The sequence below is a fragment of the Peromyscus maniculatus genome, chromosome 3 (genome assembly GCF_049852395.1).
Source record: "Peromyscus maniculatus bairdii isolate BWxNUB_F1_BW_parent chromosome 3, HU_Pman_BW_mat_3.1, whole genome shotgun sequence".
In the NCBI taxonomy this organism is placed as follows: domain Eukaryota; kingdom Metazoa; phylum Chordata; class Mammalia; order Rodentia; family Cricetidae; genus Peromyscus; species Peromyscus maniculatus.
In genome coordinates, this window is record NC_134854.1 from 108261986 (window position 1) to 108405475 (window position 143490).

The 143490-nt window shown below is 46.6% G+C and overlaps 2 protein-coding genes and 3 long non-coding RNA genes across 9 annotated transcripts in view; 2 read left to right on the top strand and 3 right to left on the bottom strand.

Annotated features, from left to right (window-relative positions):
• Nucleotides 1-32650: 32650 nt before the first annotated feature.
• On the bottom strand, nucleotides 32651-36841 carry LOC143272421 (uncharacterized). The gene is made up of 3 exons (XR_013049957.1): nucleotides 35891-36841; nucleotides 33349-33507; nucleotides 32651-32975 (listed from the first exon to the last, which is right to left on the bottom strand). It is a non-coding gene; the product is annotated as an uncharacterized LOC143272421 (long non-coding RNA).
• Arhgap25 (Rho GTPase activating protein 25) lies at nucleotides 35541-110436 on the top strand. 3 transcript variants are annotated; one of them, XM_006984569.4, is made up of 11 exons: nucleotides 35541-35967; nucleotides 69866-70065; nucleotides 74370-74457; nucleotides 78350-78466; nucleotides 94424-94631; nucleotides 99825-99957; nucleotides 102009-102082; nucleotides 103440-103561; nucleotides 104343-104536; nucleotides 107444-107976; nucleotides 109711-110436. In XM_006984569.4, exons 1-11 carry the CDS (start codon nucleotides 35709-35711, stop codon nucleotides 109922-109924), a joined length of 2142 nt encoding a protein of 713 aa, XP_006984631.1. In that variant the 5' UTR covers nucleotides 35541-35708; the 3' UTR covers nucleotides 109925-110436. The 3 variants fall into 3 exon arrangements, with proteins under 3 accessions (XP_006984631.1, XP_015858546.1, XP_076423262.1); XM_016003060.3 differs by lacking the exon at nucleotides 35541-35967 and adding an exon at nucleotides 68017-68543; XM_076567147.1 differs by lacking the exon at nucleotides 35541-35967 and having other exon boundaries at nucleotides 69450-70065.
• On the bottom strand, nucleotides 42293-48566 carry LOC143272422 (uncharacterized). The gene is made up of 3 exons (XR_013049958.1): nucleotides 48355-48566; nucleotides 44682-45258; nucleotides 42293-43137 (listed from the first exon to the last, which is right to left on the bottom strand). It is a non-coding gene; the product is annotated as an uncharacterized LOC143272422 (long non-coding RNA).
• Nucleotides 110437-121572: 11136 nt separating the features above from the next.
• Nucleotides 121573-131681, top strand: LOC121828330 (uncharacterized). 3 transcript variants are annotated; one of them, XR_013049961.1, is made up of 4 exons: nucleotides 121573-121630; nucleotides 128182-128240; nucleotides 128430-130001; nucleotides 131423-131681. It is a non-coding gene; the product is annotated as an uncharacterized LOC121828330 (long non-coding RNA). The 3 variants fall into 3 exon arrangements; XR_013049960.1 differs by lacking the exon at nucleotides 128182-128240; XR_013049959.1 differs by lacking the exons at nucleotides 121573-121630; nucleotides 128182-128240 and having other exon boundaries at nucleotides 128367-130001.
• A 2568-nt stretch (nucleotides 131682-134249) lies between these two features.
• The window catches only part of Bmp10 (bone morphogenetic protein 10), a 9791-nt gene continuing 550 nt past the window's right edge, over nucleotides 134250-143490 (bottom strand). The window contains exon 2 of the mRNA XM_006984570.4: nucleotides 134250-139214. Within this exon, the coding sequence (XP_006984632.1) occupies nucleotides 138283-139214 (932 nt within the window). The 3' untranslated portion in view covers nucleotides 134250-138282. The remainder of the gene's footprint in view (nucleotides 139215-143490) is intronic.

Consider the following 143490-nt stretch of genomic DNA (forward strand, 5'->3'; position numbering starts at 1 on the left):
CCTGTTGAACCCACGACCAGCCCAGGCATAACACCACCCACAATGGGCTGGACTCTCTCCCATCAATCATTAATTAAGAAAATGCCCTGCAGAGGATCTTATGGGGGCATTTTCTCAAGGGATGTTCCCTCCTTTCAGATGACTCTAGCTTGTGTCAAGTTGACACAAAACTAGCCAAGACAGCCACTAGCTGCCTCAATACCTTCCTTGCTGTATAATTAGAAAGAGTAGAACTTATAGAAATGCGCAATAACTGTTTGAGAAATAGAAGGAGATAGGCAAACCAGGGATGGGAAAGAAGAAAGAATACTTTTTAAAATTTTAGAATGACTGGGAAATTAAGCTTCCTTCCACTATCCAGTATTCTATTTTTCCTTGATAAAAATAAATCAACTTTGTATCTCATAGTAGATACTATGTATCCCAGGTTCCCTTGCTACAAGGGTGATTACAAGTTATCTACAAGCAAAATCTAGAGGGAAACAAAGTAAAGTATTCCTTTCTTCTAAGAAGAAAGGAAACTGTTTAATCTTTTCTTTCCAACATCCTGCTGTTTAAGGAGTACAGTTGTGATGGCTGGAGCTCTAGCAGCCATCTCTGATCATTAAAATAAGGCTTGTACTAGACTGTGGGGGAGAAAATGAGCCTACTGTAACTCTGTGGCATCCACACCAACACTGTCCTGACGGCCTCTGAAAGAAATAAACTTACCTTTGGCTTAAAAACTGGAAGGAGTGCTTTTCCCAGCGGCTTCCCTGGGGGAGTTCTTTGACTGCCACCCAAAAGAGTTGTTTCAGCTAGTTAGAATGGCATATTGTTGTCCACAGGACCTTCCATCTGTATTCAACAAAAGTAATATGGTCAAACCAGATGACTGGGATATCAGTACTCTCCAGGATGTTTGTGCCGCAATGAAAATCTAATCAGAATTTCAGTTTAATTTTAGCAAGCCTATGAAGAAGACTTTTTTAAAACCTGACTTCAAAGTGCATCTTCTTATCTTAGACAAGCCCCGCCCGCCTCATGTGTGCGTGGTTTGTGGTTTCATTTTACTTTTGTTTGTTTGTTTTGGCTCTCATACAGAATCTTGTTGCAGCACCCAGGTTGGCCTCCAATGCATGTAGCCTAGGCTGGCTATGAACTCAAGATCTTCCTGACAGCTGCATACTGTAATGCTAAGCAAGGCTTTCTTTCTTTAAAATGGCCTAAATGCCCATTTTGCATGCAACTTGGAACATAATACTACACCAAGCACAGCACATAACTAAACCATTATTGACTCTGGTTACCCAAATGTCTCTGCATCCTGTATGCTTACTTCACAAGCTCGGCGCCATTGAGAGCAGTGGTAATGGAGCTCCCAAGGGTTGCTGATCTAGAGAGGGGGTCACCTAACAGATAAAAACCAAGGTTGTGTGGTGCTGGGGTACAATGTCAGTAAGCAACAGTATCTGGAAATACCTAAGATATCTTCCTTTTTGCACATAAAAAGGCCAGTGTTTCGAAAGAATGGGTGTTGTAGAGATGGAGTGCCCTGCCTAGTCCTCTGTTGCTTCTTCCTTAATCCAATGTCTACTGACACTCAGAAGAGGGTTGAGGGTGTGGATGCCATCATCATATATTTTCAGTCTAGGGACCATATTTTACTGGGGTTTCCCTCCATCTCTAAGGTAGCAAGAAGGAAAAGATGGATGCAACCATGTTGTAAGCCTCCCCCCACCAATAATCAGAAGGACGCAGGCTAGCCACTGAGATGGGAGCTCTGGGGCTCTGGATTCTAGATACTGTTTCCACAACTGCTGTCTGAGATGCTTACACCACTAAACTACACAGATGGTGTATTGAGCGCAGGCTTGCAGAAACCCGGGATTAGAACTGTTTCCTGCATGACAGCTATGTATATGGTTCTCTGACTTTTTAGTTTAGGAAGTGGCCAAGAAAAGTCTCCCATGGATTTCTAACAGGAACAGTTTGAACATTAATAAATCTAAAATGACCTAAAAAGTACATTTTGTTTATGAATAGCAAAGGAGAAATAAGGAACAATGAAGGCCATCTCATGTGGACATACACAGAAACTTCCAGAACTCTTGAATGAGAACAACCATTTGGGTTTCAGTGACATTCAGTACTTTTGGAAACACCAAGAGAAAAAAAGGTGTCTAAGGACCTTCAAAATGGAAGTTTGCAAAGCAAACCTCACTCCAGGTTAAAAGAAGCTACAAGAACGGTGTATATGCAGACAAATGGCTTCAAGGATCAACCATTGTAGACGAGCTAACACATCCCAAAACTGTGGAGGCAAGCATACCACACTTGACCTCCAGGCACAGCTACCACAGGTGCTTAACTCTCCCAGTTCCATAACAGAACAGCAAGGTGGGACACCCCGTCTGCCTCCCACCAGTCACTGAGGCTTCTGAGAAAGGTCTAGGCTTCATAAATGAGTCCCTGGTCTTGACTCGTTGCTTCTGACAAGCAGCCCCGTTCCTCAGGCTACGTCAGCTGTGACTGGATTCTGTGGGTTGTGACCCTCCACAGGAGGCTCTTCCTCTAGAGGCCCCTGTCCACCCCCTTCCTCTAGAACCAGGTCACATACACTGTGCTTGGCAGAATACCTCATCTCTTCCTCATCAACAGCAGTTCACTGAAGTTTCTCAAATCTGAGTATTGTCTGTCCTTTACCAGTAGAGCCCACAAAACCTCTCGGGGGATTTTGTCCCCAGGAAGCCCAAAGCCTCATGGAGCATGAAGTATGGAGGAACTGATCCAGGTGCATGACCTTGACAATGGCAGCTAACGCTTGGGCAAGTGTATATATAAATATCTACTGAAAATGAACATCTACTGTCTAGTATTTTTCACATAGTCTGACTAAGAAGCAAAGATTGCCCTGAGAAAACCACACTCATTGGGTCTGAAGAATCAGCAGTCAGGTATTACTATCTTCTCCATGAGGGTATTCTACACACACACACACACACACACACACACACACACACACACACACACGCATGCACGCACGCACACACACGCACGCACACTCATACACACACACAAGTGTAAGTTACTCTTTATCTTGTGATGGGTAAAACACTAGCCTGTGGTAGTGATAGTTGTGAATTCCAGGAACCTGTGAATGCTGCCTCGGGTGGTTAGTGTGATTGCATTAGTGATCATGGAGTCTAGACATGGAAGTTTACCTAGTGAGCCCCAAACAGCACCAGAAAGCATCCTTGCAAATGGAAGATGAGCTGTGTGTGATTTTAAGTGGCTGTCACGTGACTCTGCAATCGGAGGTTGGAGGGATGTGTTGTGACATCAGGAAAGCATCGCAAACCATCAGGCAAACCTGCTTCCCCTGCACAGCCTTCAGAAGTCAGCTCTCACTCCAGTGTGCTCTAGTCGGATGGCCCTGGGCTTCTGACTGCCTGTTCTAAGGACATTAACTCCCTCAGGCCTGTTGCTTTGGGGTCACTCTGGAAGGCGATTTCCGAAGAAGCCTCAGCTCAGCTTCCAGATTTGGCTGATAGGTCTTGCTGCTCAGTTTCACCCCGCTCTGCTTTAGGCTAACAGTTGGACTCCAGCGGCTGGTCTTGCTCTGTTGTACGGGGGAACACAGGCCCTTCCCTGGGGCAAGGCATTTTTGGGCAGTGACATGATTATTTGTGATGAGATGAGTTATTGGATTACATTTGGATTTCTCCCTGTTGTTCTCTCTACATCCCTCATTGTAGTAGGCATATTCCATAAGAGCCACAGTCTAATTGCTTTTCTCAGAAAACCCTCTTTCAGGGCTTAAAAGCACCCCTGCCCCCAACCATGGTCCTCAGGACTTGGAGAGGCAGATCAGCTCTGGGACTTTTCTTCCTCCAAAGTGTTTTCCCTACGCCCCTGGTTAGGAATCACTCTGCTGGAGTGGATGGCTCATTTGTTGATGAGCGGGCCTCTCCCTCCCTGTTGTCCTGGTGGGAGCATTGTGCTCAAGCAGACTTCAAGCCTTCAACTGAGTGTGCTGTGTTACACCCTCCTGTGCTTAAGGATCTGCCAGGAGGGAGGAATCTGGGGGGCTCAGTGAGCTGTGAGCACACGCTGCTCAGCCCAGATCCTATGCATGTCACTCACTCCAGGGTTCGGACTGAACAAACAACATGAAAGCAATTCCCTTCACTTTGCACGAACTGCTACTTTATTGTTTTGCATATTAAAACATTTAGAAATTCTATTAAAATGGTCATCATTATTGTTACCACCCAGCGTTACTCAATCATTAGTTAACAAATGTCTGGATGGTGTTTGCTGTATGTTAGGGCATGCTGGGAATTCAGCAACCAATAAGGCAGGGCTATTGTCTTCATGTAGCTCCACGAATTCTATATCAGTCACACAACCCAAGGAAGAGCACGCACAGACAGAAATCCCGATAGTGGTAAGCGTTATGAAGCGGGTGGGGTGAAGGGCTAGCATGTGGCAATCAGAGAGAGGCGGCCAAAAGGAACTGGAGGTGGTTTGGATTCAGGGACAACTTGGCTTCTTGGAGATGAAGATGAAGAAGCCAGCCCTGCAAAGACCCCGGCAGTCTTTCCCAGTGTTGGAGTCTGCAGGAACAAAGACACAAGGACCAAGGAGCTGAGGAGAGGAAGAACAAGGAGCTGTGTGGTTGGACCAAGGAAGAGATGGATGGAGAGGCCACTTACTGACCAGCTGGGGCCTCACAGGCCTCAGCAAAGAGAACGGCTTCTCCTTCAAATATGAGGGTTGCTGTGGCTGTGAGTCAGTGTTTGACATTATGTGTGTAGTCCACTGCACTGAGAACTGAGTTAGTGTGCCAGAGAGGGCCAAGTGGATCAACCCAGGTGTCAACCTTGGGGTGAGCTATGGAGTTCAGACTCCATTTCTGGAAAACTTCCATGCCTTTGAGCTTTTTATTGATGGCTGCTGAGACCCTGGTGTTTCATTAAGTATTCCATTTAATAACATTTTTCTTTTTCTTTTTTTTTTTTTTTAGATACAGCATCATCTTTTAGCTTATATAGGGAGAGTATTATATTTTTTGAAATTTTCTTTTTTCCTAATTGTCTTTATTGCTAACTAGCATGTTTTATTTTATTGGCCACTATATTTTAGGGTGTGTACTGAATAATTTTATGTCAACTTGACACAAGCTAGAGTGATCTGAGGGGAGGGAGCCCTAATCTGGAGAATTGACAAGATTGGACTGCAGTCAAGCCCATAGAACATTTTCTTAATTAGTAATGGATGGGGGAGGGCCCAGTCCATTGTGGGTGGTGCCACCCCTTGGCTGATGGTCCTGGGTTCTATAAGAAAGCAGCCTGAACAAGCCATGAAGAACAAACCAGTAAACAGCACCTCTCTATGGCCTCTGCATCAGTTCTTGCCTCCAGCTTCCCACTCTGTTTGAGTTCCTGTCCTAACTTCCTTCAGTGATGGGCTAAGGATGAGGAAGCATACACCAAATAAAGCCCTTCCTTCCCAGCTTGGCTTTGGTCATGGTGTTCAACACAGCAATAGTAACCCAAACAAAGACAAGCCAGACTGCCCAGTTAGAATAATGGCTTCTTTGCTTACAGTGTGACTTTAGGCAAGTTCCTTATGACAATTGCTTCCTCCTTCTTAATGGAGATGATAACAACATTAATTTCTGCATACTTGGTGGCCTAGTCCTGTTAGCCTAAGGCAGGAGGATTGTGAGTTAGAAGCCGACCTATACTACACAGTGAGTCTCAAACAAGCCAATAGGCAGACGAATACCTGGCTACTCAGTAGTTTTAACTTGAGTGGTATTTGTGAGGACTGATTGTGTAAATACATGTACAGTCCTTAGCACAGTGCCTGGCCCCAGGTATGCACAGTGAATGCAATTTTGCTCATCTTTTCTATTTTGTTTGTTTGTTTGTTTGTTCTTTTATCTGTCTGTGGCTGTACATGCATTTCTCAAATGCTGGGACCTCTTGATCTTTGTTCAAGTTTAAGAAAGGGCATCGTGAGGTTATCTTGGAGGCAGCTGCACTGGGGGTGTGGCTCTAGGTTCCTCAGCTGGGCTTCATTCTTCCAGGGTGACATCCTCCTTCTGTGCTCTCACCTGCGCTGGCCAAATGCACAGAGGAGGCACTCTACTTCCCCTGCTTGCTCAGCCTTTAGCTCAAGAGCATTCAGTAACTTCCCTGTTTTACAGTGGTACTCCCTCCATCAAATATGTTTTGTGTCCCAGATGGAGAATCCTTTGACTTAATCCTTCTCCCAAACCAGCCTTCTTGTTTTCTCACCAGGCCAGAACAGGCGTCCGGCTCATTAGAGATGGGGGATCTGGAATCAATAACTTTTTAACAGGCTCTTCCCATCTTCCAGTTCTCAGCTTCATCTCTGGTATTACTTCCAAGGATCAGGACTTAACAGATGTGTGGAACTTTGAGGATTGCGTGGTGCAAACACAGCTTCTCATCTGTCTACACTGAGCGTCGAGTTGTAGCTTTCTTGGACAGTCAAGCACGTTTGGTTTCCAACTTGCAAACTTTTATTGCCAATTTTCCTCTCTTGGTTCCTTTGTTAAAAAGTCCCAGAACCATTATTCTCATGGGTTTAGAAAGGATGAGAGACACATATACCAATGTGTCAGGTCTAGCTGGGGGGATAGTCCTTTATTACATATACATGTTGGAGGCCTGAAGTCCAGAGTAGCCACATTGATAGTTGGAGACAATATAGAGAAGAGATGCTTCTTTGATTTGTGGCCAAATATCTTCTCAAAACTTTTCCCTTAACATGGGAGCTCTGATGTAATACCATTGGTCATATTTTCTTCATGACCTCACTCTTGCCTCCAGAAGGGCCCCCAGAGTCCCAGAAACTCATGAGACTGTGGCCCTGCCCCGCGGCCCCCCACCCCACCCCGCCCCCGCCCTGTCCTCAGCTGTGAAGCCGCTGGCTGAACTTGCAGAACAACAAAATGTCTTATAGTAGCTAATCCCTGCCGGGGGCTCTTCATTTTAATAAGTTAGTTTTCATGAATAGAGACAATTTCTCATGATTCTGGAGTAATGTGATGGATATTCAACTCAGGAAAAGCGTGAACCACTGCTGGTTAACTGCAGGAATCAGTTCTCCAATGGCTCTGAACTTCACTTCAGCAGCTGATGCTGAGACACCAGAGTCCACCTTGTTTGCTGGGCTATGTGGGTACTCTTACTTATTAACACTTCAGTTAAAAAACATTTCTACTGCTCTCCATGTGGCTGCAACTTGAGCAGGCCAGGGGTGACAAGGGAATGAAGAAATGACAGACACCCATCCAGCAAAGCTGGGGCCAGGTGTTATGCGCTCTGCTGGAGCTGCACCAATGACCCAGAGCCTCAGCCAGCGCTTTAGTTAATGCACAGTACAGCGGGAAGAGTTGGCTAGCCTCAGTGGGAGGAGCTTTAGGTGAGCAGCATCAGGCTGTAAGCATCAGGAGAAGGAGACTGCGGTCGCTAGACTTTGCACACATTATCAGCATTTGTACTTGGACCACACAAAGTCTTTGCCATCCAATCTCTGAGCCTGACCTGAGGGAAGGGCTTTGGCAATCTCTCAGGACTTTGAGGCCTTGGTCCTTGACTTGGCAGTGCCCATGCCAAACAATGCATATTCACTCAGGACTTCATCCACTCCTTACACATTAGGGCTTCCAGGATTCCCACACATTTCCATGGAAACTTTCAGACCTCCCTCCCACACACACACATATTATACAACCAGAAAGAGACCTTAACAATTACTTAATCTAAAAGCCCTATTTTCTAGGAAAAGATGGTTTGAACCTGGAAATTTGCTTAAGGTTGCACAAACAATTATGGTTTTGTTAGTTTGTTTTGTTTTGTTTTAAATTATGGCCTTTCACATGGGATTTCTAGAGTTCAAAGACATCAAGTCACACATTCTTTCCAAACATGTTTATTCCACGTCTACTCTGCCGCAGACTGTGCTCTAAGCACTGGGGACCCTGGAATGAACAATCACACAAAGCTTTGATGTCACAGAGCTTATATTCTGGTTCAGATAGGAAACTGTTCTTTCTAAGTACACATTTAAATAAAAGAACAAGTGTTTATATATGACTTCTACTATAGCTAAAGCAAAGGAGGAAACAGATGAAATGCACATATGCATGCTCATGTGTGTAAATATACACCCATGCATGCTGTAGAACATGAGGAAAGATAGCAAGGACTGAACAGCATGGAATGATGGCTTTTTAAATTATTAGTTGAGAACGTTCTCTCTGAAGAGGTAACACGTGAACAGACGTCTTAATTTGAAAGTGAAACTGCTCATATCTGGACTAAAAAAATTCCACGGTGCAGAGACAGCAAGGAAGCCCTGAAACGAGAGAGCGCAGGCCAGAGAAGGGGCGGGGACTGAACAGGAAGGAGCAGCGGAGATGGCGGACAGAGAGCAGATGTCACCGAGCCCTGGCAGCCACTGAAGGGTTTCAAATGCTATTCTCAGTGTTTCACAAGTCAGTGGGACATTTTTGAGTAAAAGAGTGACCAAGACAAGCTGCCTTTATAAATGTTCCCTCCTCCATAGTGTACTGAATGGACTATAATAGGCAAGGATGAAAGATAGACCTATTATGAGAGTAGGTGATATGTGAAGGTAATACATATTTTAACAATAAGAAGACACGATTATGAACAAGTTTGTACCAATATATCCTAAAAGGCTAAATGTCCACCAACTACAAAACACACATTCAAGTGACTTACCCAAGCATACTATATGCTGGCCCACAAAACAAAGTTTAATATGTTTTAAAGAGCTGAAATGACCCAGAATATATTCTCTGAAAAATGTGATTAAATTACAAATGAATATCACTATTAAAATAATTCTCCAAAGTTTGGAGATTGAACAAGACATTTAAAAATGACCCAGAGATAACACCATGGAAAAAAGGACAGAAAGACTGGAAGGGCTGGAGGATGGGGAGGAGTCACAGGAAACACTGTCTTCTGGACGTTACATTGTCAATGTAATCACAGCACCCAGCAACTGTGCCTGCCCCACAGCACAGGAAGGCAAAAGAGGTGATATCTGGAAGAAGGGAGGGTCTTCAGGAGTGGGATACAGAGTGCACACGGTATACTGCATGCATGTACGAAATCATCAAAAATTATTATAAAAACAAATGAAGAATAATGAACCAGTAAAAAATTACAATGGAAATTAAAAAAATACTTTGAACCAGATGATAATGAAAGAATACATCAGTATATTGTGGTGAGCGACAGAAGCAATTCTTATAGTTTTAAATGATTAATTTAAAAGGATTTAAAACTGATAACATCAGTTTCTACAAAGATGCTAGAAACAAAGAGAAAATTAAATCCAAATAACACATCAAAGAATGGAAGTAAAAGAAGTGAAAATAGATAAAAAAAAAAAAGGACAAAATCAAATTAAAAGACTGCTTTTTTTTTAAAGATTAAAAAATTAAGATGCTAAAATTTTCTTATCAAGGCAAATCACTAAAAAGTAGGGAAGAAACAAACAAAACAACAACCAAACCCCACAACCACGCAGTTCCAGGGTGAGATAGGAGACTTCGGAAAAGATTCTACATAGATTCTACATATTAAGCCGGGCGGTGGTGGCGCATGCTTTTAATCCCAGCATTCAGGAGGCAGAGCCAGGTGGATCTTTGTGAGTTTGAGGCCAGCCTGGTCTACAGAGCGAGATCCACGAAAGGTGCAAAGCTACACAGAGAAACACATCTCGAAAAACCAAAAAAGGAAAAAAAAAAAAGATTCTACATATTAAAAAAATGTAAAAGTGCTAATATGAACATTTTATGCTAACTAAATTTGGAATTCAGATAAATGAACAAATTTCTAGGTAGATACAACATATAAAAAGTCACTCAATTGAAAATGGGAAAAAAAATCTTAATAATTTCACATCATTTAAAAGTTAAATTTGCAATAAAAATTCCTGTCCTCTCAATACTTTCCCACCAAAAACAACAGCAGCAGCAGCCATGACAGTCCCCAAGCTCAAGTCCGATACTTTATAAGACACCAGTCTGGAGGAGATTGTACAGATGAAGGAAATTACAGGCTAACGCCCCTTGTTAATCCAGATGGAAACTGTAATAAAATTGCAACCTGAAATTTATCTCAGGATTGCAAGGTTGGCACAGAGCTTGCAGATCAACCAACTCAGTGCAATGCATTAACAGAATAAATGATAAAATCTTATGATCATCTAAATAAAACATAAGTTATCGATTCCAAGTTTGAGAAACTGCTGACAGAAGGAAGTGTCCCCCACCTGTGGAAGGGCATCTACATGAACATCCTTTCTCCTTAGACCAGGGTCAGGACCTGCTCACCTGCTTCGGCTTGTTCTACTCAATACTGCTGCATATATGACAAAGTGAGTTTTTTGTGTAGAAGTCTCAAGTAACCTACAAGCAGCCTGTTAAGAGTTCGAGATTCGGTTTAGTGAGTTTGCAGATCATTTGTCAATCTGAAAATAAAGCCAGTTACTTAAGTATATAACAGCTAAAGCACCTAGAAAGTGAATATTTAAGTACTACTGTCTACACTAGCATTGAGTTTTATCAAACATTGAGGAAGAAAAGTTGTGTGCCTAGCTACACTTATAACTACAAAATCAATGGAATAATAACAATTCTCCTAACAAAGAAAACTGCAGGAATGGAGGGATTTGCTGCTGACATTTACTAGATCAAGATACCAATGCTCCTGAAACCCGCCCATAAAATGAAAAGAAAGAAATGCTCTGGAACCCATTCTCCAAAGCCAGTATTGCCCAAACCAAACGATGACTTGATATGATCAGAAAATATAGACTGGTTTTCTCGATGAACATAAGTGCAAAAATTGTCTACAAAAACTTTGCAAACTAAATTTAACAATACATTTTAAAAAAATCGAACCCCATGAACAAGTTGGTTTCATTCCAGGATGAATGACTGTTCCAATAAGTGCAAATCAATAGATATAATACAGCAATAAGTCAAACCAACGATGAAAGTTACAGGATCTGCTTGACAGAAGCAGAAAAGTTGTCTGAAGAAACTGAACAAAGTTGTGCCAACCCCTGAAGAAGCTGGCCTTGTGGGGTTGTAATAATGATATTATCTCAACATAATAAAAGCTCTGTGCAACAACCTTGGAACAGCAGCGGGCTGGGGGTTCGGTCCAGTGCACAGCGCTTGTCAACAGCCATCGTGGTGCTGACTGATGGGGGTGGAACTGAAGGACTCCCTCCAAAGTCAGGAATGAGACCTGGAAAGGCAGACGCCAGATCATTCCCATTAGAAGGTGCAACGGTTCTAGAGGAGACCAAATGAGGCCAGCAGATGTGACAAATGCAGCAGAGCAGGACATGAAATCAACATAGATCATAACAGAAAGAATAAAATGGCTACCAAGAAGGAAAAGGAAATGAAGACATTCATAATAAAAACTGTAAAGCATACACTAGATGAAAGACAGCTTCTTTAACAAAGGGTGCTGAGGAAACATGTAAAAGAATGAAACTAGGTCCGTAGTTTTCAACTTGCACAAAAATGAATTAAAAGTGTCTCAAAGTCCTAGTCACAACGCCCGAAGTTAAAGCTGCAAGGGCGAACACTCCCAAGCAGAAGCAGAGACAATGGCTTTCTGAAAAAGATTCCTACAGCGAAGGAAGTAATAGTTGGGGCTGAGTAATTTGACTGTATCAGATTAAAAGGTACATCCAAAGAAACAGTTACTGGAGTGGGGAGACAGTCTACGGAATGGGAGAAAATCTTGGTCAGCTATTCAACCAGTGTGGGATTGATACACCAACACATAAAGAACTTTTCAAAAAAAGTACACACTAAAAAAGAAATAACCCAATCAATAAACCAAGAACTGAACTGAACAGACAATTCTTACAGGAATAGAAACTACCAGCAAGAATGTGAATGATAAATATCTGATAGTCCCAATGGCTGTCATCAGGGAAACAAAACAGCAGATGCGGATAAGGATGTGGGAAAAGATGAATACTTAATACTGCTTGTGTGGATGTAACTTTGTGCAGTCATGATTAAAATCAGTGTGGAGGCCTCAAAATGACTCAAAATAGTACTGCCATATGAACTGGCTTTACCTTTCCTGCTGTATTGCCAACAGAATCAAAGTCGGCAGATAACAGAGGTACTTGCCCATCCACGTCCTTCTGTACACTGTTCACTAAACAGAACTAGCCTACAGACCCACCAGTGTATGGACAGACACAGAGCATTTGGACCAGATACTCAATGAGTGTCATCCAGACACAAAGAAGAACAAAATGTTTGCAGGAAAATGGATGGAACTGACTCAGAAAGATAGTCACCATGTGTTTTCTCTCAGATGTGGAATCCAGGCTTCCTTGAGTGGGGTCTGGGAGGAGGGGAAGCTATGGCATGGGAAGAGTGGCCTGACTATGAGCAAAGTAAGTTGTACATAATATGAAAACGTCACAGTGAATCAGTAAATCTGTGCAAACACAGTGCTGACAAAGGAAAACCATGATGGCTAGTAAGTATAACAAGAAGTTCTCAGCATCTGAGTTAGCAAAGAAATGCACAATAAAAGATTAAGGAGATTCCAGTTCTCACAAATAGAAATGGTTAAAATGTAGTGAAAACATTCCCAAGACTGTGAAGGGCAGTTTTCACATACTGCTAGTAAAAACACAAATTGAATTTGTCAAATGCAAATGGACTAGATATTGTTGATATATTTATTGCCTATATATTGTATATAGTTATACTTATTGTAAATAGTTTTTCTTATATTAGTTATGATCTTCTTTTTTATTTTAAACAAAAAGGGGAAATGTGGTGATATTTTGTGTACTCTCTAACAAATAAAGCTTGCCTGAAGATCAGAAGGCAAGGCCAGCCACCAGTTAGCCATAGAGGCCAGGCAGTGGTGGCACACACCTTTAATCTCAGCACTGGGGATCTCATGCCTTTGATCCCAGTACTTGGGAGGCACACACCTTTAATCCCAGCACTAGGGAGGCTGAGACAGGAAGTGATATGGCTGGGCAGAGAAAAGGAATATAAGGCGGGAGGAGACAGGAGCTCAGTCCTTTTGGCTGAGGAGGTGGTGAGGTGAGAGGTGGCTGTGGCTTGTTCTTTTGTCTCTCTGATCTTCTAGCATTTACCCTGATATCTGTCTCTGGGTTTTTATTAAGACTAATTAGGATTCGTGCTACATACAATGGAGAAATGCTTCCCACAAGAGGATGTCTTCTGTGATCCTTCTCTGTAGCTTTCTGTAGTTGTGATCTCCCATAATATACACAGTGTCTCACTTGAGCCACCAAACAGTTGACACATACCTGCTCTACTTGGTAGCTGTGTTTGTGTGTGTGTGTGTGTGTGTGTGTGTGTGTGTGTTTTCTTTTTGTTTTTGTGTTTGTTTTAATCAACTTGATACAACCTAGAGTCACCAGGGAAGGGGAAACCGCAATTGAAAAAAAATTACCTTGATCAGACTGGCCTGTGGCCGTATCTGTGAGGAATTCTCTTGACTAACGATTTATGGGGGCGTGGGGAGCTGCACACTGTGGGCAGCATCATCCCTAGGCAGATGGGCCCGGGCTGTATAAGAAAGCTAGCTGGGCTGGGCTTGGTGGCACATGCCTTTAATCCTAGCACTCCGGAGGCAGAGGCAGGTGGGTCTCTGTGATTTGAGGGCAGTCTGATCTACAAAGAGAGTCTCAGGGCAGCCAGGGCTGTTATACAGAGAAACCCTGTCTTGAAAAGCCAGAAACCAATCAACCAATCCATCCATCAATTAATAAAATAAAAAGAAAGAGAGAAAGCTATTTGAGCAAGAGACAGTGAGCGAGCCAGTAAGTAGCATTTCTCCATGGTCTCTGCTTCAGTTCCTGCCTCCACGTTCCTGCCTTGAGTTCCTGCCCTGACTTAACTTGGTGATGAACACCCTGGAAGTGTAAGCCAAATATATCCTCTCTTTCCCACATGGTGCTTTGGATCAGAATGTGTATCCACAGGAACAGAAAAGCAAACGAGGACAACCGTTGTGAGTGTTCTGGCCCTATCCCGCCACGTGAGCTCAGCTACTGTGTGTTTGCTAGAAAAAGTGTTCTCACACAATCAAATTTGTGGCAGCCATTTAAAAGCAAGACAGAGCCGGGTGGTAGTGGTGGTGGCGGCGCACGTCTTTAATCCCAGCACTCAGGAGGCAGAGGCAGGTGGATCTCTGTGAGTTCAAGGCCAGCCTGGTCTACAAAGCGAGTTCCAGGAAAGGCACAAAGCTACACAGAGAAACCCTGTCTCGAAAACCAAAACCAAAACAAAACAAAAAAACAAGACAGAGAACAACTCCACTACCTCCCACCATTTGCTCTGTGTCCTTTCCTTTTGTCTTAGGTCGTCAGCCCTGTCTGTGTTTCTGGAGTCCAGTCAGTGCTATGCTGCCCTACAACGAGGCAGAGGAAGTTTGGTCACTTTCGTGTGACATTCACATAAGTGGCAAAAATGAATTGGTTAGAAAATATAACATTGTTCATGTATCCCAAAGCTATTAAATTTTAAATATTTGTGTGTGTGTGTGTGCGCACATGCGTACATGTGTATACACACATGCGTACATGTGTATACATATGTGAACTTTTGCCATGGCATGTGTGTGGAGGTCAGGTTATAGCTTGTTGGCGTCCTCTTTTTCTACCATGTGGGTCTTGGGGATTGAACTTAGATTGTCAGGCCTGGTGGCAAGCCCCTCTTTCCCTTTGGTGAACCATTGTGCTGGCCTGCTAAGACAATTTTGAGCTGTTATTTATTTATTTATTTTTTTACTTATTAATTGAGTGAGTTTGAAGAAATATCACAAGTCCATTTACTGCTTGGAAATTGCAGAATGGAAATCAGAAACTCAGATTGTGTTTTATGTGAAAGTTTATCATCAAACTGATGTTGTAGCTGCATTTGAAATAGCATCACCTTCTAAATAAGGGGAGAGAGAATTCTTGTAAGGAAACGTGTCTGTCAAGAAAACAAAGAGCTTGTCAATGACATTTACAGGAAACCATTTCCAGACAACAAGCTATTTGTTTTGCATGCTGGCCTTCCCCCCACCTGTACCAACCATGGCCCCTTCTGCTGGTTTGGGCCAGGGCTGTGGGAAGGGGACAGGAGACTAAGAACCCAGAGGAAATTTAGTTCAGCCAGAATTCCACAGAAGCTGAAAGGAGCTGCCAGAGGAGGTGCTCACAGTTGAAACCTTCTTAGTCAAGGGGCTACACTCTTTGTAAACCCACGTGAGAGCTTGGGTCTGTGGCAGCTGATTCTGAATATTGTATTTAGTGGTCTCTGGGCTGTTCCTCTGATTGCCATGGGGCTTTCAGTTTAACTGATTGGTGAGTCAGGCAAACAGAAAGTGGTTTGGGCAAAGAACAAAGGCAACAGGAAACAAGTCACCACCCATGGCCCACCTGTTTCTCTCCGTGTGGCTCCTTTGGAAGTCCTTCATTGAATGATCTTTCCGCTTGGAGTGATGTAGCAGGGTTACTGTATGACTGGGATGAGCTTTCACCATGGGGAATACATTCCAGCCGGATGAGAACAAAAGCCTGGGCAAATCTGTGCTTTCTTCTGAGTCTTTATTTCCAGGCTGGAGCTAGTCCTTAGTTCTAAGAGTCAGGGGAGTGATGACCTCAGTTCATTGAAATAATGTAATTTTTGCCTAACAAACAAGCAGGGCCTGTTGATTGGCTCCCAGGACTGTGGCACTATCCTTAGGAAGCAAAATACAGTATACTCACTGTGAACACATCATACACACACACACACACACTCCATAAAATTTAATAAATAACAATAAATCCACATGATACGTTGGTTTCATTGGCTGCAATTTTCTAAGCAGTCATGATTTCTCTTGATGGGTGGCTGTTGGCAAATATGGGTTCTGTCATTCCAATCTTAAATACTAATATTAACTCTGAGATCAAGTAGTACATGCAACACAGTAGTCGTATCTACGTGTGTGTGAATGTGTAGGTCACAGAATGGCTACAAAAGGGTCAGAGAGGTGGCAGCATTACTTTGGGAGTCAAGGATGGGAGAGGGATTGCCTCCAGAAAATAACTTCCAACTACATGGAAGATACTGAGAGGATGTTTTGGATATCTCATGATGGGTTAAGAAGGTAGATCCTTCAGCACTCATGAGGCAGAAGCAGGTGGATCTCAGTGAGTCTGAGGCTAGTCTGGCCTACAAAGTGAGATCCAGGACAGCCAGAGCTAATACACAAAGAAAACCTGTCTCAAAAAAACAAAAGAAAAAGAAGGTGGATCCTTAAAAGATGAAACTTATTACCTTGAGCTGCTTCTAGTGAATCAGGAGGTGTTATCCAGGGTGAGGGCCAGGGAGTAGAGGTGTTCCCTAAGGGGTAGAAGTCTGGCCTTCAGAGAGAAGTGGTACTTCTTCCAGCCAGCAGCCTCGGAAGACCTGGAGTGGTGACTGCCTCTCTCCATGGGGATATCTAAGCATCTGCTTCTGTTTAAAGATTTATTCATGTGTATGGCTGTTTTGGCTGCACATATGTCTGTGCCCATGGAGGTCAGAAGAGGGTGCTGGAGCCCCTTCAAACTGGAGTTATAGGTGGTTGTGAGCCGTCCTGTGGGTACTGGGACTCAAACCCTCTTGGCTGTGTTCCAACAGCCTGTCAAACTCCTACTCAGCCAGAAGGAGAAGGTGTGAGGGAGCATGTGAGATGACAGAGGTGCTGTGGAATGAACCTCCACACCTCCCGAGAATCCCACTAAACTCGGAAAGCAGTGGTGAGTCTGAATCCACCCCGATACAGGACACGGTGTGCACCCCAAGAGAACAACAGACTCACGGAAACCCCAAAGAGGAGGCTTGCATTGTGGAACTGAGGGGTTTAAATGAATTTTGCCTGTGTCCCCTGGGCAGCTGATATTGGGTTTCTATTAAAAAGAAGATTTTTAATACATAGTTGGAGACAGAGCTTTAGAATCCAAGTAAAGGACATGACTCAAGGGGATGACTCCAGGACACAGCTATACACCAAGGGATAAGGAACTGATGACGTCCAAAAGGCTTGTCAGTGGGACACGAGGAATGTGGGAGGAGAGAAGGTCCTGGTGAGGGAAGTCGTCAAGGAGAAGGATGTGTATCCACAGCCAGGGTCCTCACAGTGTGGGTGTGTGGGAAACCCTGAGCCAACCAAATGGCAAGTAAGTGTCAACCTCTCTGCATTGCTATGACGTCACACATTTAACAACAACAACAACAATAATAAACTGAGACGATCAAATCCCGACCCCAAACCCCAATGACATGAAGTAATATGCACACTCCTACATCTTTTAAAGAAGACTTAAAAGGGCTGGAGAATTTGCTTGGCTGTTATGAGCACTGACTGTTTTCCCAAAGGATCCAGATAAAATTCCCAGCACCCACAAGGTGGCTCCCAACTGTCTATAATTTCAGTTTCTGGAGATCCAATGCTGTCTTCTGGCTTCCATACACATAAAATAAAAAAATTACAAATATATTTAAAAATTAGTTATGAGAACTTAAGATTTTGTGATCAATTACAACATGTACACCCTAAAGTTAATTCTCATTTTCACTTTCTTATTTTTAATTATTATCATCCCTTAAAAATGAAATATTTTTTCTTGTAAAAATTTCAAATTTTCTTTTTAGTTTCCCTAAATTAACTTCCAAAAATAATTTCCTGGCTAAATCATTTGGCCTTACCAGTTCCTGATATTGGACATGTATGCCTCCAACACTTCAACTCTTTGGTGAGGACGCCGTATAAAATGAATTTAAATGTAGTAATTTCAATTGCACTTGAAGCATCTGTGCTGCTTGGCATTTTCTAAGACACTATTGGGAAAACATCGAGCTGATGTAAACTGTTATCAGAATGGGAAGAGCCACGGGAGGTGTAGTCTTCTGAGAAGAGTTCAGATACTGTCTGGTCGGCTGGTGACCAGACCTGATGGCTGTGAGTGCGGAGAGGGATGTGTATGGGGGTGGGATGTGTATGGGGTGGGATGTGTATGGGGTGGGATGTGTATGGGGGTGGGATGTGTATGGGGGTGGGATGTGTGTGGGGGTGGGATGTGTATGGGGGTGGGATGTGTACGGGGGTGGGATGTGTACGGGGGTGGGATGTGTATGGGGTGGGATGTGTATGGGGGTGGGATGTGTACGGGGGTGGGATGTGTACGGGGGTGGGATGTGTATTGGGGGTGGGATGTGTATGGGGGTGGGATGTGTATGGGGGTGGGATGTGTATGGGGGTGGGATGTGTATGGGGGTGGGATGTGTATGGGGGTGGGATGTGTATGGGGTGGGATGTGTGTGGGGGTGGGATGTGTATGGGGGTGGGATGTGTGTGGGGGTGGGATGTGTATGGGGGTGGGATGTGTATGGGGGTGGGATGTGTATGGGGGTGGGATGTGTATGGGGGTGGGATGTGTATGGGGGTGGGATGTGTATGGGGGTGGGATGTGTATGGGGGTGGGATGTGTATGGGGGTGGGATGTGTATGGGGGTGGGTGGGGATTCAGACACACTTGACTGAGTATCTCCAGTGAACTGGAGGGACGGTGAGACAAGCCTGCTGTGGCAAGTGTCGCCTGAAGGAAGGCGTCACGGGAGGACTCAGCCTGTAAAAGGGTGTTTCCTCAGGGAGGTAGGAACTGAAGAAACACAATCGTTGTTAAAGAACTCTCCCTTAGCTGAGATGCCCACACGATGCTGAAGAGCAGAACTGAAGGATGGCAGGAAGTTCTGGGGGCTCCAGGAACCCAGCTTGAGATCCTTCATCCAGGAAGGGACCACTCTTCCCTCTTCTGTGGCAGGCTCCCTTGAGTGCTGGATGAGGCCCTGTGCTTGGTTTGCGCTCATCCCTGGAAAAACACCTCCTCTATTTCATCAGCTAGAGCTCCGGGGTTCCTGAGAAGCGAAGGCTGACTTTCCTGTTTGCTGTGGACCTGATTCCTGTGAGGCGCCAAACCTGGAATCCCACAGCAAGAGATCAGGTGGCTGGAAGTCCAGCAGAGGGAGCTAAGAAGCAAGAGCTTTTCCTTCAGCCAAAGAGTCCCAGCCGTTATGGACACAAAAACAAAACAAGACAAAACAAACACAGAGAACTTTTCTCTCCAGGGCTATAATTAGGAACAGATTTAAGTCAGGCGCAGAAGCCCTGTAATATGCTCACTGCTCCTACGGCACTTCTGTCTCTCTTTGCCAGGTCCTCTTCCCTGAGGGTCAGGAAGACAAATGCAACATGGGCCAGCTGACCGGGATGTCCGCCCTGCCTCACGAGCCTCCTTGGAGACAAAAAGAATACAATTCAATTGAACTTTGGATTATGAGGCTAAGTGGCCAATGCATTTTTCATCATGCTTTCCCCCTAGTAAGTTAAATAATGGCTTTCTTTAAGGTAATAGCATTATGCTTTCTGAGAGATGCTTCAGTGCAAATCCCGTGACAAGCCCGGCCATCAGATCTGTAAAGGAGGCAGCTAATCACCCAGAATGCATTGTATGAGCTTGGTTTTATGTTTGGGCACAAATGGTCCAGTAATTGAGAAATGAAAAAGGAGAACTGGCCACAGAAAAGATGGAAAAATATTAATGTAACTAAGTATTGTGGCGGTAAAGAGAAAAGAAATACTCTTAAAAAAAAAAAAAGACATGGGCTTGAATTATTTAAAAAATGCTAGAAAAGAAAAGAAATTGAACAGAATACATTCAACTCCCGAGTGAATGGAGTAGTAATGGTAGTTTTACTAATGGAGGGTCTACAGATTCATTCCTGGATATCAAGTGGATGATAACCAGAGCCTAATGGACCTAAGCAGTGTATGAATTGGTCTCTGTTCCTCAGATGGTAGGGAAATAATGACTATGGAGCAGATCTGCCTGGAAACAACGATAGAGTTTTTATTTTCTTCTTGAGAACGCTTCCAATAGGTCACATTTAGCTTTTCTGGCTGGTTCTATGGGTGAACTACGGCCCAGGAGCTCTCAGAGTTGTTCCCTCTCAGAACACGGTGAACTATTGACCATCAGTGACTTCCAGGCCAGGTGGCTTTGGACAAAGAGGATGCCCCACCCTGCAGGCCTCCAGACAGGTGCCTCTGCAACAGGTAGATGACAGGGCCTTTCAGGTCAGACTACCCAGTCGATGAGTGACCTTACCAGGTACACTTATATAAGATGTCTATTTATATAATATGTCTATAGCATGTCCTCCCTGCTACAGCCATGTTAGATAAGCAGGAGTCAGCTAGAATGGAAATGTCTTCCACTCTCTAGTAACTGGCGCTTGGTGCATAAAAACCCAGACTTCTGCTCTGTGTCCCATAGCATAGGGCCAACCCAGTGTAGGCAGGGTCTCCTCTGCCTCCTTGATCTCCTGCTTCCTCTTGGGCTGTTTGGATCATGACACTTGAAACTTAGCTTTTTCATTTTAACCACAGCAAAATGACTTGCATAGGCCTTCCTTACCCCCTTTGAAGACACCCATTGTTATTTATGAAGTGGTGCTGTTTGCCATGGGAGAGAAGCCACGAGGCACAACAAAACCCACTATAAGAGTTTATTAAGGGGGGCCGGGCAGTGGTGGCGCACGCCTTTAATCCCAGCACTTGGGAGGCAGAGGCAGGCAGATCTCTGTGAGTTCGAGGCCAGCCTGGGCTACCAAGTGAGTTCCAGGAAAGGCGCAAAGCTACATAGAGAAACCCTGTCACGAAAAAACCAAAAAAAAAAAAAAAAAAAAAAGAGTTTATTAAGGGAAGGGAATAGAAGGGGTGTGCATAGGCCTATGGGATGACTGTGCAGGAAGAAAGGGAAGGAATAGGGGGAACCCGCTTTTATAGGTACCCACCCCCTACCCCCCACACCCTCACATGCACGTATGAGTTTAGATTATGTGACCATGCTGCACACAGATTACATGATCACGCAGCACACAGATTAAGTAGCACGTAAGGCCCTAGGATGACTAGGCATCTTGCCTGGCTACTGGACAGCACATGTACGGTCACGTAGTTGGGGGAATGGCCAGGAATTCTATCAGCCATGCCTCTCCCCTTTGCTTCCCGGCTCTTGGTGTCACAAGGGAGTCCAACGCCACTCTCTGCAGGTTGTTCAGCTCCTTCTCAAGGCCTGGTACTGGTCGTCATGGTGGCTGTGGTGGCTTGGGGATGTGTAGAGGTGAACTTTTCCCTTACACTTTCCTAAAATATTTTCTAGTGGGGATACATGTCTTCCTAAGATAAATGTTGGTGCAAGTCTTAAGTCAATATTTTCTCAGTTTTACTGTGATGAGTTTAACTACATTATTGGTGTTTTTGTAAAAACACTTACTCTGACCTGTAAAAGCTCCAATCACATCCTTGGTCTTGATGTAAAGAAAAACCCAAAGAAAAGAAAAAGAGAAAATTCTTTAATAGGAAAACATATTCTACAAAAGCATTCCTAGCCAAACAGATCAACAAAATCTTATCTGCTCGGATGGGCATAAAACGGGAGCAGAGTGTTTCTCTGCTCTCCTCCCTTTCCCACAGAGGGCCATCTCTGAGTACTTCAGCATTCAGCTGTTCGGATGGTTCAACAGTTCCCCTGACCAAGAGCAATGACTAAGCTCTGAGCACACGGGCCGGAAGTGTACACCGCAGAACACAACCTACAGCCTGCAGCAGGAAGTCAGTGCTTTGAAATCCGGGGAAGAGGGCAGGCTCTCTCACTGCTGGTCCCTCCTCAGACACACTTCTCCAACCAGCACCATCAGCACCACCTAAACACTCTGGAGAGATGCCAACCCACTGCCCTGCCCCAAACTTAGCAGGACTTCCGGGATGAAGCCAATGGAGCCAAGCTTTGGTTGTGGGTGCTGGGGATTACACCAAGGGCCTTGGGCGTGCTAGGTGAGAGTAGAGTGACTGGCCCCCGGGGGAGTGTTTGAGGTGCTCTTCATTGAGAAGGACAGCATAAAGTCAGTCTCCTTCACCCTGCAAGCAGCTCATTTCTCTTGCTGACTCTTGGTATCTGGGTGAGCAGGTGACCTTTATTCTGGTCACTGAGGCTCTGTAGAAGAATTGTTGTGTGTGTGGGGGGGTCTCTGGGCAAAGAGTTCTTGCTTTTGGAAGGGGCGGTAGGGGTAATGATGCAAGACCTCAGTCTAGCTGATTTCCTGTCTGGGTGAGGACAGAACGGTTGTCTTCCTATGTCATGGGGGGGGGGGGTAACACATTGAACTGGTCCAGCTGAAATGACATCTGGGGGCCCCTAAAATTGGTGATGCTGTAGCCAAACCACTTGGAGATTTCTTGTGTTATATTTGTATGGTTAAGATAATTGAGTTGGATTCAGCATAAAGCCCTATGATAAAATTCCCTTCTGGAGCTCCATTGCCTCTGGGTATATGAATAATGTGGCTGCCAAGACCTGCTCTCTAGCTCTATGTTAGAGTATAAATGTACTCAACTTACTATTTCTACAGCTCAGGGCTCCTGCAGAACAGGACTGGGCTCCCTAAAGCCCAGGTGATGTATCCCTACATAGACTCTTAGCAGCCAACTAAGGCCGCAGGATTTTTTGTTGCAGAATTGGGGGTGTAGAGTGGCGGTTGAGGTGTGGCAGGCATACTCACCCCAATCTAGATCAGTTGAACAGTAAATATATTCATAAACTCACATGAATGAGTGGGGAGAGGCAGCCAGGAAAAAGAAGGTCTTCAGGTTCAGCCATTCATACCTCCCACTTCCGAGGTCAGGGCCATTTCTAACTCTTCTCCACATGAAGCCTTTTCTGAGCCATGTTCTGATCATTCTCCTCCTGCTGGCATTCATCCCTCAGTGCGATTCCATCCCACAAATCACATACTCATCCTTTAAAGCCCCCCCGTTCCTCCTTGCCCTTCTTTACCCCAGTTAGACGGGAACTGGGGAAATCAGCTAATGGAGTGTGGTTCGCTAGCCAAGTTGGCCTGGTTTGTTGTTTGCTTTCATTGAGAGATGGCATTTCTGTTCCCTGGTAACTCATTTCAGAGAAAGATGCCATCATGGACAAAGGACAGAGCCTTCATTGAGTATACGTGTGCTGTGTACTGATAGTTATTAACAATAATTGCTCTTAACTCTTGCATACCGTTAAGAAACTTCAAGATGGACAAGGACACTGCAGTGTGTCATGTGGAAAAGGGGTGACTCCCAGACTCCCCTGTCTGCAAGGAGTGCCTTTCACCCTCCTCTGGAACATGAGTGAACAACCTTCTCTCTGAGATCCCTCAGAAGATGTGGAATGTGGATCTCTTCACTTTTGCGATTTCATTTTAAATTTGAAGTTTCAGTGATCTGGCACAGATGGAGGAAGAACATGTACGTGAGACACAAGAGTGGAGTATTAGACAAGCTCTCCCCATGTGATGGTATCTTGAGGTGGCACTTACCCTGTGAAGCTGCTGTAGTCTCTAAGGCCATGTCAGACAGGTACGTGCATTCTACTGTACAGTCTTGGACCCAGACTTCCTTCAGCCCAGGAGGATTTTGCCCTGGCCTACTTTTCTCTTTGATCATAGCTAAGCACCACATGCACATCCCATCCACCCCCAACCCCTGACATTCTGTGTGTTCATCTGCATCTCTTTGTGTCTGTCCCTCAATGCTTCTGTTGTAGTTAGATGTATGTTAATTCAAGTTCCCATGCTATGTGTAACCAAGGCCACCTCTGTAAAGGACTGAGACTCAGGATCTGGCCCAGAGCCCAAACATGGAGGCTTTTATTAGTTCCACAACTGAGCTAATTCACTGCTTTCTTTTGGTGCTTCAGCCTCTTTCCCTGCAAAAGACCAGAGGTTAATCACAGCCTGAGAGATTCTGTGTGGACACAGTTCACATCACTGCCCCAGGCTGACAGCAGTCACTCCATCTTTCACAGTTTAACTTACAAATCAGATACGCATTCTTATCATTTCCCACACACAAACTGCATCCAGCAGGCACTGGCAGGAAAGCTTTGGTTTCTTTAAAGTGTGAGTGAAAACTGAGACAGGTCTTTAAGTCTTTCCATGTGTGGAGCTTTTTCTGACCTGTGTGTGGACTAACCTATTTTATACTGATCTGCATTTCTTCTCTTCCTAACGCCATTACCCCAGACTTCATTGAAAGAGTCCGATTTTCTTCTTTGCACTCATGTTCACTGGCTTAAGAGATCTACTTAATCATCTAATTAGAATGCTGAGTAACTTATTTTACCCAGGGAAGCATTTAGGCAACCCATGGGGTTCGTCTGATGGGAGTAGAAGTGAAGAGCAAACTATGAGTATGACGACATCTGTCTGAAAGTTTTACAGAAGAGAGCTGGGGACTTCAGGGGAAGATCTAATAGATGGAATGTCTTCAGTGCAGTTGAGGGGTTCCTCTAGAGCCTGGTTATTAATGTGTGGTCTGGGCACCAGTAACACCATGCCATTTGGGACATGATGGATCATGGGCAGTACTCGGCCTTCTTGAAACAGAATCTTCGTTTTTAAATAAGAAGCCTTATGGTTCAAATGCACGGAGAAGCATTAGTGGAGGGTCTGGGTACCAGTCACTTTTCTGTTGCTGTGATAGGATGCCATGACCAAAAGCAACTTAAAGAGGGTTTATTATGACTTATGGTTCTGAAGGGTTGAAATCCACATGGCAAGGAAGGCATGACAGCAGATAGGAGTGGGAAACTCGTTACATGCTGTCTGGACACAGGAAACAGAGAACAAACTAGAAATAGGTGGGTGGGATGAAGCTGCACATTCTTAAAGCATGCTGTGACATACTTCCTCCAACAAAACGTCAAGTTCTGGGGGAGGATTTGCCCTGGAGGAGGTGGGAATGGGGGGTGAGCTGGAGGTAAGGGGAAGGGGTGGGAGAAGGGAGAATAGGGGAACCCGTGGCTGATATATAGAACTGAATGGTATTGTTAAATAAAATAAAAAATAAAAAAAAGGAAAACCTTAAAAAAAAAAGTCAAGTTCTAAAAACTCCATAGCTGCAGCAAACAGTGCCAAGAACAGGGAACCAAGTGAGCCTATGGAGGATGTTTCTCATTCACACCACTGCAACTTGCCTTAGAACCTCATTTTCTCACTCTCTGTGTCTTCCTCCTTCATAGACTCACCAACTTTTGAATTTGGCACAAAGTAAATATGTCATAAATAGAGGATAATACTATTCTAAGAACACTTGAAAAGAGTTTTGTTGGAAATTGCCAAAGGACCCTTGAAGCAAATCAGTTTTTTGATGTTGTATGAACCTCTTCCTGCTGCTACAACAAAACCCACAAAAATTGAGTGTCTCGGGCCCCAGCTTTATTCTCTGATAGGTCTGGGAGTTGGGTGTTTAAGATTGATCTCACTGGGCTAACGTGAAGCGTCCCTGGGGCTGATTCCCTCCAGAGAACACGAGGGGAGAAGCACTTCCTTACCATCTTCAGCTGCTAGAGTCTGCCACGTGCCGGGCCTTGTTGCTCCTTTCTGGCATCCCTTGGACCTGTGTTCTGTCTCACACCTCCTAACTTCCACAGTCAGATATTCTGTTCCCTTCATCAAGACCCTTAGCATCACAATTAGGGCCCAGAGATAATCCAGAGGAGTGTTACCATCACAGGATCCTCAGATGACTCGTTTTGGCAAGGTCCCTACCATGCTGTGAAATCATCATCATCATCATTGTGTGTGTGTGTGTGTGTGTGTGTGTGTGTGTGTGTGTGTGTGTGTGTGTGGTTTCTTTTCCCACTTCCTGGCAAACTCCTAAAATCCTCTGTGGAAGATTATCTTGATTAGGTTAATCGAGATGAGAAGCCTCCCTTTTGTGGATGACACTATTTCCCGGGATGGGAACCTGGACTACAGAAAAACTAAGAAGAGGCCAGGCGGCAGTGGTGCACGCCTTTAATCCCAGCACTCGGGAGGCAGAGCCTAGCGGATCTCTGTGAGTTCTAGGCCAGCCTGGGCTATAGAGCGAGATCCAAGACAGGCACCAAAACTGCACGGAGAAACCCTGTCTCAAAACTAGCCCCCCCCCTCCCCCCCAAAAAAAACCCTAAGAATACAACCATGGAAGTTGTTCCTTAGGAGCTGTCCATCTTGGTGTTTGAGAGCGCGTCTTTCACTAGCCTGCAGCTCTCCAGGCAGGCTAGGCTGACTGGCCACTGAGCCCCGGAGATCTACCTGTCTCTTCCTCCCCAGTGCTGGGTCTCTAAGTGTACACCGCTTCTCCCAGCTTTTGCACATGGCTCTGGGGACCAGACTCAGGCTCTCATGCCTGTGTGGCAAGCACTTTATCAACGGACTTATCCTTGCAGCCCCTACCAATCCTTCTGTGGAGTAGCGGCCTCATTGCCATTCCCCCCCCTTCCTCAAGAACAACTATCTAGACCCACTCACGAAGCTTCTTGGGAGCAATTTTAGCTAATGCAACTCAGGATTCACAGGGCAAATAGTTGTTTCAAATGAAGATGAACATGAGTTTCAATTTTATGGCTACTTCAAACTTCATAAGCAAAGCCTTTTGCATAATGGATAAACTGTGGTAGGATTATTTTATCAAAATGACTAAAAAACATTTGCTCTTTTTACCATCAGAACTAACAGCCACAAATTAATTCCTTTCATATCATATTGCATATTGTATGTTTCAGGGATCATACTGATTATTTTTAGGGGTCCCTAAAATTTTCCAACAAAATACAGACTTCTGACCTGACCTATGAACAAATTGCTCCTCTGTCCCAGATGCTTCTGTAAAGTAGGAGGAACAGTGTCTGCAAGAGGGGAAAGGCGCTTGAGTGTCTGCAGCCAATGCATTGCCCCTCCCAGCCTGTGAAATTCCCTGCTCCTGCTCGCCCTCCACCACCCAGCAGGCCTGTCCTGTGTGTAGTTACCTAACTTGAACCTCAGAGTTTCATATCAGCTCTAGAATCAGCTGCTGTACTTCCTGTTCTGGCGGAGCTCTGAATCGCCTGACCTCAGGACTGTAAAGTTGGTGCTCAACGGTCCAGATTTGTCTTTACAACACAGTTTTTGGGGTTGGCTCATGAGCTGAGAGCATCTGCTGATCTCTCAGAGGACTGGGGTGCAGTTCCCAGCACCCACATGGTGACTTGCAATTGTCTGTAACTGTGGTTCCAGGGGATCTTGTACCCTCTTCTGGCCTGCAAGGGCCCTGGGCATGCATGATGTATATGTGCAGGCAAAACCCTCATACACATTAACAAAATCTTTAAACAAACAAACAACAACAAAAGCCAAAACAAAAAACAAAACCCACAAAACATAGATCTCCAGAGACTGGGTACACAGCTTAGTTGGTAGCAGCACAAGACTCTGGGTTCAAGACTCAGCCCCACCTAAACTGGATCTGGTGCTACAGGAGAATCAGAAGTTCAAGATCATCCTTAACTACATAGGAAGTTCAAAGTCAACCTAGGCCGCATGAGACCCTTTGTCAAAACAGGAATGCAGCTCTCCACATGTTGCACTGGATTTCCTCACTGTGGAGCCTGAGGGAGACGGGATTCTAAACTTGCATTTCTGAAGCTCAGGTCTCTTTCCCGTCTCTGACAGAGCTTGGCTGTCTCCCTCCTGACATCCCACACCCTCTCACCCAATCTGTCCAAGTAAATCAAGTCAGGTTTGTCATTATCTGCACATGTGCTAGGCCGCTGGGCTGGCAAGGAAGGGAGCCTTAAACCACACCGGTGGTTTGTGGTCTAGAAGCAGTCACCGCCCAAGCACCTCAGCGCCACAGTGCTTCGTGAACGGACAGCGCCCGCCCTTCCTCTTCCCCGTATATGGCCTTTGGCGTCTGGTTCAGGGTGGCTTTGGTGGGAAAACGGAAGGGCAGACTGTCTTCCTCCAGTTGGAGTGGAGATGGCACACTGTAGCTTGCTGGAGAGGAGGAAGTCACACACAGAGGAACTCACAGGGATCTTCGTGATTCATAATTTCACCAGCCAGTGTTGTTTTCTCGTCTAATGCACATTCAGAGCCTGCTAACATGCCGTGCACCGTGTTTAGTACTTTTCGTGGAATATCTCACTTGACCCAAGGAGCTCTAACACAGTGGGTCTCAACCTTCCTAATGATGTGACCCTTTAAAATAGTTCCTCATATTGTGGTGACCCCCAACCATAAAATTATTATTATTATTATTATTATTATTATTATTAATTATTTTGGTTTTTGGAGACAGGGTTTCTCTGTGTAATAGCCCTAACTGTCCCAGGACTCACTGTGTAGACCAGGCTGGCCTCAAATTCACAGAGATCCGCCTGCCTCTGCCTCCTGAGTGCTGGGATTAAAGGCGTGCACCCCCTCCCCATAAAATTATTCTTGTTGCTACTTCATAACTGTCATTTTGCTACTGTTATGAATTGTAATGTAAATATCTGTTTTCAGATGGTCTTAGGTGACCCCTGTGGAAAGGCCATTTGACCCCCACAGGGATCACAACCCACAGGTTGAGAACAGCAAGTCTAAGAGACAATCACTTCACTGTTGCACAAAGAAATAGTAGAGCTTAGAAAGTTTAGTCAGCATCCCTGTGCCATGCAGGACGCAAGCTGAGTGAGGGAAGAAGATGTGAGCCCTAGAAGTCTGTCCTCAGACTCCTGGTCTCTAATTTCTCATCTTCTCTCAGGTTTCTGAACTCCCAACCTTCCAGACCACCTGTGGGCTCAGTGGTGCTCAAATACAACTTTGCAGAGCATTGTGCAAGCACACACAAGGGCAAGTGTGACTCAGTGCAGACACCCACAAGCAGGCTCGCAGACACAGAGGTTCCTTACTCTCCAAGCTAGAGAGAAGCATTCTTGGTCCGGGCTTCACCAGAGGGACTCCGGCCATGGTAGTTGTGGTTTTCTTTTTGAGGAGGCAATGTCAATGATTGTTTACGTGCATTGTTACGTGATGTCCCAGAAGGAATGAAGAAGTAGAAGGTCCCCCGTGGAGCCGATCATAAACCACTTCACTAGCAAGCAGTACATCTCTGTCAATCAGATGCCTGTGGGATTTCCAGTCATTATATTCTGTTGGTCTCAGCAGGGATTCTGCAGGTCTTGGTTGTCTGTGGTTGGGTGCACTATGATGGCTTATGCATCCAAAACCCCCTTAGTCTTTTGTGATTCCAAATACTTTTCTAATCCCTTGCCCTTCTGTGGATCATAGGCTCGAATTCATAGATGAGAGACTACAGAATACAAGCTAGTTCTCTGCCCCGCTTGTCCCAGCCTGTTTAAGGACTGGTACTGTTTGTTGTACCATGGTGTGCCAATGTGGAATGGATATTGCCTGTCATGGTTTGAATGAAAATGGGCCCCATAAGCCCATAGGGAGTGGCATTATTAGGAGGTGTGGCCTTGTTGGAGAGGTGTTACCTTGTTGGAGGAAGTGTGTCGCTGGGGGTGGGCTTTGAGGTTTCAGATGCTCAAGCCAGGCCCATATCTTTCTTCCTGTTGCCTGTTGATCCAGATGTAGAACTCTTAGCTGCCTCTCCAGCATCATGTCTGCCTGCATGCCACCAAGCTTCCTTCCATGATGATATTGGACAGAACCTGAACAGGAAGCCAGTCCAATTGAATGTTTTCCTTTATAAGAGTTGTCGTGGTCATGGTGTCTCTTCATAGCAATAGAAACCCCAACTAAGACAGTGCCCAACCAAGCGCACAGGAGGAGATGGTAGACCCACCCACTAGGGTGGAAGATGGCTGACAACAGGTCTTCCCATTTCTCGGTCCCAGACACACAGCTGGCTTCCCCATTGCCCCCGGAACCCCCCCAGCTCATGCCCACCTCTTCAGAAGGCCCATTTCCTTGCTTGCCCTTTGCTCTGCCTGAAGGTTTGTCCACGTGTGTACTTGTCTCATTCTTTTGTCAGGTCTTTTCTCAAATGCTATCACGTCCACGAAGTCTCCAGCATTCAGCCAGTTAAAAACACGCCATCTTGCTCCTTCTCCCAGCAACCTAACCAGCCTCCCTCCTCATACAGCATGTCTTTCTCCCCAAGGATTCCCCACTGGCTAACACCCTGCACTCTGTTATTTGGTTTATTACCTGTCTCCTCTCACTACAATAAGTCTCCCGGAAGCAGGAGACTTTGCCCCTCTTGCTGCTGACTGCATTCTCAGCCCCTAGCTGGCGTCTGTGGCACCACGGGGGGAGAGATTCACTTCGTATTTGTTGTATGAGTGGATTGCAGACAGCCCAATCCCACTGAACCATTGCAAATTTTGAGGGGAGGGAAATACAGGTCAAAAGCTGCTGAATATTGGCAGTTTTGTATGGCTCGGCCTTATAGGTCGCAACCCAATAATTGGTTCAAGAGGGCTGTGTGGCAGGGGCATTTTCATCATCTTAAAACATCAAGATCTGTTTTCAATCTGGTGACAAGTTATTCACTTAACTAGGCATCTCTCTCCCTAACCCTGTGGCCCACAGAGCTACCTTCTTCTAGAAGACTATCTTATCAGAGGCAGAACTGCCACTGCTGCCCTTCACAACCCATGTATAATTTTTCTTGGCTATGGATTAGTTAGAGAAATTAGAGTTTAATTGGCCACAAAACTGACCAGACATTAGACCCAAAGCTGGGGAAATAGTGTAGGTCAGTGATGAGACAGACATGGCAGGGCAGGAGGAACAAGGCTCTGGGGTAGAGCTGAGGAGGCTGTTCCTGGTGGCCACACAGTGTTCAGAGGGCAGAAATCTTCCTCTGCAACACAGTGGGATTTTATTCTTGTTTCCTGATGTTTTTTTTTTTCCATATAGCCAAGGGAAAGAGAATAAAAACTAGCACCTCCTACCTTAGAATCCCAGCTTTCTTGAAGCTAGTCTGTTCAAATCCAAAGGGAAAAGGCTGTTGCTTTTGGTGTCTCCACCACAGTTCAGAAGACACATGCTCTAAGTCAGTAATGCAAGGTGGCCAGATGCAGCTGCTAGCCCCTAACACATGGCATTGGCTCTACAGTTGTGTCCCCGCTGTCAGGTGTCCCCACAATACAAGGGCCACCTTTAATCTCTGCAGGAGCTAGGAGTGAAATACAAACGAGCTGGGGCAACGGGCTGACATGTATTTGATCCTTCTGCATTCGACATCAGGCTACATTCGCTTACTCTGGAGTGAGATGTGGGTACAGAGCTTTCACTTTTCTCACATGTATGTCCACAGGGACCCTTGTTCCAGCCTCTGAGGACTGTGAGGGCTTGGTCAGGTAGTGACCCACAAGGTCAGCTTGGCTGTCTCCATCAGCTGTGGTACTCTGTGCTGTGTCCAGGGGGCTGTCGATCATTAGCAATGCTCCTGAACATTGGAGTGGCAGAGCTTTCGCTGTGGTTGTCCTATCTTAGAGCTAGGAGCAGTGCGACCTCTCACCATACGTCAGTCATAGACTAGACCTCATTGTAAGCATGCACACAGAGAACCAAAACACAGCAGAGGAAGGGATTCACGCTATCTGAAGTTTCAGGAACTCGGTAGGGGTACTGTATTTACATCAAGAGGTGTCACTATCCACGTGACATGGACACAGCCATTTTTGTTTATTCTTCTTTAAAATGTCTACAAAGAACACTCACGGGATTCTGTAATCACAGTAAAAGGCAAGGCATGTTTGAAATTTTGTCACCTTGTTGGGTGTGGCATGGTGACACATACCTTTAATCCTGTCACTTGGAAGGCAGAAGAGTTAGAGGCCAGCCTGCTGGTCTACACAGTGAGTTCCAGGCCAGCCAGAGTTGCACAGTGAGGCCTTTCCAAAAAAAAAAGTCCAGTTCCTCAGACGTGCCTGAGGTCTCCCTGTGACCTCTGGCCACCCTGTTCTTTGACCATTCTTGATGCTTCCCTGATTGCACACGGTGGGGGACACATTTTACTGGCCACTGCTGTTTCTTTTGTGGACAGTGGCTTCCTCCCTGCACCCTTGCTTCCTAACCACTTTTGTGGTCTCATTTCCAGGGAAGCTACCCTGGCCCCCAAACAGGCCCGGCCACTGCTGTCTCCGTCATGTGGAGCCCCACTTCTGTGCCGGGAACTGTACCGAGTCCACAGCTCCTCGTCCCCGGCCCCACGTCAGGCTTCTTTCCTTTTGGGCATACCCCTTCTCTGTGGTGGGAACTGCCACCACCCCAGTCAGTCACTGGAGTCAGGGTCGGAGCGTCTCCGCTTCTTGTGTAAGAACCTTCAGGGTTCTCATTTCCATCAGAGGCTCTGGTGTGTTTTCTCTTCTTTCCTTGTGCAACCTTTCTCCCTTCTGTCCTCCCACTTGGGGTGTTGGGTTCAGCCTCCTCACTCTGCCAAGCTGAAGAAGACTCCTTGGAGATCCCCATTTACCTGAAAGAAGACAAAACTTCACCAGTGCCTTCTGGGACCTGCCTACAGCACCCTCCGACCCCGCCTATCTCTCCTCTAGCTCATTCCTTTCACACTTTTCAGCAGCCTAGGAGCAAGCGGAGGAGTTCTTTCTATACTGTTCTAGAGAGCTTTTTATAACCCTGTCTCCCTCTCCCCACCCCATCTCCCCTCTCCCTGCTCCCCTCCCCCCTTTTCATTTTGTGAAGGGATCTGGCTCTTAAAAACTCAGGGCAGTCTGCCTCCCTCAGCCTCAGTGTTCAGATTACAGGCGTGTGAGCCGCCACAGCTGGTCCTTTTGGAAGCCTTCTCATCTCTCTAACACATTTGTCAAGTCAGAGTGTGAGAGAGCCTGCTTCAGGAAGCCGGCCCCCTTTCCTGTGAGTCCCGCTTACGCCCCTCCCATGAACTTTCACAGCTCCCTGCACTTCCCCATCATATCCCTTCCCATGCTCTACTTAGCTTCTTCTACATTGGCCTTCTTCCTATTAGCTGCATCTGGGAGGTGGGAGAAGAGAGCTGAAAGAGAGAGGCAGAAACCAAGTCGCTTGTTCACGAGCTTTCCTCCAGCAAAAAGTATAGGTCCTTAAAAAACGGTTAGCATTAACAGACAAATACCCGGATGCTCGCTTTCATTATTGCCGACGTTAACCCAAACTTTACTATTAACCACGACATCTGGTTCTTCATCTTCTAAAGGTCAGAGAGGGTGCAGCAGAAGCTCCGTCAGGTCTCTACCCCCACTCAGGAGCTGACACCCAGCGTCGGCCTCCAGGGCTGCCACGAGCAGCCTTTCCGTGGCGTGGCGGCTGCTTTTGCTGATTGACTTTCTGAGTGTGCACAGCAACTTCCCCATGGGTCATATGTTTTTCCAAGACTCGCAGGAACTCACCCCAAAGAGTCCAGGAAGTTCCCCATATGTCTCTAAATGCCTCCTTCAGAATGTCTTCAGAATTCCTAAGTTAAAGATCCCAGGACTGAAACTTTGGATGTCAAGTTCCCCATGGAGCTGCCGGGGATGGTGCTCAGGAGGTTGTCAGCTTTTTTAGGGCTGGATAAGGAATAATGTGTTAGGTTAGGCAGGATGCAGTGGAGATCTGAGGCTTCAAAGTCCTCAGGAGTCAGAGCCAAAGTTAAGGAACCCAGCACTCCTGTAGTACTGGGTGACAGCCAGGTAAATGGGGTAGTCCCTTTCCTCTTAGGGCTATGCGTACTTCCTGTCTCAGTGACTTTGTGCTTGGTCATGTGACTCATGTGGGCCAGTAGAATGTAAGCAGACAAGCTGAGCACAGAGGCCTGAAATGCATTTATTGGCTCATATACTCCTTTAGTTCCTAGTGAGAAGGCCACGCTCTGGGTCACTGTGTTCGGTCCTCGGATATTGACTTTGGATTAGTATGTGTTGACTCTTGGAGATCTAAGCAAAGATGTACATAATTTGGAATTGAAAAGTGGCCTGTTCTGGGAACTCACAGAGGGGTCGTTATATACGGTGTGGGATAATGAAAGTCTCAGGGCAGCCAAGGTTGTCAAGGCGACAAAGACGAGAAGGAAGTCCACTGGTGGAATCCTGGTGTAAATCATGATTTGCAGACCAGAGAAAGGAGAAGGAATCAGAGGAACCAGAAATAGAGCAGAAGGAAAGGAAACAGAAAACCAGGCCAGCCATAGACCCTGACGGGCAGAGAGAGAGAACGTTCGGAGCTGTGTGCCAAGTTGGGGGGGCTCTTATGTCCGACTCCGCTGTTAGGCCAGTGAGGAGAGGATAGAGACCTGGCCTGCCAGGTTAGGGACAGGAGAGCCGTTGGTGTTCTTGAGAAGCCATTCTAGGAAGCAAGAGTGTCAAAGGAGGAATCCAGGAAAGAAAAAGAGGAGAGAAAACAGCAAGTTCAACAGTCCTTATTTAAAAAACAACAACTCAAAATCAGGCTACAGCCAAAGGAGGAAGAGGTGTTAAGAGAGTTTCCTGAAGATGTGAAGAAAACTCTGTAATGCTAATATTGACAGGAAACATTCAAGAGAAAGAAGAAAGAGGTGATGACGTTGAGCTGGGGGATAGGGGAGGCGGCTCATGCAACAGGGAGCAGGAGACTGGGTCCTCAGTAGATAGCTGTGAGAGGTGAGGAAAATGCTCTCCGGGTTGTCCAGGACGATGAAGTGAAGGGACCTGGATGTGTGGCGTGTATGCAGTGATTATGCAGAGAGGCCTGGTGTCTGCAGAAACCTCCGCAGCAGCCTGTGAAGTCACTCTGTGAATGGCTGCATTTACAGATGAGGGCACTGAAACAGGAAGCAGTCAAGGAACAGGCCCAAAGTCTCACAGCAAACACATGGTAAAGCTGGGATTTGAACACAGGCAATCTGGTTCTAGGGCCGAGAAGCTTAACTGCTAGGTGAAGCCGACCGAGTTAAAGATATAAAAGCCCACCACAAGCTGAACTAGATAGAACGAAGGTTGCAGTTAGTGTTTGTGGGGTAACTACCGTGTGTCAGAAATCTGTACCAGAGGCCTCTGAACACCCACGGTCGTTAAGGATCCATTTTTCTGAAGAAGACGTGGAGGCCCAGGAAGATTCTTTCAAAGGGGAAGGAAAACCTGAGTTTTTAACTGTTGGTCTGGTTGTAAACAGCACCCTGTGTACACAAAGTGGAAGAAGCGTTAACCCTTTGCATGCTTCTGCCTAGCTGGAACCAACTTACCAGCTGAGTGCATGAAAACTCTCCTTGCATCAGATGGAGGTCACTAGGAACCTCTATCTCAAGCAGGTGAGAGCTGTGTGGTCCTTACACAGCAAGAATTTTAAAGACGGTAACTTGGGCAGAAAGCTGGCTGCCGGCCTGACCATTTTTGATGGTTTGTGGCAAGGAGGAGTCGAGGCCCACGGTGAGAGCCTTGGGATTCTCTTTCTTTTTTAACTAAAACCACAGTCTTATATCACAAACAGGCTCTAGCTTGACAAAATTTCTAAATGTCTTCTGAAGAAAGTGTACTCATAACGCCACAACACTGAACAGCCACCCACTTCCTCAAAATGCAAGGAAGCAGACAGTTTAAAAAAAAAAACACACACACAAAAAAAACGCAGAGACTGTTGTTTATCACGACTTCGCTTCGGCAAGGCCTGAGATTCTTCCGAGCAAAGCGTCAACTGGGCTGTTTCTGGTAAAACTGAACGCAAAGCAGGGTGCCAGCCCCGGGGGACTGTGGGTGGGATTAGGGGAGCTTGGGTGCCATCCCCAAGTGACAGATGGATGGACCTTTCATCTGAGAGAAAGGAAGAGACACGTGGGCAGATCAGCCTGGCACGTAAGAGTGCCTGTGGAGCAATCACCAGGCAGAGAAGACGGACGGATGGACTGAAGGGAAGAGCAGAAGAAAGCAAGAAGAGCACACACTGTGGCTCGCTGGCCACTCACTTGACCCGCTTACTCACCCAAATCGGAAGCAAAATGTCCCTGAAGCTGCCAAGGAACTGGGATTTCAACTTGAAAGCGGAGGCTGCGAAAATAGGTAAGGTCAGGTCCAGGTCCTTACCTCGGGGGGTTCTTATGCTTGAGCACCCACTATTTGCATGCTGGGCTGTGAGCCCTCCGTGGGTAAAAGCAGCAATGCCGAGCTGGGTGGAGATTTGCATCCAGGTTGATGTGTTGACTGAAGTTTCAGCATGCTGGAAGGGGTCTCTCCTGTCCAGAGGTGGGCTGCGTGGATCAAGGGAACTTGGGTGGTCTTAGGCTGTGCCTCGTATACAAAATTGAGGTTTTGTTCACGTGTCTGTAGAGTTGTTTCTGGCTTGGAAAGTCGTCTCTCTGTTGGATGGCTTTCAGTAAGGGCACAGAGATTGGAGTATTTTGAAGTGATTCACCCACGAGTGAATTTAAGGGAGTGCCGCGTTTGTGAGCCCAGCGGCCAATGAGGGGGCTACCTAGACTAAAAAGGAGACGTGGAAAATGAGGTGAGAGCATAGCGACTTTTAAAGTATGAGAACAGCGTTCTAGAGGAACAGAATGTGAGAGAGCTCAGGAGAGGTGAAAGAGACACACTTTAGAGCATCCTGAGACGTTCTGGCCCTCAGTTCATACCGTTTTCCTCTAACGACAACTATGATACATTAGCTCGAATCTGTTGTTTGCTATCATATAGATGTCTTTTTGTTTGTTTGTTTTTTGAGATGGGGGTCTTGCTATGTAGTTCTAGTTGGCCTGAAACTTGGTATAGAAACTCAGATTCACAGAGACCCTTCTGCTTTTCTTCAGTGCTGGGATTATTGACATGGTTTGCATACCTGATGTTTCTTTTATTATTAATTTTTACTTTTTAATTGATCACAGTCAGATGAAGTGATTGGGCTGAAAGTGATTGACTATGTTAGACACACACACACACACACACAATCTACATAGTAAGGCAACTTCTTGATTTTAGACATTAGTGTTGAGGTCTTGCAACAGCTTGGAAGGACTTTACTTGGAGGGAAGTTTAGGCTGCATGGTAGTTGGTGTGTTAAAATGACTGGTCCACTGAAAACTCACAAATGGGAAGCAGGTCAGAGAAGGGGCTTTGAAATTCAACTGGAAGTAACCAAAGGAACCATTTATCTTGGTGACCGAGAGACCACATTACCAAACAAAGCTGGGACTGTGTACTGAGGTCAGTTCAGAGATGAGGAGCAGGCAAGAGCTCTCTCTCCTGTCCATACAAACACCTGTGCTTGATGTTCACTCTAAGTTATCCAAATCCACTTTTAAGGTAAAATGCCCATGCCTCTGTTCCCATGGAAATGTCCCACCTCTCCTGTGTAAAGGCATCCTGCTCCCTGACCATCCACGTTTCAGCTGAAAATGGGAAACTTGAGAGAATACATGTTAGATTTTTTTTTCAGAGATACAGAAAATTACCACATTGAATTCTCAAGCCTGGCGTTAGGCCGAGAGAATTTTGTGATTTCTACCACTGGTTCTTACAGGTGGGCCCTGGATAGCTTACTATAGAGCAGCCTCTACTGCTGGCTAGAATCACGGACTCTCAGGGTCTACCGTGCCTGTGCAGTCAGAGAAGACCCCAAGAGGGGGCCCCAGGATCTTGCATTTTGATGAGCATCGTCCTGGCGAGCTTCCAAGGCTAAGGGCACAGGCTCCGAGTCACTGTACAGGCAACACAGAGCCTAGAGCCTGCAGAGTGGGGCCAGCAGCGTCTGTTACCTGAGGGAAATCTGAGTACCAGAAGGCAGTACTGTGTAGTACTACTTAATAACATACAATAAGTCCATAATGTTTAGAAGAGCTGTTGTCGGTATCCATGCCATCTATATGCGTGTCACCCTGTCGCAGACTGTCACATGAACTGGCATCCAGATCAGAAGTAGGACCCTCTGAGGAGAAAAGTGTTCAACTCGGTTGCAAAATCTCCAGTCCCTTCTCCCATGACCAGTACAGCGGTAGGAATCCGTTTATCAATATGTCAGAAAAGCTACCTCCAGAAGAAGGGCCATGTAATTGGGAGTCCCCACAGGGAAGTCAGGGACTGTGGTTTCCAATCCTGGGTAGTAAGGTGGAGAAGGATCGGGGCCTCTATGTCTGGCCACTGCTGACATTCGTGACCGGGTAATTCTTATCACAGGGGCTTTCCTGCACATTGTAAGACAGTTAGCAGCATCTCTGGCCTCTACCCTCTTTAGGATGATAACACCCTTCTACCACTACCCACAGTAGCAACCAAAAATGTCTCCAAAATTGCCAAGTGTCCTTTGGGGAGAGACGGCTGTAATATTTTCCCTAGACCAGTGTGCCAAAGGGTTACAGTTATAAGGTTATGGGGATTGGAGCCCACATCACATAGTTCAGTTTTTAGGAGGCTTTTTATTAAGGTGCAACTTGAAGGGGACGGGAGAAAGCCTAAGAGCTCCAAGAAAGGCTCTTGATGGGAAAATATAAGACGCAACCACTGTGGATCCCAGCGGAGGGGCTGCTTTTCCTTTCTGTTCCTCTAATCTGGAGTGCTGAACCAGAGCTGGAGGGAAAGCCAACACCTCTGAGCCCGGGGGAGGCCTCTGTAGCTATGCTCTTCCTCAGAGGGTGGAGGGTACCCTCAGAGTAAGGAACAGATCTGCCAGGAGGTCCCCATCATGGCCTGGTGCTCCTGGTGCTGTGATGGGAGAACATGAACGAGGCCACCTGGCACCTGGCCCATCCATCCTCATGGGGAACAGGAATTAGAGACAGCAGGTAAAGGCAGCAACTTGGACTTGAGGTGGGACCAAGAGCACATCTTTCTTCCTTAGATGTAGCATCACCTACCATTTCAGTCCAGCCACTTGAACCATGGCAGCCTGCCACTGTGTTCATGTTCACACCTGTTTTTCTAATATTCACACTTTTGGACTAGCTCCTTTCTCTCTCCGTGTGTGTGTGTGTGTGTGTGTGTGTGTGTGTGTGTGTGTGTGTGTGTGCATGTGCATGTGGAAGTAAGAGAACAGCCTCAGCCATCATTCCTCTCACCAGCCTGGAGTTCGAGCAGGCTCGGCTGACAGGTTAGTGAGCCCCAGAGATGTACCTGTCTCTGCCTCTCAGGGCTGGGGTTACAAGTACCAAGTACAGATGGACACATGGACACATAGAAGTGAATGGATAAAGACATCTGTGAACTATTGGAAAGCAGGCAGACAACACACATAGTCGTACTTGACCAACAACCATATGAAAATATATAATCTTATTAGTCAGAGCGTGCAAGTGAGAAGCACTGTGGCACATTCATTCCCATCCACTACCTCAAATAAACCGAGAGCATCTGACGATTCCAAATGTTGTCCATGACATGGTGCAGGGAGGAACCAAGCCATTATGGAGAAGCTCTTGACATAGCTCACCTGAGCTGATGATTCACAAATCTTACCATGTTGTCTTTCTCTCCTGAGACCACATCCTAGAGGAGCCCCGTGCATGCCAGCAGATGAAATGTGCCGGGGAAATCCCCATGTTCAGCAAGGGAATGGTTTAACGCTCCGTAGCATCTTTCTAAGATGGAACACCACACAAGTGCAAATAATTACAGTTATGCACAAATGAAACTGAACAGCAACAACTTATCTTGGAGAGAGTGAAATTCATTCACATTGAGTTTAAAAAGTACATAGGCTTATAGCAAAACTATAAAGGAAAACAGAACTGCATGATGTAAAATTCAGGGTTATTGCTCTTTTGGGAGAGAAAGGATGGAAAACACAAGTGTGAGGTGCCAAAGGTCCTATCCGAGCAATCTGCACATGCGTGGTTCTGTGTCAAATGAACAGCAACAACAACACATCCAAACACACAGTAAACCATCAAAAACATGCAAAGTTTAACAGTGAATAACTCTGGGAAAAGACTATTCTACACGAATGCATCATTATCCTAAGGCTAAACACTTAAATTAAGTGTCCTGTATTACGAACAAGTATTACTGTGCCATTAAAAATATGCAAATCTAGCACCCCTATCCAAGTGCTTGACCAATCAAACTGACCACGCTCTTCACACAACACATGATCCTTTAGCAGCTCGGCAGCTGGCTCCAAAGCTCCACATTAGCTGAAGAGGCTACGCTAAGCTAGGACCTGCACTTGCTCCTCCACAGACGTCTCTCCACACAGCTCACAGATGTCCTGGGGTCCAGGGTCACCTGGACACTGGAATGCTGCTGCTCCCCAGTGAGGCACACGGACACCACACAGCCCGAGGTGACCTGAGATAGGCATGTTTGTGAATTCGGTTTTAGAGATTTCTTTCCACTGAATCATCCAGTTTAATAGATGCTAATCCAGACCAGCCTGGATCTGGACCACCGTAGTCTATTCTCTGTGACTCATGTCACTGTGCTTCCTGTGCAGCTCTGTGTCCCCCAAAGCTGAAGATTACCACATGGGCAGCAGAGCCATGGCTAGGAACATACCTTCCTTCACTGTCACCAAGGGGGTGCTTATGCCAGGTACCACACTTGTCTTTCTGCAGAAGTTACATCATTGTCCCTGGTCCCTAGGCTATTGTCAACCTTTAAGTCGTTAATGTTAAATGGGGGACAGAGCCTTGTCACTTGTGGAATGAAGGCTGAATGTCCCCTCTGGGTCTCCTGCAGCGGCAGCTAGGAGAGGACCAGCTTCATTGGTAAAGGGAAGAGACACCTGTTTTCTACCCATTCGCACACTGAGTGCCATCTGTAGACACTGGACAGTCTGCGCTTCCTGCTAGATTAGGACCTAAATGGCAAGCTCAGTGGTTCTCAGAATCCAAGCCTCTTAAAATGGGTCTGGGTTGAGACACCCCTGGCCTGGGCGTAATAGCCTTCAGTAGCTCACAGGAGCGCTGCTGCATATCTGTCACACACATCGCCGTTTACAAAGCATCTTCAGAGTCCCGTAGGAGAACGCCATGGGGATTCCATGCAGCTGCAGTTGGGAGGATTTAAGGATAAGCTGGTAACAACAGCCCTTTCCCACACACAGCATGGCTTGAAAGAGAAAACTTTGAATGAGCTAACACCATTTGGGGCTACCTAGGTAACATGAGATATGACATGGGAGGGCACAAAAAGTTCCAGCTGTGAGGGGCTGGAGAGATGGCTCAGCGGTTAAGAGCACTGGCTGCTCTTCCAGAGATCCTGAGTTCAATTCCCAGCAACCACATGGTGGCTCACAACCATCCATAATGAGATCTGATGCCCTCTTCTGGCCTGCAGGCATACATGCAGGAAGAACACTGTATACATAATAAATAAATAAATTAAAAAGAAAAAAGAAAAGAAAATCTTTAAAAAAAAAAAAAGTTCCAGCTGTGGCCATAACAATGAGCCTAACTGGTCCCTGGGGGAAGCTGGGAAATCATGGACACCACAGTAAGGATCAGGCCATTTAGAAGGACCCCATCACAGAGGACAGCAGCGAAGCTTTGCAGAAGCCCAGGAAGAACTGAGATAAGAAAGTCACAGAGAGAAAAGAGAATTTGCCTTTTTCCCTTCCTGATCGCCACTTTGCTCTTTGAAAGAAAAGACTCTCATAGGATTAGCAACCAGATCTAGGCAGCTGGACTATTTCTCAGGAACCCACAGGTAAGTAGAGGCAGCCTGGGAAACAATTACAAGACTGTGCTGAGAGTAGCTACGTGGGTCACATGGGTCACACAGAACCTGAAATCTGCTGCCACCATCTTCCTGTCCGACATATCCTTCCATAAGACACTGACCATTATTTCTTAAACTTTCTCCAATTATGAACTTTTTTTTAGCCCAGGGAATTTCTATGCAACTCCAAGTACATATGTATTTTAAATTGGTGTACAAACCAATACTTATTGGTAATGATTCATAAACAAATTTTAAATAAGTGTGGCATGCATATAATTTTTACCACTTATTACAAATGAGAGCACATTTACACACTAGTCACAAAGATGTATTTGTTCATTTTTTTGCACAGGGAATTCAGTCTTGGCTGAATATTTGATACTGCAAAGCACAGAGGATCTTCAAGGGTTTTCAGAGCTGATTAATATTTTGATTTTGTAACTGTCGATATTGAGAACACTACTTTGCATAAATATATAATGTGAAATGGCATGGGACTGGGAAGATGCCTGAGTGGTTAGCCAAACTGTCTGCTCTTGTAGAAGACCCAGGTTCTGTTCACAGCACCCACAAAGCAATTCACAACCATCTGGAACTCTAGCTCCAGGAGCCCAGGTACCTTTTCTGCCTCTGCAGGCACCACCCACCCACGGTACACATGCATGCATGTAGGCGAACAGTCATACACACAAAATGAGAAAAAACTAAATCTTTATAAAAATAAAAGAGAGATGGCAAAAGTATGTGTAGGGCCATTTCAGAAATTGCTGGAAATTCTGCCCCAACTAAAATCCAAAATTCATGAAATGATTTCTTTTTAAAGAAACTCAAGTCAGTAACTTTAAAAAACAAACCATTTTTAAAACCAAACATTCTAACACAATTCAGTCCAAAAATATACTAATTTGATAGTTACATGCTGAGGAATGGCAGTAGGAAAATGTTTTTTAATTGAAGCATTTTGCTACTACGGAAGCAGACATTTTTGTTTGTGTTCTAAAATCCCTGCAATAATTCTGTGATAATCTCGAGTCTGAGCCAAATGCATCAGCAGTGTGTGTTGGTGCTGTGTGAGGGTAGGCATGGTGCAAAGTGTGCATGTTGCATGCTCAGAACCAAGACTACGGTAAAATCCTGTGATATAATGTAGGTGAATGCCGTCCCAAACACCTCACATTCATCATATGTTTGAGTCTGAATTAACTTTTTGGCCATTGCATTATGAGAAACCTTTTACTGTTGCGTATTTTCTACAGCTCCTACATCAGTTACATGAACCTCCACGGGGCTGCAGCCCCTAGTTTAGGAAGCTCTGATCATAGGGGTTTACATTCTCCAGTGAGTCTCAGACTTCCCTTCAGTCCTCTGCGAATTTTACTGGGTGATGTCTTGTGCATATTTCATGTCCTTCCTCTTCAAGAAAGGAACCAACCTAGAAGGGCTTGTGATCTAACCCCGGTACCCACTACTTCCTCTTGCACTTCCCAAGCATGTCACACTCACTGCAGACTTCAGCTGACTTCTTCACCTACTCTCTCTCCACTCTGGGCTTCATCACCCTGTCCACGGGAAGTTGGCAAATCTCTGGAAAGAAGATATAATGGTCCTTTACAAACAATTTCAACAGAGAAGTTGACTCCTTTGGGGTGATATCTGTGGATGCTTCTGGACTTGCGTGGTATAACTCAGCCCTGCCAACTAACTAGTCACTTTTTATCAAGAGTTTGTTCTTCAGTCTGTGGACCTACTAGTGAGGGTGACCCCAGTTGCCTGGAAGAATTGGCATGGGCATGGGATTGGCATAGGGTTGGGCTGTCTGTCTGTTGATGATTGTGAGACAGGGAGGAGGCCAGCAAGCGTGAGGGGTGGAAAGAGCATGGCCTTGGATGATGCTGACAGTTGATGGCCGGTCTAAGACACACGGCTTAAATTCTGCAAATAAGATTCCTAACACCCATGCATTCTGAGAGAGGAATCAAGTCTTTCCTACACATCACAAACATCGTGTCCTTTGTTTATAGACAACCTCGTCTTTAACCTTGGATTAGACCAGCAGCTGTGCTTGGGCTCTTGCAGAAGAAAGGCCACTGAGCGTGCTCTAACGTTATATTCTCGAGCTTTATTTTTACTACAAAACTTGCTGAAAGTTTTCTGGTTTGGAAGTAAGGATTGGCAAATGCCAGTAGCTCCGATATGTCACCCCACGTGAGAAAGCTTTCTGGGTTTCCAATGCTCAGAAATTACCCTATGTGCTCCCTTCTTCTGATAAGGCACCCCACGGGACCTACTATGTCCCCCTTTTATCTTGGCTTCCAGGAAGCTGAGTCACGCCAACCTCTACCCATGGATTAGCATACTCGCCTTGTTGGGCCTCAGTGAGAATTTATGTGTTCTTTGAAAATGATTGTCTATGTGAACATGAAGATCTTATGAACCCCTTTCTCTGAAGACAGCATGTAAGGACATGCAATGTATCAGTATCCCTGATCGTATATCCATCCTGTGGGCAGAGCTCTTATCTTTCAGTAGCAACTGAACATTGTGATCTGTCTAAGATGCGTTTGAAGAGCAGGTTAGTGATGAGGGCCATTTCTTCCTGTTTTGAGTGAAAACACAGCTGCGTGCACACTCCTTCTATCTTTAGAATTTCACAAGGCAGTGACATCTTCGGTACATTCAGGCCAGTGATTTCATTCATCCACCTGCTCATTCAGTCACTCACACCAGTCTGTTCACTCCTAGGACAGGTGTTCTTCAAAGAGAGTTCGTGCCTCTCTCTGCAGGTCTCCTGTGTAGAAAGCATACACCCCCCACCCCCCACCCCCCCACACCTTGCTAAAGAAAGTCTTCCTTAACCTCAAGCCCATCACAGTCTCCAGAAGCTGAGTAGATTGTGTCCACGGGACTGACTGGCTTTGATGAGTCCCTGTATTCCTCAGCCACCCCCAAGCGTGCCTAGCCAGATCTCGTTTCTCGATGAGCTCAGGTGGCTGGATTCTGGCCTCTGGCAGCCAGGCATCTCTGCACTTCATTACATCACTAATTCTAAGTTACCGTGATAACCTAAGTTCGCCTGTCACCTCCAGTCTCTCTCAGCCTGATTGCCCTGTGCACCTCCTGGAACTCACCCACATTTCATCTTTTGGGGGGAGGGGAACTGAACTCATTCCGAGCATTCCAAGTTCTCCCTTCCATCAGCGGTTCCAGTTTCCCTCAGACTTGGAGGGTCCGAGGTGATTTTTCCAGAAGACCATAGCATTTGGGGGTAAAAATGGAGCTGGGGAAAACATTTGAAAGCCAGGAATCATTCTTCTTTCTAGGATCCGGAAGTCCTTCCAAGAGTCTTTGCTCAGCCTGTTTGAAACTGCTGCTCTAACTTCTTCCTTTGGCTTTTAAGAAATCTTTCCTTCTGCTCACACGTTGGAAGCCACATCTGTCACTGTGTTGCAGGCTCTTCCCAGAATCACACAAAATCCCTCCCCTTATGTTTCCTACAGCTAGATCTCGTTGTCATCCTCGTTTTGGGTGTTCTTCCAACTCTGCCCTCCATCCCCGCTGCCATCCTCCTCCTCCTGGGAAGTCTAATCAGATCGCCCAGGGGGGATCATTCCCCAGGAACTTGCTTGAGTTCGATCATTTTTCTTTATTCTGGTTGATACATATTATTGGCTGTCTATTAAGTGCTGGACACTCTGCTCAGGACTCCTGGAGAGAAAAAGATGAAGACTGGTGGTTTCTAGAAGATGGCTGCGATGACAGTGTGGTTTCTGGTCACGACACGGGTGCTGCGTATAGGAACTTGCAACGGGCAAGACTGCATACACAAGATCGGCGGCCACAGTTCCAGCCGGGATCGGGATCGGGGAGGGACCCAGGAGGCCCCACCCCTATCTGAGGAGCTATTGACAGCTCATGGCTGCACAGGGAAGGAGAGCCGGTTTACTTCAAGTCCCCATGTGCCAGTAGACATCCTGACCCCTGTGCACTCTCTGGCAGCACTGGCTGGACTCCGTGGGTTTAAAAAAGAAACCACGAATCTGGGAAGTGTAAGTGGTGGTAGAGTACAGGAAAGGAGGGCACGGGGTCGGCCTGATCAGAACGTGAAACTTGTCAAAGAATTTATTTTGTTTAAAATATTCCAACAGTATCTTTTATCTGAGGGAAGGCCTACCCCATCAAAAGGAATCCGACATAACATAGAAGTGTGACTGTCGTTACAACATTTAAAGAGCCAACGCGGAGTTTGTTCTGTTAAGGCCTTTACGGTGATGCCCATCATTCAAGTCCACGTGCACCTAAGGAATCTTCCACTCCCAGACTGCGTTCTCATTTACAGCCAGCAGATGGCGACCACAGACAAGGCTCTGTGGTTCCATTGCTACAGAGACCCATCTGTTTTCCATTAACTTTCCCAGAAAGTCTTGGATTTAACCAGTTCTCTGAACAGCATAAAGCTCCCTCCAGCTACATCCTTCTATGACCTGAAATTCCCAGCAGTATTGACTGGAAAACCTAACTGCCTGTTTGTCTTCTCAGGTGAAAAGGAGGCTTCCAGGTTAAAATATTCTTGAATGAAAAGAAAAGGATCTTGATTTGGAAAGCCATTCCCAGCATAGAGATGGGGTTGGGATTGGATTTGGGAATAGAGTCCTTGAAGACACACACACACACATGCAGCAGATTACAGGCTCAGCCCTCTGCCACTCCTGACTTTGGACACTATATGTCAGGGTCTGAAGGGGAGTCACTCTGCTGCTTTGTAGGTCAATAGGCAAAGCCTCCTCTAACAAGGACAGGCCATTCACTGTACACTGTGCCATCTCTGACCTCGCCTCAGTGGCCTCCACATCCTGTGTACTCAGTTTACCTCTTCTGCCTAGTCTCTGACTTCACCCCCTGCCACTCTGAACATCCTGAAGAAAATCTAACCATTGGGCTGCCTGGTTCTACTTCAGGCTTATGCCCATCACCTTAGGTGGGCACTCACAGAGACCCTGAGACCCTGACTGAATTCTCTATGCTATGGTTGTGAAATATGTGTGACTAGTAATGATAAAGAGTTGAGATTTGCATCTCACAGCGCTGGCGGCCAGGAAGTCCAATGCCACGGTTTTAACATGGTTGGTGTCGGTAAAAACCTATTGCATATAGACAGCAGCACCATGGCATGATGGGAGGTGGGTAAAGAGAGGTCACACACTGTAACTTCAGAGGGTGGAAGAGCAGAAGAGGGCAGACCCACTTCCTCAAAACATTTTGTAGGGGCCCTGGGTCAGTCAGCTGTTTGCCGAAGAGTCAAAATATCCAAGAAGGTACTTAAAAGGGGGAAAAAAAATACTTGTTTCACCCCCTGTTCTGAACATCTCCATCCACTGTCATTTAGTCTTATCTCTTTTAGCATGAAGTGAGATCAAGCATCATGGAAGATAGCTTTTAGATGAGCAAAGACGGTCATCTCATGGTGGGCAGGAAGCAGGATGGGGATGGGGCAAAGACTGGGGACAAGATGTGCCCTCCAGAGAGGCATCCTACATCCTCCACCTAGATCCAGATCCCCAGAGTCCCCCACACCCCAGCTTTCCAGAGTCAGTGGATTAATCCACTGTAAGGACAGCATCCTTAAGACCCAGAACTACTCAATAGTACCACCAGCTAGAGATGAAGACTTCAACAGACGACCTCAGGGCATAGCTCATGGCCATGCCATTAAAGGCCTTCATTCTGTCCTCGAGGGCAGAGCCCTCCCTGGTCAATAGCTTGCTAAGGCATTGCTGCTTTGGGGATTGAGTTTTAACAGGAATTTGGAAGGGACATTCATCACTCAAACATAGAATCTATCCACCAAAGTTACTTTCCTTTTGCCCCAAACTCTGGCTGCCGAAGGTAGTTAATCATAATTGTCAACCTGATTGGAATAAGGATCCCTGAGAGGAGATGAATAGGACACATCCATGGGTGTGTCCATGAGGGAGTTTCCCAAGACAATCAACTAGGGGGATTATCTAGTTTGCTCTAGGAGCCCAGAAAGAATTAAAAAGGACGGGAAAGAGAGGGCTCTGTGGTAGTGACTTTCTCTGTCTGCTCCCTGGCCACCATGAGTGAGCTGCCCTGCTGTGTGTTGTCTGCCATAGTAGTTCAAACTCTGGACCTGAGAGCCAAAACAAAACTCCCGGGATTTATTATGCTTTTTCCTTCTCAAAGTCTTAACAGTTCCTCATACTCTTGCTCAGACTTTTATATTTCAAAACGAAAAATGTGACAGCTAAATGAGAACTGCCCCCCTTTCTATCACAAAGAGATTCCATCGTCCCCACCTTTAGCTTCAGTTCTGCCTTCAGGCATGAACAACAGGGGTTCCCCTCTGGAGACCTGCACGTTAGTGGGCCTCCGTAGCCTCCTCAGGGTGAGGCATGAAGCTGAGGGAGCAGGCTTACCTAGACTCTGCCCACCTCACGGCCCCGTGAGACTGTGAGTTCACCAGATGCCCAGGAACAAAGGAATGTTTTTATGAGTCTTGCAGGTTTTGTTCTGCGTTTGTTGGATGGTAGAGGAGCACAGACAGTTTGGACTTCTGGACCAGAGTCCATGCATGTGTGTGATCCTCACTGTGAGGAATGGAGCTGGGGTCAGAAGAGGAGGGACATGGGCTTTAACACAGGAACCTCCATTTGCATTCCTGCATCCACAGGCTCTTGAATATCAGTCACAGAAACGTTCATTTCTCAAGTAGCCTGATTAAACGCTGGTCCATGCCACCCCACCAGAAGGTTCTCTCACCATCACTCCCAGTCCACACCTTACCTAGCCACTATACCTCTGTCCTCGCCTCATTCCACTGGCTCCATCAGATGCCTTCACCTTGAAATAGGCTTCTCAAGGTGAACTCAATCTCATACCTTACACTTTCCTTGATCTCAATGGCCACTCTTTCTGAGACCCTTCAGCAGTACCCCCTTCTCTGTCACACCTCACAATGCTCAGGTGTTTCAGGCAGCACTGGCCCTGTCGTTCATTCTGTGTCATTAAGAGTTACAAGATGCTGGCAGCTGAGCATCAAGCCAAGTGCAGGAACGTCATCAGGGCAGGACCACACACGTGACCCCACAGGCTGCGTGTCTGTGAAGCCGGCCTTGACCAGGGCTTAGTGCATCAGGCCGCTGCTCATCCAGCCCCACTAGCTAGGTGGTCTCAGGCCTCCTTAGGCTTCCTCAGGCTTTAACCTCCAGCTCTCATTCTTTGTTAGCTGTGATCTCTCTTGTGGATTCTGCACAGCTCAGTTGTCTGCTTGGATGCCTCAGCGGCTTCTCTCCCCTAGCTTGGCTACCACAGGATTCTGAATTATCTTCCTGTAGATGAATTTCTAAATGGTTTTATTAAATAAAGAACACAGAGCCAAATATAGGGGTGAGAGCCTTAGAGAGATCAGGGAAATAGGGAAAGCCACCGGCCAACCTCACCTCATCCAACTCCACAGCTTCCAAAGAGAGCGACCCAGGCTTATATGCCTTGCTGTTCTGCCATCTGATTTGCTCTCTGTCTAGCTACATCACTTCCTCTTCCTGGCCAGCTCTGCCACTTCCTATCTGTACAGGCCTCCAGAACTCTATGGTTGGTACTGGGATTAAAGGCATGTGTCACCACACTTGGCTCTGTTCCCTAGTGTGGCCTTGAATACACAGAGATCCTGCCTGCCAAGTGATAGGATTAAGGGCGTGTGCTACCACTGCCAGACTTCTTTGTTTACTTAAAATGGTTTGCTATTTCCTCTGATCTCCAGGCAAACTTTATTTATTAAAGTACAAATTAAAAAATCACCACATTACAGCACAAATAAAATACCATATCTTCCCATCCACTTTACTTGGCTTTAGTGACTAAAGTTTAGTCAGCTCTACTAACCACCCAGGTACTGTAGCCAACACCTGGAGTTGGCTTCATTCTTCTTTTTCTCTCCCACCTCCCACTGAATCCGTCAGACGAAGTGCTGGGCTCACCAGTCTGTGTCTCTGATCTGACCTTTTCCTTCTGCCCTGGCAGTTCACTCATCAGTCTCCCTCCTACCACTCTTGTTCCATGACACACACCAGGCCCAACTCAGCAGCTCTTAAAAAGAACCAAATCATGCCGTTCGTTCCTTCAAACCACCAATGTACTTAGAATTAAATTAAAAATCAGGGTCTCCATGTGTAGGCTAGGCCTGCCCCTATCAACCAACGTCAAAGACTCTGGTACTGTTGCCTGTGCCCAGGCACACACCGACTTCCAGTTCTGGAAGCGCTCTGCTTGGGGTATTCTCAAGGCTGGGCCTCTGTTCTCCTTGAAATGCCCTTTCTGAGATTTTACCACGGCCTCTCCACTACTCGGTCAGTTTTAGTGAGAAGACATCTTTGCAAAGAGCCTTTGCTTGAGCACAGTGTCTGTTGTGCTTCAGCGCCTCTGCATCCCACTATCTCAGTGTCTTCCTGACAATGTGACTTTGAGGCTGAAATTATCTCATTTGTTTGCACAGCTGCACTGTAAGTTCCCTAAAGTGAAGGCATTATCTATTCCATTTACTTTCAAATTCCCTAGGAATATGCCTTCACATGGTAGCTACCCTGAAAATGCTGCGGGATAGCTAGGCTTTTTCTGATTTTCCTTTGTCATAGGGACATTAAATTGAGACCAAAGCATATTTATTTTTGTTATCTCTAATTGCTGTTCTTATCAGTGGCAGAGCAGTGGAGCTCATTCTGGCATCCTTAGAGAAAGATATAGACTTTTGGTTTTGGAAGATAATTTGGACACTGGGTGGGTGGGTGTAGGGTGACTGAGCATGTAGATACTCTCAGTTCTAGTCTCTATGGTTGGCTAAGATCACAAGGACTACTTCTTGGTCCATCATCAGAGCAGAGTATGAGCAAGGAATTCCTCCACTTGAGACTCAGGGGGGTCAGGTCTTTTCACCCAGCTTCCCTCCCCTGCTCATCTCTAACTGGGCATTGGTTTTGTTCTTTGCTATCTAGGAGGCAGCCAACTCAGGAACTTAAGAGCAATTTTAAACAGAGGGCTGGGGTAAGATGAACAATGTAGCTTAGTTTTCTTCATCAGAGACAAATCAATTCACACTCACTACTAAGGATGAGGAAAGTGACTCTCAGGAAGTACAAATACTGATGCTACAGAACAGTTTTGTAGTAGTTAGAGTTAGTACGAGAGGAGGAGTAAGAGTGAGCCAGGGAGAGGAAGATGGGGAGGAGGGAAAGAGTGAGCAGAGCAGGGAGAGAAACTCAGTATATAGAGGGGTGAAAAAGCAGACCAAGAGGGGAAGGAGGAGGGAAAAGGAAGGCAGTGATGTGGGCAGAAGGAGGAGCCTCTGTGTGGTTTTTCTATTTTTGAAGATCCCACCTGCAAATTTCAGCTTGAAAATACCAGTAGCTAAATGAAGCTTATCAACTGCATATCCAGAAAATAACTTCATTGCCTGCCCATTTTGGATGATAGCATTGTTGCTATTCTAGATATTTCATTAGGACTTCATTCCACCTACCTGTGGAGAGGTTGGGAAACTAATCAGGGACTCCCTTGCAGCTAGGATTCTGGAACCAGATTACTTGTACTGATTAAACTAGCTAGATAAGATCAGCTAAGGAAAGGTGTCTTCTGTGGTTCCACCTTGGCTGCTATGGATACTGCTGCTGAGCCAAGCAAGATTTTTTAAGATATCCCAGCAGCCAAGCTTCAGATCCAGCCTTGTGTCCAGGTCACCAGAGCAGTGGCAGTCATCTCAATGTTGAGTCAGTTTTCCCAGAGGTGGTCTCAGACAGGCTGACAATGTAAGAATCAAGTGTTATGCCTTGTGGAGGTGTTCTGGGTAAAAAGAACTTGCCCCTTCAGTTCCTCAAAACATTTTATGATCATCCAAGTCTTCATAAGTCAGTTCCTTCTTCTTGCACTAAACTCTGACTCCTACACTGCTACATGCTGTATTAGCAAAAAAAAAAAATTGCACATAATTCTCTTCTCTACCCAGATCAGCCTTCCCACACTACTAACGACTACTTCCCCAGAGTCATAGACACTCCGAGTGTCTCAATAGCTAGTCAAAACCCACAGTCTCAGTGATACATCATGCCATTCAGGCCATTCACTTATGAGTAGAAAAATCTACACCACCCTAGCCAGCATTTCTGTGGATTTTTACATAGAAAGGCCATTAATGGTGGTCTTCTATATTAGTTACTTTTCTCATTGGTGTGACAAACAGAACCAGCTTAAGGTGAGACAAGTTTACTCTGGTTCATGGTTTTGAGGAATTTCAGTTTGTTTGTTATAAGTGTGTTGGGGAAGGTATATTGGCACAAAGGACTGGAACCAGGAGTGTGCATAGCTTTCAAAGGCCTGCCTACAGGGACGTCTTTGTGCCCATCAAGTCTTACATACTAAAGGCTCCACAGCCTTCAAGATGGCACCATAGCTTGGGACTGGGCATTCAAACATCAGCCTGTCAGGACATCTCAGATTGAAACTGTAACACCTTCCATCCCTGGCCATTCTAGGTACCACCTCTGTGGAAGTCTCCTTCTTGTCCTGTTAGTAATCAAGATTGCCTTCCCACAGCACCACTGCATGAGACCCCTGAGACCCATGCTGGTTCTCACATTCTCTTGACATTGTCTTGTATCTCTCCATAATTTCCAAACAAGGGACTCTGTGTTTCCATTTGATACTGAATCCTCATGATAGTCTTCCATGTTCTTCTGGAAGCCAGGTCATCTTTGAGCCTGCTCTTGACCTTAGGATCTCTTCCTACTCCACTTAATGCACTATGATTCTTATGAGCTCTGATTCCTACTTGTGGCTCACTCCACTCCCTTCTCTCATCCTTATTATGAGCTGGACCACACTGCTAACCTCCTGACCACCTCTAGCCTATAGTATTTACATGTTTTTTTTTGTTGTTGTTGTTTTTGTTTTCTGTGAGAGGCTCTTATGTAATAACACTTTCATAGTTCAGTGCAGTCATCCCGGCTCCAGCAAGGCAAACAGCAGTGACAGCGTTAGGCTCGAGGGGTAAGCAAGCACCTTCCACCTCTCCTCTCATTAGCTGCTTTGCAAATTTGGCTGCCCTGGGAGCCTCTGCTAAATTTCCACACCAGAGATGCCAACCAAAGTGACCTGGCGTAAGAGCTGGAAACTCAAGAGATTTTAGATTTTTAAGTTAATTACTATTGTGTGTGTGAGTGCATGGATTATGCCACTTGTGCATGCAAGCCAGAGGAAAACTTTCGAGAGTCAGGTCTCTCTTTCTCGTGTGAGGTCTAGGGGACTGAAGTCCCGTGCTCAGGCTTGCAGAGCAAGTGCTTTTGCCTCCTGGGCGATCTCACCAGCCCTGGAAACTCAGCCTTTCACCAGCCTGGGCGATCAGGTATGCGGCAGGGTTTGAGGTTTGCTGTTCTTGGTGCTGTCAGATGGAGCCTCAGCACCAGGCACCACTTAGGTTGACTGGAGGGGGAGCCTCAGCACCAGGCACCACTTAGGTTGACCGGAGGGGGACCTGGAGCAGGAACTGAAAGCTTATAACTATGTTGCTTCATTACAGTGATTCTGACTTCTGAAACCTTTTATTTTCTAACAATGTATATCCCACTAAAGGATTGCCTGTATTCTAGAAAAAAAATTTGAGTAATGTGCAACTGTCCGTGAGGTAACAACAAGAGACTTTTGTTAAAATCCAAGGTGATCATTTCTTTGTGAGCGTGTGGAAGGGTATGAAGGGACAATAGAGACGGAGCCATGTGCCAACAGGTCCCGGGAGAAGGGGCGGCTGCGTCTCCTTTCCCTCCTGCACCCCTTTCCCTCCCTGGCACCCGGCTCACCTGCTTTAAGTGTGAACTGACTTAGAGCCTCTAAGAACTGCAATGCAGACTCCAGACCATGCCCTCCACTTGTGACTTTCGTTGTTTCTCACTTGTCCTCGGGGGTAGGGGGGGGTCTGCACCCACATGTTTGTCCTCAGTTGCCCAGAGAAGCCTGAGGGTTTGCTCACACATGAGGTCGTCAGGGCTGCTGGCCATTTTCTGAGTTTGGTTTCCTCACTCCCAACGCAAGCTTCATAGCCAAGGACTTTGGATGGAGAAGAGCAGGAGTGGGAGGGACCAGGAAACTCCAGTGTATAAAGCCCAAAAGTGGTGCTAAGGGCAAAATGGGAAGGCAGAGGGTACTCAGCATGGATAAACACAGCTAAGAGCCACACTGGCATTTGGTACAGCCTAAGAAGGCAAGTACTGCCCCCTTGTGGGCAACGGTTTTCCCCTTCCTTTTTGTACACATGACCTGCTAGCTCCTTTTCTGTTCCAAATGGTGTCAGAGTAGCTTAAATGATCCCTAGATAACATAGATATCAATCCTACAATCAAGATTTTTTCCCTTTGTGCTCACGGACTGGTTTCAGTGAATGCACGCCCCCTAGAGGTTGTATAAAGAAATGCATGTGAACATGCATACTCCCAGTGCCATCTGTAACCTCACAAAGGTTAAAAACACTGCTGTGTGTTTCTAAGTGCAAAGAAAGAAAGCCCTTCCCTCTTAAGAAATCTTGTGACAGCTGGTCCAGACATTTATAAGACGAACAGGTGGCTCCCACCTCTCATCTAGGGTGTTTTCTGAATATTATATGTAAAAGGATGCAGAAGAAACGGCCGGGCTGGTGGGAAAGCATGCCACAGGTCTTGTCGGACTAGCCCAAACTCCATGGGCTGGGCCAATACAAGTGACAACTGATGGACGTTCCTAGGGCTGCTTTTTGCTGCTTGAGTGCAGGTTTCTAGAAAGCCACTGCTGTCAGCCTTTATGAACTGACGGGAGCCTCCAGGTGGCAGCAAGCCCAGCCAGAGCGGCAGGGACTCCTGCTGATGTACTCGCTAGCCGGTGCAGGTGACCAGCAGCCCCCTCATGAGCTAAGACACTGTGGTAGTATAGACTCAGTTTTGAATTTCATTTGTTGTTGTTTTCCTTGTCCTCACCGTTGAGGGGGAGGGCGCGTACTGTTCTTGCAGTTACTTATTTGATCCATATAAAGGGTGGCAGAAAAATCACCCTCCACATCCTCACCTCTAGAAGGGACACTGGAGCTGTTTCTGACTGATAGAGACTAGCGCATAAACTGTGATAGATCTCTACATAGAGACCTTCCGTGACCATGATGCTTCATTTCTCTCCGGTAAACGCTGAGGAGCTCGACTACTGAGGAGTCTGAGTTTAACTCTACAAAATACTTGTTGGTTGTTCGCCAAAGGGGCAGCGCCACTTCCTGTCTGACCCGCCTCCGCCTCCTAGGGGAGCGCCTGCTCCTCCTTGCTTGCCGGTGTGCTTTAAACTTTGCCGTATCCATTCTACTATGTTTATGTTGGCATCCCACTGTGGTTTTATTTTAAATTTTCCAAGTGACTAATGATGTATCACATCTTTTCATCTGACAAAGTGTCACTTCAAATAGTTTGGCCATTTTTTTAACTTGGCCTGTTTTCTCAGTGATGAGTTTTGATTGTTCTTCCCCCACCCCCACCCCGCCCCCGCCACTCCTCTCCCCTCCCCACTCCCCTTAGCTTCTTCCTCCCTCTCCTTTTTTTTTTTTCTTTTTTGGAGAATATTTTATTGACTATGCTGTAAGGAGGCAGCAGGCTGGGAAGTAAGTGGAGTACCAGCCACAGTCAAGAGTCTACAAACGTGCATTCTAAATACAAGCCTTTAGTCAGATGTGTGATGGGAGGTACTTCCTCCCACTCTGTTACCTGCTTTTCCATCTCTTAATGCGTACCAAAGAGTGAAAAGTGTTGATCCTGGTGGAATGTAGTGTCAACTTTTTCCCAGTGGAGTATGGTTTTAGTGTTGGGAGTTGGTATTCATCATGTCAGCCCAGGATACTCTGGGAGTAACGAACACATTCTATAAATATTAGGGACTCTGAGTCTTTCCTTCGCCTTCTTCCTGCAGTGACTTAGAAACATCTTTCATGTTTTCTTCCTTAGTACTGTCTGAAAGAACACAACCACAATTAGACATAACAAATACGGGTTTCCTGTGTCTGAGCTCTAAGCCCTCCTTTCCCCGGCTTCCCAATGATCCTAAAAACAACATTTTCCAAAGTATCCTCTATCACTCGGACAAAAGCAATGGAAGATTGGGGTAGCTAGTGCAAATTTTATGGCGTAACACTCTGGAATATCACTCTGCATCCTCTGGACACTCATGCACCAAATGCTTCTACCCCCAAAATAACCAAACGGGGTCACGTATCAACTGGCATTTCCCATTTAAGACTGAGCTGTTTGTTTATGTTTGTGTTGTGGGACATCTTCCCACATACTAAAAGTGCAGATATCCTTGGAGGCGTTTCCTGAATCTAAGTACAACTCCCTCCCGCTTCCCTTGGGCCTGACTTTAAATCATCCCCTTTCACAGCTGATGTGAGAAGGAAATGCCAAGGAAGAGAAGCAGAGAGGACAATGGCTGAGTGACAACGTCAGAGGAGCAAAGGAGTAATTCATTCAGAAGTGCATGAAACAGTTGCCTTTTCCCTAATTTTATTTTCAATTCATATTAAAATGTTTACCCATGCCATCAAGGTGGCTCTTTGGTAAAAGTACTTGCCACATAAGCCTGATAACTTGAGTATGGGCCCATCCAGATTCCACAGTGGCAGGAGAAGACAGCTGTCCTCTGACCTTCAGTTATACACATACACACTGTGACATGTGCACACATGCTCACACATATGCACGTGTACAAACACATACATCAGAACCCAATAATAATAAATAAAAATTAAACATTTGCTTTTTTTATAAATGTATCCCACGTCAGTTTATTATATGAGCTATTTTTATTTTCAACACATTTCTATTTTTTTTTGTTAGATTTAGTTGAATGAAATTATCCCCTAAAACATAACTCATGGAGGATACTGGGACAAGGACAAAAGCACCAGCAATCTGTCTTCCCACCTGGGCACCAACCTTGCAGAATCCACCCAGTGCAACTATTTTGGAACTCTGAGTCTCATGGAGGCTTCAGTTTTTCAGGAGAAGGTTTGAGTGGTAAATTGTGTTTAATTTTGGTAAATTCAAGGTCTTGGCACATGAGTCCTCATCTGTCTCTCATAACCAGCCTTGTGGTAGGCAACTCTGAATGTATTCCCTGAGCAGCTTGCTGGAGCCAGGGTGGACAAAGCAATTGAGGCACCAAATGATAGGAATCTGTGCTCTGACCACAAACATACAGGCAGAAAACCCTGAAGAGGGGACAATCTGATTTCCAGGGTCACATTATTAAGTTCAAATGCTGAGTCTTTCTTTCTTTCTTTCTTTCTTTCTTTCTTTCTTTCTTTCTTTCTTTCTTTCTTTCTTTCTTTCTTTCTTTCTTCCTTCCTTCCTTCCTTCCTTCCTTCCTTCCTTCCTTCCTTCCCTTCCTTCCTTCCTTCCTTCCTTCCTTCCTTCCTTCCTTCCTTCCTTCCTTCCTTCCTTCTTTATTTTTACTGGAAAAAATCACCAAGTATATAAAGAAACAAGGAGGTATGGCCCTTTCAAAGGGAAAATAGATCAGTAGAAATTGTCTGTGAAAAAGAAATATAAAATGTAAAAGAAAATTAAAAGAAATGCTGAAGCTAAAAATTACTATAAATGAAATGAAAATCTTACCAGAGGTTTCAAAACCAGACATGAGGAGGAAGAAAAAAGAATCTGCAAACTCCAGGTTAGGGCAGTGGAAATTGTCAAGTTTGGGGAATATAGGCCAGATTAAAGAAAATGCTCAGAACCTAAGGGGTGTGTAGGACACGAGCAACAGAGTGGCACACTCATTATGAAAGTCCCAGGGGAAGAGAGAAAGGGGAAGGGAGGATGTCTGAGGAAATAATAACTGAAAACTTCCCACACTTGAAGAAAGACATGAATATAAAGATCCAAGAAGCTGAGTTAGTTACAAGTGTGAGGAACTCAAGGGCCCAGAGAGAGGCGTTATAACCAAATTTTCAAAAAAGAATGATAAAGAGAAATTTCAAAGCAGATGGGGAGAAGCGATTGATCACCTACAAAGGATACTCAATAAGATTGTGAGAAAATTTCTCATCAGAAACTTTGTAATCCCAAAAGCAGTGGTCTGATAGCTTCAACCTTCTAGAAGAAGAGAGACTATTGACCAAGAATCTTACATCCAGCAAAATTACCCTTCAATAATGCTAATTCAACTCAGATAAAGGTGCCTTCCACCAAACCAGATGACCCGAGTTCAGTCCCTGGGACCCACATGGTAGAAGGAAAGACCTGACCCCTGGTGGTGGTTTGAAAGAAAATGGCCCCCAAAGGGAGGTGTAGCTTTGTTGGAGGAAGTGTGTCACTGTGGGGGTGGGCTTTGAGGTCTTTTCTCAAGCTTCACTCAGTGTGACAGGCAGTCGACTTCCTGTTGCCTGCAAGATGTAAGACTCTCAGCTCCAGCACCACATCTGCCTGCATGCCGCCATGTTCCCTGTTATGATCATAATGGACTGAACCTTGAAACTGTAAATGAGCCACCCCAATTAAATGTTTCCTTTATAAGAGTTGCTGTGGCCATGGTGTCTCTTCATAGCAAGAGAGACCCAAACTAAGACACCTCTGATCTCCACATGTGCTTTATGAAGCTTGTGTGGGCACATGTGTGCATGTGTGTCACACACACTCTAAGTAGATAAGTAAATAAAGGGCAATTTTAAAAAGTGGGAGAGAAGGCAAGACATTCCTAGAGAAACAAAAGCTAAGGGAATTTGTTAGTCTCATGCAGCAGGTCCAAGCAGAAGGTTTTTATCTGTAACCCAAGACAACATAGACATTCAGACCACAGAAAATGTGTGTGTATGACCTACAGTTACTAAACAAGTTATAACAGTGCTGTGAAACTCTACCCTTTCTCTGCATGGTTTAAATGTTTAAAGATTACTCTAGACACTAATATAATAGCAATTTTGGTTTATAAACTATGCAGTTTTGTAATAATTTAAGAGATTAAAACTTTTAAGATTAAGAAATTAATTTTCTTGGAATTACAAGATATAAAAATGTAATTTGATGATATTCAGACCTGAAGGCATAAAGGCACAGGCATTAAAGAACCGTATTTGCATATTATTAAAGTTAAATTGGGATAAATTCAATTTAAAATGGAATATGTTTGGACTATTAAATTCAATTCCAATCGTAATCAACATAAAATAGATAAATAGCATATACAAGAAAAATGAGAAATTTAAACCCTTTGCTGTAAAAATTCAATTAAATAAGATAGCAATAGAGAAAATGAGGGACCAGATGCTATAAGGAATGTGAGAAATGAGTAGCAAATGTACAGAATTAAGTCCAACGTCATCAATGATTACTTTGAATGTAAAAGACAAAATAGAGATTTTTCTGAATTTAGAAGAAAACATGACCCAGACATATGCTGTCTACAAGAGGTTCACTGTGTACACAAAAACACAGTAGATTAAAAGCGAAAGCTTTGGGAAACCTTCCCTGCAAATACTAACTGAAAGAAAGCAAGGACAACCACACTCACAGTGATCAAAATGCACTGGACCTGTAAAAGAACCTCTTCTAGAAAAGGCTCAAGTTACTGAAATAAAAAATGGAATTGGAAACATTGCCACCTGTTCCACAGACACACAAGTAATGAACGTTAGTACATTGGACAGTTTCATATCAGCAACTTGATGACTAGAGTCAATGGAAGAAAATCCCAGATATGCCACACTACCACGACTCACCCAGGAAGAACTAAAAAATTTAAAAAAGAAACCTACAACTATGGTTGAGATTGAATCAGTAATCACAATTCCAACACAGGAAAGACCTGATACTTCATCAGTGAACTCCATCAAATTGTTTTTAAATGTATTTTTATTTTATATTTTTTTGTGGATGACTGTTGTGCCTTCGTTTATGTCTGTGCGCCTGGTACCCTTGGAAGCCAGAAGAGGGCATCAACTCTCCTGGAGCTGGAGTTACACATGGTTGTGAACCACCAGGTGGGTGCTGGGAACAAAATCTGGATCCTCTGGAAGAGTAGCCAGTGCTTTTAACTGCTGAGACATTTTCCAGCCCTGCCATCAAGTTTTTAAAAATGACTGGCACTAATTGTTCTCTTTCCCAAAAAATTTAAGAGAAACTTCCCTGTGGTGATATTTTATTTGTGCTGAAATGTGTTGATATTTCATTTGTATGTTAATAAATAAAGTTTGCCTGGAGATCAGAGGACACAGCCAGCCATAAACAAAAGTCAGGCAGTGGTAGCACATGCCCTTAATGCAATCACATGGCAAGCAGAGTCTCTGTGTGTTCAAGGACACACTAGGAAACAACCAAGTGTGGTGACACATGCCTTTAATCACAGTACCAACTATAGAGACGGAGGTCTGTATAGACAGGCAGTGACAAGGAAGTGAGGTAACTGGGCTAAGAGCCAATGAGAGGGCAGAACAGCAAGGCAATAAAAGCTTGGATAGACAGGAAGTAGCTCTCTCTCTTGGGAAGCTACAGGGTGGCGTGGTGAGCTAAAGTTAGCTGGTGACTCTCATTAGTTCCCTGATCTCTACAGCTTTCACCCCTATATTTGGCTCTATGTTTCTTATTTTATAAGACTGTTTAGAAATTCGTCTACACTTCCCAGCTCATTTTAGAAGGTAGCAGCATCCTGAAATCAAAGCTAGCCAAAAATACTCCAAGAAAACAACAAACTGTTGTCTTTTATAGTATTGTTGTAAACATTTCCAACAAAATACAATGATGGTGGATCCCACAATATCAAAGGCCATGCATTCATTGTCATGATGGAATTCATTACTGGAACTCCAGGATGACTCAGCCTTAAAACGTCAATCACTATAACAAACCACATAACAGAAGGAAGGAAAACTACGTAATTGACAATGCTGTGACTGTAGGAGCGCGCCAACACACCAGGGCAAGAATGGAGCCCTCCATTCTTGACTTTGACTCTCAGTAAGGCTGATGATGACTATATTACATACAAGTTCACAGTCTTTTGAGAACACGGCGATTTAAAAATTTGTCTTAACTATGGATGATATAAACCAGTTATTTAAGTGTCCCTCCATTCCTAGGATTGTCTAGACATTTGGCACAGATGAGTGACAGAACAGGAAAGCTGTCTAACTTTGCGAGCTTTATTTAAGTATTTAACTTTATAAACTGCTTTAGAAGTCTTTCTTTTTTTTACCATGTAGAGACTTTTTTCTTCACTGTTTCCCTTGTATTTTGTGTGCAGTGGCCTCCCTCCCTCCCTCCCTCCCTCCCTCCCTCCCTCCCTCCCTCCCTCCCTCCTTCCCTCCCTCTCTCTCCACCTACAACTTCAGATTTTGTTTCACTCTTTTCAGATTTTTTTTTGATTGCTGCTGAGATAGCCTTGGCCACTTCAACAGCAGTTGTAAAGGAGCACTGTCGTTAGAGGTCAGAGACCTAAGTGCCAGGACTAAGGATGGGGGTAGGGATGCGAAGGTTGCTCCTTCTTTATTTTCCCCTCGGGCCTTCTGTGCTTGAGCATAGTGACCTGCAGGAGGAGTTCTTCATATCAGAAACTCCAGTATGTGCACCCCAAACACACCCCTGTATATCCTCTTTCTGAAATTCAGTGTTTATTGAGGTTGTCACCTTTGAATATATCCCTTTATTTCTTCTTTGCTGAGATATTTTAAGGCAAATTCCACACACAGTGTAACCCTTTGCTTCATGCTGAAATAAACATCTTTTAAAAATATGGATATTTTATTTCCTAACCACGTTGCTTTGACCATGCTTAACAACACTAATCAATATCTTAGGTCATCAGCCTTCTGATCACACATGAATTAGTTTAATTTCTAATGAGATATGGGATCCTTTCATCATGCTGTATCACTGGCCGTCACACCCCAATGGTTGTTTATACACTGGGTAAGGTTCAAGGCAGAAAGTATTCTTCCCAAAGTCCAGGGGCCCCAGGAACCACCTAGAGCAATGTCTGATGAAGGACAAAGGCCTGTGGCCCCCAAGACTCAGGTCTTGATGGATCTGGAGTATTGTTTTCCTGGAGGGACTATGCCTGTGGAAGGTAGGGCCCTCACATGTAAAAAATGCAGAGACTTCAAGCACCCTAGCACACTATTTATTTATGAATGTTAGTGGATAATAAAGCAAAATTCTTACCTAAAATGGCTAGTTTTGATATGGGGGAGAAGGGCATAACTCTTAATTTAACTCTTGCCACTGGGTAGCTCACGGCTCTAATTATCCCACAGTCCCATAGATTGGAGCATTCTTCCTCACACTCCTACCTGGGGAGGCAGGGAACTTCTAGACAGCCAGAGACACAGCTGCTTTGTCTTCGAGGGCTCCTTTGCTACCCATTGCCATGTCTCTCCTAGTGTCTGCGTTGAGGAAGAGGCCTTGCTTAGTAGGAAGTGTTCACAACTCTGCAAAACTTCTTGTTATTACACTTGGTTTCCTGTTATGCAGAGATGGGCAGAGAGAGAGAGAGAGAGAGAGAGAGAGAGAGAGAGAGAGAGAGAGAGAGAGAGATGGAAACACACACAGACCCAAGAGAGGCGATGGCACTCTATGGCCCTAAGAACCATGAAAGCTCCAAAATGTGAACACCACAAAGGTATCCTGAGAGGTAACCCAGACTAGGAGAATTCTCCTGAAGGCAGGAAATATTTTGAGCCTGAGGCTGGTTCCTAGCCTGGGTTTCTAGGGCTGCTGAATAAATAAAAAGCAGCAGAAATCCAAGCCCTTCTAATCCCCACCCCTCTCCTACTCCCTCCCCTTCTACAACACACACACACACACACACACACACACACACACACACACACACACACACACTCTTCCATTGTCAGTACCTCTTTTGTTACTGCTGAGACAACATCCTATCTATACAATAATCCTTTCCAAGGCGGGCTCTGCTCTGCAGTTGTCAAGGTCCCCTAACTAACATGAAAGACATTTCCATCAGATGGAGAAAGCAAAATGCACTCCAGTCCTGGGCAGCAAAGGCAGGCATTCAGGGGACAATTCTAGGCGCTAGATAAACATGAATGTTCAGGGAAGGTTCGTGTGTCATTTCAGAGCAGACAGAAGAAGTCCCTCTGCTCCTTCCAGGCTCACACAGCCTGTTGTCTGTGTAAGTGGTGATATTCGTCATACCCAAGTGAAGACAAAGTTGAGGTAGCAATAGCTTTACTGCTCATAGGGTACGTCAGCAGCTCCCTCTGCCTGGGGTAGAGCTTGGCTATCTCAGCCCTCTCCTTCCCACTCCATGCCCACACTAGGTTTCAATTAGCATATGGTCTTCCAATGAGCGTGGGCAGTGAGCTGGTGAGACGCAGCAGGATTACCTAATATGTCCATCTTCCGGGTGGTGTCAACAAAGCCTGGTGGCAGGTTTGAGGTTTCAGCACCCTTCTCTGTCAGTGTTTCTTCAAGGCCCGATGAGTGTCACAAATGATGCGCTGGGCGGAAGCAGAAACATGAGGTTGTTTATACGCAGTGCTTGAGGCAACTTGGGTGGGGCCAGGTGGGTGTCCTATGGCTTGAGTCTGTCCCCCAAGTTCACATACTGGGAATTCAGTCTGCAGTGCAGCAGTGTTTGGAGGTGGAGCCTCACCACAGGTGATTGTCACAGACTCTCCTCATGAGTGGAGCGATGCCTTTATCTAGAGAACAGGTTGTTACAAAGTGACTCCAGCTCACTCTTAATTTGCCTGCCCCTTCCTCCTGCCCTCTCTCCATGGGACATTGTAGCTCAAAGGCTGGGGCCATGAGCAGCCTTCAGAACTGGAAAGCAAATGGTCTCTGTTCTGGGTAAATTACTCAGCTCCCAACGTCCTGTTACAACGCAGAGGCTCACAAAGACCAGGAGCTTCCTGTGGTCGGTCCCCAGGGCTTTGCGCCTGCCCAGATGAAGTACGGTTGTCTCTGTCCTCGGCACACTTTCTTACTCTAGAACCGCCTTGGTTGGTGATGTGGGCAGCTCTCTTCACCACAGGATGCCGCTCTTTTCTGGGCCTCTTGGCCTGAGCATGGATAGTTGGTTTTAAAATCAGATTTCCACTAGCTGGAGATAACTGCTTCGGCTCTCTGGACTTCAGACCCTTGTATTTAAAATGGAGGTCGAATTCAGGTACTACGTAATGAAGAGCTGGTGTGGGCATGGAAGTAATGGAGACATTTGGAGTCCTGCACCAAAGCAGGTACTTGTAAGTACCTGATATGTGTTAAGTAACCGGCGGCCTATTATTACTGGAGTAGGCATCATTCCTTGTACCAGCCACTGCCTGCACTGGTACAAGTGAACACACCTAGAAGTCCCACAAATAGGAACATTTGCCATTACTTCTTACAAATATGAAGCTTCTTGATGATAGCTGTCAGTGCATCCTAAAATGCTCATTTCATACATTCACTAAATACTCACCAAGGACTGTGTGCTGGCCAGACCTCTGCTAGGCCATATGGTACTCTCACCGTGTGGCACTCACCGTGTGGCACTCTCACCATGTGGCACTCACTGTGTGGCACTCTCACTGTGTGACTCTCACCGTGTGGCACTCACCGTGTGGCACTCTCACCATGTGGCACTCACTGTGTGGCACTCACCATATGGCACTCTCATCGACACCACTCTCACGGCACGGCACTCCTACTTGGTGGCCCTCTCACGTGTCCTGAGGGAAGCAGCATGCTCCTCTTGTATGGAGGACTGTATCCCTAGCCCCCGGTGATGGCCGCTCCCCTCTGGGCCAGCTGCTGCTGTGTGCAGCCCCGCTGACTTCTGAAGATCCACCGCCTCGTTTTTTCTGATGTGAGGTTTCCATGTTAGTTAAATTCTTCCTTCTAGCCTCTCTTGATCCAGATCCTTACCTGTTAAAACCCAGAACTCTGGGGTGGCTGCAAGCCAAGCACTCTTGTCCTCTACGGCCCTCTCCACCTTGCCCCTGCAGTTAGGTCTTAGGGCTCTAAGGGTTTCTTGCGGCAGGGAGGTCCATGGTTTAGGGGCTGACACTGCCCTGCAGCCCATCAAGGGTTCAGCAACGTGGACTGTCTGAGCAGTGGGAAGGCTAGCTTTCCTGAGCTTTGCAAACCCCAAGCCTCGGAGACTCGGGGCTCCTCCTCGTTCATTCTGTCCTCAGTCTGTCCATCCACTCTCAGTTGTAATTCCTCCCCACCAGCACCTCCCTAATCCAGGCCTGTGTGTCACACCTGGATACTGTGTGGTGTCCTGCTAGCTTCCCACTTCCGGCTCTCTCCCCCTTTCACCCTTTACTCTTCTAGTCTGCCATCTCGCTTGACATTCAATTAACTACACATTAACAATAACAATGTTCACAGCACCAGCTTCTTTTCTTCTTTTTTTTCAAAGTCACAGAGATCCACCAGCCTCTGCCTCCTGAGTGCTGGTCAAGTCTTATGTTTTAAAGATAGGCACTAGCTGAGATATGTCCAGTATCATGGTTAAACTCTTATAGGTTAACCACATACCAAGTGCCCCTGATGCTCACAATCTCATGAAAAAAGAAATATATCATAGGTTAGATGGAGACTCAGCCACGGCCACTGTGACAGAAGCCTGTGTACCTCTCTACCTCCTCCTGCCTGCTGTTCACGGGGTGGGGGGGATGACCAAGATACAGGATGAGCAAGGACAGGCACAGAAACAGCATCCTTGTCCTCTTATACTGCAAGTGGAGAGGGAGACAGGGTACGAAATCTACCAGGCAGGGTAAAAAAAATGCTGCTCTACACACATGTCCCCAGTGAAGAGGGGACAAGGCTGGAAAACTGGCAGGTTTAGCTGCTGGATCATGGAGATGTGGCCTGATGTGAGTCTCAAAGGATGGTCAAGAACTTTTTTAAGAGGAAATCCATGCAAGGAGCATACTATCCTGCAGGCTGGATGTGTAGGAAGAACAGAAAATATGTAGAAAGGCACACAGCCCTCAGGTCCATGGACAGGGTGTTTATACCTGATCTCTAGCAGAGAGGTGCTGGGGTTCGGGGGAGATTTGTAGTCAGGAGATACTTAAGTCTGTGCTTAAGAAGGGTCACAGCACCAGCAGTCTCATCAGTGGTGACTGCAGGAGCCACAGCCTATTGGGTCAGTCATAGGGACAGTCATGGGACACCAGTTGTAGAGGCCAGAGAAGGCAGGCAGGCTGGGGTATGTTCGTGAGCACAAGGCAGGAATGGCAGATGATGCGAAGGGGGAGGGTGGTGAGTTTGACTAGCCATGTGGTGAACTTGAGAATTTCCCCGGTGCCTGTAAGCAGTGATGGGTCTGTAACCCTGGTGATGGGTCTGTAACCCAACAGAGCCGTCTGGAGGGATTCTCCTCCCCTTTCTAGTTCATTCAGACAGGTTTCCATGGTGATGCACAGATCATGGTGAGAAAACATCCACAGGCCCTCCCAGCTTTAAATCCTGGTGAACCTCTTCCCTGCACCCACAGCCCCCCAAAGCACAGCCTTGACGGGGGTGACTGGAGAGCTCACGGTAGAGATACTTCAAAGGTGGGCCTAGGAAAGTTTGTGGTTATTTTTCAGGTCAGTGGGTCAGCAGATGGGAGATGAAGAGGAAGTGGCCGTGTTTCCAAGGCAACTTCTCTGCTCATACTTCCTTCTTTAATCTTCTCTTGTTACAACTTGGGGCAAAAATAAGCTAACTTCTGTGCAGAAAGAAAACCCTGGGTACACACATCTTCTATTTCTCTTCTCTCGCTGCTCACTAAAATTCAGCATGGACAATCTAATCGCATAACATGCTTATGTTTTGTCATGGTCTCCCCTTGCTCAGTGGCATGAAATGGCTCCTCTTGTCCCTCTCAGAAGAAGGTTGAAGCCTCACTCTACACCTAAGGGCCACTTCTTTGGGCCCAGTAGTCCATTGGCTACTGAGCACTTGAAGTATGGCTGATGGAAATGTGTTTTTACTTAATTCTGTCTACCCTAACACATGTAACTGCCTACAGCCACTCACGGTGACTGCTGTGTTGTCTAGCACAGTGCTAGCTGGGCGCTTGGTCTTCCCTCTCCTAGGTTCCTGGCCTCATTGAAGCTCTCACCCTGCTCTTGCAGGGAATTCTACAAACACTGGGCAGTTGTGGCCTCACTCTCCTTCCCTTGTTCCCTGTAGCCTGCTCTGTAGCCATGCCTACCTAGTTCATACCTCCTCCCTGAGGGGAACACTTACCATGGGTGTGCAGAGCTTGTCACCATGACCATGTTTATTACGAGGAATTAACCACTGACAGTAGCAGATCACCTACAAAGAGGGGCTGTCCAAAGAAGTAACAAAGAATGTTAGTCAAAGCCAAGACCCACCAGGCTGCTTCTCTCGCACTTGCATCATCCCCAAGAGGCCTGCCTGGTGGCTAGAGGCTGAGATGGGGCAGGAAGCTGCTCTGCTCAGTTGCTGGCTCACTGCGCTGTCACTGTCCCCCAATACTGGGCTTGACTTCCAGCTGTGAAGAGTGTATACAGATCTCTCCACATGCTCTAACTTGGAATGGGTGACCCTGGACCGATTGTTGTATCAGGGATGGTAGGATGGCAGCAAGCACTCAAGACACACTGGCTGGACATATGGTGAAGGGATCTTTCTAGGCCACATCTTGGTGTTGTGCTGTCTTCCTGTCTCATAACTATCATGTCCTCTTTGGGCCATACTTAAGAATACCAGGCATTCACACCTCCTTCTCCTGCGTCTCCCAGGCCATTCTTCAGGGCACAGATGTTTTTAGGGGTGATCATTTTTGGCGTGGTTATTGTTTTTCACCCTAAAGAGTCATGTTCCCCCAGAACTAAATTATAAAAGAATACCTTACCCACTAGGTTCCATGTTAATCAAATTCCCTCCAATCCACAGAATCTTTCTGGTTTCTTCAGATCTCTGTCCCATTTCTGGGTGCTTCTGAGATCTTCCACTTTCCTTGCCTCTAGAAGTGATCCTAATAAGGTCTGTGGGGTTATGGGAGTGACTCAAGATACCCGAGTCCTCATAGGTACCATGTGGCCTTTGTCCAATTTTTTCCTTTTCTGTGTTGGTTCCATTTGGTCCTATGGAGGCTCCTCATCACTCTGCTGCAAGAAAGGGGTCCTCTTCCATATCTGATGTTACTTTAGGTGGGTGGTCATCAGAGTTGCCCTGGAATGGGCTTACAACTGAGGCCATTACAGCAGAAGAGAATGCCCATCACCTCACTCTTCCATCCTCTTCAAAAGCTTTGTGTGTGAAGGACACTTTCACTTTTGTCCATGTGTGCCTTCTTCCTGGTACAGATGAGTCTTTTCATGACACACTCCCACACAGAAAGATATAATGCTGCACAGAGGCTTCAGTCCTTCACTCAGGTCAACTCCTCCTCATTGCTCCACGGCCAGTGCCTGTTCATCATCTCACTGCCCTGGGGGTTCCTTTGAGTAAATGATCAGCGCCAGTGACAGACTCTGGAAATGAGTAGTCAGCTGGGAAAAAAGTTTGGAAGGCAAGGTTTTTTGTTTTTGTTTTTTTTTTTTTTTTGGTTTTTGTTTGTTTTTTGGTCGGGGTGTCAAGACACACGGATACAAAGCAATCTCTTTACAAACCAAATTGGCATCAAGCTGAAAAGTTATCTTCCACAAGCCCTGACCATGCGCTCTTCCGTGTTGACGGCTGTCCAATGGAAGGCTGGGTCAGGCATGTGTTACAACCCCTCCAGTTCCCTCGTGGGAGTTAAGGAATAACAGGAACACAGAGTGACTGCGGGGCTGAAGGGCCCAGTTAGGCAGAGCTCTGTGCACACAGCGCTGTAGCACTCTGCATCGTAGAGGTGGCAGGTTTTGATACCGCTGGAGCAGACTGCCATTCCGTGTAAAGCCCTGGTCCTCAGAAGGATGCCGCGAACACGAATGAATGAAGGCTGAGAACCATGGGCCTAGAAGGAGGCAGGTAAGCAGCAATCAAGTGCCATGGGGAGAAGTTTGCAGTTAAATGCACTAAAGATGGGAATGAGTAAAATCGGGATGTTTGAAGCTTGAAGTGAGAGAGACTGAGGATGCCCTTAAAGATGCTCTCCATCCTTGTAGTTAGACGTGGTCACCATCGACAAAAGTAAGAGTGGCGTCTGCTCAACTAAAAGTGTGCTGAATGGTTTGTTTGTTTGTTTAATCTTCGCAATTCTACATTGTAAGGACTATCAGCAACCCGGTTTAGCTAGTGTGGAAACTGACTGGGGCTTGGAGAAGTGCCAGTCAAAAGCAAGAGAGAAAGGCCAGTTCTCTAGTCAGGCAAGGAAAAAGGATGAGAATGGACTCAATAACTTAGCCATATTATTAGTGTCTCAGGGATAAACTAAAGCTAACTAAAGAAGCAGCGAGCTAGAGGTGTGCTTCAGCAGCAGCGCGGAGCCCAGACACTGGTGTCCAGAGCATCAGCACAAGGCCGTGGCTCCGAGTGGCTGGAAGGAGGAAAAAGGCAGATGTTAGAAGAAAGGGTTGGCTAGAAGCCAGTAGAGCCACTGGGTCACTTTGGAGGGACAGGAAGGAAGGAGCTAGTTATTCTAGGTGGGAGTCAGCATGGAGGCACAGGTTAGGACCCGATCAGATGACAGGCAGAACTCTGTAGGAAGCCAGAAGCCAATGACAGCACGCAGTGGGCAGAGGACCTCGCCTTCAAGCCCTACTTCTGCTTCTGCTAGTGATGACCATCTGACCAGAAGCATACGACAAATGTGCCAACCGAAGCCCTTGGGCCAGCCAAGTGATGTAAACACAGTGGGTGGGGCCTGGAGGGTACATGACACTTGCCCAGAAACTTCAGGAGGTGCCAAGTCCATGGGGACTGACAGGGGGAGACAGAGTGGGGCGGTGGGGCCCAAGCTACAGCCTGGCTCCTCAGAAGAGCCATGGAAGAAAAGCAGACAGCTTCCGGTGGTCTGTGCAGCTGCATGGGCCTTACTCTGGACACAGAGCAGGGCATTATTTTGTCCTCTGTCAGATACTCCCACGCAGGAAAAGGAAGCACCTTCTGTCAGATGCTGTGGCCACTTCCTCTTCAGAGGCCCCAGCCAATCTCCGCTCTGCAGCTCACAGCTCACAGCTGGACTGCGGGCACTGGTCGATTGGGCTCCTTTCAGGAGGAGGGCCCCCGGCTCCTCTCTGGGGTGTGGGGGACAGCAGGGCTTCCTCTCAGCCCCCCACCCCACCCCACCCCGCTCTTGACTCCCTGCTTCATGTCCCTCAGTCAGCCCGCCTGTCTGTTCCTCTCTATAGCTCGGTCAAGGAGCGTGATGACTGGGGAGCAGATGGCGGCCTTTCATCCACCAAGCACCCCTAACCCCCTGGAAAGGCCGATCAAGATGGGCTGGCTGAAGAAGCAGAGGTCCATCGTGAAAAACTGGCAGCAGCGGTACTTCGTGCTGAGGGCTCAGCAGCTTTACTACTACAAGGACGAAGAGGACTCCAAGCCGCAGGTACCTGCTGGGTGTGTGCCCTTGCTTCAGGTCCGGAGGAGCTGGCCCGGGGCCCACCGGCTGCTTTCACTCCTCTAGGCCTCCTCGGTGGGGCCAGACACCTCCAGCTGGGTGGTCCTGCTGCCTTGTCGTAGATTTTCTCTACACGCCCTGAGTGTGAGGATGGCAGAAATGTTCCCACTAGCACAATAGGGTTCCTAGGGCACCCCAAGTCCAGTCTCATGCCGTAACGGTGGCACTGAGACAGGAACCCATCATAGCAGCTCAGAAGAACTGATTTGGGACTCTGTTGTTGTTGTTGTTGTTCAATTACTATGCCTTGGACAACTACTGTACTTAATGCCTCATGCATGCATGCATGCATAAATATTCCCACACCAGTTACCGCTGGAGACATGTGAAGTAAATCAGTCAGAAAAGCAGGGGAAATATCTGCTGAACGGAGCGGCAAATAATCCCAACAGATAAGGGAAGCATGGAGTTGTTAGAAAAAGGATGAGTTATGTGAGCAAAGAGAAGAGGGCGAGGGGGACGTTTGGGAGACATGCTGCGATCTTTAACGGGGCAGGAATGCAGACTGGCGTCATGCAGGTGGTGGCGATGCTAAGGAGAGGGGGTGCCAGGTGGGTCTCTGGGACAGGGGCCTCCTGGGCAGAGGAATGGCCACCCACAGACTGGCGCTCGGAGCGTAGGTGACCTGTGTAGGGAGCACCGGGGGTTCCGGGTGGCAGGAACAGAACCAGTTCTGAGACCCGGAGGGGAAGAGGTCAGAGCAGTGAGGACAGGGTGTGGGTTTAGGGGGCAGGTTGTGAGTGTCACTGCAGAGACTTGCGTGTTTACACTGAGGGTCAGGGAGAGCCACTGCAGGACCCTGAACAGGGGGAGGCAGTCTTCAGCTGGCTGTACACAGATGGTTCTGGGTGTCCTAAGACAGACTGAAGTCTGGTAGGCAGCACAGGTATTATAGACAGCGGTCACGGTGCTAGGAATGTCGGAGGGGGCTGTGGGCTGAAGTTCAGCGGTCAGGTTCGGGGTATACGGAGCAGGACAGCATCACACCTAAGGGTGAGGATATCTTAGCCAGCTGCGATCCTCAGCCTCAGGCCAGTCTCTTCTCCCTGTTCCCTCTATTCTGATGCTCACAATGGGAAGTGAGAATGTGATGGGCCACCACTAGCCACGACTGTGGGTTCCCGAGTATAAACTAAGGTCCCTGGCACCGAAGACTGCTGCATACCCACCAGGAGTTCATATCCGTGGTAACGGAAGCAGGGTGGAAGGGCTTTACTAGAACTTATCAGAGAAAATAGACTCCCAAAATTAGGAAGGTGAAGACAAGCCACATATGGATACTGGGGGTGGTTAAGCAGGTGAACAGACAAGCAGATGGGTGGAACCAAAATGAAACAGTCACGGAGACTCCGCCTCGCCGGCTTTTGCGGACCTCTGAGTGTGGTGACTGGACTTCCTGTTCTTTATGAACAGCACAGATCTTATCAAGTCTGGCAAACACAGGACAAGATCACGGGGGCTGGTGCATCAGAGTGATGTGAGAATCCTCTGGGAGGCCACGCCGCTTCGGCCACCCCAAGCCCACCGAAAGGGCTGCTGGGTAGTGGCCATCTCAGGGTGGAAAGGGGAAGGTGCCTCCCGTGGAGCACTGCGCTCTTGCCCGGGGCTCTGCAGTAATCGCTACCTTTTCTGGATCCTCCCTTCTTATTAATAACGAGACCATACTGCCGGGCCTGTGTTTGTCACATGGTCGCATAGTACGAAGCCCACCTGAAACCCTGCTCTGGAAAAACAAGCTAGTGACAGCGGTTGTCACTTGGGAGTCCCGGCTTCTTCCCCACGTGAGAAACTCACAGCTTCTCCTGATTCAGTTGACTGAGGATGAGTAGGCAATTATGTTCTCGGTCCTCAAGGACAGTTTATTATGAAATCTGTGAATACAGTAATCAGACCAAGAGGCCAAGGGAGGAAACTGCACAACCCCCACTGAAATAAAGAAACGGCTGATAAAACAGCACACTCCTTTCAGATCTAAAAATACAAACTGTAGGGAGAGAATGGTCATTCCTTATAAAGGAGGTACTTAACTGTGTGCTGCTCTGCATATTTGTTTGTAAAAGCTACATCTGTACACGGTAGGAAGTTTAGATCATCAGAAAAACACAAATAAAAAATTATTCACAATCCCGTCGAGTAATAGCTGCCTAAATGGAGCATTCCCTGTCCGCAGACACTTAGGAAGTTGTTCCGTACATGTGAAGTAAGGATATTATTTAATAAAAGTGGCAACATGTCACAAATATTGTTCCTTAGTGTTGACTGTTATTCTAGAATGTAGCCAGTGATCATGGTAAATAACATATTGTACAAACGTTCTGAAACATAAGGTACATTTTTTGTTGTTGTTTCATGACATGGTTTCTCTGTGTAGCTCTGGCTATCCTAGAACTCTGTCTATAGACCAGGCTGGCCTTGAACTCACAGAGATGAGTGTGAGATTAAAGGCATGTGCCACACCGCCTGGCAAATATTTTGAAATTAAAAAAAAAAAAAAAACAACGAATTTCTTACTGTTGGAAATCTAATTGATGGGCACAGTATATCCCAAACCACAGTCGGTGGCTGTTCTACAACCGTCCTGTGATCTCCATCCTCTCACTCAAATAAAGATGACTTCTATTTAATGTTCAATGGGGGGGTGGGGGGGTGGGGGCGGGTATGTGCATGCGAGTGCAGGTGTCCAAGGAGGCCTGAGGTGTCAGATTCCCTGGAGAAGTTGTGGGCCACAGTGCTGGGAACCCAAATCGGGCCCTTTAGAAGAGAAGCAGGCCCTCCTCCTAACTGCTGAGCCACCTCTCCAGCCCCACATTACTCTTCTGAACACTAAATCATTTACTACGCGCCTGTATAGTGTAAGTTCCAGTGATGGCTGTGATCCAACTGCTGGCTCACACAGCGTTTGAATGAGCCTCGATCTGCTCTCAGGAGCCATGCACTCTGCCTCTGCCCCATCTCCACTCAGAAGCCACCCAGGCCAACCGGCAAAGTTAGTGACAGTACTTACACGCAGCTCGGACCCTTCCCTCCCCACTGTCCCACCTTTACCCCCGGGGCATCTTCCTCTAGTCACCCCCTGTTTGCTTATGACGTCCAAGGGTCTCCCTGCACAGTGAGAGGGGAGACCTGCAGCGAGCGTTCTGGTTAGTGTGAGTGACTTGAATTCTGCTGCTTCTTTGCGCCAAGATTGGTTAAGAAGTCCTGATCAGGAATTCTGGATTCTCGCGGTCCAGTGTTCAAGTCACCGTTTTCCAGCTAATTCACCTCTCGGGTTCTCGTTCACTTCTCCAGCTGAGAACACAATCCTTCCTGGATTTCCCAGGAGGATCTGCTCCACTTATCTAGTTGGAGCAGTGAGCAGGGTCTGGCCTCCTGCAGGTGCTCAACAGATTATACATACATGCAGTAACACTAGTACTTTATCTTTACAATGTTGTGATGAAGTGATTTGGAGTATCAAGTGACAGTTGAGAGAGGTACCTCTGAAAGGGGCTTCCCTTCCTGGTGGCACTCTTTCCTGTATAAAACGACATGGCTTTTTCCTCTGGAGCTGCACTAACCCAAACTCCCTCGCTCCCTCCTCCCACTCTCTCTCTTTCTGTCTCCCTCTCTCTCTCCCTCCCTCCCTCTCCTCTTCCTTCTTTTTCCTTCCTTTTCTCTCTCAGACATCTTTATTCCCAGATCTCAGGAAACTTTCTTCTTCCAGGCTTCTGATGTCATTTTGGAAATGTCTTGAGCTTCTAATCCTTTGCATGTTCACTGTTGCTGGTTTTTCTTTAGACTGTTTGGAATAATGACAGCTCAGGACCTTCAGCCTCAGGGTCGTGTATATAAATCGGGAGTGACTAAGTCTGGAGGAATCAGCTGTGCCCTTTAGCTCCCAATCTAAACCACATCTGAATGGTGGAAGTGACAGTCCTTGCTGTGAGGATCTAGTGTGGGAAAGCCCAACAGGTTGCTGGAGCGTTGTGTGCATGCAGGGTGGAAGCCACTCGGTTCTCTGAGAGCTGTCTCCAGCCAGGCCCTTGTCCTGGTTTCCCTAGGGACCCAGCAGCTGCCACTCATCTCGGCCAAGGCCTGAGTCAGAGGGATGCCCTTTAAACTGGGAGCAGCTCCCACGTTCCTCTGCTTGCTCTCCTCACTCTACTGTTAGCATCTCGTTGGTTTCCCCAAATTAACTGCTCCCTAGGTAAGAAATTGCTGATTACATAAAAGCGTAACCTTTGATCTTTCAGGGCTCCATGTATCTGCCAGGCAGTACAGTCAAAGAAATCGCCACAAACCCCGAAGAAGCTGGGAAATTTGTCTTCGAAGTTATTCCAGGTAGGTGGCCTGCATTTCTATCTCATGCCTAGAAGTCAAGGTGACAATCCATCAATCAACCATGCTATGAACTCATAGTGGCTCTTCATACAGTTAGTGAACATATCCCAGGTGATTAACTGGCGTAAGGGACACCCATGACAGGTGGGTGCTCATTTGGTGCAATCCTGTGAGTGTTTCAGGATGCCTGGAGCCAGGAGTTGTAGCGTGAGGCTCTGGGCCCTCACTGTGAATAGCTGTCACCCATTCTCCCTCACCCAGATTGCAGCATACTACCAGTTGAAATACATGTTGAGCTGGGTGATACTGCCACATGAATGGTTTGAGGTGGTAGAATCTCAGTGGTCCTTTATGTTCCAACAGGACCTAATGAGAAATGAAATTAGCCTTGGACTATAGGTGCTAGATGTCACCTGCATGCACATGAGCTGTATGCTGGAAGGTGCCTGTCCTCCAAGAAGAATATATTAGGAACAATGGAAATTTAGCACATACCTCTGCATCTGCCACCTTGGGGCTCCCCCATGGTCTCTTGCTCTGAGGCTGCCCCTGCCCAGCCAGGAATGATAGTAGTGCTATGCTGTCTGGTTGCCACAGCCCTGATCCCAGCAGGGAAGGTCACGAGTTCCTAGACCTCTTCTTCTTGCTCACATAGACAGCCATGTACAAAGAGCCATGGGTAGAGAAGGAAGCATGGCAGAGGAGGAGTAAAGTACCCTCTCTGGAACCGATCTCCCCACACCCAAACCCTGACCACGCCTCTCACTGTATAGCAGCCCCTCTAGATTCTCCCTGATGTTTCTGACTTATCTGTAATGAGGACAATGATGACAGTGAGGACTACATGGAGATGTCTGGATAAAACATTTGGTGTGGTTCCTCGCATATAGTAAGTGCTATGCAGATGTTTGGTTTTGGGAACATCTGGTGGGAATTACAACGCAGAGAAAAATCCTAATGTTGGCTGATGATTTACACCAAAGAGAAGGAAAAATGAAGTCCAGTTGATTTCCTGGCTTCTCTTGTTTTCTAATCTAAAGATCTAGCCACTTCTTCCCACCATTCCAGTCATTCCTCCCATTTCCATCCAGGAAAACTCCATCAATTTCCCGCCTGAACTGTGATGTCTCTAGGATCTCTCTCTCAATGCAATTCCTGGACTACAACCACCCACAACTGTGTGTCCCAATGACTGCATTTTCTATCCAGAAAGTTCCATGGAAAGCTCCCTGAAAGTACATTGTGGGTTTGCCCCATAAACCACCACCCTAGAAGACTGCTCAATGGGAGGGAAGGGAAGAGGCTGGTCCTTCATCATCTTGCCCACATATATTCCTCCTGCAGGAGTTCCTCGATGCCAGCTCTTCTCTCCCTGCCCCTCTCTCCCTCTCCTTCTCCCTGTTCTGTCTTTCAGTCTCTCTGTTTTTCCTTCTGTCTATCTCATTGTCCATCTGTCTCTTCCTGTCACGGTATCTTCCTCTACCTACACAGGTGGGTATATAGCAATCCTAAACTTGGAATCTCTGTTCCTACTGCTGTTTCCAAGGCTCCACCTAGCCTAGACTAAGCTACATAAAAATTTCAGTTCATCTCTTAGTCCTCCTCTTGAGGAAGGTCATGCTGCCATAAGAAACAGGATTCCCAATTAAGGCCCTCTCTCCCTTCAGACCCCAGGTTCAGGGCCACACAGCAGTGCGTACACATAGTTATGCCTTTAACTTACAGCAGGCAACTGGTGAGGAAGGGCGCCCCTCTCTGCCTGACCTTTAGCTTGAGAACAAGTGTGTGGGGCTTTCCTCCCATTGTGTAACACATCTCATTCAGCCTTCACACATAGCGCTCTAGGAGATGCTGTCATTCATTCAACAGCAAATGTGTTGAGCATCTGCTCAGAGCTGGAGCTGCATGAGGGCGGGTGGTCAAAGAACAGAAACAGCTACACACAGCTAACCATCCAGCCTCACACCAAATAGCCCTGGCGAACTGTATCATTTTCCTGATGGCAAAATTAAAGCAAGGAGAGAAGACGTTCTGACTGAGGGGGGTGGAGGTGGTTGCTTAGTCATTGACAGTAGAGCAGGCAGAGGATGGGTCCCTGAGAAGGGGGGATTGAGGTAAATTTAGGAAGATGCCAACAGAGAAACTTAAGGGTCTGGCTGGAGGAAGCCTTTCCGAGGACAGGGATGGCTAGTGCAGCATCCCCAAGCCTCTGTGTGCCAGAGAATTCCAAGTGGACTATGTGGTCAGGGTGACATGATTTTAGGAGTAGGGGATTGGATAGGTAGTTCTTGACAATTATAAGAAACTGAACGTCTATGCCAGAAGGATGGAAAGCCACTGGGAAGTTCTAGGTACAGTGGCATGACATGGCTCATGTTTAAAATTTATGTCATTTGAGAGTAAAATGTAAGTATAGGGATGAGGACAGAATAGGGATGGATACCAGTAAGGAGACTTGTTCAATGAGGCAATTCAGAGGTAGTGGCCAGAGGAAATGTTTCCCAGTGGGGTTTCTCATGGCAGAACCAAAGGGGTTCCTGGAGCCAGTAAACCAAGAGGTATTTTGACAGTGCAGCAGACTGAAGTGTGTTCACGGCAGAGAAGGACTTCAGATAGATTCTGCCCATCAGGATGTCCATAGGGAGGAGAAGAGCAGCAGCCTTGCTTGGCATTTGGTCCCTAGTGGGTAGATACCTGGCATCTCTGGGCTTCAGTCCTAATAACCGTAAGCCGGTAACATCACGACTCCCAACTCCATCTCAAAGGGACCCTGTGGCTACTCAGGTAGTTTTTAGTTCTTTCCTGAGCTTCCAGTTTTACCCCTGGAGATCCCACAAGAAAGGCTTTTATGGAGCTGAGACAATGACAAGATGGATTTAGAATCAGCTCATCCCAAACTGTGAAAGAAGGCTTGGTGATGCTCAGTCCAGGAGGCCAGAACCAAAGGGGTGGAAAGCTGCTTTCTGCAGGAAAATCCAGGGCTAGGCCCCTAGGACAGTTGGAATGGGCTCTCTCAGATGACGTGGCACTGTAGGAAGAGGGGACTTCAACAGCATCCAGTGATGGAAGGGATTACTGTTATGCTTGTCCCTTCTAACACCTTTTCCAGCTAAAGAAAATTCTCTCTCTGCAGATTTCTGCCCGCAGGGAGGTGTAGGAAAATGTTAGGTTCCGTTCTGTCCCTCATTTCTTCTTTTGTCACTTTTCCTCATTTTTTGTCCCTTCCTGTGCCACCCCTTTGTCCTCTCTGTGTTTTCCACCATCTTTTTGCTCACTTGATACATTTAAGCTTTATTTAGTTTAAAGTGAGAATGGTAAACAAGGCCCTGACAATCTCCATGTGTCCCTTAACTAAGCATTGGAATCCCACCTCTGCAAGGCTCTGTGGCCCCAACATCTGTGACGGGAGACACCAGTTCTATGAGAAAGGCACTCTGGTACCCACGGTCCCTCTTGCCTGGGGCTTTTGTTCCCTCCCGGATCTCCGCAGCTGAGCTCAGGCTGTCTTGGGAAGCATCTGTTGTGGGCATGGGGACCAGAAGTCTCCTTGAACGCTGAACTGAATGCTGCAGTTGCTCTTCCTGTCAGTAGCAAATGGCTTCTGACCTCTGTGGAGGCGGCTCTCTGCCAAAGCCAGGGCAGCGGCGAGCCCTGTATTCAGTGACTTGTCAATAGAAATAAGCCATTGGCTAAAGCCGTAAAAGTGGACCACGATTCGGGGCCACTGGGCAACGTTGGATAGCACTTGACTCTCGGGACTTCACTGAACTAAGAAACCAGGTTCAAGACCCTCCTCACCTCACCCCCAAACCTCCCCCACTCCCTCACCCCCATCCCCTGGCTCGGGCTCCTCCCACTCTACAACCTCCCCATGTGCTTCTCTTTCCTCCAGCCTCATGTGACCAGAACCGCATAGGACAAGACTCCTACATCCTCATGGCCAGCTCTCAGGTAGAGATGGAGGAGTGGGTTAAGTTCCTCAGGAGAGTGGCCGGCACGCCCTCTGGAGGTAAGGACTCGCACGCACAACCACTTCTGAGCAGGCCTCTTGCAGGGAGGAGGGAGCAGGTTCCAGACACCATCTCTCTTTGTGCCTTTGTGCCGAGTTCAGAGGAGAGGATCAGAGGCCCCTGAAGCCACTGCCATAGTCAGGCCCTCTGCTGAGTATGGGGGAAGAGGCTTCTGGGGATCTTGACACCCTCCTAGCTCACCTCAAAGAGCCAACTCCAGATCAAAAGGAATCATAGAGAGTCCTTTGCCTTGGCCAGCAAAGGAGTGTGACACCCAGAAAGCAGGGCCTTCTCCACTTTAGCTAAAGCACTGTCTCTGAGGTGAAGAGGTTGGCTAGCTGACCTGGGTTCCTGTAGCCTTAACTCTTACTGTGCCATGGGTATGTCCATTACGGATCTGAGAAGTCTAATGACAGATGTGCAATCAAGGCTGGTCAGTACAGAAGGACAGCTGCCCCCAAGGGAGGGGAGGAGCTCTCTGGGTCTTACAGATGTGTGGTAAACTCTGCAGTTAGCCTTTTCTAGGGTGTACACAGTGTTTGAGGTCTCTGGGCATCCTAGTGATATTTTCACCCTTGGGCAACGGCCTGACTACAAAAAACAAACAACAAAAACCTGATGCAAAGTATGTATGAGATCAACAGATATGAGTGTAGCATGTTTTCTTCATTTCATAAAACCATAAAATAACTCAAATGGGTAAGTTCACAAAATACCATTTTCCAACATTTTAGGTAAATGAACTATTTGTGTTGACTCCAGGAAAACTATAAATATGTAATTAATTATTGATGTTGTCTCTTATTTAGAACTCATTTATGGGAGCATTCATGGTTAAATATTGATATGATTTCCCAACAGTTTCTTTCAGAAATTACAAGAATACCAAAATAATTTTATGTAAAGTTGAAAAAAAAATTAGTCCTTTTGAGTTTAGAGCCTCTTTGTTCCAGCGTTGTATGTACATATATTTTTTTCTGAAAGATAAATGTAGAATGTATGAAATTTTGTATGCTTTATAACTGAGTTATTCCATGTTATTATAAAATCTTTTTAAAGGTTTATTTTTATGATTTGTGAGAGTGTGTGTGTGTGTGTGTGTGTGTGTGTGTGTGTGTGTGCGCGCGCACGCGCGCGCGCATACATGTATGTGGTACTTGTGGAGGCCAGAAAACTGTGTCAGATCTCCTGGAGCCATAGCCACAGGCAGTGGGCTGCTTATGGGTGCTGGAGCCACACTCTCATCCTCTGCATAGAAAGATGCCCTCTTCACTGCTGATCCATTTCTCTAGTCCCTGTCATAGAATCTTATTGAGTCATTCCAAAGACTGTTTTGATGCAGAATAGAAATCCTGTCCAGTGCTGTTAAGTAGCCAAAAGGGTTGCTGGGTAGATGCCCTGGGGACAGGAACTCCCCTGGGCTCCACAGGGACAGGAACTGAGAAATGGAATTCTATCAGTTCCTCTGGGGCCATACCTTCACCCAGTGACTTTTCTTTGCACAACCTGCCTGGTTCCTGTCTAGCCAGCAGTCCCTCATGCCCATACTCGTCCCACACATATTCTTATGCCAGCCAAAGTCTCTGCCAGCACCAGCCCAGCCTCTGCAGCCCCATTGGTAACTCCTGAGAAAGAAACTCCACCTGGCTCAGCTGAGGTCAGGATTCCGTCTGGGGACTTGGGTCCTGTGGCCTGCCAGGAGGAGCTTGGAGAAAGAAGCCATAGGATAGGAGTGTGTCTGCCAAGGCTTTCATTAACATCTGCACCAATGCACAGAAAGCGCCATGGCTCCGTTGGCTGTTTCCCAAGTCCTAAACACAAGCTTTTATTATGGTATTATTGGTGCCAAGAAAGCTTTATTTATTTATTTATTTTTATCATATGAAAGCTTGATCCTGTGCTGCTTCCCCCTGGAATGTCTTCACCAGGACCTTCCTTAAGCCCCTGACTGCAAGATCAAAAGCCTGCTGAGACATCCTTTTCACAGTGAGGGGCTCTGGTCATTGGCAGGGGTCATGGGTGTTATCTAACTGCATCTGCTCTGTGCTCTCCCTGGGCCCTGTGCCTTCTACCAACCTGGATGAGTCTGGCCATGCTGACCTCTGTCCCCATATTCAAAAGTTCCTCTTGTCAAGCTTTCAGCCTCCACCCTGAGGAGGAAATTGAGTTTTAGCCTGGGGGTGGGGGAGCACTGTGGACTTATTCAGGGAATGGTATTAGCTGTGGTTGTGATGACTGCTCATTAGACCAATGTGGCAGTGTCACAGAGTAAACTAAGGAAAACCAACCTTGGTGTCATTTACCTGAGACTGAAGAGTTCTGATCTCACCTCTCGAACAAAGGCTGCCATCCCTATCTATTGAACAACCTAGCAAATAGGACATCAAAAAGGAACGAAGAACTCCTGTCTTGATCAAGCTTTTCTAGGGGTCTCAAAGGGAGGAAATGGTTTTTAGGGCCATACTGACTCAGAACAGCACGCGAAGCCACAGCCAGTTAGGATCAGCCTGTACCTGCAGGCTGTTTTTGTCCTCTTCATTGGGCCCTTGCTGTCAAGGCCTGGCTGATCTCAGCAGATAGTCTTTAGTCTAGGAACCACATCTTACATGCACATTCATTGTTCCCAGGCAGGGGCATGACTGAGCCTCAAAGGAGCGATACATGGCACCTCAGGAGTCCAAAGTACAGTAAGATGGATTAGGTTGCTTTTCTTAGAAGTCAGTTAATCTAAGCAGGCTGGGGACACAGTATGTAAGAAGAATGAGCACATGGTTCTCAATGATCTCAAAGCACAGGATTGCCTTTGGTTTGTAAAGGCAAGTACCATACAGCACTTCTTAGAAAAGTCGTTCCCACAGACCACACATGGATTGCAGACAGCAGAGGTTCACTGCAGCCGTGACATTGCTCCAGTCCTTCCCATGTTAATTGAGGGAACTTCAGACCCAAAAGAGTAGATGGCCACCCCCAGGAGACCATCTGGAGAAGGCCAGGGCCAGAGCCAGGGCTCTTTGTATAGTGCCATCAACGATCTGCAAGTGGATAGATAGCAGGACGTACTCCCCAAACTGTGACATCACTAAGACACATTGCCAGCTCATTCCAACCCTAGGGCAACTGTGTCTTTCCCATGCATAGCTCGACCACTTCTCATTACCCTCACCCCTCCACCTGGTCAAAAAAGAATCCCTCCTGCTCAAACTCACTGCTAAACTTGCATATCTTCCCTCTGACAGACATGCTGGTGCCATCCGTCAGAATGGGCCTGACAACGGTCAGGTCAAGTCCCCTCTGCTCAACCCTTTCCTACTCTTCCCGTCTCCACGTGAAAGCTAAAAGCTGTATACTGATTCACAGTGCACACTGTCCCCTTAATTACCTCTTCATCCTTGCTCTCTAAACCTCTGTCCACACCACTGCACCCTAGCATCGCCAGCCTCCTCAGACACCACAGGCATGCCCCTGCCTTAGGGCCCTTGCACATGCTGTTCTCTGTTCAGAATCCTCTGCATGGCTTGCTTACTTGTGTATTGTTTGTTTGTTTTTCTTCGGGCTTTTGCTTAAAGATCACCTCAGTAATTCCCCTCTGGGGCATTTCTGTTTAACATTTAGTAGCTGTCTTTATCTAGCCCAGCCCTCCCTATTCCTCTGTTCTTCTTTTTTTCTCTCTCTCCAGCATGTAAACCCTTTGTAACTTTTGAGAAATATTTATTTCCTAGTCCCCCTCACTGGGATAAAGTCTTCAATCTATTCGGCAGGAATTGTTTTTCTCTGTGTACCCCAGGATTGAAATAGTACCTGGCATGTGTTAAATGGACTGGTTAAGGAAGAACTCCTCCACAGCAGAGTCACCCTGGGTCATTCTCCCAGGCTACTCTTGCCATTGGCTGGTGCTCAGCCAAGAAAGGACTCAGTGAAGGGAAGTGCTCCTTCTAGAATTATTTCCCATGGAGCATGTCAACAGCAAGCCTTGTTGAAGTCCTTTTTGATCCAAAGACATCATTAGGAAATCCAACGAAAGCATGGAAACTAGCCAGAATGATAGCTGAACTCGAAGAGCTCTGCCTTCCACAGCAGGGTGTTCTCTGACACCTGTAGCCTGCCTGAGAGCCAGTGTTAAGTGAGAGAAGCCAGTCTGGGCAGAACTGACACCTTCTCCTGCTCCTGTCGCTGAAGAGGTGGCCCCAGGTCTCCTGGCTTCTCAGCTGTTCCTCCCTTCTGGCAGACTCTGCGTGGTCCCACATCTCCTTGGGGAGAAGCAGCTTGGCGTTTTCTAGCAGGCTAGCTGTTTGCACAGGAGCCGCTGGATAGACGGGCCGAGCATCAGTAGCCTGGAAATTGGGGATGTAACCCCAAAGTCTTTCCAAGTTAAGCAGGGAAAGAGAACAGAGGCAATCAGCTTCTAATAGCTCACCCCAGGCCTCAATTCTGGTGTGTGTGTGTGTGTGTGTGTGTGTGTGTGTGTGTGTGTGTGTGTTCTCTAGACTCCTCTCCTCTGCATGGAGACCACATCCTCAAGTCCAGGTTTCATCCTTCTCTCTGATGCTCCAGTCAGAAGACAGGGTTCAGCTCCTTTGTTTAGGTTTCTTTGTGGACTTGCCAACACAAGGCTTATGCCATGTAAATAGTAACTTACTATAAGCCTCAAGGAGTTTTTCTTCCTCTGCTCTTTTATTTCTTCATGCCCTTCAGAACATGGTTTCACAATCCACAGCACAGTGCAGCTGTGGGATGTGCCATCCCTTATTCTGTGTGGCCTAGTCTTTTTTTCTAGCTAAGCCTGATAGCTTTTATTTATTTCTACCAACTCTCTCATCTCCCCTTCCTCTAGCTCCTAAACATAAGAAAGACATGTATCTGTTCATTCACTCTAAAACTCTCCAGTGATCACATGCCAGCACCAGGGAGAAAGACTCACTGGTCCTCCCCACTGGGCAAGAGAAGGAAAGCACTCTCTCAAGGAACTCCTAGGCTACTAAAACACACTAAAATTAAAATTTAAAAACCAAGGGAAAATATAAAATGATAATTTTGAATAACACTCTGAAGGCTGAGTGTGATTGTTCACGCCTATAATTCCAGCACTTGGGAACTAAGATAGAAGGCTCACGGAGAGTTTGAAGCCAGCCTGGGCTACAGAATGAGTTCTAGGTCAGACTGGGATAGAACCTGCCTTAAAATATAAAAGTGAAAATGTGTCACGGAATAAAAATGCCAGAAACAAGGGAAATCTGTGTGAAGGAGATGGAGGTGGGCTTCCCTGAACTAGAAATGACTCACTGAACTCCAAATGGGCAGGAGGGGTGAACCAGACAGAGAAGCAGGGAAAGGAACAGTGTCTGTATCAAAAGGAAGAGCACCTGCAAATGTCTCGAGACAGAAAGGTGAGCGTATGGTGGGGGTCGGGGTGGGGTGAGGGTAGCCGGTAGCAGTAGGGACAGCTGGTGAATGTGCTGGTTACTAGGACCAACAGGTAGCCATTCGGGAGAGAGGTTCAAGAAAGAAGGCGATGAAGTCAGATTGTATTTAAAAGCTCATTCTAGTTGCTCTGTGCATCATAGCCTGGGCCGGAGGCCCAGAGAGAAGGCAGTGGACCAGGCGGGAGTGGATGGGTGGCAGCTTGTACAGGAAGGGGGCAGTGGAGCTGGGAGAATCAAACAGGTCTGCACAACACTCTAGAGGTGGCACTGCCAGGACTCGGGTGTGAATTCCGTGCGGAGGGAGAAGGGGGTGTCAAAGATGAGTCCCCATTCCTGCCTGGGGAATGACAGAGGGGTGAACACTTGGCTGGCAGGACGAGACTGCCCCAGGCCCTTCCTGGCAATTCTCTCCCTGCCTGTACCTCTGAGGTGCTCTCTAGGGTGCACAGGGTCAGCTGCAGCAATGTCTTCTCAAGAGGAGGGGGTAGGGGGGGACTGGCTTGCTTCACCCAACAGCCTACCTCTGAGATCATTGTCTCAGAAGACCCTGGCTGAGCCATGTGTGTCTCTGAAAGCCTTTCCAGGAGAGGGTGGGCTGGCTTCATAAAGGCTAAGTGGCATTCTGTGTTCCTGCCAGACAGCTTGATATATGGCGCGATGCTGGTAAACGCTTGCGTGTGGGATTTTCTTTCTTTCTTTTAACCCACCTCAGAGCTGTCCCCTGAATGGCGGCTGACAATTAGCTGCTAAGTAAAAGGAGGCACTTATTTTTATTGTGTTCTGACAGCTTTATGTTTACTCTCTGAAAGCCAAGGGAGCCAGCCTCTTGTGTGTAAAGGTGAGTAGGGAGAAGGGTTGGGAAAGGGCCGGGCAGGTGCCGACACATCCCTAGGGTTCCGCCCGGGAGTCAGAACCTGAGCAGCCTTTGCAAGCATGTGCTGATCTGGAAGCTGGAGAGGACAGTTAGCTCTGGCAGTGCAGGAAGAGAGGCCAGACTGGCTTCTCTCTCCGAGGCAGAGTGCTCGGCAGCCATGCCTCACGTCCCCAAGATGCCGCACTGGGAACTGGGTTGTGGCTTTCCCACCCTGGCGCTCCTCTTTTGCTGGAACTTCAGGAAGAGAGCCCCCAAGCTCCGGAAGAGAGGTATTTCTTTCCTATTTTGTCACTCTTCCAGGATAGGGCACTCTTCTCAGCTGCTCTGTATCGGGATAGGGTGTGCATCTGAAACTGAGCCCTGGGAAACCGTGAAGCCGGCACAGGGGCAGTGCTGGGGTCTGGCTGCGGGGGAAGGGTTCAGAGAAACTGAATGGTGACAGAGGAGGGACAAGATACAGGGGGAGGTCACAGATGATCTAGCCATTTTCACTTCTCTAAACCACTCAGTGCCCTGGGGTTTTGTAGCCACTCTGGGGAGGGATCTCTGGGGCTGAGGGCAGAAGATGGATGGACAGGGAACAGAAGGGGCAGTTGTGTTATCTGTGAGAACAGGATGCCACTGTCGTGGGCTGTCAGGACAAGGCATCTCCTGTTCAAAGCCTTAGGTCTGAGGACTGAGGAAAAATTGGGGAGGATATTAGAAGGATAAGATGGTTATAGCTGGTGCTGGAGCATTATGGGAAAAGCACCAGGAGGCTCTATCCCTGGATCCTCCCTGGACATGGATGATGTCTTAAATATCGTTACAGTGAGTTGGGGGCGGGTACTGTGGTGTAAAATCCAAGACTTTATGCATGATAGGCAAATGCTATGAACTATAGTCCCATCCCCTTAAAAAAAAAAAGTGTGTGTGTGTGTGTGTGTGTACATGCATGCACGTGCACTAAGTATGTGCACATGGAGGCCAAGATCAACCTCGGGTGTCATTCCTCAGGAGCCATCCATCTAACAATTTGAGATGTGGCCTCCTGCAAGCCTGGAACTCAGGTTTAGGCTGCTGACCAGTGAGCCCTGGGACCTGACAGTCTTCACCTCTCTCGGACTAAACTGATGACCAAGCTCGGGTACTGGCGCCTGCAGAGCAAATGCTTTACCCATTGAGCTCCCCCCCCCCCGCCCCTGTTTTGTTTTCTTAGCTTTTTTTTTAAGACAGTAGCCTGACTTCTCATTGACTTTAATAAAACCAGATAAAACTGCTGCACAGAGAGTCCCAGAAAAAAATATGGCTTTAGGCAAATTTCTAACCTGAGTCTACTAGCTTCTCAGTTTCCAGCTTCAGATTAGCCCAAGTAAATCAGTCAGTTGCACCATTCAAAAATTAGCCAAAGCCTGTACAGCTTAATGAACTGATATACAGTTAGAATTGGCATTCACCAATTGACTGAAATACGATCTTAGAGAAATTCCTAATCTGAACCCACCTTATTTTGGTGTATGATATTTTTATCATATTTTGATTTTATCATATTTTGCAAGTTTTTAATAATAAAGTTAAAAAACAAACCAGTTAATTGCTGTGAAGATTGTGTTGCATTTAGTAATTACAAATTTATATTGCAACCACACAGTGGCTATACTTATAGGCTGACTTTTTTTTTTTTTTTTTTTTTTTGGTTTTTCGAGACAGGGTTTCTCTGCGTAGCTTTGTGCCTTTCCTGGAGCTCACTTGGTAGCCCAGGCTGGCCTCGAACTCACAGAGATCCGCCTGGCTCTGCCTCCCGAGTGCTGGGATTAAAGGCGTGTGCCACCACCGCCCGGCAGGCTGACTTTTATAACTGTTAAGATGGAAGCGCTTCTGCTAACTGATTGGCTCAGAGTGACTGAGCTCTAGTGAATGAATTGATTGGACCTCACATTGCAGCCAGGAGCAGAACTATGGAGTCCAGATGCCCTGAAGGGGTGGGCATCACCTAGGCCGGCCTCACTGGCCTCTTCCCTCACTGGCCTCTTCCCTCACTGGCCTCTCTGATTTTTGTCCCTGGGCTGCCTCACCTTCTTTCCCCATATCCAGGCTTTTCCATGTGTGTCTGGAAGCAAAGGTAAAGATAAGGGCTGGGTGGTGGCACATGCCTTTATTCCTGGCCCTCTGGGATTACTTTGTGAGTTCAAGTTCAGCCTGGTCTACAAAGCGAGCTCCAGGACAGCCAGGGCTGTGATACACAGAAACCCTGTCCCCCAAAACAAAACGCAAACAAGCAAACAAACAAACAAACAAACAAACAAAGGTAAAGGTGAGGACCCAGAGAACAAGACCAGTACAGTTGGTGCAGTTCTGTGTGTGTGTGTGTGTGTGTGTGTGTGTGTGTGTGTGTGTGTGTGTGTGTGTTGAACTCAAGGATCTGCTTTGGATGCCACACTCTCATGTGGTCTTCATGAGGAATGATATAAACTGACCAAGACAAACATAGGGTACTTTGGGGGTGGGGGCTTGAGACAGCATTCTCTATGTAGCTTTGGAGCCTTTCCTGGAACTCACTCTGTAGCCCAGGCTGGCCTTGAACTCACAGAGATTCGCCTGCCTCTGCCTCCCAAGTGCTGGGATTAAAGGCCTGTGTCCAGCCAAAGGATACTTTCTTTCGTGGAAGAAGGGACACAGTGGCCCTCCTGTTTCTAGGGCATGTGCTGAGTTCTCCATAGAGGGAATGGCTTTGGCTGAGTTCTAAGCTACAGATACGAAGTTTGGGGATTTCATCCTGGAGGAATTTAAAGTCATGGGTTTATACGGAAGTGAGTTAGGTCAGGGAAGAGAGTGCCTGGGACAAGCTAATGCTTTGGAGGTCAGGGAGAAAGGAAGAAGCCCTGGAGGAGGGTGAGAGCAGACGATGATATGAATGAGGAAGCCAGAGAGGGTAGTTCCAGGAGCCACTAGAAAGTGTTGCAAGAGGGGAAGCGTGACCTACTGGGCCCCAAGCTGCTGACTGAACAGCTGAGATGAGCACTGGAAATCTAACCCCACAATCAAACAGTGGAAAGGCCATTGGTCTCCTTGACACGGGGGAGTTCGGAGAAATGCTGAGCAGAGGGAAGTGTGGAGAGTGGGAGCATGGGAGGAGACAGCAGGTGGAATGTTCCTGAGGTCTAAGGCAGCCTCTGTGCCAGGAGATAAAAATAGGTGAACCAGACGGGCTGTCTGTCTCGGAGGCTCTCACAGCCCATGGAAGAGTGCTGCTTAAATAAATCATCACAAATCTACATAAGAGGTGATGAGAGAGGGCGTGAGTGGGGAGATCTGTGCATTCAGAGAGGGCTCCATCCCCTCCCCAAGTCTTCCAAACTCAGGAAGACTGGGTGTTTAGAAGGTGTAAGAGGAAGGGCACCAGCTTTCGAGTTTTTCAGTGCAAACCTCCTTTTTATTCTAACACGACCTCAAGCTCCAAAGATCCTGCAGATGATTTGCTGGATGATTTTGTGCATTCTGCAGGAGAAATTTGCAAGAGACGTAGTTGTCCCTCCCTCCAAACTGTAACAACGTGAACAGTGGCAGTGAGGCAGGAGGGGGTCGACATGTTTCAGGTGGCCCAGTCTGTTTGGAGGCAGAGAGTGTTTAGGGATAACTCCAGTGTGATGATGCCCTCAGTCTCACTACTTGGTCCGGTTGCGTTAGGCACCTGTTGCCAGAGGCTTTGGGTTCTCATGGCACTTGACACTTGGTTGACTGTCTAAATGCTGTGGGTTGTGAGGAATGCTGGGAGTGGGGGAGCTGGGACTAAAGAGGAAGCAGGAGGAGTGTGGGATTGAAGAAGACCCTGGGAGACGCGCTGTTCTGTGTGGACTGAGGGAAATAGAGGAGGGGGAGGAAGCAGGGTGTGGCTGTAGTGGTCACTGGTTTTTAGGTGGTACCCAAATGTGTGGAGACATGGAAAGGAGGCACAGGGGAGCCACCAGGATGAGAGTGGAATTTCTGTAGGCACGTGGAGAGGAATGGAAAGAAAGGCAACACAGGGCTGTCGGTGTTTGGAGAAGACCAGCAGGTATGGAATCATCCAAGTCCAAAGTAGGATTTGGCCATTGGGAAGGCATCCAATTTCACCAAGAAGTTTTGCTGCAAAGAGATGAGCTATGGAAATTAAACTTTGATGGGTTGAGAGTTGGGGAACTGAATAAATTCAATGGGCTGTGAGGGAGGAAATGCCCTCCAGAAGTAGACACACATTTTGTGAGAACAATGGCAAATAGAAAAAGGTAAGACTTGCTGCTTTGCAGAGCTGAGGTAAAGGATTGGTCTTTATAAATTGGCAAAGATGTAGATTGACTCTTAAAGAGCAAGTCTCGGAAGAGCTGGAAAGGACGGAGCTGGCAGGCTCAGAAAGCAGAGGGTGGAGGAAGAACAGGGTTCTTCTTCCTCTGAGAGAGGAAGACCTTGTTGAGGAGGAGGGTGGGGGCAGGGCCTGGGAGCCAGCTTTGTTTATGTCTTCCCTGGGGAGGAGTCAGCTGACCTGCTGAAGCAGGGAGGGGGCGGGGAAGTGAGTGAAAAGGCAGTGAGGTTCAAGGATTCGGAACCCAGCTCTCACGACGACTGGACTAGTGCATTCTGGGATACGGCACTATCTCTGTATAACATGATGCCCTCAGTTCTCAGTGGACTGACCAAGTCGGACCTGACAGGGCAGGGCTGTTGGAGGGGAACGTAATATTGAGAAATGGATATCCTGCTAAGAGCTACATGAGAACAGCTGAGTGTGGACTCGGAGGAAGAGGGAAGTCAGACTTTTCTTGATTCTCGGTATATTTGGGCTATTTGTTCCCATCTGGATCTAGTGGCCCACTGGTGCCCACAATCCATGCTCCAGAAGACATTTGCCTTTCCCTCTGACAGTGGTTCTCTGTGCCTCTCAGAGAGAATTTCCCAGTGCGGCATGACTGTCTGTGTTTTAAGTCATTTCAATCGTGATCTGGCGCAGTGGAAATATCTATCCAGCTCCTTTCATAGCAGACAGAAGCCCAGTTCTGTGGGGGTCTTGAACATTCTGACTGTCTCGGCATTTTCTGCGTGGTCCTTTCATTTTCATAATGGGAAGTTGGGTAATTGGAGGCAATGGCAAGGTCTTTGTGCTCCCTGTCATTCCACAAGGCTGCTGGTGGCCCGTGTCGGCCACTTGATGACCGTTACAGAGGGAACTGGATTAATATACGTGATGACTGCTAGTGTTCCAAGCAAAGAAATGCCAGAATAGCCATGCGTTTTGGAAAATACTAATGTTAATCCACTAAGTAATTGAGCAGAATCTGTTGCCCACCCTCCTTGAGCCCTCCGGGCTCACAGCGGGAGAAAAGAGACTTTTCCTGTGTTTTCTAACCACAGGAACTTATGGTCACATGCCCAGACACAGACACGTGGGTCCCAATGTGAGAGGGATGGGATGGGCAGAGAAGAAGAAGGGCACACACAGTGGGATGTAATCTCTCTACCTGAGAGCAAGAAGGCCTGGCAGGGATGATGATGACCTCAGAAAAGTTCCAGGAGGGACAAATAGAATTTCAGGAGGTGGGGAAGGGAGCAGACGTGGGAGGGAGAAGAGCATTCGAGAACATAGAACCTGGAGAGCACTGTGTTTGGGGAGCATCAGAGTGAGGTGCCTTTGAATACACGTTAGCAGGTCATACAAAAATGGTAGGTGGACGTTAGGCCAGCACTGAGATGCACTGAAGTCAAACAGGCAACATCTGGGCAGATTTGGGATCAGAGCCCGATACCACAAGGGAGGAGCCATCTGGCACTGAGGGCCAATTGAAGAACACTGCTGTGGCAACCGAGGCAGAGGTGTATGACCTCAGAAGCAGGGCAGTGGTGCTCTAACAGACCAGTGGGTTAGAGAAGTAAGTGCCAGAGGGGTTGAAAATGCCAGATACTGAAGCAGAGGGACACGGGGACTCAGGATCCGATACCCTTCTTCACAGGTGGAATCCATATTAACTAGTGTCTGGATGGAGGAGAATAGCCAGTGATTCAGGGGGAGAACCAAGAGACTTTGCAAAGGGCCAGCTTCTAGGACAGAGCCCAGGTTTGGACAGAACTGAATCCATCGCCCTCTGAACCTGAAGGGTACAGGGGAGCCATGGAGCTGTGGAAAGAACAGGTAGGCCTTGACTGCCTTCACGTAGATCTAATCTTGTCAGGCTCAGGGGTGGGGAAATTACAGAGCTGGGTGCTGACAGAGCCGAGGTGGAGCTGGCCCACGCTTGCTCTGCTGGAGGCTGTGCAATTTGGAAAAATAGTTTTGCAAAGCAATTTGCATGCCATCAGGTCAAACCACTTGACCCTGTAGTTCAACATGCAGAAAGTCGCCCCAGGAAAATAGTTCAACAGCATGAAATATCTGTGCTCATCTATCCAGACACTAATTAATTCAACAATAAGCAAATATTAGGCCTTCGTGTGTGGACATTCCAGTGAGCATGTTCACCACAGCTGTGCTTTTGAAAGTAGAGCAAGCACTCTGAATTCTACAAAAGGCCTTAACGGCTTAACTTGGTATGAGATAACCAGGTGATGGGCTGGCTCTTGTGCTTCCATGCTCCATGTTACCAGTAGACTTCAGTTCTTGATTTTCCTGTGTTACCTTTAAACAAGAGCCGAAGACAAGTCATTTGAATTTCCTGAGGCTGTACATTCGGGGCTGTTTCTGTCAGTCTCCATTTTGACCCCCATTTTTTTTAACGTATTTAAGACAGCACTAAACTTGAAGCATGTCAGGCACTCTGCTTACTGTTGCTCATTCATTTCATCTTGCCAGCAGCCCTGAGGTGACAGTACCATCAGAGTCACTTCCCTCTCAACCACACTGAGCCTTGGAGGCATTGGTAAACTTGCCAGATGAGTAGCTGGGGCAGGGCACATTCAGAAGCCAAGCCTGGAGCTGAGGCCCTGGGATGCAGTGGGCTGTCTGTCATAATGGAATGGAAATAATATGCTCTCTCAGTGAGAAGTACACTTAGAGATGAGGGGAATCTCTTTAATAGTGCTGGGTTATCTGGGGCTAATGGCCAAGTAAGAGTCGACTCCCCGGTACAAGATTTCATTAGCTACTTGCACCTTAGGCTTATGCATTTTACATACGCTGCCATCCTTACATCTCCTTCAGGTCCTGGCCCCAGGTTACACTTCAAATAGTTTAAACAGCATCAGGAGACTGCCAGTCTGCCTGCTTAGGCAGATAGGAGATTTAGAACAGCACACATGTTCCATAGTGCCAGAATTATTTTAAGCATAGTCCTGTTGTTCTCTTTCAAATAGTTGTTAGCCAGGGTCACCTTGCCCACCCGGCAGGCTTATGCCTTTCCTGATCAGAGCACAGGTAATTTAATGGTGGGACGGGACTTAATGGCGATTGCAACTCTGCACTGCCCTCCTTAAGCTGTCGCTTAGAGGTATGTCTTTGTTGTGGGAAAGAAGTCTGTGTTAGCCACTGTTCTATCGCTGTGAAGAGACACCATGAACACAGCAACTCCCACAAAAGAAAGCATTTAACTGGGGCGGGGTTATAGTTTCAGAAGGCCATTATCGTCAAAATAGGGAGCGTGGCAGCATGCAGGAGGACATGGTGCTGGAGAAGCAGCTGAGAGTTCTACGTCTGGATCTGCAGGCAGTGGGAAGAGCAAGCCACCGGACCTGGCTTGGGCTTTTGAAATCTCAAAGCCCACCCACCGTGGCGCAATTCCTTCAACAAGGCCACACCTTCTAATCCTTTCAAATAGTGCCACTCCCTGATGACCAAAATTCAAATCTATGAGCCTATGGGGACCGTTCTCTTTCAAACCACCGCAGAACCTAATGACTGGTCAATCCCAGTGAATAAACATTTGTATCCTAGCACCTTAAATTTCTCTTATCTCTAACAGGCCTGGTTATCATACTACTTATTTGGGGGGGGTGTATTTTAGAGGCAGTGCTCCGATATTTAAATTTAACTTGTGTGAGTTAATGTCTTCTAAGCAAATCTATTAGAAAGCCCTTTATAATACCAATGACATCACTTTGAGTTTCTTCTGCATCAATAATACTCCCTCCAAGAGCCATAAACTGTCTAATAAACCCCCAGTGACAGGCATAGAACCTCCTTTTGAGCTGTTGGCCAGGGCAGTGGAAGAGACTCCCCCAGTATGGGCTGTTGCGGCTGCCCTTGGTTTCTTACCAGAAGTTGAATGTAAAACCCTATTGCTGAAGACTCCAAACGTGCTAGACATAAGACTTAGAAAAATTGAGCTGGAACCAACTCGAAGCTCTTCCCAGAGGACCAGCTTTCTTAGTAGCAAAAGGTGTTATGCAATCTGCCAAAGGAGATAAGTAATCAATAATCCTGCCCAACTATAAAACCACAACAATGAGCAGGATGGCAAGATAGCCCCAAGGGTGCAATAATGGCACTTGTATCTTGGGAGCAACCAACAGCTGTCTAATTGGATTGAAGACCTACTCAAGAGGAAGGCATTCATGCTTGATACTATAAAGCCAGCCAACTACTTGTGGCTGCTGGGGTGTTGGACCTTAGATGAGAACCAGTATAATTCCTAACTGAACGTGGTTCTCGCCCTCATCAAAGAGCTTCTTTTTGCAGCAGTTGGAGATCATTACAGAGGCTCACATCTGGTCCAAAATCCAGAGTTCAACAGACTGTATGGTGCCCAACCCCACTTAATACACCTAAAACACAACCCAGAACCTCAGGGAATGTCATGAAAGAGGGGGACAAAAGATTGTAAGAGCTGGGAGACCAAGACCCTGGCTGTGAGATAGTGTCTGCTGTCTATGACAGGGAATCTATACCCACAAAAGCTCAAAAATGTGGTCAAATAAATATGACCTGAACAATGACAGTACCAGTTGACAAAACAATGTTAACAGAGGAATTCTCACAAGACTCTACTCCTAGATGAAGAGCTACAGGCAATCAGTGGCTGCTGAAAGAGGGAGAATTAATTTTCTCCAGGGACAAGACCCCTTGATAGGTTAGCAATCCCAAGTGGTCAGCTCTAAACGAGTATATAGAGCAACACTAAATGGATTTAGCCAGCAGTGTGTGTGTGTGTGTGTGTGTGTGTGTGTGTGTGTGTGTGTGTGTGTGTGTATGCATGCACACGTATGTGTACTTGTGCATGTGTATATAAAACAATAATCAAAGCAGAAGAGCACATGAATTTGAGGGAGCAGCAGGGCACGTGGAAAGAGCTAGAGGTGGAAGAGCAAGGGGTGCAAATGATGTCAATACGGTATTCATGTGTGAAACTCTCAAAAATTAAACTAAAAATAAATATAATTTTTAAAGAAAAAGAGAGGCTGGAGAGGGGCCTTAGTGGTTGAGAACACTGAATACTCTTCCAGAGGAGCTAGCCACCAACATGGCAGCTTACAACCATCTGTAACCTGTATCCTGGGGAATCTGATGCCCCCATCTGGCCTCCAAGGGCACTCCTGCATGTGGTGCATAGACATACATGCAGGCAAAACACCCATACATGTAAAATAATAATAATAATAATAATAATAATAATAATAATAGAAATAACAATAATTTTAAAAAGAGAAGAAATGTGCAAAGCCCCTGACTACCCATCGACTCAGAGAAGGTCAGAATAATTCAGGGGTCCCCTATTTCTTCCCAGCGGTGTTCGGCCAGCGCCTGGATGAGACTGTGGCCTACGAGCAGAAGTTTGGTCCTCACCCAGTGCCCATCCTAGTGGAGAAGTGTGCAGAGTTCATCCTGGAACACGGTGTGAGTGAAGAGGGCATCTTCCGCCTGCCTGGGCAGGACAACTTAGTGAAGCAGCTGAGAGATGCCTTCGATGCAGGGGAACGGCCTTCTTTTGACAGGTATGCTGTCCTTACCCTGCACTGCCCCGTCCACCTCTGCCCTGCCCAGGTGACTAAGGAGAGGACCTCGTGGAGCCAGGAACCCTTGCAGAGACTTCAAAAGCCCCCGATCACAATAGGAAGAAGAATTTGTTCCGTTCACCACTCCGAATTTTGGGACCTGGGCACAGTTAGCAGAGTGTGCAAACGATTTATAGGACACAGTATGTTCTGGGCAGGTGATGATTAGGACATGAGGGAAGGGGAGATGCAGAGCATGGGGAAAACTGAGGCTTAGCCTAGGAACACTCTCAGCACCCTCATGCAGATGAGAAACATCAAGAGCAGAGCTATCTACATAAACATGTGAGGGAGGATCACCACGTCTGTGCACAGGCACCAGTAGTCTTCTCCAGCATTCCAGGAGTGGCTAGAACTAGCAATTCTCGTAAGTCTCCAAAGCCACAGCACTATGTGATTCTAAACTCAGCTCTGAGCTGTCTGACTGGAGTATACACCACCATGGCAGTGTGGCATTCACCCTTCTCCTCATCAAAGGTTTCCAACCCTATTTGGGGAATATCTGGTGTGGTGACAATTCCTACAGTCTCACTCTCCAGGCATCTAGAAAGGATGTCCTTCTGTATTATGCTCAGCTGATACAGCCCCAATGCACACTGTATGCTTAGCTGGTCCAGCCCCACCACATACTGCATGCTCAGCTGGTCCAGCCCCACCACACACTGCATGCTTAGCTGGTACAGCCCCAATACACACTGCATGCTTAGCTGGTACAGCCCCAATACACACTGCATGCTTAGCTGGTACAGCCCCAATACACACTGCATGCTTAGCTGGTACAGCCCCACCACATACTGCATGCTGAGCTGGTCCAGCCCCACCACACACTGCATGCTTAGCTGGTACAGCCCCAATACACACTGCATGCTTAGCTGGTCCAGCCCCACCACATACTGCATGCTCAGCTGGTCCAACCCCACCACACACTGCATGCTCAGCTGGTACAGCCCCAATACACACTGCATGCTTAGCTGGTCCAGCCCCACCACATACTGCATGCTCAGCTGATACAGCCCCATCACACACTGCATGGTCAGCTGGTACAGCCCCAATACACACTGCATGCTCAGCTGGTCCAGCCCCACCACACACTGCATGCTTAGCTGGTACAGCCCCCCCCCACACACTGCATGTTCAGCTGATACAGCCCCAATACACACTGCATGCTTAGCTGGTACAGCCCCACCACATACTGCATGCTGAGCTGGTCCAGCCCTACCACACACTGCATGCTTAGCTGGTATAGCCCCAATACACACTGCATGCTTAGCTGGTCCAGCCCCACCACATACTGCATGCTCAGCTGGTCCAGCCCCACCACACACTGCATGCTCAGCTGGTACAGCCCCAATACACACTGCATGCTCAGCTGGTACAGCCCCAATACACACTGCATGCTTAGCTGGTACAGCCCCCCCACACACACACACTGCATGCTTAGCTGATACAGCCCCAATACACACTGCATGCTTAGCTGATACAGCCCCACCACACACTGCATGCTCAGCTGATACAGCCCCAATACACACTGCATGCTTAGCTGGTACAGCACCATCACACGCTGCATGCTCAGCTGATACAGCCCCATCACACACTGCATGTTTAGCTGGTACAGCCCCACCACACACTGCATGCTCAGCTGGTCCAGCCCCACCACACACTGCATGCTTAGCTGGTACAGCCCCCCCCCCACACTGCATGTTCAGCTGATACAGCCCCAATACACACTGCATGCTTAGCTGGTACAGCCCCACCAAATACTGCATGCTGAGCTGGTCCAGCCCTACCACACACTGCATGCTTAGCTGGTATAGCCCCAATACACACTGCATGCTTAGCTGGTCCAGCCCTACCACATACTGCATGCTCAGCTGGTCCAGCCCCACCACACACTGCATGCTCAGCTGGTACAGCCCCAATACACACTGCATGCTTAGCTGATACAGCCCCACCACACACTGCATGCTCAGCTGATACAGCCCCAATACACACTGCATGCTTAGCTGGTACAGCCCCCCCCACACACACACTGCATGCTTAGCTGATACAGCCCCAATACACACTGCATGCTTAGCTGGTACAGCACCATCACATGCTGCATGCTCAGCTGATACAGCCCCATCACACACTGCATGTTTAGCTGGTACAGCCCCACCACACACTGCATGCTCAGCTGGTCCAGCCCCACCACACACTGCATGCTTAGCTGGTACAGCCCCCCCACACACACTGCATGCTCAGCTGATACAGCCCCAATACACACTGCATGCTTAGCTGGTACAGCCCCACCACACACTGCGTGTTTAGCTGGTACAGCCCCACCACACACTGCCCGCTCTGTTTACTGTGCAGTCCCTGATTGCCTGCACGCACTTGTCCTGCTGGCTTAAGACCAAGCACTCTCACCTAGTTAGCAGCTCAGCAAACAAGATGTGGTACAATGGGCCTGAACACTCCCCAGTTTACAAATGCTGAAATCCCCTAGAGTTATTCAGAACAGAGGGGAAGTGACGAAGGCCTGAGTCACTCTTAGGCAGAAGTCTCCTCGCTCTTCCCCTGCAGCTCCATTCTGTCCACCAATGCAGCCGTTTTTCCTCTGAAACACCTCTGAGGCCCATCGGTTTCTCTCCATGCCCACTCTGCCACGGTCTTAGTTCGGCCTGCCATACGACTGTCTCTTCCACCCTTAGTATGCCACAGGCTAATGTGCCTGTGTAGTTTAGCAAGCAGCAGTATAGTTATCATTGGAACTATAGCAAGTGATGGGCCCTTTTAACAGCACAGTCGGTTAGAGTTCATGAGCAGGTGCCTGTTCTAGTATACTCACTGTCGTAGTCAATTTTCTTCTTCATGTTTCGATTATGTTTGAGTTGATCAAAAGATGTAGGTGGGTTATTACTTAAAGAGTAAAGTCAGGATGCTGAAGGACAATGGCTATAGTGGGATTTGCTAAATAACTGCCTTGGATGCCAGTTTGAATTCTGCCAGGTCGGTGTGGGGAGGTAGAACTGGAGTCTATGGTTCCCATGAAATTAGGGAGCTTAGAAGGAGGAGGACAGCTGCTCCCTCACACACATACACACAATCACACACACACACACACACACACACATGCAGAGAGAGAGAGAGAGAGAGAGAGAGAGAGAGAGAGAGAGAGAGAGAGAGAGAGAGAGAGAGAGAGAGAGAGAGCTAGGGCTAGCTCTTGGGTCCATATGCCCCTTGAGTGGACAACCCTTACTTGGAGAAGAATGCAGGCACCTTTTATTCTTGTCATTTAGCTAACGTCCAACATGTTTAGGGCCAAGGCTAAGAGTGTGTCCCAGTACCTACAGGTGACCATGGCTTAGCACCTTGCAGACTTTTGCCACCAGAGTAAGATACACCTCGCCTATGGTGTAGCTTTTCTGAACCCTGAACATAATGTTTATCATAATGTTTTCAGTGAGTGATGGGAGCTGGAAGGTCCAGGAAGCCCTTCCTGGCTTCTCTCACATGGGGCCAATGGGCAGCCCCTAGATCTTCCCCAAGGCCATGCACTGGTTCTGTCAGATGACCTGCTGTTTTCTCACCTGAACAAATGTCACATGGGTCCCTTGCTTGGTGAGATTCTAGCACAGGTGTACATGGTTCTCACCAAATAGAGAAAAAAGCAAACAAAATGCCTCCTTGTATGGCCAGCATCTCTCTCTCTCTTTCTCTCTCTCTCTCTCTCTCTCTCTCTCTCTCTCTCTCTCTCTCTCTCTCTCTCTCTCTCTCTCTCTCTCTCACACACACACACACACACACACACAGTATTCCTGTTTGCATTGCCTCAAAAGCCTCAATGGCAGCCCACAACAGCATTTCCCACGTAGCTTAGGACTACAGCAGCTTTTACCACCTGGGCTTATGAACATCATTCCAGGACTTTCATACGGTGACTAATTCCCTAATGGCGCACTTCTCAGAACACCCCCTCATTGAGTGACTCACTATTATGTGGTAGATTCAGAGTTAGTTTCTCTTTTAGCAGAATAAATGCAACCACTGCAGTTCAGGGGCCAGCAGACTTCCCAGGCTGGGCCACAGATTACATTCGTAGGCTCTTTGGGGCTTTGACACATCTGTATTCTCTCACAGTAAGGAAGCAATGACAGTTTGTAAGTGAATAAGTGGGGCTGCATTCCTCTCACTTATTTTATTGATACTTCAAGTGCATATGATTTTCACATGTCATGAGATAGATGGATTTTAGCTTTTTTTTTTCTCCAAACACTTAAAAAAGAAATAGTCATTTTCAGCCAGCAGGCTACAAAAATGAAGGTTCCAGGCCAGATCTGCCTCCTGAGTTGAGGCAACATTTGCTATAAACATCAGAAGCCAAATGTCACAGACCCTCATTGGCGGTGTGTGTGTGTGTGTGTGTGTGTGTGTGTGTGTGTGTGTGTGTGCTGCTGTTCCCACTGGCCAGGCTGACACACCTGTGGTTTTCAGATCTCCCACTCCTCACGATTTCATCTGAAGAGTCACCTATGTCTCTCAAGCTGTCCCTTTCTAGACTTGTGACCTACTGAGTCCTGGGCTTCTCACATCCTATCTCCCACCACAGTGTTTAGTAACATTTGTGTGTTCCAAGCATTGTGGTCTGATGGAACTAGGTATTCCCTCAGGCTTGCTGCTGAAATCAGCAAAAGAATGAAAAAAAGAAACCAAGATGAAAGCAAGCTTCCTCATTGGTTATGATCAAATGAACTGTTGATGAGATATATGACTGGACCTCAGAACTTCTTTGAACATCCTGGGAGTAAATGAGAACAATGGACCAAGGATATAATTGAGTTCACACACAAAATGAGAGACTAATTAGACATTGCTACTGTGAGTGGTCTGAAGAAATAAGAAAGCAGGAAAAGGTCAAAATAGTTAAAGAGCATTTCATGAAAAAGTGAACCTTGCCGTTACCTTTGAGGCAGCTGTGGAAGCAGAGGCAGTGGCTGGAGTTGTTCTGGGAGCCCATGTCTGGGTCTGGGACTTTACCAGACTCTGGTCCTTTGTAACACATCCCTCTGTAGTCCATGCTTTGACCCGGTGGCCCGTCAGGATCAGTGAGAGACCCTGGGTTCTGCTCCCTAAGCGCAGCTTGTTTCCTTTCAGGGACACAGATGTGCACACGGTTGCCTCTCTATTGAAGCTCTACCTCCGAGACCTCCCAGAGCCCGTGGTTCCCTGGAGCCAGTATGAAGGGTTCCTGCTCTGCGGGCAGCTCATGAATGCGGATGAGGCAAAGGTTGGTGTCTCTAGCTGACCATCCTACTTAGAAGAAACCATTTCATTTTCTGAACAGGGTTCCGGCAGGTGAGAGTGAGGCATGGGGGCCACACCCCTCGCTGGGAGGCTGGAACTTCAGCGGCAGTGCCAGGCCAATGATGCCAGTCCCACTGGCAAAACGGTGCCAAAGACCTGGATTTGACCTTCATTCTGTCATTTGACAAATTGTGCACTGTATTAGTTACGACCTCGTTGTTGTGCTAAAATCCCAGACAAAAGCAACGTGAGGAAGGAAGGCTTTATGTGGGCTCAGTTTCAAGACACAGTGTACGGTGGTGGAGAGGGCGTGGCAGCAGCGGCCGAGGCGGCTGCGCACACTGCAGCCACAGTCAGGAAGCAGAGAGAAGAGCGCCCAGGCTCAGCTTGCCTTCCTCCTTTTACCAAAACTCCAGACTGTGGGATGCTGTGGCTCACAGTCAGGGTGGGTCCCCCCACCTCCCACCTCCGTTAAACCTCTCTGGACACACTCCTGCAGATGTACCCAGAAGTCTGCCTCCACTGGTCATTCTAAATCCAGTCGGGTTGGCAACGAAGAATAACCCCCTCATGCATAGTCTATGAGACTCAGTATACTTACCCAAACCAATAGGATTTCTGTGGTGATGTGATCTTATCACCGTCCCAGGTGCTAACTTCTAGCCACATGTGATATCATATCCACGAAATATGGCTAGTATACCAGAGGAGCCAAATTCTTAATTTTATTTAAGTCGAGTAGCTACCTTTGGCAATCAGCCCACATGTCGAGCAGCGCAAACTTAGACAATGCCCTGTCCGCTTTGCCTGGAATTGTTTGGAGGACCAAGGCACGTGAAACTAATTCATAACTTGAAGATTTTGGGGGTTGAGCGGTTCTCTGTTCTTCAGTATTTGTGATGTGGTCGGAGTCCCAGGACATCCCGGCCAGGGAGAAAACAGCTCTCAGATCTCCCTGGGTGGACTGCGCATAGGCAGCCATGGTTATGAAGATCCCGGCTCAGAGGAGGATGTCACATTTCAAAGCTGGGACAGGAAGAGAACTGTGCCGATGCAGCCAACATGCAGCTGTTTTCCAAGAAAAAAAAAAAAAATGAGGCTGCACGGTCTACCGGAATTGTGGGTGTTGTAGGGGAGAGAGGAGCTACGAAAACCCTCGATGTACAGGGGCATTTCAGAACTCCTTTGTGAATGATATGGACTAAAGCTTGAGAAGCTCCTAAGGAGAATCATGTTAAATGCCACCCCACATGTCATCAGAGGGTGATCACGGGCTCTGCAGACAGCTGGGCTGGCAAGGGCAGCGAGCCCTGCCCTTCCTCTCCCTGGCACATGTGATTTAGGAATGGCCACATCTGACTTCTATAGCTGTTGTAAAACTTGAGCTGCCCATACCAGGGCACGCCTTTCAGTGTGGCCAAGTCTGGCCTATGTCCCAGAATTTCTCAGCAAGACCGCGGGGCTTTGAAGCCACCACGGAAGAATCCTTTTTCTCATCACTTTTAAGGTCATTCTGAGATATTAGGTTGTGGTTTGATTGTTTATTGGGCCATTACACCTCATTCATTCAGCAAACCATCATCGGTGTGAGTTATCAGGTAGTCCATTCAAGGTCAGGAGCGGGTGGGCAACATTATTTCAAACAGATATTTTAAATACATTTTAGAAAAAAAAAATATGGCAGCTGGGAATGGAGCTCAGTTGGTAGACTGCTTTCTAGTCTGTATAGAGAGCCCTGGCACAGATTGGGTATGGCGGCACACACTTTTAATCTCTGCACTCCTGGAGGCAGGAGGATCAGAAGTTCAAGGTCACCGTTGGCTACATAGGGAATTCAAGAGCAGTCTGGGCTTCAATTCACATTTTATGAATTCTCAGAATTTTAATTTCAAAATATTTTAACTCGGAGACCTGTGGGAACAGGAGCGACAACCGAAGTGTTTGTCCTCCACAGACGTACCAGTCACGTCCCTACATTCGCTGCCGACAAACAGGCAGCGGGCTTGCTTACTCAAGTCCAAACTCTCTTCCCAGGCTCAGCAGGAACTGGCGAAGCAGCTGTCCATCCTTCCTCGAGACAACTATAGTCTCCTGAGCTACATCTGCAGGTGAGTCTCCCGGTGTGGAGCCACAGTTTCCAGCCATCAGAGAGAAGCCCTGCTTAGAAGAGGAGGCAGTTCCTCTAAGATCACAGATTCTGGTCCAGAACCACAGAAGGTCAGCTCCTTTTACGGAGCACTGAGCGGGTGTTCTGTTCGCACAAGAATGTCAGGGGTCCCTAAGAACTTGCACACAGAATGAACACATTCCTTCCTTTAGACCTGTCCCAGGGCCTGCAAGAGAACCTGGAATCCCTGTTGTCCCCAAAACTAACACCCTGGGAAAATTAATTCTAGGCCACCATTTATATTTTCTTGCAGCCCTTTCTGAGGACCTACTGTGTGAGGTCCTTGTGGCAACACCTTGCAGGTGGACCAGCTCAGATCTGCTGTGCTGGGAATCTTCACATGTCCGTGTTGTCTTTCATTTTTCAAAAATACTGTGATGTAATTTCCAAATTATAAAGATGACTCAAATTTAATCTGGAACCCACAAAGATATAAAAACTGTACATAAGAACCAAAACTAGATGCAATGCGCCCCCACATCCAGTGATGTCTCCTCCTGAGTGTTTTCTCTTTGATGAGTCTTTTCTTACATGAGTGTAACCACAGGGGGATGCTTTTATACCCAACTGAAAAGCATGTCCTTTATCATAAAATCAATTATCCCATAATATGTCATTTTTATCATGTGAACACATAATTTTTTTCTCAAATTTAGGGTTTTATGGTATTTCAGGCTACCCACTTTTAAATGTTTTTTGTTTGTTGTTTTTAAGATATCCAGAATTTCTTTACTGATCTGTTCGGTCATTTTTGTTTTTCCAACAAATCTGAGGGTTTCAGGCTTCTAATGGTTGGAAGTCTAGTGGGACTTCCTTGTTAGATGCTGAGCATCTGCTAAGAGTGGGAGATGCTCCATTCTCCAATCAGAGGATGAGAGAGAGGAGGCACCATGGATTCTTCGGCCATCTCTAAGTCCTCCTCACCAGTACATTTTTTCCTCTCTGGAAACATGAATGGGGTGGGTACTGAGAAGTAAATGGTAAGGGCAAAACACTGAAGCTGTTGGACACTGCTCTGAGTCCTTCTAGCCACCTCTTCTTCCCAAACAAGCCCTGCTATGAGACTCCACCTCCAGCCCGCCCCTCCCCCAACAAGTGAACAGTCCACGGCTCCTCATTCTTCCTTGGTCTGTGAACTTCCAAATTCAAGTTAAACTCTTACAGGCAGAGCCAGTTCACTCCACTCCTGAAACAGGGGAAAGAGCTAGAATTCAACAAGTGTACTGTTGGATCCGGGGAGTACTCTCTCTCCTGGCCACTTCCTATTGTCTATGGTGGGGTTTCCTGGCTGTTCCCAGATTTCTGCATGAAATCCAGCTGAACTGTGCCGTCAACAAGATGAGTGTGGACAACCTGGCCACTGTGATTGGAGTGAACCTCATCAGGTCGAAGGTTGAAGACCCAGCTGTGATCATGAAAGGTACCTAAGTTGATCTTGCAATAGAGAGGAGCCCAGGATGTGACAGCGAGAACACTGCCCCTAGTGTCTGTGTCCTGCTTTGCAGCTTACCGAGCTTGTCCACTTGTGGTCTCTTCTGACTGGTATTAACAGCCTCCTGAGCAGTGCAGGCATTATGTCCCCTGCCCAATGGTCTCAGAGTACAGTAGTCTGACCTCAAACCAATTAACTAGTGTTTCCAAGTCTTTTGTACGACTTTAAAACACCCATAGCTAAGAAGACAAGCAGGGTTTTGTTTTACAAGCTGATTCGCAAAGAGGCTGCTGTAGAGCTAAGCTGAAAAGCTTTGTGAGGTTGTGTCTTGGCTTGATAAGCAAAAGTCCTGGCCCAGAGGACTCATGTTTGCCATGCATGGGACAAGGCAGTGTTCCTGACACCTGTTTGCTTGGGGCACAGTGAGAAGACAGACATCACATGGAAGACCAGAGCAGGAGAGAACGATGTTTGTTTTCTTGACTGTTGTTGTTATCTACTGCCTGATAAAAGCTGACTCAGGGCAATATAGGTGGAAAATGTCCTCAACAGCTCCTATTCACACTCACACCCCATATATCTTTATTTTAGTACACCCTCTCACCAGAAATATTCAACTCCAAATAATTAAGAAGGGCCCCATGAAGAGCAAATGAGCCTATGGTTTTGGGGCCAACATGGAAACATCCTCTTGGAGGGTGGGCAACCCTTGAGTGCTTCCAGGCTCCTGTTCCATGAACCAGCACTACAAATCTCTTACTTCCTTCAGGGACTCCTCAGATCCAAAGGGTGATGACCATGATGATCAGAGACCACGAAGTCCTCTTTCCCAAGTCTAAGGATGCACCACTGTCACCCCCTGCCCAGAACGACGCCAAGAAGGCTCCAGTGCCCCGGAGCTCTGTGGGATGGGATGCCACAGAAGAGCCACCACTCTCGAGGACAGACAGCTTCAATAACACAGTAAGATGCCTCCTGACCACCCCCTCCCCCTGACTCTTCCTTTAGTCTGGTAATTTTAAGGCAGCAGTTTGAGGAGTGGTGGGTGATGCTGGGGCCGTGGGTAGAGCTCGCACAGACCCATCAGAACACACCGGGAAAACCTGGAGCTAGTGACGTGTGTGAGAATTGCCCGCAGACTGGGTCTTGGGACCTTTCCTGACATCTTCTCCAAGACAAAATCCCAGGGAGGTTCAACAGAAACAAATAAATATGTAAGAGCTGCTGAAGATTCTGAGGGGAAGTCGGGGGGGGGGGGGGGGGGGGGGGGGGGGGGGGGGGGAGGCGGGTGTCCTGGTGATTCTGAACGTGATTCTCTCCTCAGAGCAGGGGATGTGTTTGTGTAGTCCTCCTCATGCCCTGATAAGCTGCTCTACAGCGTCAGCCCCTCGCTTGGACAGAAGGCTCAGAGCTCACGTTCTCAGTGTTGCTGGACTCTGGAGTCTCCAAGATATAGACTATTAGAGGGTGAAGGCTGACAAAGGTCAAATATTTTCATGTATTTATAGAACAGATGGTTTTAAAAAGGATATAGAGACTTTTTATAGCAGCTTGTTTTTTTTTGTTTTGTTTTGTTTTTAATGTGACCAAGTTAAAAAAAAAATTAAATTTCTAGTTGACCGAGAAAGCTACCTATGGTGCTGTTAAAGATGAGAGAAAAAAAAAAAAACAAAAACGCAATAAATGGTTGTGGTTGGAGTTCTTTGTTTGTTCGGTTTGGTTTGGGTTGGGTTTTTTGTCAGCTCCGGAGTCCACACAACACTGGGGGCAATTCATCACACACGCTTCTTTTGGTTGAGGATCTGAGGCAGGAGGTTGATCCAGGCAGTAACACTAGCATGCTCTAGAGCAGAATGTCATGTCTGAGGTCTTAGTCCTGCAAGACCACATACTCCTGCCGAAGCAGGGGATTGACTAGAAGGTACCTCAGCCCCTGACTTTCCCATCTTACATGGACTCACTTTTTTTCTCTTTTTCTTTTCAATTTGATTTTATATACAACCATATGGTTCAAAAAAAAAAAAAACCAAAACACATCATAATAAATTACCAGCTGAGAAGTCCTGCTCCATGCCTGTGTCAATTCTCACATTGTTGCTGTGAGAAAATCCCTGACAGAAGCTACTTAGGAAAGTAGAGGTTCATTCTGGCTTGTAGACAGGGGTGACAGTCCACAAAGGCAGAGCAGCCATAGCAGTGAGGGCTTGGGGCAGCTGGTCACACCGTATCCACAGTCAGGGAGCAGGGAGATGAACTCGGGTGCCCAGTTCCCATTCTTCATTTCCTTCAGTCCAGGGCCCAAGCCCCTGTGATGGTTCTGCCCACAATCAAGGTGGGTCCTCCCACTTCCGCTAATTCACTCACAGGCATGCTCAGAAGATCGCCTCTGTAGTGATCTAGATTCTGGCAAGTTGACAGTGTTGACTACCACGCTTCCCTTCTCACACCCGCCCTTTCCTGCTGGATTAGCTTTTCCTCGCCCTTCAGCTGTTCCTTTATGCAAATATAAGACGATGTAAATAGAAACTGTTTTCTTATCTCTCCTTTTACACAAAAACTTTATTTTTCTCTATTTTGTTTCTCACATTTTAAAACTTACCAGCACTATCCCGGAGACTATAGTGCATATCAGGGCACAAATACTTACCCACATGACCTCATTTTTGGCAATTATATGTATGGTGTTCCATTCATTGACTACCTGTGATCCCCTCTCTGGACCTGGGATGAACTGGTCAGTTTTGCACCACAAACAGGGCTGCCATGAATCATCCTGCCCACACCTCAATTTGTATTTAGGCAGATACAATTCTGGGATGAAATTCTCAAAAATGGGACTAGTGGGTGAGAAGATAAATAGATTTAAATATGTGACTTTCATAAATGTTACTGGCATCTTGCCATTTTATCCTCTCACAGAAATGCATGAACAGGCCTATGGTTCACGGAGCGCGCTGTCAGGATTAGGGGTGTCCCCACCCCGTGAAAGAACTGATAATTTAGTAACTTTAACTTGAGCCTCTCCCATTGGTTATGAAAAGAGGCTAACTATCTTTTTAAAAGTGTCAGAGTCAGTTCATTTTTCCTCTGTGAACTATTTGGTTTTTGGGTTCGTTAAATATTTATTTATTTTATATGTATGTATGTGAGCCTGTTTGAGTATATGTATACTACATGTATGCAGTAGCCTGCAGAGACCAGAAGGGGGCATCAGATCCCTGGGAATTGGAGTTATAGGTGGTTGTGAACTACTCTGTGGGTGCTAGAAACTGAGCCTCGGTCCTCTGTAAGAGAAAGTGCTCCTAACCACTGAGCCATCCCTGCAGCACAAACTATCTGTTCTTGAAATTCTTTGCCCACTTCTTCTTGGTCACTGATGTTTTCCTTTTCAGTGTATGTAAGCTCAGTACCACAGGGAGTCGCCAGCAGGAGCCCTTCACTGTCTGGGACATGCTTCATAAAGCTGTTCCCAGAGTGCTGTTTGGCCTTTCACCTAGTGGATGGCGGCATGCTTGCTTTGCTGTTCTTCGTTCTGGAGGTCGTGGAAATGGACTCAGTGGAGCTTATTGAACTTCACGTATGAGTCTTGGGCTTTGAGTCACAAAACCTCCTAAGGTCATGAAAGGATCCTCGCTTAGGATTTCACACCAATCGAGCAAGTGATTTTAGTTCATGCTTCCTCTCTGGAGTTTAATTGAGTCCCTTAATTGTCATATCCTCTTGGTAAATTATCAACGAGGTGATCCACTAAGGGTATCACAGGTGTGTGACTAGGAAAAGCTTCCTCCCAGGTCTCTAACCCGTATCTTGAGGGCATGACACACATAAAGGAAAAAAACCTTATATAATACCCATGGCTATTTCTTCCAGGCAGGTAGTCCTGATGCCACCAGCCCCACTGGACCACAGCCCGGTGAGCAGCATCAGGAGGACAATGAGAACGCCCCCAGGGAAAACCCAGGAGACTGGAGGGTGCAATCCCGCAAAAGGACTCAAACGCTCCCCAACCGCAAGTGTTTCCTGACGTCAGCGTTCCAAGACACCACTAGCAGCAAACTGGAAATCTTTAAAAATGAGTTCTGGTCTCCATCTACAGAGGCGAAGACAGGGGAAGGGCACAGGAGAACTATGTCTCAAGACCTGCGCCACCTTTCCAATGACCAGCGGACTTCTACCTACGATAATGTCCCTGCCCCACTAGGGTCCCCAGGGAACCCAGCAGGTACACTCTCTCCTCCTGCCTGTGACTCCAAGAGAGATGCTCTTGTCAGCACAGACTCTGAAATGGGGTCTGGAAGCAAGAACTCTGGAGAGGATGACCTTGACTCTTTGCAGAGGATGGTCCAGCACCTGCAAAAGGAAATCGAAACCCAGAAGCACATGTATGAGGAACAGATTAAAAAGTAAGTCCTGTGCAGAGGGCCACTGAGTGCACTTGGCTTCTGTGTTTAGAAGGAAGTATATATTGTTTTCACCTTCTAAAATGGCATAACGTATTTCAGGGGACAGAGGACTCTGTAGCAACCAAACTTAATAAAGAAAAGGACAAACGAAGAGAGATTAGATGGGAAAATCCTACCTTGCTTAATAGATCTGTGGAAACTTGAAAAATGAAAACCAAGTGTTCAGGGTGAATCTGCTTATATGAGTTGAGGGAAACTTTCTTGATGCTTTATATTAATGTATGTTTTCAGGGCTGACCCTCTGGTGTGGGGTAATAGGTGGTGTGCTCTTCCCTGGGGAAGACCATTTCTCTGCTCTCAGCATCTTTGGTTGCCTGTTGTTCTTTGTGCAGGGTTGAAGCCTGTGGGCTTTCCTCCATTCACTTTGGCTTGCCTATGTTTGGGCAGTCATGTTGGTGAGGCTTTCTGGAATGAGTTTCTGAGTGGTTGGAGACACAATTTCTCAGCAAACTCCCTGATCCTCTGGCTCTTCCAATCTGTCCACCCCCTCTTCCCCAGTGTTCGCTGACCCTTAGGTGTGACAGTGTTTTGTAGATGTATCCATTGGGAACAGAATCCACAACTCTGCATTTTGATTGGTTGTGGTTTTCTGTCCTGGTCTTTGTCCAAAGAGAGAAGTTTCCTTGATGAGTGGTGAAGACTACACTTGCCTGTAGGTATAAAGACAAATTAGATTGTCGTTAGGGGTTATGCTGGTTTAACAGGTTCTCCTCCAGGATCCACAACTACACTAGTCCTGAGTAGTTAACTATGTTTCTGTACCTGGCATGGTTTCCTTCTTGTTGAACGGGTCTTAAGGCTTGTTAGCTGCTGGCTACTGCCAAAGTATGTGTATCACTACTACACTTTTAGAGTTGTCATGTCACACTGGTCATGTGTGTGCCACCACTACACCCTCAGGGCTGTCATGCCACACTGGTCATGTGTGTGCCACTACTACACTCTTAGGGCTGTCATGCCACGCTGGTCATTTTTGTGATTCTTTCCTCATTCTTCTCCCTTGGCAAATTCTTTCTCAAAGAGGTAACTTTAGTCCAACTTGACCCACAAGAACACTTGTCATAATAAGAATAACGGGCTTTCACATTTACGGATACTTCTTCTACTAAGATTTAGGTACCAGAAAGAAAGACTATGGTGAGTCTCCATCCATTGTTCCATACAGAAGGATGGCCCTCAAGCAAAACATATGTCCTCTGTCTGATAACCTGAAATCAACCATTTGTAGAATTATAAGACTTCTGTGATACTTTTTCAGGGAGCAAATCAGTCCTAGAAAAGGCTGTCATTATGTCCTAGACCAAATGCCACTGAAGAGCAGAAGGACCGACAACCATAGAGATGTCTACTCCTTCTGAGTACAGCAGTCTCTGAGACACCTGGGCTCAGATGGCAACTTATGTCTGCAGATGAGCTCAGGCAGGCTGCTTGGGGAGGACATCACCAGGGTGTTAAGTGAGACCCTGAAGTGCCTTGGGAAGTCAGGTTTTCTGTGAAGTCTTCTCCTGGAAGGCAGGACAGACAGACATACAATGGCTGGACTGGCATTTCACCAATTGGTATCTTGTGTCTCAGAAAGGCAAATGAGCAAGAGGTTGTGAACGTGGGTGCAGGGCTATGAAGGAAGGGTTTAGAATTAATACTCAGGCATTCCTTTGGTTTTCTTCCTTGCAGCCTGGAGAAGGAAAATTACGATGTCTGGGCTAAGGTGGTCAGGCTCAATGAAGAGCTGGAGGGGGAGAGAAAGAAGTCCGCAGCCCTGGAAATCAGCCTTCGAAATGTGGAGCGCTCTAGGGAGGACGTTGAGAGGAGGAACAAGGTCTTGGAAGAAGAAGTCAAGGAGTTTGTGAAGTCAATGAAGAAGCCCGAGACAAAGACCGAGGCTTGAGGCTTTGAGGTGTGTGGTGGGGACAGTCAACTCCACTCCATTTCTCCATGTTCCTGATGACTGGAAAACAGGATCACCTCCTAAGATGGACAGCTACCTGAGGGGAAGTCTACAGTCCTCGGCAAATAAACAGAATGTGGGGGCGAGCAGCAGTATACCAGGATGCTTGTGGCCGTGTACTGTACTCAAGGGACTGTTAGTCCACTGTGGGAAGAGTGAACTGGGATCTTCCAAATGTCCAAAGGAGACATTTAAGGACCTCAGGCCAGAGCTAGGCCAAGGCCTCAGGTCTTCGTTTTCTATGCGGCTAACTTGCCTGGTCAGGTGACTCTGGTCAGCTCTGAGACATGCGCAGAACATGATGCTTAGCTCTCAAGTACTCACCCAATGAGGACTCTGGGGAGGCTGGACTGTTGGAACCAGAATCAAAACAATGAGGTGTATTTATGAAAGTAAAATTGGCAAGAAAATATGTTCAAATAAAAAAAAAGAAAACAAAAATTGAGCAAGGATATTGACCATCTGTCAGACATTTTTTTTAAGAATTAGTAGAGAGTGACTAGAGAGTTAGCTCAGTGGCTAAGAGCACTTCCTGCTCTTCCAGAGGACCCAGCATCCACACAGTGGCTCATAATGATCTGTAATTCCAGTTCAGGGGATCTGACACCCTCTTCTGGCCCCTGAGGGCACCAGGCATGCACATGGTGCACATACATACATGTGAGCAGAACACTCATACACATAAAATACATACATGCATACATACATACATACATACATATCATAATGACAACAACAACAAAGAAAAAAGAATTAGGAGAAGGCACCTCTTGGCTGAAGCAGGTGAGTCTCTCTCCCAGCACATGGCTGTGTGAGCAGAGCTTATGCTGGGTTACCCTCCTGTGGCCAAAACCTAAGAACAAAGACTTTTCAACTATGAGGTGACCTCAGGAGTGTGGATTTGTGTAGCTAATAGTCAAGATTATTTGTTTATTATTTTTTAACTTCACCAAAATGAAAATGAGTTTCCTCTTGAGAGGGGCAGCTGGCACTATTCTCTGTTTTCTTAACTATGGCTAATGTCACCTGCCTTTGGCCATGGTTTATTGTTCAAAGTGTAAATGTACAGATAGATGGGTCCTGCTCTCCCACCCCCAACGCCCTGAAGATGGTACTGATGGAGAGAGCGTGCGGAGAGCACAGAGCATCATCTCTGAGACATGTTTGCAGGAGACAGGGAAGAGGGCGGTGGGGCATTACTAAGAGCAGTCAGGGGTTATGAGGGGCCTCAGTGGGTGTCAGCACCTGCTTACAGACCCAACCAGACTTGAGAGAGAGCCCTGGGACCTATATGCTGGAAGGAGAGACCCAATTACCCAAAATTGTCCTCTGACCTCCACATACACGTGTGCCTGCACACACACACACACACACACACACACACACACACACACACACACACACACTGAAGTAAGAGGGGCAGTATGACATTTGGCTTCCTAGGAACTACCCATTTGTACATTGTAGACCGGCACGGTGCCATGCACAGGACACCTAATTTGAATCGATGAGTGCCTGAAGTTGCTTCTGCCAATACACGTCCTCTCTCATTGCCTCCCACTGTTTCTTTGTGTGCTGACAGAGTGGAGCATGAGAGTGAGCAGTGTCACAGTTCCACAGAGGATAGTTTTCCGAAAATATGATCAGGGATCCCCGGAGTCTGTGTCAAGGCCGGGAATACAGGAGCTTGGGTTTGGCAGCCCTCAGTCAGGTTGGGTAGAAGTGCTGTTTGAACCCCACCCTCTTCTGGTCTAGCAATGCTTTCCCCCCTCGTGCTGAGGCAATGGAACAGCAGCTCCCACTTCAGAAGGACGGGACAAGTGAGAGAGGGATCCAGGACTCACAGGTCAGGTACTCTGTCGGGTCTAGGAGTCCCTGCCTACACACGGTACAGGATTATAGTGAATCTTACTCTTCTCCAGCCACACCCCCACTTCCCCTTGCTCTCTCTTGTGTCCCATGATTAAAGCACCCTCGCCCTGCCCTCTGCCCAGCTAGGCTTCCCCTCCCTCACAGTACTGAGCATGGCATGCGTTGGCGCATATTTGTCTTAAGCATAAGGCAGATGTGGTACTTTCTTTGAAAGTTTACAGACTGGATGGGACAATTTGTGCCAGGCTTTGTTAAATCTCCTCCTGGTAGAGATTTAGGTGGGCTGGGGCAGGCTGGGAGCCTGGAGAGACCAAGTGTGGTGTTCCTAGTACAGAGCCTGCAACATGGGATGTAAACAATAAACTGACTTTGTTGTTTGATGAACTTCCTTAAGCTCTGCTCAGCGAAACAAGATCCAGGAGACAGCTAGGGACTGATGAGGGAGGAGGGCAAAGAGCACAGCGCCTCAGCAAGTGCTGGCTGGGCTCCACAGGTTCATGGGAAGACGCTTGAGTACTCACATTGGGTAAACGTCCGCATTCCACCACTTCCTGTGCAGATACCCGTGAGGACCAGGCCATGTGCTCACCAGGAAGCCAGGGAACACTTGGATGTTGATGCTGCAAGGAAAGTGGGTGGCCTTTCAGCACATCGCAGAAGGAGAAGGCGTTGCCCAGGATAGGGCTGCAGGTACACCCATCCCAGGCTGGCATCTGGCATTGGTGGCAGAGAGACAGAGCTGGGTCTTATGGCTCCGATTCCAAGAGCAGCGTCCAAACTGTAGTGTGCAGGGAGGATGAGTGTAACTACAGGTTCTCGTAGCCTAGTCAGGAAAACTCAGCATCACAGACTAACTCCTACTGTATCTAACCCAGCCTGTGGGTTCAGTGGCCAGGGAAACAGAATGGGAGACATAAGCTACCTGACCAGTGTTTCCAGAGTAACGAACAAGAAACTTAAGGAGGTGGGGAACCTGCAGTCTACAGTTTGGAGATTCTTGGCATCTTTCCAGGAGCTGCTTTTCCCTAAACCTCAGTGATGGGTTGAAACCCACTGGCGCCAGCTGCCAAGCACTTGCAGAATGCAAAGCTGGGCTCAGCTCACGGTCACAGCTAAGACCCACAGGATATGGAGTTGTTTTTCTCACCTCCTTTGCATCGCCAAGGCTGCCTATGCCAGCAGCTCTTAGTGTAGCCAGACACTAGAATCACTCACGGTCTTTGACAAGCATTCTACTGCAGGATGCAGTGGGTGAAGACCAGCAATTCCAGCAATGGAATCAGAAGATAAAGGCCTGCTAGGACCACAGATGAGTTCAAGTCCAACATGGGCAACTCACTCAAAGCCTGTCTTAAAAGGAAAAATATGAAAAGAGGGCTGGGGGATTCCCTGGGTGGCTGTTACTTTCTGTATTTGTCAGGGTTCTCTAGAGGAACAAATTATAAAATGAATCTCTCTACATATATAGAAAGGGGATTTACTAGAATGACTTACAGGCCACTGTCTAACTAAGTCAACAATGGCTGCCTGTCAACGAAAAGTCCGAGCATCCAGTAGGCTGGAGGTCTCAGCTGGTCTTCAGTAGATGCTAGAATCCTGAAGCAGACTCTAATGCCAGTGAAGGACTTGCTGGCAAGGCAAGAGCAAACAGGCAAAGAGTAAAAACTTCCCTCTTCCATGTCCTCATGTAGGCTTCCAGCAGAGGGCATGGCCCACATTAGAGGTGGGTCTTCCCACCACAAGATCGGGATTAAAGGTGTGCTTTCCTACTTCATAGATCAGAAGTAGATCTTCCTACCTCAAATTAAGCAAAACTTACACACCTCACAGGTGTGCCCCCCATTTTGGGGTCTTAGTTCATTCCAGATGTAGTCAAGTTGACAACTAAGAATAGCCACCACACTTTTCTAGCATGCAAGATGCCCTGGGTTCAATCCTGCACACAACAAAACAAAACAAAAATAAAAATCTGATTCTCAGCTGTTGCTCCATACCCACTGAATCAAAATCTTTGCCGGGAGGCCTAAAGAACTGGATACTTTCAAAATTCCCAGTTGATGCTTATTTGCATTTGTAACCAGGATGGTTAAACACATTTGTAAACTGCTAAGTGTGGGGTGGATCAGGACTAATGATAATACTAAATGGACATCTTCTCTCTCCTGTCCCCTGTGCACACAGATCCATTCTCTGGTCTTCCCTACATGCCGGTTTTTGTGTGGTTTTTGAATAAGTAACTCTAGTAAATCCCCTTTCTATATATGTAGAAAGATTCATTTTATAATTTGATACTCTAGAGAACCTTGACCAATACAGAAAGTAAAATTTGTAAGGATAAAAAAAATGCCTAAGAGACAAAGTGGGGATTTATTATATGTGCATTTCACAGATGGTAAAATCTGACCCCAAAAGCATTACAAAAAATTCAGTAGTAATTTAGTCATGGACAAACCTGGGGATTCTGAGATTCCCTTGACAATGAGGGCTGTTCAACTTGCTCTGAAGTTTGAGTCAATGCATCAGCAAAGAAGGTAAACAGTTGAGGCTGGATTTAGAGTCCTGGGGGTAGCTTGATTGCAACTGTCTGCCTTTAAGAACCATATTAGAGCAAGAATCCCTGAGCAGTCTTGGGATACTCACCATGAGTGCAATGTTATGGGGGACAGCCTATAACCATTGACACATATTTATGTTAGCATCTCCTGAGCAGAGTGTGACAATTAATATTGTCAACTTGGGAAGATCTAGACTTACCTAGGAGACAAACTTCTGGGCATGTCTGTGAAGGAGTTTCTAGGTTGGGGTGAGGTGGGAAGAGCCACCCTACATGTGGGCGGCACCATTCCATTGGCCGGAGGAGAAAGTGAGCTGAGGATGAGGGTCCATCTCTCACTGTGTCCTGACTGTGATTGCAATGTGACCAGCCGCCTCACCTCCCTGCCACCACACCTTCCCCATGACAGTGATAGATATGCTTAAACTGTGAGCCAAAATATACATTCCTTTCCTTATGTCAAAACAGTGAGGAAAATACCTACGACAGAAGGATCAGACTCAGGGTGGAAGAGCCTATTCGCCTCAAGCATGTCTAAGAATTGCCAGAGCTGTGACCCTGACTCCTCTCGGCCCTCTGCTGCTCATTGTTGCCCTCTTTGTCCTGTGGAGATTCGCCGTGCTAAACTTACCCAGGCTCTTACCTAGCAACAGTCCCAACACCTTGACAATGACTACTGTTAACAAGCAGCAGATACTGTGCTCTTCAGGCTCTGTGCAGAGCATCTTATACATTCATTTCTCTTAGCTCTCAATTATATATATATTATTATATTATATTATATTTATTATATTATATTTATTATATATATATTTCAGTACAGCAGAGCTAGGCACTAAAGACAACCTGTTTAATTTGTTCAGAGACATATTGATCATGCCCTTCTGCAGACTACACCAATGCTGTCTTTTGGAGGTTAGAAAGATAACTCAGTAGATAAAGTGCTTGCTGTACCAGAATAAGTTTGACTCCTCCAAATTCAGCTTTTAAAAAAGCTGGGTATGATGGCACATGCTGGGGAGGCAGAGTTGGGAGGATCCCTGGAGCTTCCTAGCCAGCCCGTCTAGCTAAACTGGTGTATTTTGGGTTTTGTAAAAACTGTCAAAAACAAGACAGAGAACAATGGGGGAAGATGCCTGACGTTGACAGGCGGCCTCCACGTGCATGTGGAGGACTCTGCAAAGGGTGTGGTGGGAGGAAGCTGGGTCACACATTCCCCATCTCCTTAGGATGCCTCTGAGTTGATATAGGATCTAGTCTATGGAAGCTCACAGTCCTCTGCCCACCCTGACTCAGAGCACTCGGATGTCCTGAGCCTGTTTCATGTGGTCCGGCTGCTAAACACTCCTGTTGGGCCAGTAAGCAAAAGCAGCAATGTCACGTGACCACTGTGACCAAGGCTGTGAGGCATCAACACTGACTTGACCCCCGTTTCTTGTGTTTAATCACTGCTGATTTTCTGGCAAGGACCAAAGCCCTTGTTTTTCTTACAAGCATTTTCTCTCCCAGGCTGTGAAGGAGGCTTGTAGTTTGCTGATGGTCTCTTACAGGGAAAAAGCTGGGTGAGCAGGAGGGTCCTGAAAAGGCCTGCTTCTTCTCAAAGACAGACAGGGTTGGGAAGTCAGGCCTTTCTTATTCTGCCTCTGAAGGAAGGGAGCTGTATGAGTTCAGCCATGAGCATAATGACCAAGATGTGTTGCATCCGAGGCCCCTGGAAGAAAGAAGTCCCCTTAAAGTAGGCTGTAGGTCCACTGTCCCTGTTGGCACAAGTCTCTCCTAGTAAGGCCTACCACCATACAGTAATCCCCCAGCAGGGCAGAAATCCTCCCTAGCTCCTTGGGCCTTACAATGTGGGTCCTCTTTACAGTGATAATGTCTGAGTTCTTGAACAGCCTTTTGAAAGCCTTTGGCTCAAAACAACCAGGGTGGTAAAAAATTAATACTCATCATTTGCATACAGTGAGGGTCATCTGAATTGGAATCCCTGTTCTGCTCTACTTGGTACCATTTGGAATTCTGTATCACCATCATTAAGCCTGTTAGAAAAACTTGAACCATGGGGTGACTATTCTCCAGGATGCATAACAAAGCCACAGCTGGGGTGCCTTGGGCAACAGAAACTTCTTTAGTTACAGTGTTGGAGGCTAGGTGCCTGATGAATAAAGGTGTGGGTGGGGATGGTTTCTTCTGAGGCCTCCTTCCACGACTGAGAGGCCTTCTCTTTGTGTGTCCCTTGTGGGTCTGTGTCACTTTTCTGCATGTCTAGCTGTGTCCTGATCTCACCCTGTAAGAACCCCAGTCACATATCCACGACTTAATTTCATCGTAATCACCTAAAGTCTCCAGTTCCAAATGTGGTCACAGTCTGAGTTGTTGGAAGGAGGAGGGGGAGGACTCCATGTGGATTTTAAGGAAGCACGATTCATCATAGAGCAGCGGTTTTCAACCTGTGGGTCGAGGTCACCTTGGGGATTAGGATTCATAACAGTAGCAAAATTGCAGCTATGAAGTAGCAAGGAAGATAATTTTATGGTTGGGGGTCACCACAGCATGAGGAACTGTATTAAAGGATGGCAGCGTTAGGAAGGCTGAGACCCACAGCCCTAGAGTGGTTAGTACCTTCATTAGAGCTGCCTCTCAGCTGTCCCACTGTTCACAGTCTCCACACGTCAGCAAACATCTTCATATCCGAATGGCTAGAACCATAGGCTTTTTCGTTTGATTGTTTTTCCATCTTTGCCCCCGGAGGTAAGACCAGACTCCCAAGCCTTGTCAACCCACCCATAGATACCATAACAAGGGCCCTGGATTATAGTCAGAAGAGTTGGCTTTGTACTGTTTTATTATTTACTTTTTATCTATTTTATTATGCAATTATTTTAAGCTGTGCCTAATAACATTGTATTAGTTTTGTGTGATAATATGATTCAGGAGCCCTGAAGACCTGGCCCCATGTTGAAACAGCTGTTACCATGACAGGTCTATGGGGAGGTGGCCACTAGCACATTCTGTATTTCTATAAAGCTTTTGCTCTGAACTATAGTTTTGGTCCCAAAGGGTCTGTCATGGGCCTTGGGCAACACAGGGCCCTTGCACTTGGCTCCAGAGTGGATCTGCAACTCACACCCGAGGATGGCCCAAAAGTCTCCTCCATCCCTTCCTGTGGCAAAGAGAAAAACAGAGCGAAGAAAACATCAACCTGAAAGGAGGCAGGAAGTGCTCTATGTGACCCCTCAACTTTACACCTCCCAGCCATCCTCACACCTCCCTGCTGGCAGACGAGTGGGAAAACCATAAACAGGGGTGGTGGTGGGTTGGGGGCTAGGGAGGAAGGAAGGTAGACACTAGTGAGTGTATGTATAGGTAAAGGTGGTACAAAAAGAATCAAATGATTTTACATTCCTGTCCTATGCCTGAGTCTTTGGAGATCACCAATGAAGAGATTTTCGTAAAGGCAGAAGGGTAGCCATTGTTCCATGAAAATCCACAGAAACCACCACCATTACAGCTGTCCCCTTCGAGTTGATCAAGGAAAGAACTACTGCTGCCACTAGAGGGAGCCCTTGGCCCATGCCGCACACTACAGCCCGGAGTCCAGAACCAGGCTGTCTGGTCCTTCTGGATCAGAGGTCCAGAGGCCAGCGACAGCTCCCCTGTAGTGTGAGCTCTGGGAGTCTGGTGACCTGACAGCTAGTTTGGCATGAGGCTCCTGAAGCCACTGCTCACCCTTCCTTCCCTAAACATCCTAGGTTTGAAGAACAGGGATGCAGATGTATTTAAGAGTAAGGTTATCTTGTTAATGTTGGTCACATCTAATCACCTATATGACCTATGAGGCACAGACTGTCCAGGTCATTGCATCAGACCCGATCCTTTGGAGAATTCTAGACACATGGACGTAAACGGTTCTGGAGAGTTCCAGACCGTGTTCCAAAGCAAACCTGCGGGGCCACAGTGCTAGCTTACACCACATTTTAAGTTTTTACTGTGTTATTGTTACTTGTTTGTGTGCATGAGTGTGACTGTGAGCACATGGGCCACAGAGCATACATGGAGTCAGAGGACAGCTTCCGGTTACCACGCCTTCCACAGTGGGATCAGAGGAGCGAACTCAGGTCACCATGCACGCATGGCAGGCACTTTTCCCCACTGAGTGGGCCTACCAGCTCTGTATTTTACACCTCAGGGAGAAATACCGCGACCCTTGGCACCCACAGAAGCCCAGGGCAGCCTGCCAGCCGTGGGTTCTCGTAGCTTGGGTCTGGGGTGTCTGCCTTCCTTCCAGTCACAGCAAACACCACACACAAAGCAAGGTGGACAGGAAACAAGAGTGGCATTGCTTAGTCTAATTTCCAGGTCCGAGAAATCACACAGAACACAGCAAGCGCCCACAGACCATTAATAATGGTGTTTATTTATAGACGGGAGTCTAAAAGCATTGTTTTTCTTTCCATTTATATGTGTCCTTTCAAACAGCTACTAAGCTACTAAGTTATTGAAGTGTAGATGCTTCCAGATCAGCTCTGCCGTGACGGAGACCTGTACAGGATCGTGCTACAGACAGGAAAAGGATCCCCTGGTGCTGATGAGGGGCTGCTGGGAGGGGGTGGTGCTAGAGAGCTAATCCTGTATGTGGAAAGTGATGCGACCTCTCCGAGGAACTGGTTCAGAGCAGAGGAGATGAGGTGCACCGAGCAGAGCATCAATCAGTTTAGGAGCCACTGGACCAGCCATATGGAACCAGGTCACAGGAGGCTAAAAACGACTGACTTGACATCCAAGCGGGAGAGGTAGACGCTGCCTGTCCAGAGCTCACTTCACAGCCTTGAGCAGGTACATGCTCTTAAATCAAACTCGGGTGTTTAACATTTTTTTTTCTCTTGGGTGGACTTGTGCATCTCTCTGTTTTAAGAATTTAAGTAACCTTGTGCATCTCACCTGGTGCCATCCATTCCTCATCTGCTTCTTTTTTTGACTCCATTGTTTCATGCTTTGAGTCTACTCCACACTGCAGTTACAGAGTCAGAGTGGGGATTCTAGGGGACAGGCGGTCACTCTGGATAGGGCATCAGTCGAGCAGAAGCTCCTGGTCTTTATTATTACATGATTTACCATGCCCCGGGCCAGGTTGCTCACCACCTACAGTCTGTGTGGTATTGGAGACAGTATGAAGAGACACAGCCATTTTCATAAGACAGAAGTCCCTGTCTTTCTTCCATATTTAGGGGCACTCCCCAGAAATAACTTCTCCCTTTAAAGACAGGATCTCATGTATCCAAGGCTGGCCTCAAACTCACTAGATGACTGAAGATGACCTGGAACTCCGGATCTTCCTGCCTCCTCCGCTGGAGTGCTGTTATTACAGGTGTGTACCACCACACCTGGTTTAGCGGGCTGCTGGGGACTGAACTCGGGAATTCCTGCATCCTAGGTAAGTACTCCGCAAACTCAGCTAGACCCTCAACTGCACCCTCAGCGGCAGCTGCAGCCTTTCTTAGCTTCAGTTTCGTGATTCTCCCTCGTTGGTCTCAAACTCCTTTTCTCAGCATCCGTCTCAGAGTCGGTAGGTTCATGTGTTTAATCCTGGCTCCTCTGCCTTGCCATGGGGATGAACTAAATTGAGGTCTCTTAGCAGAGACGCGTGAATAAACAGGGCATCTGCTCTGCCCACTTCAGAAAGCTGTCATGAGGATTAGCAAGGTGTCACCCTTGGAGCACTGCCTGGCACTTACTAAGAACTAAGTAAGTGTTAGATACTATTTTTTATTTTTATCTTAATCATTTTTATTCTGTCTCATCACCTCTTGCTGTGGCAACTCGGTCACTGTGTAACTCTTTGTGTTCTTTCTGGGGTATGCACACCACACTCCATACAATACAGAGAAGAGGATCTCATTTTTCCTGAGATCCTGAGAATCTGCAGGACAGATGAGCACCACCAGTGGACAAGGGCTCCAGGCCATGAAAACATAAAGGATTTGCAATATCCTTTAACTAAGTTGGCCTCACAGATGGCCACGATGCCCTGGAAGGATTGCGGACACTCTCGGGGGCATTGGTCTATAGACTCTGAGCTAGAGAGCACCTTCTCTCCCACTGAGGGAATCTGGAAATTCTGGGAAAGAGAGGGGCGGAGAGCCTGAGTCGTGGAAAGTGCCACGGGGGTCTGAAGACTCATGAGCCTCGTCTGGAAGGCAGGCAGGCAGCAGGAAACACTGTCCAGTGTTTGCTCTGAAGAGAGGGGCTGCTTCTATGACAGGCTGAGTTGATTACTATAGTGAGACCAGCCATGTACACATCTCCAGCCATTCTGATTAACTTGGGAAATTCAGTTCCGTTTTAGGGAAACAGTATATTAAAGAACCTGGTGATGCCACAGGAACATTAGTCAGGAAGGAAACTTAGTGTGTATTTGGGAAGACAGAGTGTGGCAGGTGCAGAGGAATATGTACCTGCAGATTTGGCCTGGCCTGGGGGTTCAGAGAGTCTGTCCCTGTGGAAACAGAAAAGATTGCACAGGTCTGGAATTCCTACAGTAGGGAAGGGAAAGAGTCATGCCTCAGAGAGAGGACCAGGGGACGTAACTTCCTCACTCGCCCAATTTCAAAACACAATGGACACTGGAAATAAACAGAAGGGTTTTCCGGTGAGACTTTCCTTCCTTCGGTGTTTGAAAGTGAAGTGTCTCTGGACACCAAAAGGGGCGGGTCTACGAGGGGCAGAATGGGACTCTGAGTGAAACTTGCTTTCTGGAGGATGAGAAGGAAGCAGTGGCTTTAGGGGCAACATTGCTCCTCTGAGAGCCACGCCCGTGTTTTGTCTAATGCTGACCTGGGGGTCGGTCAGGGATATTAGCTGCTTTTGCATCGCTGAGACCAAGATAGCCAGCAAACAATGGGGAGGAAAGATCTGCTGTGGATGCTGATTGAGAAATAAAGTGCTGATTGGCCGGGCGACGGTGGCGCACACCTTTAATCCCAGTACTTGGTAGGCAGAGGCAGGCGGATCTCTGTGAGTTCAAGGCCAGCCTGGGCTACAGAGTGAGTTCCAGGAAAGGCGCAAAGCTACACAGAGAAACCCTGTCTCAAAAAAAAAAAAAAAGTGCTGATTGGCCAGTAGCCAGGCAGGAAGTATAGGTGGGACAAGGAGAGAGGAGAATTCTGGGAAGTGGAAGGCTGAGGCAGGGAGATGCTGCCAGCTGCCACCATGACAAACAACCGGTAAGATACTGGTAAGCCACAAGCCACATGGCAAGATATAAATTTACAGAACTGGGTTAATTTAAGATATAAAAACTAGTTAACAAGAAGCCTGCCACAGCCATACAGTTTATAAGTAATATAAGTCTGTGTGTGTGTGATTGGGTCTGAGCGGCTGCAGGACTGGTGGGTGAGAGAGATTTGTCCTGACCATGGGCCAGGCAGGACCAGGAAAACTTCAGCTACAAAGATCTAACTGGTCACATAATCCCTCCTCTCTCTCTTGCCAATTGGACTCCTGGAGCTCCACCTGGGTCTTGGCCAAGGATCTCTGCATCTGCTTCCATCAGTTAATGGATGAGAGTTCTATCATGACAGTTAGGGTGTTTGGCCATCTGATCACTAGAGTATGTCAGCTTGGGCTTTCTCTCGACCATTGCCAGTAGTCTATTGTGGAGGCATGTTTGTGGATTTCTGGGAACCTCTCTAGCACTCTACTTCTTCCTATTCCCATGGGGTCTTCATTTATCATGGTATCTCTTTCCTTGTTCTCCCACTCTGTTCCTGATCCAGCTGGGACCTCCCGCTCCCCTAAGTTCTCTTTCCCCCAACCCTTGCCCTCCATTACCTCCCCCCCTCACATCCAGTTTGCTCATGTAGATCCCATCCATTTCTCTGTCCTTGGGCGATCCCTGTGTCTTTCTGAGACCATGAATGGAAAAAACACAGGGACAAATAGCCAAACTGGTGGAAACACATGAACTATGAACCAATAGCTGAGGAGCCCTCGTGGAACTGGATCAGGCCCTCTGGATAAGTGAGACAGTTGATTGGCTTGAACTATTTAGGAGGCCCCCAGGCAGTGGGACTGGGACCTGTTCTTAGTGCATAAGCTGGCTTTTTAGAACCTAGGGACATTTTGCTGAGACATTTTGCTCAGCCTGGGTGTAGGGAGGAGGGGACTGGACCTGCCTCAACTGAATCTACCAGGCTGAGCTGAATCCCCAGGGGAGACCTTGCCTTGGAGGAGGTGGGAATGGGGATGTACTGGGGGGGAAGGCTGGAGGGTGGGAGGAGGGAGGACAGGGGAATCCATGACTGATATGTAAAATTAAATTAATTATAAAATAAATTTAAAAAAAGATCTAATTGACTCATGGGTTAGCAGGACTCTGTGGTTTCTTGGCTTCATATGTTTGACACAAACATTGTGGTGACAGGAACATGCTACAGACAGTAGCTGTTCACATCATGATGCATGGGGACAGAGAGTGACAAGAAGTGGCTCAGCCGTCACTGGAAAGATAAAAATAGCAGAAATTTCACTTGGGTCTCTTTTTATGGGACTTTCACTGCCAAAGGATTCCATTTCAGACCAATCCCTCCCCTCCAGGGTGCCTGCTCTGAGGAGCTGGAAAATGCCATTGATGTCATTGGAAGTGTCCAGAAGGAGCTCCCCGAGAATTCTGCTGAACCCCCCAACTTTGTCTGACTAAGCTCATCCCATTAAAACCAACAATCAAGTTGGGGATATCACTAGCTCAGTTGGGTAGAACGCTTGCCTAGCATGCGTGAATTCCCGGGTTCCAGCCTCAACGCTGCATGTAGCAGATGTGGTGCCACATGCTTATTATCTCAGCATTTGGGAGATGCAGGCCAGAGTTCAGAAGTTCAAAGTCATCTTCAGCTATATAGTGAGTTTGAGGTCAGCCTGGTCTACATGAGACCTTGTCAAAAACAGATAAATAAATGTATGATACATCAGCTTCCAACTAAGCCCTTTCCTGGGAGGAAAAGAATAAAAACGTGTCACAGGGAAAGGTGGGCATAAATTGGAGGCAGCCAGAGCCTCCGAGATGCTGTGAGCTGGCTCTTGTGGCCTCTTGCTACTGGCACACACTTCCATTGAGGATTATCACCATTAATCCTCACAATTGCCCAGGAGGCTGACACTTGTTTTCTTTTGACAAGTAGAACAGCTAGGTCCCTTTGTTCAGCTTCGGACCTCAGAACAGGAGGCAGGGCAGAGTGAGCCGAGGCAGTGTGGCCGGCCATCTGTATGCTTCCTGAAGCTTGGGATCAGTGAGGATTCTCACTCTTCCTCCCCAGCCCTACAGCAAGATGAGCTTTGCAAGGCTTTGGGCAAAATGATGTCACTAAAAGTTTCACTGTTTGTAAAACAGTGGCCAGGGGACTCTCGAGGGCTTTCTCCTCTCAGTTCCCTTCTCAACTCCACTTCTAGCTCTTCTGATTTTGCTGCTTCCCATGAGGTCACAAATGTTTTTTCCACATCAAATATATTTAGGGATCCCAACAACACCTAAACAGATAAACACACAGAGAAAACAGAAGAAACTCAAAATAAGCTCTACTGTGTGAGAAATTGTCGTTTTCCCAATTTTAATGGCATTTGGCTTTAGAAGTATGCAGTAACATAAACGTGTATCTGCCAGGTCACAGGGAAAGACGATATCACCCTGCAAGGTTTCCCTCGAGGGCTCTGGGATGAGTCCCATGGGTGAGTGTTATTTGTCAAAGAAGACTGACAACCTGAGGGACTGTTCCTTATGACATCTTTGTCTGTCTCAAGTGCCAACCTTGTTCCTGTAGGTGAACACAGATTCAAGTTTAAAACTTCCACTTAAGGGTTGGCCACCTAACTACAGAAACTGCAGCGTCTCTGCAGGGCCTACTTAGCTTAGCAGAGTGCAGCCTGCAGCTGCACTGACCGTCTCTCACCAAGAAAGGGCGCTTTTGTTGTGTGGGCAGGTCCATGGATTCACATATAATTCCGTTTCAATGCTAGGACATGATTTGCTTTTATGATTTTCATTCTCTCACAGAATCCACAGTGGAATGTTCCAGGTGTCACATGACATGTGATGATAGCATAATCAAATGTGTCAATATTTAGACTGCCTATAAGCAGACCATTTTGCAAGTGTCAGATATTTGCTATTTTGGATTCACACCTGAGTAAAATGGTGCAAGATGAAAGGGTCTTAGTGTAACAAATGCCAGCAACACACTGGCATTTTAACATTCCACCTGCGGCCAGCATCTGAAGAGCTGTCATTCACTAAGGTTCATTTTATCATTGAAGGAGAAAAAGTTAATTAACTAAGCAGGCCACTAAAAATATTTATTTACCTTTGTCAACTGCAAATTCATATGAAGCCAAACTCTCTTCCTATACTGGGTTCAAATAACTGGCTGCAGCGTGTTGGCAGCTACAGCAGACAGGAAAGTGGAGCTGCCTCCCAGCCAGACGTCTACAAGATTTGCAAAATTGTGAAGCAAGGCCAATCTTGTCTTTATAGCGACTTTGTTTTGCATATTTTATGTTTCCAAACTGAATTACTTATATGTATGTGCAATTAATTTGTTAATATGGATTAACAAGTACATTTTGAAAGTTTCAGCTCTTAACATAATAAATGTCAAAGGAAATAATCCTCATAAATGTGAACTCTTTCAGATGAGTAATTGGATTTTTAAAGGGTTATAAGAACCCCAAGAAGAAAGTGCTTAAGAACTTTCTGCCCTGTATCTTGTGTCCTTGATTAAGAGTGATTTTCCTTGTGTGTCCAGGAATCTACTTGGAACATTCTCCCTCAGAGTCAAACGAGGGGAAGACAGAAGTGTTAGAGGGAGGAGGGATCGGGGAGATGATGTCGTAGCATTTTAATTTTAAAAAATAAAAAAATTGAAAAGAGAAAAGAAGGGTCGGGCAGTGGTGGTGCACACCTTTAATCCCAGCACTCGGGAGGCAGAGCCAGGTGGATCTCTGTGAGTTCAAGGCTAGCCTGGTCTACAGAGCAAGATTCAGGACAGGCACCAAAACTACACAGAGAAACCCTGTCTCAAAAAACAAAAACAAAAACAAAACAAACAACAACAAAAAAGGAGGAAGTAAAAAAGAAAAAAGAAAATTCTTCCTCAGATAATTCCAGCACACAAACTAGCTGAAAACCCATGGAAGTGGTATGCCTGGCGAAAGGAAGCCCTGCTTGTGTTAGAGGTAGGAACAGTACAAGGATCCAGGTTCTCGGCAGGCTCATGAGGGCCTTCAAGGACGCTGTTGGCCGTACATCGATGTGAAGCCCAGACAAAATGCCTAGAGTGGGGTGGGGGTGTCAGGCAAAATCCACTCAATGCCTGATTGTCAGCTAAGAATCAAACAGGAATGAACCACAACAGTCGTGTGTGTGTGTGTGTGTGTGTGTGTGTGTGTGTGTGTGTGTGTGTGTGTGTGTATGTGTGTGTACATGTTCACCGACGCCACAGCAGATCACCTACATAAATCAACAGACAGATGTGTTTCCTCAGTGTGCTGGCTAGTCTTAGGTCAACTTGACACAAGCTAGAGCCATCTGAAGGGAGGGAACTTCAATTGAGAAAAGACCTCCATAAGATCTGGCTGCAAGGCATTTTCTTAATTAGTGATTGATGGGGGAGGGCCCAGCCCATTTTGTGGGTGATGCCATCCTTGGGTAAGTGGTTCTGGGCAAGCCATGGGAAGCAAGTCAGTAAGCAGCTCCCCTCCATGGCCTCTGCATCAGCTCCTGCCTCCAAGTTCCTGGCCTGTTTGAGTTCCTGTCCTGACTTCCTTCAGTGATGGACTGTCATGGGGAAGCTAAGCTGAAATAAACCCTTTCCTCTCCAAGTTGTCTTGGTCATGGTGTTTCATCCCAGCAATAGTAATGCTAACTAAGACATTCAGCTTCAGAGAAGAATGAAGTTACACTGTTTGCAAGAAAGTGAATGAAACTAAAAGAAATACTATCAAAACAGTAAGAATTTACTTCACATTTACTAGGGTTATTATGTTTTTAAAAATGAAATAAAATAAGAAGTGTTGGCAGGAGTTTGCAGAGAGACTCTTGGGCACTGTTGATGAAAATGAAAAACATACAGATGCCATTACAGCTTGTAGTGGCTTGAATGAAAACAGCCCCCACAGCCCATAGGGAGTGGCACTGTTAGATGTGACCTTGTTGGAGTGGGTGTGGCCTTGTTGGAGGAAGCGTGTCACTGGGGATGGGCTTTGAGGTTTCAGATGTTCAAGCCAGGCCCAGTGTCTCTTTCTCTTCCTGCTGCCTGCCATTTTAGATGTAGACCTCTCAGTTACTTGTCCAGCACCATGTCTGCCTGTGTGCCACCATGCTTCCTGCCATGATGATAATGGACTAAACCTCTGAACTGTAAGCCAGCCCCAGTTAAATGTTCTCCTTTATAAGAGTTGCCTTGGTCATGCTGTGGTCTCTTCACAGCAACAGCTCTTCAAAACACTGAAAATAAAATTGCTATGTGATCCATTAATTCCCTTCTGGATATATATTCAAAAGAACTGGAAGCAGGGTCTTAAAGAAATACTTGTAGCACCATGTTTATAGCACCATGACTTATAACAACTGAAATATGGAAGTAACCCAAGTGCCCAACAGGAGATGAATGGATGGTAGAGAGTGAAGTATATAAATGTGCTGTGCGTTGTCTTTCTATATGCTGTGAATATGTGTTGCTCCCACTGACTATATATAAAGCTGTTTAGTCCTATGGCAAGGCAGCTTAGAGGCAGGTGAGAAATCCAAAACAGGGAGAGGAGAAGAAAGGCAGAGGCAGAAGAGATGCCAGCTGTTGCCGAAGAAGCAGCAAGATGCCAGCAGACAGGTGATGCTACGGCCATGTGGCGACTTATAGATTACTGCAAATGGGCTAAGTTATAAGAGCTAGCTAGCAAGAAGCCTGCCATAGGCCATACAATTGGTAATTAATATTAAGCCTCTGTATGATTATTTTATAAGTAGCTGAGGAACCCTGGGGCTGGGCGGAACCAGAGGAACGCAGGACTGCAGGGCCAGGTGGGACCTGAGAAAACTTACAACTACATAAATGCTATTTAGCCTTGAAAAGGATTGAATTCTGACATGTGGGGGACTAAATGGGTGAACTCTGAAGACATTACCAGATGTGAAACCCTGTGTGGTTACATTTATATGAAGCACTTAGTGCAGTCTAAACAGAGTCGGAGAGATGGTTCTATCAGTAAAGTCCCTGCTGTGCAAGCACGAGGTTCTGAGTTCGAATCCCCACACCCCACATGTCTGTAACCCCTGCACTCAGGGAGAAGAGAGGAAGCAGGCAGATCCCAGAAGCCAGCTCATCCAAGTTAATAATATTCTGGTGCGGTGAGTGACCTGTCTCAAGTAATAAAGGTAGAGCACAATCAAGGGGAGACACTCAACCTCTATCTTTGGCCTCCACATGCAAGCACACACACACACACACACACACACACACACACACACACACACACTCCTATGCACACACACACACATCAGAATAGTTAAACTTCAGTGTCAGGAAGTAGAATGGTGGCCTACAGGGATGGGGTGAAGCAGAAACCGAAGAGATATCATCTAATGGGTCTATAATCTCTGTTTCACTAGATAAGTAAAGTGATTGAGGACAGTGGGGATAGTTTCTCATTATGATTGTATTTAACATCCTTGGCTGCACACCTACAAATGATTAGCATAGCAAATTCATTCAAGTGTGCTTTATCATAGTTTAAAAGCCGGAGAAAGAAGGAACCATGCAGTTTGATATATAGCATCAAAACGAAGAGGTGAGTGTGAACAGCTGTAGTAAGTCAGGAGGGAGGGGCTCTCCCAGGGCCTGCCCCAGACCAGGATGGAAAGGAAGACTTGAAATTCAAACTCAGCTCTCAGATGTGCTCTCTTGTCCATTGCAGAGTTCTACTTTCTGGAATGCGATTGAACAGTCTCAACTTTTAAACCTTCTGTTTCTACTTTAGATCTTGGCATTGACTGAGTTGCCAATGCACCCATGCTGTCCAGGCCCCACAGCCACAGGCTTCCTCGCCTCTGCTGTCTGCCTGGCTCCTGGGGTTGCCCGTTCTGACAGTCCATGGAGCCCTGGATCCTTTGATGGCCTAAGAAGAGGCAAGAGCTTAATTGATGGCAGGAAGACAGCCGTGCAGTCTCAGAGCAGCGGAGAAGGGTCCAGCTCGGCATGAGGACCTCTGTAGCCAGCTTTCTCTTGGGCCACTGACCAGCTCCCAAATCATGACATGGAGACTTATTAGTTAGGAGTGCTTGGCCTTAGCTTATGCTTGTCCCACTAGTTTTTATAACTTAATTTAACCCATTTCTCTTCATCTACATTTTGCCCTGGGGCTTTTTACCTTTCTTTCATTCTGTATGTCTTACTCCATGTCTGCCTGGCTGGTGGCTGCCTGGCTGGCTGGCCCTGGGCATCTCCCTCTCTTTCTCCCTCATTCTCTTCTCTTTTCTCATTCTCTTCTCTCTTCCTACTTATTCTGTCTGCCTGCCAGCCCTGCCTATCCCTCTACCATCTAGCTATTGGCCAGTCGGCTTTTTATTTGACCAACCAGATGCCGTAGGCAGGCAAGGTGAAACAGCAGCACATCGTAACGTAATTAAACAAATGCAGTATAACCAAATGCAACACATCTTTGCCTAGTTAAAGTAATAGTCCACAGCAGACCTTGTGTCAGACTGAATCACTGGGGAGCAGGAGTTAGCTGGTGGCATCTAGCTCCACCCTCCAACCACTAATTTTAAGATTCTGTGTAATCTCCAAAGTGAGAATTTTGATGCATTCATGTCGACTGCAGGTAGCAGATTACCTGCAACTGTAGGTGGCTGATTAATTTCATCTAATTGGTAATGTTGGGACTTTGGAGTAATCAGATTTCCATCTATGCCTTGTTTTGGTATCACTTCATGGCCTTGGAAACACTGGTTATAGTGCACCCACCGTATCTGCCCTACAGAGATCCGTTACTCCATTGCTGGTCCCAATTGTCAAGCTAGTCAAGTAGAGCCACTTCCTCAAGTGTCAGCTCTGGATCCAAAAACATCTCTCAGAGATAAGAAGTTGCCATGGTGAGCCACAACAAACCAAAGGTGACAGATCATGGGACTTGGTTACTGTACGTCCTGGGGGACACACAGCCTTCAGTCTTTGCTTCCTCTGCACAGAGTTTTCAACACCACGCCCTGGGCTGTCTCAGAGGCACTTTGCTTTTCTCTTTGCAACTCCTCAGGCAGGTGGCATTCATGTACGCCACGTGGCTCCTACTTAAAACAGAACAATATTTGGCTGGATTCATTTGTTAATACCTGGCATTTGTTCAAGCACCTTCATGAAAGTTTGGGAAAATGCGAAATGCGGTATGTAGAATCTGGAGTTCTTTGTTGTATGCCTCATCAAAAAAATAATGTATCCAGAAGATGTCAGGACAAAATTTCACTGAAACATCCTGTTTGCATGACACTGAGTCCTCATATCAGATGCCGAGAATTCTAGTGTTAAAATGGGGATACCTCTACTGATTGGTAAGGTAACTTCAGATGAGTTGTGTTTATTATTATTGTTGTTGTTGTTGTTGTGTAGTTCCAAAAGGAGGAATGATAACTATGGATTTCAAATATACAAAAAGCAGGGGGGCTGAAAAGGTCTATATCTCTGGCTTGAATGTACTTTTAAGATATATTGGGTTACCAAGTATTTAAAAACTAAAAAGGATTTGACTTAAGGAAAACTGTTATGCTATTAGAAAATATTTTCCACGTCTACAAATATTCTATAAAAGTTGATTTTAGTGACTGTTAATTCACAGCTGACGCATCTTAATTTACTTAGCTGACAGTTAAAGCGGAGCTGAGTGGGGGATGGGCAGCTGCCCCTCAGTTCAAAGGTAGTGAGAGTTGATTCTTCAAGGGAGAGGTCCTGGCATGTGTCCCTTGTGCTTGAAAACAGAAGACACATGAAGGATTTAAGTTGAAGCCCCAACCGGGAAATCTGGGGTCAGAAGAGGTCTGTGACCTGGACTGGTGGGAAAATGGAGGGACCTTAGGTCACTCTTTAAGCTCAGTCATAGCAAGGAATTCACACATGACCCGTGTGCCTGATGCATTCATTGAGAATTTGTCAATATGCCTGTCAGCAGGAGGCAGAGTTGCCATCTCTCCCTTGGGTCTGAATTGGCTTAGTGACTCACATTGCCCAAAGGGATGTTGAAAGGGGACACTGTACTTTTGAGGCAGAATATACACTCTGGGACCTTTTTGGCTGCCCCAAGGTGGCCTTGTGGGGAGAACACATAGAGAGAAAATGAAGACCTATAAGGATCTCTGTCAGGTGCCTTTGCCTTGATGATATCCCTGCCACCATCAGACCAAAGACATCTCAGAGAGGTCCCCTCAAAACTGAATCTGATTTATGATCAGAAGAAATAGTCATCATCTAAAGAGCTTCCTGGGTGTGGCTTTGTCACACTGCAATGGTAGCAATAATGAGACACTCCTAGAGGCAAGATTTGGACATCAGTACACAAGAATCTGGGCTGGACATTGCAGGGGTCAACAACCAGCCCTCAGGTCACGGGTCTGCAAGTTTCCAAAGAATTCACTAAGGACACAGAGGTTTGGACCAATGATATGAAATGACCTGACAAGGTAATAGGAATTCCTATGTCTTGTAGTGTTGTGATTGAGCAGGTTCTGTGGTCAAATCTCAAAGCCGTTCTTCAGCCGTGAGCCCTGGTTGTGGGTCCTCTGAACAGCCCCTTCAGGAATGCACAGGCATACCTCTTTCCATTCCTGTAACCTTCTGAGCCATCATGTACAGGCTGCCAGATTCCACAAATAAAAATGTGCAATTAAATCTGAACTTGAGGTAAACACTGAAAACTTTTAGAATAAGTACGCCTTGTACAATATTTGAGAAATGTTTATAGTAAAATTGTATTATTTATCTTAGGTTGAAGTTTCACTAGCCAGCTTGTGGAGCTAATATCTGACCTCACTGTGCGTCAAGAAAGGGCCCTGGCAGCTAAAGTGTTCTGCTTTGAGTCCGTGTCCAAATCTCACAATGCTTTTGCAATCGTATTTTTGCAAAAACTTCAAAAAAGAGAGAAGGAAAGAAGAAAACATATGACGGTTGCAGCAAAAAACATAACAGAAGCCGGTCTCATGTAAATATTATGTTAATTAAAACAGATGGAGCATAAACAAAATAACTTCGGGGGCTGGTTTCTGTTCCGCCTGGATTTCTTAATATAGTAACTCAGTTCCCATCCTGTTAGCGCCCTTTCCTTATCAAACATTGAACCGGGTGTAAGGAAGTTTAGATTCCCAGGCATTGGAGAGTGTTCTCTAAACACTTGGGACAGATGGTCTCTTGCCTGAAAAGCAATGCTTCCTTTCGGGGAACAGAAGGTTGAACTTGGCTATTTCAGGAAAATGTCTTGTGGTTCGTTTTTAGACATCAGGTTTTCCACACTGAAGAGCACTTCTCCTGTCCCGTCCTTCTGCTGAGTTTGCCCACAGGGCAGAGATCCCGTGTGTATACACCATGCACATCTCTGTGTATACAGAGACCCGTGTACACATCACAGAAAACAAAGGAAGCCTGGTCCCGCCTCCTGCACAGCCCCTCACCACTTCGGAGAAAGCGCAATCGCCTTACAGATTTGTAAAGATAAGCGTCCATTTGAGAGGGTGTCATTTGATAAAGTCCAACAAGCCCCCAAGTAGCAGAGAGCTACGGACAACAAAATGTCCTCTCTGCCCCTTCAGAAAGTTCTCGGTTCCACTCCCACAGCACACAGGGGTGCTGCCAGAGCGCTTGAATCTCTTTTAACCTCTCACGGTTCCTCAGTCTCGGTTTGCCTTTTTCTTTTTACTTTTGTCTTTCAACAGAACTGCCTGTTTTGCAGAATGGTCTTCACATGGGTCCTCTAAAATTTCCTCATAATTAATCAGGCTGCTATACATTTAGGCACCAATACAATTAGAAGTTAGACTTGCTGAAAACATTCCCGGGCCATCAAGGAAATCATCGGGCATTCTGCTGTGAAATTCTCTGCCAAGTCTTGGTGTGACAACCTCTTATCAGAAAATCTTAACTTCAGCTAAGTGGGCTGAACTCTAAGAATCAAACTCTAAGAATCTAATTTCAAAGTAAAAATGGATTGTGTAGCCATGCATTTCCCAGCTTTCTCAGGGTGGATGAGATAGACACTTGAGGTCCGTGGGGACAGACTGAGGAAGAGCAGAGAAGGCAGGAGCCATTTCTTTATGCTGACGGTTGTGGGGAGAGAGTCTGCGATAATCCCATAATCCATTTATAACTGCCAAGTTAACAAGCTCTCGCCTCCAAATATCCCCCTTATTTACAGAGAGACACTTCTGTGCAAAAGTGGGCTCTTGTCCATGTGACAGAGTCACGTGGGCTCTTGTCCATGTGACAGAGTCACATGCTGGGGTCTCACATCTTATTCTCTCAACACCAGAAAGATCAGTTCACACAAGTTCATTCTTAGAATTTTAGCACAGTATTAAATATATATGTATATACATATGTATTTATATGAGCTCTGAATATAGTTTTCTCACACTTTGTTATAAGCTACCTCCTAAAATTATGTGCCCCTCTGTTCTGCCCAGTGCATCCCAGTTGCCTCAGTTTAAAAAAAAAAAAAAAAAAAAAAAAGACATCCAGAATTAAGTAGCCAATCAGAGCGGCCTTGCCCAGGTCAGACCACATGTGGAGAAAAGCTCCAGGCCCCACACCATTAGCAGCATCTATAAATGGAATTATTTACAGAAGAATGGATAGGCTGCTAAAGAATTCAAAGCCTTGTCATGAGAATGGCTTCCCTATCCCCTTTAGTCCTGGCTGGACCCAAGTCCTTGAGAAGGGCTCTGCTCTCTTCCCCTCTGGACTGAACTCTGCCTCACCTTGTCAGTGCTCATCCAAGGATAAGGGCTGTGCCCCTTGTCACACATGCCAGATGGATCCTGCCAGCCAGGATGCTCGGGTCCACTCGAGAGAGGCAGAAGAAGGTCTTCCAGGAGGAACTGCATTCTTCCATAGGCTGTCTCCCTGCCCTTCAAGCCCTGCATGCTGCCTGGAGAATGAATTTCCTTCCAGATCATGCACCATGCTTCCTTCCTCATACTCCCATGCAGAGGAGGGAGCCGCACATCTCACACACTCAGATACTCGCTGGGTATTTCCTGGGACCCTAAAGATCCTTTGTGCTTCTCTAGAGACTTTCACACATAGTGACCCAAAGTATGTGTTAAACTGAGCACAGAACAGCAGTAGAGTCCCCTAGGAAGGCAGGACACCCCTGTCTTATAACTAATATTTGCAGAGAATACAGGTGTATTTTGAGGTCTATCTAGAGAGTAGCTTTAAAGATCCCCTTTTAAATTTGAGATCATGTGACATTCAGTAATGAAAGGTCAATCAAATTTAACCTGAATATTTTGCAAATTAATTGCTCTTTGATATAATACAATCAGGATTCAAAGAATCACTTTCCAGATACTAGCAAAGAGGGGCCAGTTCATTTTCCTCATCTGTTGCTAGTATTCCTGGAGTTTACAAGAATCATATAGGATGAGAAGACTGTTGAAAAGCAGAAGCTCGGGGCAGCTTATTGTCTCTTCCAACCATTTTCTACTAATTAAGCAAGAAGTTCTGTTACATCTGGATATACTGCTATGTGGAAACATAAAAAGAGGAGTGTAGAAAAGAGGGAGAGATCAAATTTTTAAAAAAATAAACTGCCAAAGAGTATTGTCAAAATAATTTTTCCACTTTATTTAACAAGATGGCTCTGATGTACACATTTGTTTAATGAACAGAGTGTGAAATATTTATCTCCATCTTCCATTTGGTTTAACTTGCAGTAGATCTGGACAAGAATGATGAACTTGCTTTTCCGAAGAAATGACTGTGCTTAGCTGATTCGGCGTGTCCAGGTATCAACTAATTTCCTGGATGCCTCGGAGCCTGTCAATCCCCACGCCGCATTTCGGCCAGTAGCTCACAAACACCAGTGCGCACGTGTGACAGAAATGAACTGATTACCACGAATGATCATTCTCCGTGGGTTGTTTCCGTGTGTGGAAACATCCTTTTTGTGCTGGCGTGGTACAGGGTTAGCTCTCCCTCTGAAATCAAAAATACACACAGAAAATCCATGTTCCTTTCCCACCGCACATGGACTTACAGAACTGCGGAGAGTTAAGGGGGCCGGAGTGGGGCTCACTCCGAAGTGGATCTACACAGCACCGCAAATAAATAACAAAATATTTTGCCTAAACACTGCTACACTTTATAAATTTGGTAAAAATCGAGATGTAAATTCCTTCATATGAACATATCTGTCACTGAAAGAATATAAATTATAAAAAAGATGATAAAACCCTAGTAATCATTTTTAAAAGTATTTCATCATTAAATTCCCAGACTAACAGTTTCACACTAGAAAAGGGCAGGGTGCTGGAAGATCAACTTCTGAGGAATCGCTACATTAATATCCTTGACTTTTTTTTGGTACAATTGTGTGTCTAAGTTGGCAGATCAGGGAGGCAATGGATATTTTCAGAAAAAAAAAAAGGCCCCATTTGGGGGGAGGTTCAATTAAATGCCACTTCCATTAACGGAGTAGTAATCATTCACTTATGGCTGACCATGTTTCTCTCTCATGATGAAGTGACCAGGTTGACTTAGGGGGTGGCATATCATTTATTGACCAAACACGTTCAGAAACATCTGTGTTTCAGTTTCAACTCCGCTATTTACAAGTCAGCAGATACAGGGAAGGGCTCACAGTTTGCCCACAAGACACAAACACACAAAGCCATGGCCGGATCCCTTAAATACCAGTTTGATGTAAAAAGCAGAGGCAGACATATATGTGTACAATCCAGTCAAGCTACACTCCTGGGAAGGGTGCACTATGGACTGCAGAGAAGGCTATTCTATTCAAGAGGGAGTCACACACATAAAAATAAAATATTTAATATTCTACACTATATTACAAAAATAAATAGATTAATCAATAAATAGTAAGAAGCCTAGAAACTTTTACATAACCATGCTGGTGGTGAGCTGTCCAGTCCCCTGCTAGAGTTTCCCTCAAGAGTTGTTAGGTTTATCAGCTTTTGCCATCAAAGCATAAGAAATAAAAATAAAGCAAGATTGGTATGGGCTGGCCGCAGTGGAAAATTTGTCATCACAGAAATGCATCACTAAGTTTTATCTACCCATTCTGTGGCTTCAGGTTAAGACAGCGAAGGAAACAGGCTGCAGGCAGTGGCTGGGAGAAGGGAGAAGAATGCGTCTATTTATGGCTTTTGTCATTTCACTTTTTGATAAGGCAGCAAAATTCACAACAATCATGAAAACAGCAACGCTTGAATATCCAATACGTGACTATCTGCACACCTTTGTACAAGAAGACCATCATGAAAAATGCAGCTTACGTTTGCACCGTAGGAAATGGAGCAGTGTGTGGGATATGTAGACAGCCTCAACGGTCACCTCCCTTCCAGAGCTCAGCAAAGTCTCTCCAAGAGCTGGCTGGGCCAGCAGCCGCGGGCACGGTGGGGTACAAGAGCTGACCCCTCCAGTATCAGATGTCAATGTCAGTGGTGTTCTGAGCCAGAGAGCATGCAGTTCCACAGATCTGGCTGTCATGTTTCCCTGGAGTTTGCAAGTCATTCGGCATCACACGACACATCTAAACTATTGAAATTACAAAGCTGGGCTGCTCTCTGCCCTGGGCTGGTTGTGGAGCCATGACTAGAATTTAGAAGAAACTATTCCTGCCAAGCTGAGAGTTTGTTATATGTCTATGATAGTGTCCTTGAGAAAGAAGGACCAGCAGTACCATGGAGTATGAGTATGTGTGGTGTACCATAGATTATGAAGGCTGTACCATTTCCTCGGGGGATGCTGCTGTGGCTATCCAATGGCAGCTATATCTACACAGATTTATGCATGTGCTCAAACACATGGTGTTATAAAGAGTTGAATCTCCATCTCAGCCAAGACAATGTCCCTCACCGTGTTCCCACTTATAGTCAAAATATTCCTCTTCTAGGGCAACAACTTCTCTGAGATTTCCATTTTGACCAACTGGCTATTTGGAGTTGAAGTTCAAATTCAGAAAATGTCTTTCCTTGACAGAACAATCTGAATGTATAACCCTAAGAAGTTTATGGAAAGGAAGCTGATAGCTAGCCCCAAATTAATATATAGTACCAAGAGGGTAGGGTTTGGGCAATGTACTGGAAGCCACATTCCTGCTTCTCATGTGAATCACTGTGTCACCTGTCTGCTGATGCTGGGGTGACTTAGGACCTGCCTGCTCTAGATCCTCCTGTACAGAGTCTAGAACCCTAATAGGAAGCTGTAAGGCTAGGGTCTCAGTGTCCTTATAACCCACCTGATGATGGAGAATAATTTCCAACTGGAAGGAGAGGGGAGTGGGGAGAATGGGCATGCTATAGGGTCCCTTCCAAGATCAAGGCTGATTTCAAAGTTTAAGCTCAACATTTGAGTCGCCAGCTCAAGCATCTACTAATTCATGGGTTTGAATGTATTCACCTGGACTCTAGTCTTCTATTCTGTATTCCTCATGAAAAACATAGAGTAAAGGATATAGCTAAAATCAAATCAAGTTCCATTTCCAGAATAAGTCTACAAGTCAAACCACTAACTGATTTCACACTGAGTGAAAATGCTTTCAGGTGCCTCCTCCCAGCTCATGTCATGGGTAAAGAACGGGAAAGAAAGACAACCAAACCAGAGGCATGATGGGCAGAAAGGTAAATAAGAGAAGATGAAAGATTGGGGGGTCATAAAATGAAGACTGTTTTCAGTAGAGTCCATCAAATAGCTCTATTCTGATAGTCCTCTTAGTCTTGGATCACTTTATTTTGTCCAAAAAGATTTAATTATCCCATTAGAATGGTGGCGATTTTTACCATCACACCTGAGGACACCACCTGCGCCCTTCCTCCTCTCCCCCTCCACCACCTCCATGGCCCTCGACAGCAGAAAAGGCCGGCACTTGTGGCCTTGCCTCCTGTGAACTGAGGGGGAGTCAGTCCTGAAGGCCCCCACCCGCATCTTTCTTGACCAGGCAACTGTCCTCCGGAGTACATGGCCCAGGGGCCTGGTCTTTGCAAGTGCATCTCTTGCCTGTCAAGGCCATTTGTTTCGTGTATCTGACAACCCCACCCACCTCTTGAGTCAGCAGCCTGCTCATCGAGCCTGCTGCTCTGAGACATGGCAGATACAACTGAAAAGAACTACATTCACATTCCCAGAAGATCTGGAAAATATGCTTCTCTAGGTGGTTAAACTCCCGATATGAACTTTCTCACCCTAAATTCCAAATCCTATAATACAGACACTCTGGAGGAAGCCACTCACATGTATGAGCATAGTCTGCCTCTTTTGGACAAAAAGAATTTTATAAGTTCATGTGCACTTGCACAAACATGCACAAATATCTGTGTGTTGACACTCTTTCCCTTTAGGGGCTGCTCTTTCCAAGCTGACACAGAGGATAAGTGGTACAGGCCTGCATTTTGTTGTTAGAGATGTATCACTGGGAAATGAGAGTCCAAACAAGATGAGTGGAAGGGACCGGATTGTATAGCAAAATACACATTTTCTACAGCACATGTGACCTGTCCACTTCCCTAAGATGGCAACCTCTATTGTCTGTACACCTTCATTAAATAGTCTCATTAAATAGAACACAAAATATACACATTTGCAGTTATTAAATAAGCCATGGGACTCCTCTCCTATCTGCAGCCACATTCAGACACGGCCATTCCTTCATATTTAAACTTGTAGGTAACAACACCTTTATCTAAATAGAGGATGGAGATGGGATCCAGCTTCGTGGGCACACAGCAGGCTTTGGAAGCTTTCTGGGAATTCTTGAGATGGACTAAGGCCTGAATAATAGCATGTTTTGTGGGTGTGAGGTGCTCTGCCAGAGGGTAGTTGCAGACACCGCGGCATTCATAGGCTTCGTACCCAGGTGGCGCGATGATCCAGGAGTCCCAGCCAATCTCCTTGAAGTCGATGTAGAGTGGGGTCTTCTTGCAGTAGTTGCCCTTGGCGTTCCTTCTGATTCGAGCGGTAGAGTCGTCGATCATGTTAGACCTCATCTGCAACAAGGCCTCTTCGTCAGGCCCACTGGAAAAACCGTTGGTGTCCAGGTCCAGATCCTGCTCATGAGTGATCATTTCGTTGAGTTCCTCTTTCTGCTCCTTGTCATTGCTTTGGTCATCAGAGAACACGACAAGCAGAGGGTCGTGCTTATTCTGGGCACTGATGTCTATCTCCAGTTGCCCCCTTCCGGTGTCCTCAGCTTGGTTCTGTGTGCTCTCGATGTGGATCTCTAGCTGATGTGTCGCTGGGCCTGACTTCTGCCAACGCCTGGTGGCATCCGTGACATCAAATGTCTCCCACTCACTGTTGGTTCCATAGATCTCTGTTGACACTAAGACCAGCATGCTCCTTTCGTCCTCGGCGCCCTCGACACTCTCTAGCACTTCAAAAATGGTAATCTTACGGTCCACACCGTCATACATCATACGATCTCTTTGCACCAGTGTGTACAACCTGAGTTCAGCCATGATGACCTCTTCATGGTGAGGGATGGACACATTGAAGAGGAGAGGGTATTTCCGGAGCCCATTAAAACTGACGGGTTGAGAAAACAGATCTAAAAAAAGGAAGATATTTATGAGAAAACAGACTTGCTAAGCATGTTGCATAATAAAGCAGGTACTTATTTCTGTAGTAAGATGAAAGAAACCTTGCCCACCCTGAGCTGTCTCACGGGGACAGAACTGGAAGGAATCTAGGAGCTGCAGACAAGCCCTCTGTCCAAACAACCAGTAATGAGCCATGAAACGGATCGTGGAGATTGTTTTGAACTAGCTCATGACTAAAGACTTCAAAGCTTGTTTGTAATGGGTGGTGATCTCCATATGGTTGGTTGGCCACTGGTCTTCATGGAAGATCTCCATAAACCAGGGGTCGTTAAACCCACAGGCCAAACTGGGGTTTAACATGCTGTTGAAAATAAAGTTTCACCAGAGCACAGCCCTGCTTGGGTATTGCTGTACCATCTCCGGCTAATTTTGCCCTGCAGAGGCGGAGTTAGCTATGGACTATCTGGCCTTTACAGAGGAAGTTTGCTGACCCCGTCCCAATGTGACAAAGTTGAGCAAGGTCTTGTCAAACTGGTCTGGAGTGAGTAGTCCTCCCTGAGTGAGTGAGAGAAGATGTGTCTCAGGGGTAGATGGATTGCCTTACTGGTATTCACTAACAGCCAGCATGGAGTTGGACACACACACACACACACCACCCAAGAGCTATATGAAATAGCTCGTTAAAGGTCCTTTAGTACCAGAAGCATGTCTCCAAATGCTTTCATACTAATTTTTTTTTTAACCAGGTCGCTGGCCTGTAAACCATGTGTACAGCAGACTGGTCTCGAACTTTGTTTCCTGTGACACTTCGCAAGCATGTGTTACCATACCATGCCTGATATTATCTTTTAATGTGAGAATTTTTCAGAGAACCCAGAGCTCCTGTGTACTTACCTCAGGTAGCTTGTCTCTACAAGGACTGAGGCATTTGACACCAGAGTATCCAAGGACTGTGACATCAAGATACCAGGGACCTGCAACCGAGGGTCCTCTATTGTCCTTGGCAACCTTTCCCCAACTGCATACCTAGCTCATGATCTCAGTGCATTCTCTGATCCACATTATACTCAGCATCCTTCCTTAGCTGATGGCTTTATACTTACTCTCAAAAGGCTTAAAGGTTTGCCCTTAAGCTGATAGTTGTGTGAGCTTTTTAAATTTACACAAATAAAGCACATAGATATTTCACATGTTTCACAGCTTCCTCTGGGTGCTAACTAAAAATTTCTTCACAGTGACAGTGGGGACACTGACTTATGGGATGGCCCTGAAGTCACTGGTGTGGCCAGAGCAACTGTAACCAGGGCTTAACATCCTGATCAAGCCTTGGCTCCTGTCCGTTCTCCTCAGTACACAGAATGCTGCAGTTGCTCAATGGATATTTACTGACCAATGGAATGACTATTTCATCCTATTTGAAAAATAAACCAAAAAACGAGAACTACAGCCCTCTGTACCTTTGAGGATGTTCTTCTGACTCTTAGCAAGAAAGGCCTCTTGCCTCACTGCCACGGCTCCATCTCTGGCCTCCCTCTTGAGGCCTTGGTGCCTTCAGGTCTCTCTCTGAAAGTTTATCCCACTAGGAGTCACCTGTGCACTTGCTGTCACAGAAGACCAAAAATGGGAGAGCAGGGTCCTTGTCCCTCCTGAGAGAAGTACAAAGAAAATGTGCTCTGGAATGGAGGAAGCTTCGGGGGATGTTCATGCTCACTGTCTTGACATCTTGGCAGGGACTTCAGTGGATGTTTACAAATGTAAACACTTACGTTATACACCTTAAATACATGCAGATTCCTATATATTAACTATACTTCAATGAAGATGTGCTTTGCAAAAATAAACTCACATTCAAGGGGTTGAGATAGGAGGATCGAGAGCCAACCTGGGCTACATAGTAAAATACTGTCTCAAAAGAACGCAATAGTTCACAATTTTTAAAATTTGAATATGATTATTTCAAGGCCAGCCTGGGCTACTGGTGAGTTCAAGGCCAGCTTAAAACAAGACAAAACAATGCGCATACACACACACACACACACACACACACACACACACACACACACACACACACACACAACCAACGCTTAACTAAATAAAACCACCCACAATTTTTTGCAGGAAGAGTCACATTTCAGAGCAAGAGAACTAAGTCCCTGACAGATTCCACATGCCAGTTACTCTGCAAATCGTGGCACCCACAATGCACACATGGATCCAACACTAGTTTTGCACCAGAAGAAATCAAACCACCATGTATAGATCTGACTTCCTAGACAATATGGAGGATGAAGCCAAGCTAAGAACTGAAGCCACATTTTCCATCTTGCACGTGACACTAGTTCAAAGATGACCTAGATTTGGAATCTTTCTTGGTCTTTACCTCCCAGGGCATGTCATTCAGCAAACACAAAAGGTGTGTAGATGGATGACAGCAGCCAGCAGGGAGAGCCTGGTGAAGGGACACCTGTCTTCTGCTGTACCAGTCTTCTTCTAGGCTGACAGAGGTGCAAGGGGTGGATGGTTGGGTGTCCCCAAGTCTGATCCTCCCCATGGATCTCCAGTAATGGTAAGCTTGCTCACATCCTCCCCTTTATCACCTGCTCTTCCATGAGAGAAGCAAGAAATAAAAGTGGAATAATGCATTCCCATCAAGCTTCAGCTAGACCAACCACATTCCTCCTGTGCCTGAGCTAGACCACATTCCCCCTGTGCCTGAGCTAGACCACATTCCCCCTGTGCCTGAGCTAGACTGTATTCCCCCTGTGTCTGTGCTAGAATGCATTCTCCCTGTGTCTGAGCTAGACTGTATTCCCCCTGTGTCTGAGCTAGACTGTATTCCCCCTGTGCCTGAGCTAGACCCTACTCCCCCTGTGCCTGAGCTAGATCCCATTCCCCCTGTGCCTGAGCTAGACTCCATTCCCCCTGTGCCTGAGCTAGACCCCATTCCCCCTGTGCCTGAGCTAGACTGCATTCTCCCTGTGTCTGAGTTAGACTGTATTCCCCCTGTGCCTAAGTTAGACCACATTCCCCCTGTGCCTGAGCTAGACTGTATTCCCCCTGTGCCTGAGTTAGACTGCATTCCCCCTGTGCCTGAGCTAGACCGTATTCCCCCTGTGCCTGAGTTAGACTGCATTCCCACCATGCCTGAGCTAGATCATGGCTCAGAGAAGAAAGCTGAGGCAGGCTCCTTCAGGTGGTTGCTCTTTTCCTCCTAGACTTGCCTCCAAAGGAACCTGGAATCTCAGCTTGCAGTTTCCACCAGAAATATGTTACTAAATAGAAATGGTGGTGATGAGTTGAATTTTAAGAGCAAATGCTATCTTGGTGTCTGGGGAATACCCACTCAGTGTTTACTCCAGAGCCAAGATTAAGTAATTCATTAAGAGTCATCATGGCTTGTCCAGCACTTCCTAATGACGAGTCCTCTCTTACCTCTTGCTGCCTGCGAGTCGCTCATCTGTTCAGAAGCCATGCAGCTTCTGTGTTACAGGAGGAAGGTGGGGCTCCCATCTCCTAGACTAGTTAGTCACAACTCCCCAAGGCAGCTAGCTCTCAGCAGTCCTGCGCTGCATGTGAGCCTGCCTTCTGCTTCCGAGAGCTTCTGGCAAATATTGATCAGACCTCGTTTTTAGGAGCCCAGTGTCTATAAAAGCACAATTGGTAAATAATAAAGACCCAGTTTCTCTGTATCCACAGTCTGTACCATAATTTCATGTTTTTTTTCCCTACTAGTGCCATTTAAACATAGGATTGGCTCGCTGACTCATTTAAAGATCTGAGGGGACCGAATAACAATTTGAAATTTGTATATCGCTCTTCATGAAGACACAGTCACAATAAGCTGGACTGTTAGCTGGGTCCTGTACACTTCCTGGGGGTCTTATTATGGCTCATTAAACACAACAAGGCATTAGAAGAATCTCCCAAATACAGCCCCTTTCTATCAGGACATTGCTTAAATGATGTCACAATTGGAAATCACCCAGAGTTTGAATGAACCACAAATTTCAAATTTCTAATTCCTTTTCGTTGTTTTCACCATTTTTGATCTCAGGAAAAGTTGACAAATTTTTATCAACCCCAGATAGAAAATCAAGTCCTGTCTAGAAAGTGACTGACAAGATAGAGCAACAGATCAACATTTATGTTACCTTGATACCTGATGTCCAGATTAAAACTCTATCAAGAACCCATTATGATGCCAGAATGATGGGCATTCTGTGGGTTTTCCTAAGTAGATATTTTATAGCATTTCTGGAGTTCTAGGTGGACCGTGAGGGTCAG

What these genes read in the sequence shown, in the direction of transcription:
- Arhgap25 (XM_076567147.1), top strand. Translation starts at nt 69,499, where the DNA reads ATGGAAGAAAAGCAGACAGCTTCCGGTGGTCTGTGCAGCTGCATGGGC. An exon ending in TGTCTTCGAAGTTATTCCAG is followed by an intron (nt 74,458 to 78,349) that starts GTAGGTGGCCTG and finishes TCTTTCCTCCAG; the next exon opens with CCTCATGTGACCAGAACCGC. An exon ending in CCCAGCTGTGATCATGAAAG is followed by an intron (nt 103,562 to 104,342) that starts GTACCTAAGTTG and finishes TACTTCCTTCAG; the next exon opens with GGACTCCTCAGATCCAAAGG.